We start from the raw sequence: 142260 nt of genomic DNA, 5'->3' as shown, positions 1-142260 counted from the left end.
AAGCATCTCTTGATTCTTTGGACAAGAGATGCAAGGTATAAAGTTTTAAATCTCAGGAAGGGAAATAAATAGATTAGAAGTATTTTGGTTCAGCTTCAGAATTAAATTCTTATCTGTTTCAAGACTGCACGAGAAGAAGAGGTGGACCACAAAACTATTAGTAGCACAGGGTCATATATATGAGACAGAAGATTCAAAAGCTGAATCTAAGACACATCATTAGCTTTACTGCTGCCATAAAGGAATAAAAACATAAACCGGCAAGTAGCTGTCTAAGGTAGTTTGAAGAAGCCATCAGTGAAACTCCGAAAGAGAAGAGGCAATGTCTATATCCAGCCGTTATTCAAAACTCAAAAAAGAGGGACAAACTGAATTTCTCATGCCATAGGTGTGAATTTGCTTTACAGGTTTTTTTTTTGTCTGTGATGACAGAAAACTATAGGGCAGTAGATGCTTCCAAAGATTATTAAAAATTAGTTTTGCAACTGTGTAAAAGAAACAAAAAACTGCATTCTTGATCTCTGAGGAGAATCACATGTGACATTCTTCAAAAGGTAGATTTCAGCTGTGATTTGTGACTTCCTTGCTTGAAAACCTAGGGAGCTATCTTCCTAAATTTGACAATTAACAAGGTATGCTGCTATAATCATAGAATCATACAATCATCTAGGTTGGAAAAGACCTTTAAGATCATCAAGTCCAACCTAGCACCGCCAAGTCCACCACTAAACCATGTCCCTAAGCGCCACATCTACACATCTTTTAAATACCTCCAGGGATGGTGATTCAACCACTTTCCTGGGCAGCCTGTTGCCAGTGCTTGACAACTCTTTTGGTGAAGAAATATCTCCTAATATTCAATCTAAACCTCCCCTGGTGCAACTTGAGGCTGTTTCCTCTTGTTCTATCGCTTGTTACTTGGGAAAAGAGACCAACACCCACCTCGCTACAACCTCCTTTCAGGCGGCTGTAGAAAGCGATAAGGTCTCCCTTCAGCCTCCTTTTCTGCAGACTAAACAACCCCAGTTCCCTCAGCCGCTCCTCATAAGGCTTGTGCTCTAGACCCTTCACCAGCTTCGTTGCTCTTCTTTGGATGCATGATATGCAGAATGTTCATCTGAAACAAATAGAAAATGTGCTTTTTGACTTGGAATAAAATGTTGGACACAAAAATGGCCTAGAAACTCTATTTAATTTAAATGTCCTGACTCCTGCTGGCCCAGGGGGTGCCAAATTCTTTAGACAGCTCTGCCTGCATTGCTAGTTCTCACAGTTGATCATGAGGTAAAGAGGTGAACGTGAAGACAGGAGGTCTTTGGGAGCAGAAACTTAGTGAATGAAGGGTCTTTGTCAACACTGATGAAAAGTCCTGGGAAGAAAGTGTCCAGGAATATTGATGGAAATGATGAACTGAGCTAAAGGACTTCACACCCTTCTGCTGACATCAACACGAATGGTAAAAAAGGTAGTGAAAGCTTAGGAGAAAAGGGAGAAGCTGTTTGTTTACTGGACTTTGCAAAGAATGCACAGAAACAGGAGACAGACCTCGCTCCTGTGAGCTTGCAAAATACCACGCAAGAAACCAGACTCATCTTACTGCAGCTACCAGTATCTTCTTACCTCCATTTTTACATTAGCACTTCTCTCCATTTCACCCTACTGGTCTCTCTTCAGAGAATATTTTGAGGCCTCTTAATATTCCAGCATCAAATGCTGTATGAGCATTACACAAGGAGCAGGTGTAGTTCTGTGGTCTCTTGAGATGTATAATCATCCATCCCCTCTCCTGATGTTGCTGCTGTCACTCTATAGGGAAATGGAGCAGTATCCGCTGTGTATCCTGTGTAAATGTGATACCATAAATGCATTGCAGAAATGTGTCTGCAACAAACACTTTATTCATGTCCATAATATTTTCTAGTTTCTAGAGATTTGCTATTGATCATAGCAACTGGTATTAATCTATGAGTCTGCCAATATCAGTCATTGTCTTTTAACTCCACATATTCATGCTCAATGGCAGCAAAAGCAATAAATGTTTCCTTTGGGCTGTTGGCAATCCAGCTCATTTGTCATTTTTAAATGGACACCTGGGGCAGATTCTGTCCAAGCAAAACAAATCAATACAGTTAGTTACACTAAATGCATTCAAACAAGAATACTTGAAGGGGGAGAAGAAAAAGGTGCTGCAGCAAAGGAAATGATGGAGAGGTACACATGCTACAGGCTTGGCGAAGGCTAGGGAAAATGGCAGCAAGTTTAATCTATGCCTTCGCAGTGAGGAAGGGATTGAGGATCAGGTGAAGGAAACTATAAAAGGGAGGATAGGACTGAGGAGGAAACTGAAGAAAGGCCAAAGAGGTAGGCTTAGGAAAAAAAGAAGATAAAGTAGTGGATTTAAGATGGGCCCCCAGGGCTGAAGCAGAGGAACCGATGAAACCAGTTACCGTGCCACAGACACTGGGCAGGCCTGGAGAGGAATCTTGTTTCTAGTTCATTTGATTCAGGACCAGTGTTCTGGACTTTGAAGCACCTGGGGGATTTTATAGCCCATATCACTTATGCTGCTATCATGGCTTTAGTGTGGCAATAAAAGTCACAAGAAAAGCAGCTTGTGCAACAGCCCAGTGCTTGGAAATGGTGCAGAAAGAATCTCTTATGTCTGGTTTTATAGAAGTAGATAATATAGAAGGTAGGGTTTGTTTTCTTCGCAAGCATTAAATTTTAGTCACTGGTGGGGGTTAGTTGTAGGACTGGCTGAAGTGGGTGTTGATGATTGGTTTTTTTTTTATTTCAAACTGTTCATGTTGGATGGTAGCAAAAAGAATATGCTTTTCTGTGGGGTAAGCAATTGAGCTAGCTTGTCATTTTAAATGGACACCTGAGACAGATTCTGCTGCAGCAGAGAAGACCAATACAGTCAGTCGGACTACAAGCATTAAAACAAATACATTTTGATGGGAGAAGAAAAAGATGCCACAGGAACAAAAATGACACAGGAAAAAAGAAAGGAGTTACATGCAACAGCCATGGAATCAGGAGGGATGGGAGGCTTTGTGTTCACGTGCTAGAAATTTCTGAACTGATCCACCAAGATCATGATTAAACCAGCTTTAATAATGTGTTGTCATCAAAAAGAGGAAATTACCTCCACTCCCAAAATGAGTAGACTATGGAAGGCTGCTTATAGATGTCTCACAAGGCTGCAGCTGGTTCCTTGTTCTCCTTTCTTTATTCAAAGGCCAAAGATACTGTAATCCATCAAGATCATTATGAGAAAAGAAATCAAAGAGGTGCATTTAGTTTTTTAGATTATGTGAGTCTGAACCCTAGAACAATAAGCAAATGGTGGCAAAGTGGTTGAAGTGTCTCACTGTGATTCCAGAGCTCATGCCTCTGGCAAACCCATCCTGCATGCTGCAGGATGATCCTTGGCTGTAGCTGATCACACAGGTCGGACAGGTGATGGGAGCAGGAGGATCTCAGTGACGTTGCTTTTACGTATATGTTTCCGGGTGTGTGCTAGCTCCACTGAGCAGCCTAGGTTTGGCAAGAACTCCAGCAAGACTGCAAAACAGGTGGTGCCAGTACGCTTGAACTTGAATGGAAAGGTAGCCCTGAGACCGGGGGGCTTCTCATTTCGGAGGGCTGAGAAAAGGCCTCCTGAGAAAGCACCTGATCCTTTTCCAAGAGGCGGGGATATGCCATTCTTCCACCCAGAGTGTCACCTCTAGGCAAACCCCTCTTTCCGTCTTTGCTCTGGAAGGGAACTGAGGAGTACGATGTAGGGACAGCCAACATCATCCTGCTGTATCAGCTGCAGGCAAAGCCCGATCTGCGCTTCCGGAGAGCGGAGAGCCGCTGGCGAGGGGGAAAGGAGGCAGACGCGCCCGCGGTGCGGCACTTTCTGCCGGCGGATGGTCGGTCCCAGCGCGACCCCCCCCCCATCCCCCGCCTCCGCCGCCGGAGCCTGTCCCACGGCGGCCGTGCATGAGCCGGGCTGACGGGCAGGGACTGCACCCCGGTGTCCCCCCGTCCCCCCCGGGCCGTCCTCGCCGGCGGCGCACAGCCCCCCGCGCCAGGCACAGCCTCGCCCCGCGCCCCCCGGCTCCCCGCCTCATCTCGGGGGGCGGTAAGGCTTCGGGCGCGGCGGCCTTCTTCCGCCACCTGAATCAATTCATCCGGATTTTCTACCTGCAACTTGTTCGGTTGGGGCTGTTTGCGGGTTTTTGTCGGGTTTGCATTTTTGTTGTGGGTTTTTGGTTTTTTTTTAAAATCTATTTGGAAGTACGGGAGCGGAGGGCGAGCAAGCCCCGAGTGACTCGCCACAACCCCCCTGCGGGGCGAGGGACGCTGCCAGCCGCCACCTCCCCGCTCCCAGGGTGTCGTCCCGTCCCCCACCCCCCGCCCCGCTTTTCTCCCCAGCCCGGGACGCAGCGGGGAAGCCGCGGCTTACGGAGGTAGGTTGGGAGGCGGCGGGGGGCTGGCCGGCTGCGGGAGAAAGGCCGGCGGAGGGCCGGGGGAGGCCCAACGGCCGCCGCCCCGCTGAGGCGAGGGGCTCCCTGCCGCTCGTTTGTTTGGTTTTTTTTGGTTTGTTGTTTTTTTTTTGGGGGGGGGGGGGGGGTGGTGGAAACTCGGTGCTTTCTCGCAAATCGCGGTCGTTGTGTGAAGCTTTCTCAGCCGGCACGACGGTCCGCTGAGGGAAAGCTCCGCGGTTCAGCCGCTGGTTTTGGGGGGCCGTGCGCTTGTTTTTACTTCATTTCTCCTCCGAAGGAAGGCCCGTGGAAACCTCCCCGCAGGTTTTCATTGCGGGTTTTAAAATGCTGCGGGTGTTGGGGTTTGGGTGTTTTGTTTTTGGTTTTGGGTTTTTTTTCCCCAGCACTTGAAATCAACACTGGCGCACAGACCACTTCTAAAATAAATGCTAATGCGTTTGTATCTCTCCAGTTATAGTGTGAAGAAAGATATTTATGGTGCTTGCCTACCCACCCTATGAACAAACAGGTCAGTACCTAAAGTAAGTGGGTTTGATGCTTCAAGTAACTTGGGAAAATGAATTTCAACATGCAAGATGCACTGTCATTCATACATATATGTATTTAACCTAGTTAAACTCAAAACGTTGGTGGCATGCAGAAGTTTAGTCCATTTTCCTTTGCAGGCAGGAACTCCTTTTGCTTGACGTAAGGTTTAGAAAGTGATCCTTCTAATATGCTCCTGTGTGGCCCAGTGTACTTAATTGGGTGTGGAAAATACATATTTATGCTGTTTCTTGCTTCAGGATGATGTTGTTTTAATAATGGAATGCAGCTACTTTTTGATACATCATTAAAATCTTTTATTTGGCTTTTTGCCAACAAGTGGGCAATGTTAGCAAGAGTTACTTATGTTACAACTCTCTTTAAACTGTGGAGCATCAATGCCTCTGGTAATTTTCTCTTAAAACTGGCTGATGATTAAGATAATAAAGCTATTACCAAGCCAAGACAAGAAAGTATTGGAAGAGTAGATTGGTAGCAAACAAGGAGCCCATATAGATTTAGAAAAGGGGTTTAATGAGTGTAAAAAATGACATTCTGGAAGTGAGATGTGTCAGGCTGAAATGAAGAGTTTCCAAAAGCCAGTCTGAGTTAGATTTCACAACAGAAATCAGAAGACAAGGAAAGCGGCAGCAGTGGGCAAAGCTTAAGAGTGTAGCTAGTTCCAGAACAAAACAAGTAACTTGCTTCTTTTTGGAATGTTAACATCGATATTGGACCATGGGTACACAGGCTGAAGAACCCATGGGGTTTAGAATATGGAAACTTTGTGAAGAAGCATTTGTTCTGCCTTCTCCCTCACCCCTCCAGCTCTGGTTGGAGCTAAGGAGCAGACCGTGTGTTGCAGGTACAACAGGGCTGACCCAGTGTGCTGTGGCTGTGGACTGCAGAACAACTTTTAGCTCCTGCCCTCAGCACAGATTGGCATTGGCAGTTGCTGAAACAGCAGGGCAGCCCTGAACAGCCACTGGTATATTCCATGGTCAGTATGGAAGAATTAGGAGATGGGAGTTAGGATAGATCATGCCAGGCTAACTTGATATTTCTGTGCAAAAACAACTGGTTTCTGAAAATGAGAATGACAGGAAAGTTCTCATTTTTGTGTTCCTCTGACACTTCTAAGCTTGCTGTCTCCCACCAGCCACCTTTTTTCTCCTCGACCCGTGTGGAGCATAAGAATTTTTGATACGGGGATTGTCAGTACTCAGAGGTACTGAAAGGCCCTTTGGGGTGAAAAGCTGCCTGGCCAGAGGCATGCAAAAATAAAGGATGAACAGAAATTACAGGAGATGTAAACCATATTTGAATTCTAGGAAACCTTTCTAGAGGATATGAACGTATAAACAGCCTTATCGTCAGTATGCACGTTTCATGTCACCTTTGGGTTTGCCTAACATAACTACATGTTAGATTTGCTTAGATTTAGTAACTATTCATCACAAGATCTGTGAGTTAACTGTATATTTTATATTTTATGTGTTGAGTGATAATAATAGGCTCCGCATTAATATGCACACACACGCACACAAACATACTTCCTGAATACATCAGCAGTTAGAAGAAAAATGCCTACTTTAATGTTCTTAAAACCTCCTTTATTTCTTGCTGAAGCAGCCTATGTCTATTATAGACACTGACCTTGCATCTCTGGCAGAAACATCCACCTGTACTCAGCAGCCGCCAGCATTGTGTCTATGGCTGTGATTGTGTCTATGTTGTAGGTGTGCATGAGATCCTTGAGTGTGCACTAGCCCCAGCCTGCCCATTGCTCTCATTTCCTGAGGGAATGGGAGATGGTGAGCATGCATCTACATGTAGGCACTGTGGGAAATGAGCAGACTGGCACCTGAGGGTGGAATCTGGCATCACTAGCATGACAATGTAGACACCCCCCTTCTAATAAAAAGTTAGTGGTGGCAAAACACCAGGCAGTTCTTGAGGAAAACACAGAATTTTCATGTAGTGTAATCTAGTTGACGAAATGAGATTTTTTGAGGAGTCTCAACTGATTCAGGGCTTCAGGCTTTAAGACAGAATCACTGAATCCTTTCACATTCCTTAAGCATTTCCCATTTTGTTGTTTCAGAATGCTCACCAGAACCCCAAGCGTTGTTGCCCAAGTCTTCCTTCTTCTAAGCATAGTTCTTGTCATTGTTATTGCAGTGATTCAGTTAAATCAGCAACAGATCCTCTCCCCAGGGCTTAAGGTAAGTTTTAGAATACCCAAGGAAGGAGAACAATGTTTTGAACTGATATTTAATGATGTTCCTTTCTAAACTAATTGTTGTGGGGTAATTCAAATAAGCTGTTGTTTAATCACATCTTTATCATGGGAAAACTGAAGCTGAGAGAAAAAGAGAATTGGTCAAGATCACAGAGTCAGAGGAAAAGCATTCCTTGATTCCCTTTCTGTAATGCCCACCACACAATGTCTTCTCCAGGACTGAAAGGCCAAGCAAGGAGAAAATGCCACTGCTTTTTTATTTTTTGCCGGAGATTGGAAGTAATTTTAAAATAATTTTGAAGTGGGAAATACCTGGAGTTTAAATTCTGCCCCCAAGCACAGCTAGGAATTTCATGCTGAAATCTTTGCAAACTGCTCCTGTGGATCAAAAGCATTTGGGCTGTAAGTGTGCACTTTATGATTTACCACATGTTGGGACTTGCTGGATATTAACAGAAGCAACGTAGATTCATGAGGAGGGGCAGAACAAACTGGAAAAGACAAACTGAAATACTCTGGAATTTGGGCTTTACCTTGAGCTGCTGGAGTATGTGTGCACTTATTCTTCAGTGAGATGTACACAATTGAGGACAAAGCTGTAGAAATTAGCCTTCTAGAGAGGCTGTGCAGTCTGGCATTTTGAGTTCTTTGGTTTTTCTCACGATAGCTACAAGCATATAAACCTTGTCAGATCCATTTTTGAAGTCCTTTCTACCTTTCCCTCTGCGTATGTATTTAACTGGATAGTTCACATACTGATGGTGATAGGCTAATGTCTCATTACACTTCATGGGATTACAAACACCTTTGGCTTTGTCTGAATCATTTGGTGGTGTATGAGTCAGACAATGGGATAAAACTGTATTCTGATACCAGTTTTATGTGTTTGTGTGGTGTGGCAGGGTGTGTGTGCTGGGATCTTGCATGGGGACACAATGCCTCAAGCTTACTCCCTGTTATGCCCCAAACTGCTTGCAGCTTGCAGCAGCCTTACATCCTGCCAATTTTCATGCAAGGCAAGGCTGGACTGACACGTAGGCTGAAGCCACTATCTAAAAGACAGCCTACACATCACTTGTGTTTGTCATTAGTTCAGTTACACATTCAGAATAAAATTGTCTACCTTACTCTTTGAGCAAACCATCTGGAGCTGGTTGAGGTCAGGAGGTCTGCTTCCTGAATCACAACAGCTTCATGGCTGGTCCTGGAGGAAGACTGGTGGTTTCTCTGCTAGGTGCCTTGGCTTTAAATTCCTTTTTGGGCTGTAAGCCTGCCAATGCAGAAAATCCCAGCTGATATGGAGGACCCTGTGTTTGGTTCCTGAGACTCTGCGTAGTCCTCAGTGAGTGATTAACACTTGCAGGAAGTAATTCTTCAGGAGCAGAGGGAGGACTTTCGTATGCCAGTGTGAAATCCTCCAGTACTTAGTTGATATGATGGAGCCTGGAAAAGGCAGTGTCCTGAAGTTAGTGATTGATTAAAATTAAATATGGCAGTAACATGATTAAAACAGACTTACTCTTTGTAAATGGCCTTGTTCTTCTTCTGGCTCTTCTCCATGAAACCAAAGCAGCAACTGAAGGATAACTGGAGTTTGTGTTATCTGCTTCATAATAGCTCTTTCCCAGAATGCGCATTTAGAGCATCCAGGTTCGTTCCTTTGTGGCACAAGAGATAAATTATCTGCTACGCCACTGATGTTTTAAAGTGTTGTTGCAGAATTAAATATTTTCGTTCCTTGGTGGTTGGGTATCTGAAGATTCAGCCAGTGATTTGTGAAGGAAGGACCTGTCCATGTGCATGAGGCTGAGGCACTGAAAGAACTTATGACTCATTGGCACACAATGTGAAGTCAGAAGACTGATGAAGAGAGCACAAACATCCTTAGTGACATAGTTTGTGAAGTCCAGAATTGTAAATGATGCTAGCTCTGAATGTAATGAGCTTTTGTTATAGTGGTTTGATAGTAGTATCCATGGAGCCTTTCACCTTTTAGTTGATCAGGGGAAGTATCACCTGGATAAATATAAATTTTCATTATCTAACAGTCCTCTAGGAAACAGACTAGACTGGTATTGCTGGTAGTTCTCTGGAGGCCAGGAGTTTGTAGGATTACAGTGGAAGCTGGGAACTAATGAGGTGTGGAAGCTGAATGGTTTGCCACCTGAAGCAGTGATCTTTCTCAGTCAGACCTGAGGCTCCCCAGGGAGGCAGTGGGATGAAATTTATTGGCCTGCTGCAGGGGCTTTTACTGCTTTGCAGCTAGATGGAGGCTTTCATTTTTCAGTATTGTCAGGCTCCTGGGCATCTGTCTTTTTTTAAAGAAAAAAGTTGACAGAAAAATGAACCCTACACTGTGATTCCTACCAATTAGATGACTTTGGAAGAGGGGGCCAGCTAAACGTCCTTTCAGTGGTCATAAAGAGGTGTTGTGGTTTAACCCCAGCCAGCAACTAAGCACCATGCAGCTGCTCACTCACTTCCCCCCCACCCAGTGGAATGGGGGGGGAAATCGGGAAAAGAAGTAAAACTCATCGGTTGAGATAAGAACAGGTTCATAGAACAGAAAGGAAGAAACTAATAATGATAATAATAACAATAATAAAATGACAATAATAATAATAATAATAATAAAAATAAAAGAATTGGAATATTCAAAACAAGTGATGCACAACGCAATTGCTTACCACTCGCCGACCAATGCCCAGTTACTCCCCAAGCAGCGTTCCCTACCCAGGCTAACTACCCCCAGTTTATATACTGGGCATGACATCCCATGGTATGGAATACCTCTTTGGCCACTTTGGGTCAGCTGCCCTGGCTGTGTCCCCTCACGACTTCTTGTGCCCCTCCGGCCTTCTTGCTGGCTGGGCATGAGAACCTGAAAAATCCTTGACTTAGTCTAAACACTACTTAGCAACAGCTAAAAACATCAGTGTGTTCTCAATATTATTCTTGTACTAGATCCAAAACATAACACTATACCAGCTACTAGAAAGAAAATTAACTCTATCCCAGCCAAAACCAGGACAAGAGGATAAGCAAAACTGTGGTTTTCTTCCCTTCGTGCAGTTTGCCTTCCTAGTTGCTACAGTTTTCTGCTGCCATAAAAGATGGGAAAGGGGAAAAACTGGTCTGGTGAGCAGTAGAATGGGATGGAGAAACCTGTCCTTCAATCCCACAGAGAGTCCAGGTGACCTGGGACAAGTCACTTAAATATTTCTCATTTATTTCATAAATAAACATGGGGTAATGTTGATTGTCTTTCCCTCTTTGTTGTCTCACACTCTGGCACAACCTGTTGTCAGTGGCAAACTCTCAGGTGGACTGCCCAAACCACTCAAAGGGAGAGGTTTATGGGGCAATTAGAAAAGAACCAGAATGTTACATCATTCTCACTGTGGACTATTATGTACTTTACCTCTTTGCTTGTAGCTTCATGGATCCCTTGTGCATCCTTGAATCTAAAGCCTGTGCTTAAGTATCAAACCCTTCAGTGTGTAGCCAGCGTAGCTGGGATAATGGGAAATGAACTTGCTGCAAAATCAGGTCATAACACAGTGTTATCTATGTGTCGGTGTGGATTCTGAACCTGATGCTGAAAGGAAATGAGCATTCTCCATCCCCACTGAATTCATTATTGAAGATATGTAGTATGTTCTTTGTTTTGCAGCCAGATTCATTCTGTGCTTGGCTGTTGGATTCATGCCTAAGCGCCTAACGCTAGAATTAATCTCTCTTGTAAATATACTGTGCATACATTTTCTAAAGTGTTTGATGGTGCAAAGAAGTACAGCTGCATATGGGCCTTTAAGCTGTCACTGTTTGTTTCTTGATCTAATGGCGTTGGTTTTTTTTCTCCCCAGTACGGAATAGTCGTTGATGCTGGATCCTCTCGGACTACAGTCTATGTCTATGAATGGCCAGCAGAAAAAGAAAATGACACAGGAGTAGTAAGCCAAACCTTCAAGTGCAATGTGAAAGGTGAGCTCAAATGGAAGTTCCTTATTTCTTTCTAGCCTCCAAGAAGAGGTTAACTGGAAGCTTATATAGTTTTTTTCTGCTGTGTTCCCTTTTCAGTGCTGGGAAGCAAGAACTGTTGAGACTGTGTCTATATCTGTCAGCATCAGTCCTTCTCCTACTGATACAGCAGGGTGCTCTAATCTGCAATGGAGAGAGGAAATTTCAGCTAAACTGGATTTACTCCATTGCAGTGCATGATTGGCGCAGACAGAATTCTATCTACAGGGAATCAGGCCCTGTAAATGTTTAGTCCTTGTGCCCTGAAATAATTTATTTTAAAAGGAAAGTATAAAATATATTTAAAAATAGCTTGGAATAAAAAATCTTTGAGAAGAATGGGGATCTAGCCCTTGTTAGATGTTAGCCATTAATTTTGATGGAGGCAAAAATGGGTGTCACCTATGCTATAGGTGTTTGACAAATTAGTTTTTATTTTCCGGAAGCCTTAGTGATGTTTAAAAAAAAATAACCTTTGCTGTTTGAGTAAGGTTTCCTAGAGAAACAAGGCTTATGCAGTTCATCTGTAATTGTTCTGTAATTAGTTGGAAAGAGGCAACCAAGGGGAAATTATGAAAGGCGTGCGGAAGGTGAACAGGAAGAGCTTCTCCTTACTACAGAACTAGGGAGCATCTAATAAAATTATCAAGTAAAATAGCTAAATTGCAGAACTGTTTCTGACAGGATGTCATAGTTGTATCAAATATGCAGGTCTGGCCTTTGGCTCAGGAAGATCTATAGTTGTGCACTGCTAGAAGGTGTCCATGACAAGTACCACTGGCTACCTGCCTTGTCTTTTATATGAGGTTTTGCACTGATTCCTCTCAGAGGGAGGATGCTGGACTAGACTGACTTTTGCTCACACTCTGATATGATTAAGTATATGTTCTAATAGCTTGTTCTGGATTCCTTCATAATAGCTTTTGAATCTCTTAGTCAACTTCAGTGACATTTGACTAAGCTTTCAAAGATACCAAAGGTCCATACATTTTGTAGAGACAGGTGGCCAGGCAGGGGAAATAAATCCACATTATTAAACAGTAGCTAGACCACAAGGGATTTCTACAGGAAGCCAGACTTCATAAATTCTGCTTGTCTGAGTAATTAACTTTAGCTTGTCCTCTAAAATACTGACTTCAGCAGTACTGCTTTGTTTAGTGTACTGGTTTGGGTTTGCAAGTTAGGTAAGAGGAGAAGGTAGGGCAACTCAGGAAGTCTCAGTGCAGATTTTGTTATCTCTGATAATAACTTGATAATAACTGTGGCATTCAAAGATAATTTTTCCCTTTCCTTCTCTCTTAGTCATGATCATGCAAAATCCTGCATCCCTCTTTGTGTCTGGAAGTAGATGCTGGAGATGTAGCCATAGAAGTCCATGAGTAACTAGGAAATGAGTAGAAGGCAATGGTTTCTTAACAGCACCAACATTTCTGTTTTCAGCGTTAAATACATGTGTGGACATTCTTAGCAATTTTAGAACAAGGAAGGGAAAGCAAGTATAACATGCACAGAAATAATGCACTGTCATGTGCCTGGTGGTGGGTCCTTACAGACTGCAGGAATGGTGGCCAGCCTGCTGAAGTGGGGGCTGCACTCTGCTAGCTCATGTCTTGACTCATTAGGAATGTTGCCTTTAGGAATTCTGGCGTGAGAAAAATGCACAGAGAAACTGCATTGTTCTTCCCCGCAAAAAATGACAGAGGAGTACTTTGTGAATTTGTTTTAATTGGTTTAGATTTTGTTTTGCCTCTGGGGAATACAGAAAATTGTGAAATGAAGGAGTCCAAATTGCTGTGAACTGTTCAGGTCCAAAGGGGCCTTAACTGTAGTCAACCAAAGTACTCCTCATCCTCCAGTGTACAAAATCACCAGGGTTCACTGCTCCAGTCTTGGATGACTCTGCACTGGAGGAGACAGAGGGCTTATGGCTGGAGGCACTGGTGAATACATCTGTCAGTGTTTCTTTAGTGACCCTCTAACTATAGCCTTAAGCACTTACATTGGAGGATGGTTCTGGGCATACTGAGAGGCAGAGATTCACAGACCTGCTGAACTTGAAAGTCAAATGATCAACTACTCTTTAAGTTCCATGGTGGTTTTATGATTTCATTTCTGCCTTTATTAGGTACCTCTGCCCCTGTGTGTAGGAGCCAGCCCCAGATCAAAACCCTTTCTATATAGTGCAGTTAATCTGCCCTGGTCAGGCTCTAAGCATCAGCAAAGCAGGCAGTTGTCCTGAACAAAATGGTCACTGCCTTGTGACCTGCTCTGTTTGAACACTGGGAGATGGAGGTTGCTGCCACCAAGGGAGTGTGAGGCAACAGCAACTGCCGAGGATGTAAAACAGCAGTTGCTGCTCTGTTTTCCTCTGATAACAGCTTTCCTTCCAGCTTTAGGCCTGCCTGTGCTAGGCTTAAGACTTTTAGAAAGTCTTACTCCAAACCAGGGCTGTTAACTTCTAATGATGACATGGTAATGTTCATGGTAATGGAGTGTGGAGTCTGTAAAGTCTTACCTATTTTTTCTTCTGTTTTTATCAATGCAGTGTGGCCAAACTTAAATGGTTTCTCATTTTAATTCCGTAAGAGCCAGCTTTTCTTAGCTTGGTATCAGGTTGTGAGAGAGATGCCTGTTACAGGAGAACTAGATGGAATTCTGGCACAGTTGTTCTCTGTGGGGCAATGGCTTCATGGGAATGCCTGGATTTCTCCCTCTGCTACTTCCTCAGCTAGGAAATTTTAGTAAGGAATGTTTTTATTCACACCCAAGTTGAGCCTTAACAAGTTGAGGTCCTGCTGGTCCTTGGAGTGTTGAGCAAGGGAGGAAAGATTTTGATGTTAATTGTTCAAATAGTTATGCCTTGTGCAGCATGGTGAACTCTCATTCCTGCTACTTGAAGGCTTTGGAAACTTCAAAGCTGTGATATACTTAGTAGTTCATGCACCAGCCTAGAGTTGGACCTCTATGGCTTCAAGAGCCATTTGTGTGCATCTTGAAATTTCACCAGCAATTCCTTGCAGAAGCTTCTTTATTTTAGTTTCAGTTGAGAGCAGTGAGCTGTAGAGGTGCCATGGTGTCCACGACAGTTGCAGCAAACCCCATTAGAAAATCTTTGTCTTAGGTTATGGAAGGAGGGATTTTCTATACTTTAGCTGATCAGAGAAATTTTGCATCCATTAGACATGCTGTTTTCTACAGCATCTGCCATGAGTAAACCTATTTTCCTCATGAATATAGCACTGCTGTCATTGTGTTGTTACATGGTTGTACTGTATATCTTACTCTAGGTATGGTACTATAGGTGTATATGTATACACACAGAAATACAGGCAAGCAGTTTGCCAGTATCTTCTCTGTCTCACACAGCTGAGGCAGTCACTACATTGTTTATTCCTTAAGCACTCGTAGTTTTCCACCATCCTATCCTTGTTTGCAATTACAGGAGGGAGGGGGGAAATCTCTTTCTCTTAACACGTTTGCTAATTGGGCTAATTTGTAATTGGCAAAGCAGAATGAAATCAATCTACTTGTTCTCTTTTAGGCCCTGGTATATCCAGCTATGAGAGTAACCCTGGAGCTCTTGCCAAACCCTTTGATGACTGTCTGAATAAAGTCAAGGAGAGAATACCTGTTCATCTGCATAAAAGCACTTCTGTTTATCTGGGGGCTACAGCTGGCATGAGATTACTGAGGTATGGCAGAAATTTGCACTCCTCTGTATGCATACTAGCATAGCAGTCTGTGAAAACAGAATGTGAAAAATGTACTGGATGCATTTTTATCCATTGGAAATTGGCCATCTCAAAAGGAAATGGAGCCCAGCCAATTTAATTTAATTAACTTTTTTGATAGGGAAAGCGGGGCTGTATAAAAATCCTCTGTTATGCCATATTGAAAAGGAATGCTTGCTTTATTCTGGAGAAGGCAAGAGTTGAATTTTCTCTTCCATATCAGACTTAAAATTCAGTGTTATGTAAACAGATAATGTTTGTGCATATCCGTAAGCATCAAAGGTAGATTAAAGCTAGACACTGCAGAGTTTTCTGAGTGTGAATGTGGAGTAATGTGGCTTTTGGGGTCTGTCTGTGGCTTTAGGCCTGGCACAAACTGGCTTTTAATGTTTGTTCTGTGGCTAAACAGAGTGGGAAGAAAGACTCCAGGACTGTTTTAACCAGTAGCTGTCATATAAGCGCTTGGTTCACTAAAAAGAAAAGTACATATAAGAAACAAAACACCCATGAACTTGTATGATAAAGGGTGACGGTTGTACATAGTGGGGGAGTTACTTGCTGAAATGATGCTGGATACTTGGCTGTTCCCTATCATAAGCTTCACTTTTAGGGAAACAATGTCTGTTTTTTATTAGGTGATTGTAGGAGTTTTCTTGAGTTGCTAGTCAGTGAACAGTAAACATGAAATTGCCTTTCCAGATGCTCAGTGTCTCATGTTTTGTGAATTGCTTAGGTTGCAAAATGAAACGGCAGCCAATGAAGTCCTTGCAAGCATTCAAAACTACTTCAGAGCACAACCTTTTGAATTTAGGGGTGCAGAAATCATAACTGGGCCAGAGGAAGGGGTGTATGGATGGATAACAGCCAACTATTTAATGGGCAATTTCTTAGAGGTGTGTGGAAAAAACTGCATGCTTTTCTTTTCACTGTTTCTCTCTTACAAATGAGAAGTTTGAGAGGACATGCCTGTTAAAACATCATAGCATCATAGCCATAACTTCCATTTTGCACTGAAATACATAACAGGGTCTTTTTGTGGCAGCAATAGAACAAAGCAAACATAAATCAAAGAATGTGATGTTACAGGAATTTGGTATGGCAAAGGTAAAATTGTTGATCCACAAAACAGGACTCTTCCCTAAATGCCATCGGATGCCTTACCTAGAAACAGAAGCTGCATTGCTCTTAGATGCATTGGTATGTTAAGTGTGACAGGTGTTGATTGTCTTGACAGTGGTGCCAACTAAACATGTTTTCTTCTGCTTTTCTGTGACTTCCTCAGGTAGTTGCTGTCCCTGCAGCTCTACTGGTAAAGGACCTGCACAGCTTAGGGGTCTCCAAATTGTTTGGCAGTGTTGGCTCGCTTGTCTTAAGCAGAAAAGACTGAAGCAGTGAAGGTGGTTAAGTTGGTGTGGCCAAATGTGCCTCAGCTGAGCCAGAAATCACTCATACACAGTTCATTCCAATACTGCTGGCAAGCTGCAGGCTATGAGCAGTGGGCTGTGATACCAATATAAAGATACTTATGCCATCCTTGAACTCAGAATAGGGTTAGGCAGGAGACTCATAGCAGAGAGGGAGTCAAATGTGTTGGAAGATCCCTTTTTATATATAGATTTTCAGTATAATTTCATTCTCAGTAGAAGCTGTACCAAGATGATCAACAACTGCTCATCTGCATTCATGGCAGCAGTGTGCTGCCCTTAGCATTAACTGCACTTCTTCCAGATAGTCTTGCTAGGTTGAAAGAAATTTCAACCAAACCCCTGAGTATTGTTAGTTGTCCTGGTTGAATGGATCCTGTTAGATCATGGCAATTAATAAGCAGGAATTAGTTGTTGGTGATCTGAGTGATAGCTCATGGTGAATGTGTTGTTGACTCTTGCAAAGTTAAGAAAAATGGTATTGGAATCACACATTCTGGAACAGTTTTTTCTCATTGTGTGCGTTTCATGCAACAAAAATGATGTCATGAGGCTTCAGGGTGGTGTCAGTCTTCTACCACATGAATTTTAATAATCCAAATATCAAATTCCATATGGCAGATTCATAAGGACTACTGAAGGGACTGGAAGACACTGTGAAGCCAGTTTAGTATAGGGAATTGCATGAAGATCTATGTGTGGAATATCACTAGTAGGAGAGAGAAATTTTTACCATTCTTGTGACAGTAGGCTAAGAGTCAAATCCTGCTAGGGGCTGTTAATGGCAATCTTTTACTGTAGAATTTTCTTGTGAGTGTATTTGCTAGCCCATAAAGTTTCTTTTCCCTTCTTGTGCATACATTCATATCATTATGCTCAGTAAATAATATTACAGTAAATACTGAGATAGATAATCATAAAAAAATCTGTATTCTGCACTGTGACTGTGTAGATCAAGTACAGAATTTGGGGTATGTTTTGAGTAATAGGAAAAATGCCAGCTGAATGGATCAGATTTATTGCTACGACAGTTTCAGTGAAGGAAATGTGCAGATTATGGGTCCTTGTTCTTTCAACTTTGGAGCTTTCATTTGGCTTTTCTGTGGTTTTTTCACCCTATTTTCACTCTCTTTTTCTGTGTGATATCTTAATATTCTTTTCCTTTTATAATTCTTCCTGCCTTGAAATAAGTAAATCTTCATACTAATTCCATCCAGATTTGTGGGTATCTGGACTTCAATTCCCTGCATTCTAGTAGAGATATTGATCTGGCTAGTCCTGTGCTTTAATCATTGTGCTGTCCCCTGAGTTGAAAGCTACACTGCATTCCTTTTTCCGTCTTTCAAGATCATTTCACTCTGTGAAAGTACCTCCCTCTTATGTAAAAAAAATCTGCATTTTTCCTCATAGCTAAGATTTTTTTGAAAGGGTGCAGGACAAAGAGGGGGGGAAATCTCAAAAAGTTAAGAGTAGAAAAGCCTGAAGGGCGAACAAGCAGGTGATATTTCTAATTCGCCTTGGTTTTATTTTTACATGTAGAGAAACCTTTGGAGGACATGGGTCCGCCCTTACAGAAAAGAGACTATGGGGGCACTGGATCTTGGAGGAGCTTCCACTCAAATTTCATTTATCCCAGAGGACTCTCAGGAGAACTTCAATAGCACCTTGCCAGTGAAGTTGTATGGTTACAACTACAATGTCTACACTCACAGCTTCCAGTGCTATGGGAGAGATGAAGCTGAGAAAAGGCTTTTAGCATTGCTGCTCCAGGTCTGTTTAAGACCCTTTGCTATGTTGGTCTTGCAGGTGTTCAGTAATTGTCTGAGCAGGTTCTTAGCCTTGTGTTCGCTTCCCTTTGGTGGAGTTTGGAGACCCCAATAAGAGCTCTTATGTGCTTAGTTGTGAACAAATGCACTTAGGTTTCATACAAAGACCTTCATATTTGTTAAAAATTGGTGAGAGTTTTGCACCATTTGGCAAAAAGGCCCAACTAGTCCTGTAAGTGTTCTGCTGATCTTGCCAACGATTTTTTGAGAAAGGAGTATCTATGACTTAAAATGGTCAGCAATGTTGTACTGATTGGCCATGACAGAGAAGAAAACAAAAATACGTGCATATGTGGTTTAAAAAGATTCCCATAGTTATTGTCAAATTAGGTCTTTCTTGCTTTTGAGTAGCCTTTATTGTTTGGGGTTTTTTGTTTTTGTTTTTTTTCCAGAAATCAAACACCGGTTCCAATGTGGATAATCCATGTTACCCTCAGAATTATAATACTGTATTAATGATCAAGTACTTCTCTGGCAGCCTTTGTACACAGTCTCTGAGACCAGCAAATTACTACCCAAACCAGCTTGTGAACTTCCATGGAACAGGAGACCCAGGTCTGTGCCAGGAGATGGTTTCTCTATTGTTTAACTTCACTGCTTGCAGAGACAGAGAAGACTGTCCATTTAATGGAATACATCAGCCAAAAGCTAAAGGGAATTTTGTGGTAGGTTTGCAAACACAGCATTTCTTTTTGAGTTTGCTTGCTTTTGATTTCCGTAGTTCTGAAAGTAACAGACCTGTCATCTACTCCTTTTCTATAGGCTTTCTCAGGATTCTACTATACAATTAATGCTTTGAATTTATCTGGGCACTTTTCCCTAGCTGAATTCAATTCAAGTATGTGGTTTTTCTGTTCACAGAGCTGGGCACAGGTAAGTAGGTTGGTTTTTTTGTTTGTTTGTTTGTGGGGTTTTTGTTTTGTTTTGTTTTTTTCTTTTGTATCTGTAAAAGGGAAATATAAAAAGAATATGGACTGGACAAGTATTCAGAACTTTTCAGAAGGTCTCTATCAACCTCAGTGTTTGTTTTCCCACTACGCTTCAAACCATGTAGTATTTTTAGCATGGTTAAAACTTGGACTGGGTTTCAAAATTTCATTTCACAGTTTTAACCATGCTGTAAAGATGACATGGAAAATTTAGGAAACATAACATCCTTAATATTTTATGTGTGGTTTTATGTTTATTTTCATTTTTTACTGCATAAGCTGGATTACTGTCAGAGTCTTTCTAAATCTCCCTGTCTAGTTGTCCACAACTTTACTTGGTGTTTCTGAAAAATGCTAATCAATTCTAATTAGAATCCAAAGTATTCTCTAGGTATAAAAACCAAAAGCATTTGTCTTTCATAATTTACATGTTTTTAAAAAACCTTTTGCTTTCAGCTCCAGTTTATGCTGCCTAAATTTGAAGAAATATATGCTAGATCCTACTGTTTTTCAGCCAATTTCATTTATTACTTGCTTGTATATGGTTACAACTTCAATGCAGAAACTTGGCCACAGATACATTTTCAAAAGGAGGTGAGTAATAATCATTTCCTCTTACTGCTACTTTAATCCAAGGAAGTTTAGAAGGAGACAGAAAACACAGCAGCCTACAAAGATATAATGGTTGTAAACAGCTTTTGTAAATGATTGTCAAATGTCTGGCATATGCCAAAGCCACTTTTCAAGCCTCAGTAGCAATTTCAGCCTGGTTCCAGGGGTTGCAGCTTTACTTGAAGATGCTGCCTAGATTCTTTTAAAGAGCTTTAAGAAAGTATCAAATCATTGTGTTTTAGACTTTGCCCCAGTTTGTTGAAGTAGTGGCTTGCTCTAGGCAGTGATCTGCCTGAAACACCTCGTTGGTCAAGGTCAGTTTGAGCTAACCTTGCTGAGCTGGACAGGAGAACTCCCACTTTTCTGTCTGCTAGCAGAGCCTTGGGGGAACCAGCAGAGCCGGTTTGTAGTCAGTGAGTGGTGATGAAGCAACTAGGGCAGTTTTCATCCTCAGCTGACACATCCATCTGTGCCGTAATCTGGTTTTCTGGAATAAGAATGTATATCGATGGAGTATTGGCTTTTACTTGGTAGAGGCAGAAAGCTTACAACATTTCTGTAATAGCTGCATTTCTCTCTTCCCTGACGTCAGTTTTTCTCCTAAAAACCAGAGTACTTGGAACGAACTTGTATACGTCCATTCTAAAGCTACTGCTAAGAAATCTTTGCTTCCAAATCAGAAGGCATGGCCACTATCTAAGCTTGGCTGTTACATCAAGAAATGTGGACCCCACAGTGCTCTGTGACTCCATCCTTTCCTGTCTGCTACTGTACAGAGCCTTATTCTAAAACCTTGTCCCGGACTATCTCTTAATCTCCATACAGTTTGGAAATGCTTCAGCACTTGCATGCAAAACCAACAGAAGAATAGGTTGTAGATTTTCATGGAGTATTCTTAAATGCAGGGTATGCTGGCAGGCTGTGAATGAGACATCATAAGCAATGTTTTCTGAACAGTCATATCTATTACTGGTGCATTAAGGAATCAAGTAGGATTTTCTTGCCTTATTTTGTCTTCTGGTGGACAACCATTAGCAACTCTGGAGGAGTGTCCTAAGTTTAGGCCTTCTACCAGGAATCAGCATAAAGCTTACTTTGGGATCTTAATCTGGACTTCATGGGGGGTGGATTTGTCTCAATATTTAAATATATCCTGTATTGTCCCCAGCAGGTAGGAGCAGCCAAACAGAGCAACATTTTTCTGTATTTAGCCAAGACTATAAAAATACTGAGCAAAATAAAACCCCAAAAGGCTTACTTGAAATTAACACCTCTGTTACCTAGATGTTGCACTAGGGTAATCATGAAACTCCAAAAGGAAAACCTAGATTCTCTTAATTAGATCTGCCCCTACTAAAATAATAAGATCTAATGTTAACTGATCAGCTAAGCTACCCCAGAGATAGCAGCACAGTTTCTCCAAGAGTGGAGGGTGGGTTTTTTTGCCTATGCGAGGAGTATATTTCCTTTTAATTAGTGAACACAACCAGTGAAAAGAACCTGTTGCTGTAGCTTTCTTTTTATCAGTTAAACAAAAGGTATTAGGATATACACAACTACAAAAAGGACCAAATACTTTAGGCCCTTATGATCTCCTACAACCAGTAGCTGACTGCTTAAAACTGTTCATTAAAGACATTAAATCATTTATTAAAGTTCATCCCTCAACTTCATCATGATGCTTTTTTATACAAGAACAACAAAAGAGGTTTGGTTTCTCAAATTTGCTTTCCCAAATTTAAGTAAACTACTTATGGGCAGCCATTCAGGCAAACTCATCTCTGTAGGTGCAAAGTGGGATGACTTGTAATAAAGATGGAAAGTCAAATGAGTTTGGGAGAGCTGGTTGGTTGTAGAAGAACACAACTTCAGCTTTGTCCATCAGTAGTATACCCTAGAACTACCTGGAGTGATGGTGGTGCAGGCCCACTGAAGAAGAAAGTAACCTGTGGTAGAGCGTAAACCAAATACATTATCTTGTAGCTGGCCCTCTGTGCTAGTCCTTGTTTAATGAGTTCAACTGATTTCCTTTGAAATGCCCCCCATCCCCTTATTTTTTCACTCTGTTTAACAATACTTTGTTTGTTTTGTTTTGTTTTGTTTTTCCAAGTTGTGGTTTGATTTGCAGGAGGCAGTCATGTGTCCTTATATTTTATATAAATAGGCAAACCATTATTGGAGCCTGGGCATGTGGGAGGAGGACAAGGGACACTCTATCTTCACCCTTTGATCCTGTGCTTTTCAAGTGGCAGGATGATGATTTAATGAAAAAGGCAGTGGAAAATTCATAAACTCTGATGCTCAAATTGGAAGTGGGGAAACACAGAAAAGCAGGAGGACCATGGAGCAAATACAAACATACCCCCTTTGCTTTTGTTTCACCTGTTCCTACATAATTTTCCACTTACGTTTATTTTTTAAATGGAAGAGCCTAGTGCTGGCTTGTTTGCAAGCACAAAACCAACTGTGGAACAAAAGATGATATGTAGAGTTCCTGCTTTGGGGACTTTACTCTGGCGTCCTCTTTGTCCATGTTGGTGGGACTCTTTGTGGGGTTTTTTGTTTGCTTAAACTAAATAACTTCCTAGGATTTGGCTAAGATGAGGGGCTAATTCTAGGAATTAGCACAGTAGTGCTGATGGTTTTTTTGTTTGTTTTTGTAAAGTGTGTTTCTTGCACAGAGGATCCCATAACTGGCTGCCTGCATATATACCACACATCCTTGTACCCATCCATCTAATACATGTGTCCCACTTCTTTAGCCCAGTGACCAATTTTATTAGCTTCCTCTGGAACTACAAAAAAAAAGGTACTTTGAGATGGTTCTGTATCTTCTCTGTATACTCCACTAAAGTTTTCTCCTTGCTAACTTAAAGGGCAGTTGCCAGCATCAGCAGTTGAACTTCTGGAACCTCTTTTCTCTGACTGAAATGTGTATGGGAATACAGGACTTTTCTGTCTTTATTTCAGGTTGGTAACAGCAGTATAGCATGGTCACTTGGTTACATGTTAAGCCTCACAAACATGATTCCAGCAGAAGGCAAGCTGATCCAATTACCTCTGAAACCTTCTTTATTTGCTGGGCTCCTCGTCTTCCTCACAGCTATGGCATTGTTGTGTCTTCTCTTCCTTGTTTACTTGTGCATTGTATCACATAATCGGAAGAACATCAGTCATGTTGAACATGTATTTATTCCAGAATGAATGAACTTCATGAAAGACAAAAATTTTATAGTGCTATTAGTTGGACTTTATTTTTGAAAAAATGGAGGGCAAAATAAAGACAGGCAAAAAGACCTTGCGACCAGAAGCATAAATAGAGAAGAGACACAAAGGAATCTGTGATATGGTGAACTGGAGGGCTTTTGAAATATTTTGGCAATTGTTTCTATAAAACCAGATTGTTTGGTGTGCAGCAGAGAAAACATGGGTAGATAGGTCACCTTGCTTGACAAGGGATTAATAGCCTTTTCCTGCCAGGTATGTATTTTTTTGTTCATTAGCTCTGCGCTAACTGGTAAACTCAAGTGATGATGGATTTGATCATGGCGGTGGTTGTTTAAGATAAAATCAAACAAGTCGGTAGGAATTGTGGGAGGCGGGAACATGGCAGCTGTTCTTGTGTGCAGTGTTGACACTAAAAGCCCCCAGATAATCTAAATTCTGAAACTGGAACAAGCACATGGTAATGACAGGAACTGAAAGGAACAGCTGGGATAGAATTGTTTTTATTGCTGTTCCAAACAGATTGATCCCCACCACATAAAGGTGTAGTAAACTGCCAGTGCTTCTCAGGACTTTCAAGCCTGTCTTAAAACTGAGCTATATCTTTCAGTACCATGGAGATCTCAGAATGCCTCTGCTATGGTACATAAGATTTGCTTTGAAGGTGGAACAAAATGCTTTCATGCTTTAGTAACTGTACCTAAATTTAAATGTCTTGTAGTTACCTCCAGAAGCCACTAGGGTTTTCAGTGTCATTTTCTCAGAAATAATTTCACAGAAATACTTTTTGTAGGTTCTCCTACTGAAACACTGACCTGTATTCCTCACATATTGTTGATCTCAGACAGTCGCAGTCAGTACTGACTTGTCATGTACATATTATTTCAACTGCCTGGATAGAGTCTCAGACCTGGGACCTTCTGAAGCATTAACATGTTCAAAGCCAAGAGGAAATAGAAGCCAGTCTGCAAGCCAGCAGAACACCCTTTCTCTAGTGGGTTCGGGAACACATTGTTAGAACTGCAGTCATGACTGTAGTGCCTTGATCAGCCTTTCCACTGTCCTGGCCTCAGTGTTCCTTCAGCAGTGCTGGGATCTACCTAGCAGATGCTTCTGTCAAACACATTAACTCCAGAGCTTTCCTGGAAGTACTGCTGCCTTCATGCTCCAAAGAGCTGACTTCCTTGAAAGCCCAGGTACTCTTCACCAAACCTCTCATTCCCTTAAATCATAAGACTACAATTTTACCCACTGCTCGAGGAGTTCTTCACAGTCAGTGCCCCTTTTACCTGCCTGTCTTATATATAGCTTTGGTCTTCTTCAGCTGGCTTCTGAAATAACCCTTGAAAAACCCTCCTGCCCCATAATCTGCCATCTCTTCCCTTTTAATTCCTCTTAATATTGCTCTAACATGATCTGTGAAGCTGCAAGGGGAATACATCTGAAGGGCCTTAGAGTTAGCAGAAAGAAGGGATTGTTGTACTCTTCAGAACCTGCAAGAAGAGAAAAGAGCATCTCTGCTTCTCTTCCCTCCTCCCCTTCTATCATGTCCTTTCACCCAGATTCAGTACCTACATGGAGCTCTGTATTTCCCCAAATGTCTACAGATAGCTGCTGCCACTCACTTTAATACATTCCTCCTTTTCCGTCTTCTTGGGATCGCTTCCCTCTGTGTGTAGTTTCCCTTGCTTGCATCTTACCTCTCTGAAGGGGTGGTTATTCATTTTATGCATAGAGCTTTTCAGTGTGAGAAAGTAAAAACTAAAAGGGAAGTTACCACATTCAACATCTATTGCTAACAAGCTAAAGCCTGTGGGACTGCCTGAGTAGTGTTTCCACACAGGTGTGTTGCATGTAAGAGATCTACCTGTTGATGCATACACTCAAAAGTCAAGTTAACATTGGATTATGAATCCCAATGGCACATAATGTGATTGCTATCCCAACTTCATCTATTGCCTGTATTGATTAGTTTGTGAGATAGGAGAACAATGGCTAGTATTTTTACTCTTGAATAATATTTTCAATTTCTGTCTTTTTTTCTATATCACCTTCTTACTTTCAGGTTTGGTTTTGGGGATGGGGTTTTGTTTTCTTTTGTTTTTCACAGGCTAATAAGTGATTTGAAAGGAACTAAATATCTTTTCAAATGGGAAAAAAAAAAAAGGAAGAAAAAAGTTCGTGATTTTTCAAGAGGATCAGCAGTGAGGGCTTTGTCCCTTCTCTGTTGGTATACTACTCCATCCTGTCAGTCTTACTGGAGTAGCAGTACTTAAAATAAGGCAGAAGATATTACAAGATGATGAAATGTTCTGTGGCACCCAAGTTACATGTGATAGAACATAAAATTTAACTTCAGAATGCATGGACATTACAGAGGATGGCATGAGATAAAAGCCTTATCTTATTTTGTGTGATTGATCTGGAACTGCAGATAAGGGTAAAAAAAGACAGTCGGATGACACCATTAAAATGTTTTCTTCAGCTGCTAAATTTCTGCTGAAAACTATATTCTAGGATATTTACTTGCCCTACAAAACCTTTGCTTGTGAAGGGCAGGGCTATTCAGACATGGTTTTGCACAAACGGAACATGCTTGGAAGTTATTCTCCTTAGAGTTGGCAGCTAAAGAACAAGTAAATTTGTTCAAAAATCATTTGGACTTCCAGATGTATTTGGATAGAGCCAGTATCTGTTCAAAGAATGCCTTCCCTCCATGAATCGCCTTCTGTTCTCCTTTTCCAGTAGTTCCCTCTTCTCCCTATGTATATAATCTCTCTCCTGTATCACCAGGATACCCACCTGCTCAGTGTTATCTCTCCTGTTAGTTTCAGCTGGGAAAGCTGTAACTACTGCGAACTTCCAGCCAGGCAGTTGCACCACCATAGCTTATAGCTTCTTCCAAGCCAGCACCATGGCTGCAGTTCAGCATTACAGTAAAACAACACGGCTCGGACACACAGCCAGCTTTGTTACCCTTGGCTGTAGTGGGTTGCTTCTGGAGGGGAAGTGAGGCAAGGGGGATGGTAATGGCTTCAGTAACTATGGCTAAATCCTCCCCCAACTGTGAATCAGAACCAGATCAACGGGTGTAACATTGTCCTGTCATCTAGAGCTGAACAGATCCCTGGGAGAGCCAGTGTAGTGAACAGCATTTGGGAATGTGTACAAACTATAGGTCATTTATCTTTTTATACTCTTTACTGCCTGCTTAATAAAATTAAGTTGTGAAAAGCTAAGCCAAGTGTACTTTTTTATTTGCCCAATACCAATATTTTCATCCCGGTAGACAAGTAATAAGTAATTCTTATTAGAGGGACAGGAAATCTCTGAAATGCTTTTCTCAGGGATGGAAATTTGCAAGCTGCAAAACTGATCCTGCAAGATTCTGGAGTGGACAGTGCTCCTTATCTCCAGAATCCATATTCTCAGCAAGGAAACCCTGGTGGTTAAAACCAAGCCACTTTTCTGTTTTTTTTTTTGTTGTTGTTTTGTTTTGGTTTTTTATATATATATTTACACAACACTTATAAACACATATAAACAACTTCTACTTTTAAACACTGTTAATGTTTCACTCAGGGACACTGACACTTTATAGGGCTTCTTTCAGGTTCACTGCCATAATGTCAACCTGAAAGCTTATGTGCCAAAGAGAAGCAGCAATTCCCAGTTATCACAGGCAGTTGATTGAGATACAGATTCGTTAGAAAAAGAACTGTTGGGCATTAGGAATAGGGACAGGATTATGTAATATGAAAATCCTCATCTATGGAGAAGCAGCAAGAAATTAATCCACCAGAAGAAAGAGATGAGAAATGGAATGCATATGGACGTTTCTCAAGGGGGGGGTGGAGTGACAAACTTCTCCTAAAGCAATATGCAAACTTGGCAGAAGAAAACAGTAACTTGTACTGCATGGCATGATTCAGCATTGATAAGATCAGTTTAGAGGACAGAAAAGTTAACAACGCTGAGTATGGTAGTCTACCATACCCAAATTTGGGGAGTTTTTATTCAATTTTTAAATTCAATTATTTCAGGAACAATGTGTGTTCACTTGGATGGCAGTGAAGTCTGTGTATCACAAAAAGTGCTCACCTGTACATAATTTGAGTGTTTTTCTGTGTAGTAAGAGGAAGACAGTATCTAGTTATTTGCTCAGCAACTGTCGTGGTTTAACCCCAGCCAGCAAAGCACCACACAGCCGCTCACTCCCCACCCAGTGGGATTTGGGAGAAAATTAGGAAAAGAAGTAAAACCCATGGGTTGAGATAAGAACGGTTTAATAGAACAGAAAAGAAGAAACTAATAATGATAATGATAACACTAATAAAATGACAACAGCAATAGTAATAGGATTGGAACATACAAATGATGCGCAGGGCAATTGCTCACCACCCACCGACCGACACCCAGCTATTCCCCGAGGGGCGATTCCCCACTCCCCCTTCCTAGTTCCTAAACTAGATGGGACATCCCATGGTATGGAATACACCATTGGCCAGTTTGGGTCAGGTGCCCTGGCTGTGTCCTGTGCCAACTTCTTGTGCCCCTCCAGCTTTCTCACTGGCTGGGGATGAGAAGCTGAAAAATCCTTGACTATAGTCTAAACACTACTGAGCAACAACTGAAAACATCAGTGTGTTATCAACATTCTTCCCATACTGAACTCAAAACATAGCTCTGTACCAGCTACTAGGAAGACAGTTAACTCTATCCCAGCTGAAACCAGGACAGCAACATTTGTGCAGGCCTAGTGTATGTTTTAATTTAAAAGTGTATTCATGGGAAAAAATGTTTTTAAGTCCTGAATTGTTTTCAGTGTTTGATGCTAAGGCACAGCGCAAGTTTCATGTTTTTTATGATGCCTCATCCAGTTGTTTATGATCTTAACAGATGCAGAAATGCATGCATGCAAGTTATGTAGAACAGATGCAACCCTCACATACTCAGTAAGTCATCAGTGCAGTCACTAGTGACATTTGAGTATCTCTGCCATAAAACATGCAAAGGTCATTAAAAAGACCAAGATTTTAGGTAACCTCCCTTCCTTCCTCTTAAGTAGTACTGGAGAGTAATGTTAGATCAAATGAAGAAAATGAAAAATACTGCTTTTCCAAATCACTGCAAAATGAAAGAATCCAAAAGCCATCACCTTTTACTGACTCAACCTAGAACATGTTTAAATATGACTGGTTTAATACATGTATTAATATATTACTGTTGTAAAGCACAGTAAAATAATATTGCTATAATGGTATTCTGGATGGTACTTTCAAAAATACCTGATGGAGTTAAGTGCTCATTAACATTTTAATGATCCATTCCCTGGGCACTTGCATAAAGTATCTACACCATTTAAAACTGCTTAAGTGCATTTTTTTACTTGCTCTCTTTTATTGTAAAACTGTACAAACTATGCTTTAGACTGCTAAATTGGGATGTTTCATTCCATTTTTGACAGAAGAGCCGGAAGAATGAAGGTCAGATCTATTTTCCAGCAGTGCTCTGCAGTACGTTTTGCTACTCTTAAAGCTTTTCTTCTCATAGCAAATGTTTTGGCTGACGTTTAGGTGAGCGAAAATCCTGCAAAACGTGATCCACGTGCATGTCATTATCTTGTTGTGTGTCCATCAAAGCCAGCCCAGTGAACTGACGCTCACCCACGGAGCTTTTCTGCCATGCCCTGATGGTCTGAAGGGCACCCAACACCCTGCCTTCCCTTGGCAGCAGTGCCGCTTGGCAGAGTGGCATGTTCTTGCGTGAGGGCTACGGGGAGCTCAGGGTAAAACACCAGGCTGGGCTCCTGCAGCGTTGCGAGGGTGCTCTTTGGCTGGGCGTGCGGTGGAACGTCTCTCCGCCCGGCACACTGTCTCTGCAGCTCTGCTTGAGGTTGGAAAGGTCTGTCCCGTATGCACTGCGAAGTGCTCGCACTGTGTCTTTGCTCTCTAGGAAATGTCATTCACGTGGCAATAGGTACCAGGGAATTAAAAATAAGAGCAGTCCCCATGCTTGTCTCTGGAGCTCGGAGATAACACGGTCCAAGAACGAACAAACACGTTCTTCTGGCAGCGCACGTGTGCATCTGTGACACCAGCGCTAGTGTGACGCCTTCTGCCAGCGCTGTAGGAGGTCACTCGCCCACCATTAAGAGCACAGGCCAGACGCTCGACTTCTGCATACAGAGTGCTACCTGTCCCTCCGTACTGCGGTGCATATAATGCTGAGCCAATTAAATGTTCCTTTTGTTTGCTTTCGAACTACAAACTTTTCACCATCAGGTGGCATCACCTACTAAGCTGAATTATAATGCTGGTTTTACCCTCCCTAGGAGTTTTGTTCTGAAAGTGTACTCCTCCCTCCTCCTTCCCAAGCCCTTTTTGCCTTCGTTGTGTCGTATCCAGAGCACTGCCTTGCGTACTGCCAAGCTGCTCTTTCGAATCAGGGGCCAGTTCTGCACTGCGATACGAAAACCCGCGCGCAGTCTCGGTGTGTTTTTTACTCCTCCCCTCATTACAACGTTCTGCCTTTCGAAGAGGAGGGTGATTTTGAGAAGCTGCCTCGGAGCGCGTTGGCTGTGCCCTGCCCACTTTCTCCCGAGCTCCAAGGCAAGCCCGCCAGCTTTGCCACAGCGCGGACACGGCCCCTGGAGGTGCTGTCCTCTCCAGCAGCCTTCTCCCACCGGGCCGCTCTCTCTCCGGGGCTGGAACCAAAGCCGCGCTCCGCAGCACGGGGCCAGCGGCCGGCTCGGAGCACCGAGGCCGTCCTCACCCCCCGCCCCGAGCTCGGGAGGAACCGCAGCTCGCCGATATGAGACAGCGGGACCGGCTTCGGGCAGCGCCCGCACCCACGGGCGGGCTCCCACGCCCCGCCCCGCGCACGCGCGGTGGAGAGGGCGCCCGCCCCGCCCCGCCCTCCCGGCACGCACGCGCGCAGAGAGGCACACCCGCCGGCTCCACGCGGCTCCCTCTGGCGCGCATGCGTACTGGCAGGCCGCCGGCCCCGAGGCGCCCGGCGCACGCGCACTCCGCCCAGGCGCCCCGCCGGCCCCGCCTCCGCGCATGCGCAGTCGCCGGCTCAGGGGCGGTTTCCGGCCGCCCCCGGGACGGGCCCTCCCTTTCTGCTCGGCGGCGGCCATCATGGTACGTGCGGGCGGGCGGCCGGCGCCTCCGCGGCCCGGCGCTACGGGGGTCTCCCCGCGTCCTGCCTCCCTGCTTGTGTCGCGCCGCCTGTGTCTCCCTGTGCCTAGCCGGGCGCCGGGGTGGGGAAAGCCGCGGCCGCCTCACCTGTGCTGGGTCGGCCCGCGTCCGCGTCCCGGCCCCGGCCCCGCGTGCGGCCGTCGGGCGGGCGCGGCCGGGCGTCGGGCAGGGCCCTGTTCGGAGGCCAGCGCCTGGCTCTTTGCGGCCCGCGGGGCTCTCTGCTTCTGCCCGGCGCTGCTTCCTCCGCCTGCCCGCGGCCTCCGCGCGGGGCCGGGGCCCGCAAGAAGCAGTTGAGGGTGTTAGCGTGGGCCCTTCCCTCAGGCGAAGGGATTTTGTGCAGTTCGAAAGCATGGGGGCTTGCTTCAAAGGCTGTGAGAGCCTTGAATCTAGCAGTGGCCTTAGGTGTGGTTTCGTCTAATTCCTGTCAATTCTTACTGCTCCCAGGTGTTCAAACGCTTCGTCGAGATCGGCAGAGTTGCCTTCATTTCCTTTGGGCCGCATGCCGGCAAGCTGGTGGCCATTGTGGATGTTATTGACCAAAATAGGGTAAGCTAAGGGCACTGTACCTTTGTTTTCTTTCCATCTTAGCAGAAGCTTGTGCAGTAAGACTGAGTGTATCGATTTTAAAGGAAATTTTCTGTGAATAGATTTTTCGAGGACATAAGCAATTGGTAAAAAGTTGGGATTTTTAGCAGCTGTTGTTGTATTTGAAGCTTTCAGTAGCAAGGTTTCTTTGCTGGTAAGTGATATATTCTCCTCTCTGCTGTGTTTCCTTGGAGTAGAAGTGGACGAGTGATGTCAGCTGGAGTCTAAAACTTAGGAATGGAATGACACTAATGTATGTTTAAAGAAAATGTTTGGGCTAGGGGACTCTTTTCACTTAATGTTCCTGAAAAAGCTCAAAAAAAAAAAAAAAAAGAAAGGTCATAGAATCACAGAATGGTTTGGGTTGGAAGGGACCTTAAAGATCATCTAGTTCCGACCCCCCTGCCATGGACAGGAACACCTTCTGCAAGAAAAAAATGAAGTATGTCATCTTAGTTCTCTGTGCTTTTTTTTAAAGTTAGGTTTGTTTTTTTCCAAAGGCAGGCCTTCAAAACTCTTTCTGTCAAGTTTGGGTTGTGTACACAAGACTTAACAATCTCGGGTTTTGTCTGCATAACATTCATTTCAATCTTGGAGCATTGTTGTCAAGATACTGTTCATACATTATTAAGAAGCTGCTGTCTAAATCAAGTATGATGGGAAAACTGCTAACCCCCCCCCCCCATTTGTTTTCCTTTTTCAGGCACTAGTTGATGGCCCCTGCAGTGGTGTCAGAAGGCAGGCTATGCCCTTCAAGTGCATGCAGCTGACTGATTTTGTACTCAAGTTCCCACACAGGTGAGTTGTTGGCATTTTTTTGACCTGTGTAAAAAATGTGCTGTCACTTGATGACTGAATTATGTGATCTGATGCTTCCTAAATCTAGAAAGTTCATACAACATTAAGTCAATGGATTAACATGTGTGCACAGTAAAAAATTTGGCCGATGGTGTTACTGTCATTGAATACGTTTATGTTTTCGTTACCGATATTGGCTGATAACTGCTGTTTAGGAGCAAAAGAAATAGCACACTGGCCTAGGCAACTTGCAGATAGTTGTGGGGTGAATGGTGTGGGGGGAAGCAGTTGGAGTAAATACTGTGCAGCTTTGCTTTTGCGGCTGCTTAGATCACCTTCAGACATTAAATATGTTCCCTGCCTACAGAATTACACTGAAATTGCAGGAGGCTGAACTCACTCTGTTCTCTTTAGCTTAGTTACTATATGATATTCTGTAATTTAGGAATAAAATTTGCTGTCTTTCTGATTCTGAAGCAGTTCTAGCAATAGTGCATGAGTATGCCTCTTGGAGTCGCTCATCTGTCATCCTAGCAAAGCATTTACACAACAAAGTGTTAATTAGGCCACAGAGATGTATGTGGCATCGACTTAAAGTAAGTGAAGTAATGTAGAAGGGTGATCTTCCCTTGTGGGCCAGCATCAGAGAGAACCTTTTACTATAAAGATTGTGAATATAATTTCATGACTATTCTAATGCAGTGCTCGTCAGAAGTGTGTGCGACTTGCCTGGGAAAAGGAAAATATAAATGAAAAATGGGCAGCGACAAGATGGGCAAAGAAGATTGAAGCCCGAGAAAAGGTACAGTTTTTCACTAGATGAGTAATAAACATTGTACTGCTTCTGCTTATTAAAACTAGGTGTAGGCTGACCATGTGTTTTCAATTGCAGGCTAAGATTAAAGATAGACAAGGCATAGATTTTTAAAAGTTGCTACCTATCAGCTTCAACTTCTTGTATTTTGACAGTAAATGGGGTTTTGTTCAGTCATTTCTATAACCACCTTTTTTCCTGCACCATCACTTCCCAGCAAAGGCCTTAAATAGGGAACTGGTTCTAGATGTGCAGCTAAACCTAATTTGGAGATGATCAGTTACTAGTGGAATGCTTTGTAACACTGAGTTTTACTACTTGGATATGTATCAGAGCCTCATAACTGCTTCTTTTCAAACAGAAAGCCAAAATGACTGACTTTGATCGCTACAAGGTTATGAAAGCAAAGAAAATGGTGAGTGTTTGATTGTCACTTCTTTACAGGATTGATGCTTGTAGCTTTCACTTTAGAGTCACATACAGATGTTAGTAGCTTTTTATAGATGGCTTGGGTTATGGAGCAACACAAAGTATGTGAATGCCTTGAATTTTTCGTGCTGCTTTGGCCACGGCTTCAGTATTTGATCAAACTTGAACCCACATGATCTGTGTGTCAGTCCTCAAAGTTACAGCTGAGGAAGGAATTACCTGCTGATGAAATCAGATACTCTTGATGGGCTGCTGTTAGTATTTCATTCTATAATGAAAGTCATTACGCATGAAGTATTGGGGTGCCCAAGTTACCTGCCAGAAAGATGTTGTCCACTTGGTAGATCAGAACAGTTTTAGATGGAATTTGGCATTTTAAATGTAATATGTGGTAAATCTTTTGACTATATGATATAAATATAATTGGTTAGCAAAGGGTGGTTATCAAAAAGGGCAGAATCTGAAAGCTTAGAATTTAAATTAAGGCACAGTATTTGAGCTGTTGCTATTTTCATTCTGAGGAATAGTAAATATTTTCCTCTTTTACAGAGAAACAGGATTATCAAGCACGAAATGAAGAAGCTCCAGAAGATGTCTTCTAAAAAGGGCAAGAAACCAGAGAAGTCAGAGAAGGTGCCGAAGTCAGAAAAGGCACCAAAGTCCGAGAAGGCGCCGAAGGCACAGAAGGCGCAGAAATAAAATGAACTTCTAGTTATGTATGACTTTGTGTCCTTGTTCTGATTCTTGAAAATTAACAAATGGTTAAACATTTGATTTGAATTGTAATCTTAAGTTCACTTTTGCTTCTGACCAAGAATTGTTGTCCGTCCCATTTATTAATGTCCAAGTATTGGGTTTTAGTGTTTCCCAGGAACACACAGAAACGTTTTTATCACATTCTGTGAAGTTGACCATACAGACTATGCTCAGTACTCTATACACAATACCAATCTAAAAAAACTTCCACCATTCTTTAAGTAGTGACCTGGAATACTTACATATTTCAGATGTCTAACACCACCGTTGTCCTGTAAAGCGCAGTTACAATGATTTGTGATGTGTTAACAAGATGGAAATTGGTGACTTGTGTTTAAGTTGCTTGCTTTTCAGAATGTTTAAAGTTAAGAGTTCATGTCATAGACCTGAGCCTAATTACAGTTCCTTAAACGGTGCAGTGTATAATTCCTGCTGTTTAATCAAAACTATTAAGTAAAAGGGGGCATGACCTAAAAATTAGTCAATCCATCTGAAACACTGAAGTGCTTAATTTAGTCTTTGCACTATACAATAATGTTTTCATATCTCAGTGTCAGCATCCATCTTCTCCTGTGTTTTCCCCTGTGTAGTTTGTTAGCAGGGGATACATTTTCTTCATATTGAATGAAGAAATTGTGAAAGTCTGACATCTCTGGTAATTGAAAAGCAAATTATTTTTACAGTCAAATATACAATGAGGGAGAATATATATTTTAAAAAATGAAGGTTGTAAGACCTTTAAATATATTGTCAAATATATATTGTCAAATATACTGATAAGCATGTGCTTTTACAAATGTGTGTTTTTAAGTAGTTAGGTGGGTAGTGTTGCTTATTTCAGCCAGAATCGGGCATCTGTACGTTCAAACACTTAAAACTACACGATGTTGTCTTGAGCTATTTATATGCCCTTGGAAATTGAGTTCAAGCACATGGTTGATAGAAATGGATGTAACAGCTAAGTTAAAAACCCAGAAATTATGCAAATGGGGATTAAAACCCCTGTTCAAACATCTGGAGATCTTGATTTTAAATTGGATTTTGAAGTGATTAAATCCACCTACTCTGAGACTAACTTGAATGTAACTCGAAAGGTATATCAACCTGGAGGTCCTTTAAGGTGAAAGAGTTGTTCTTTAGGGTTGTTTGGGTTTTTTTAGGTGCTACTATTAAGCTCAGTTATATAAGACACGGGAAAAATTGGTAAAAGTGCCTGTAGAGAAGATAGATGTGCCTTCAATCATAATGAGCTCACAAATGCTTTTTCTACATTATTTGCTCGTTTTCAAAGGTACTTGCTTCCAGAGAATAACTTTGGCTATGACTCCAGCAATTTATCCAGTGGTTTTGTTGCTGCCAGTAGCACTCAACAGCTACTGAGTGTGCTGTAACCTGCCAAGCTGCCTAGCAGCTGTCATCTTCCTGAACAGGAACCATGTAACGGTGCAAAACATGCCTAGAGGGAGGGATGCTTCTCTGGGCTGCTTGTGTCTGCCCTAGCACTGCACCATGGAAAGGGATGTGCAGGGGAAGGAGGGCATCAAAGATTAAGGCGCTATTTGGGAGAGAGAGCATTACGTGCCTTAAGAAGAAAACTTGGTTCTGTAATGCCATGTCTGCCATCAAGTGCTTCTGTGAACGTACCATTTTTTTACAGTTTGGAGGAAAGGGGAGAAGAAAGTACCCGTCTTTGGTAGCTGCACTGTGTCTTTCTGACAGCATGTTCCATGTGAGCAGCATCTGGTGCTCTTGTTACAAATCACAAAACTTCTCGGAAACCTTCTGCACCTCTGTATCGTTGGTAGTCCACCTTTCAATCCATGAGTGTTGTGCCATCTGTGCTGGTGTGTCCTTTTTTTAAAGCTATGGGGACACAGAAAACTACAGAAGTACAGTTTTGTTTCTGAAGGTTACCACACGATGGCAACGTTAGCTCTTTGCAAGGTTGTTCCTACGGCTTACCCAAACCCGGCAACTGTGCTGCCTTTCCATGCAAGGAACAGTGCCAAAGGGGTTGGCACAAACATTTGAGAGCAATGGACATGCTTATCCAATTCTTTATTTTGCCTTTATAGTTGACTAAGATGTACTTTCCTGGACTAAAGATATACTTCTTTAATATACTTTGTGGAGCTGAGTGTAAAAAAATAGGATCTGTTGTTTAGAAAAAGCTTAAAGTGAAGTCCCAGTGTTTATTTTCTCATCTTATTTCATGCAGAGCATGCGGGGGCTTGCTGGGGGCAGAGGGGGGAATGTATCCTATCCCAGTTTACTCCTGAGAACAGCAGATAATTGCTGTACTTCCTAAATTGATACCAGTAGTTGGCAAACCCAGTCCTAATCTCTGTGCTGCAAAGTCTGGGAGACGTGAGCAATTCTAGGAGTAAGATCGGACCCTTTAGCATAATCTGTAGTTAAAAGGTGTAAAATCTGCTGTTAGTGTGAACCAGCTGCAGTTCTGGGCTGAGTGATTTGCTGGCGATGTGTATTTCTTCTTCAAAAAAAGCTGTATTTAAGTGCTTTTGGTTCTTGACTAAACATGTGTGTTGCTGTGTTTGGCATCTGAATGTGTTTCAATTTTTTTTTTTTTTTTTGAGATGTAATAGACCTGAAAGAGGAATCTCTAGATTTACTGACCTTCCTGGTTTTCACATACTAGTATTCAGACTGTCCTTCAGTCGAGCTTTGCTTGGTGACCATGACATTTTCAACTCATTTGGTCTTGTAGTTACCTACATGTTAATAGTAGATAATACTGTCTGTTCTGAACTACTTCTGTGCCACTGATGCTGACCATGGACTTGTGGCAAATCTGGTCTGGTTTACAGCTGGATTCCCTCTATTTATTTTGTCTTACTTCACTTGTAGTGCCCCTTAAAAGTTTCCAGCCCGTATGTTTCTCTTTTCCCCCTGCCCATGTTGATAAGGTGTCTCTGAAAACTCCATGTGCCTGCCTTTCATCGAGATGAAAAGGTGCTGATTTCTATTCACAGCATTATTGGTATATGAGTAAGTACAGCTTACAAGCAAGAAGTGGTAAGTGCAGCAAATTACAGGGATGACTGTGTGGTTTGGGCTCTACTAATTTCAGGTCTTCAGGTTTTGATTCTTCCTTTGTGTAATTTCTGGGTTTTTTTTTGTTTTGTTTTTGGTTTGTTGTTTGGGTTTTTTTTAATTTGGAAATAGTTTTTAATGTTGTTTTGAGCTTGAAGTTGCATATACTATTGTCGCACTCGGGTACTTTTGAGTTTATACTGGGATTTGCTTCTCTGAAGCAGAAAGATCTGCTTTTACCTGTTTAGGCACTATATCCCTAGTTGTACTGAAGTACTGCAGTACTTGTCCCTGTCTTGACACAGGCAGTGGCCCTGTGGATGCTGGTGATGTACCTACACCCTCTCTTTTTCCCTGAACTCGTAACAGGCTTCATTCTTGGATGCAGTGCAACCTCCAGTTCATGGTGTCCTTAAGTGGGAATTTGGCCAGCCTTCACTTTGTGCAGCTGACCCCTGTGTCATACTCTTGTTTTAAATAAATGAAGAGTTGGTCATTTTTTCCTCACCTCACTTTCAGCGATCCTAAGCCAGTCTGAGCGGTCTCCAGGTCAGTCTTTGTAGCAAACTCTCCCTCCTCCCCACAAAGCTTTCAGACCACTACGTGCATCTAAATTGGAGAAGCCTTCCACCTGCCGTCAGCTCTTTGTGCTGGTCACCCACCTAAAAATTATGCCATTGCCATCAGCACAGAGCCACTTCCTCCTTCGTAAGATGCATTGACCTAGTTCTTATTACAGAGTAAGTACTTTTAACGTTTCCCCAGTGGTCTCCTGGTATGAGGGTATTTTGGGGGATATTTTGTTCTGTAACTGTTTGGGAGCATCGCTCCTTGCATATTGTGAGGAGAGGCCCTGACCTGCTCATCATGGCCCTCAGCAGAGCTGAGCTCTTCCCTCGCGTCCGCTTTGGGCTGCTTGTGGAGCGTGGGCAGTGTTTTGGGGCACTGTGCTGCTGCTGAAGGTTTATATGGCAGGATCTCATCAGGAAGCTCTGCTTTGATGAGAATGATAGATGCTTTGAAAAAGTAATAGTGTTCATATTTAAATAGCATGAAAGAATATTATCTTTGAGATCAGCTGGAGCTTTACCTAAGGAGACACAGTGGGAGGGCACAACATCTGAATATTTTTCATGATAACTCAGCAGCCAAGACTTTTTAGAGCCACTGTTTGAACTTCACATTTACAAAAGCCATCAAACAAAAGAAGGGCCCATTGCTAGCTGTGTTATTGCAGTCAGGTGCTATATAGAGGTGATCTAAAGAAAGAATGGGAAATAGGCTCATGGGCTTTTGCCTTCTTCCTTCTCTTCTTCCCTGGAGCCCCTGAATAACTTTAAAGGGTTTGGTTGGTTTTTTTCTGGTTGTTTATCGTTTATTTTTACTGCTTGTCTTATTCATATTGCACATGTGAGTCTTAGCTCATCCTGGAAGTCTCTGTGGATAATGGAAAAAAATCAGTGCGTTTATAGCATAATGAAGTAAATTGAGTCTGACTAGCTGTAAGAGGCATTGTTTTTGCTCTGGTTGCTTGAAGCATTTTTCAAGGTCCAGGGGGAGGCTGGCAAGCTGCTCCTGTTGGCGACACATGCAGGTCCTCATCCCAGATGTGAGCAGGCTTCCTCAACTCCCAGCCACCTGAACGTGACCTTGGAAGGAAAGGCGTTCATGCAGTGGGTATATGCCTGGCCTTTGCTAGCAGTGCCACAGTTCTGCTTGAGTGGGAGGCAGCTGTCAGGGCACAAGGGATAGAAACCGGGAGATGTGAGGGTTGATGCGCTTCTCCAACCTGTAGCTTCACAAGAAGTGGGGCACGGTCCCTGCCATGGCACAGCGGTGTGGTCCTCACGCTCCCTTCACTCTCCCGGTCCTCCCTGCTCACTGGGCAGTTTTGGGTTGCTCTTCAGAAGGCAAAGGCATGCATGAATTGGTTGATAGGTAGGAATGACCACTTGGTTGTGGCTGCACTAACCTTTCTCACTGGCACTGAACTGCACTAGGCTTTGCCGGCAGCCCCATTGGGAGCATAAGCCGTGCTCTGCTGGGTCAGACCAGTGGTCCGTCTAACCCCAGCCTGGGTCTCTGACACTGCTGATGGGAGATGCTGTGTAGGGACAGGATGTGAGTTTAGTCCCTCCTCTTGCCTTTCCCCAGCATCTATAACAGCAGGATTAGGGGTGCTAGAGGATACACCCCTGCCTATTCCTCTTGGTATCTCTTTTAGATCTACTGTCCGTGAACTTGTTTAATCTTTTGAGTCTGCTTACACTACCTCCCTTCACTGCTGCTGTGTAGAAAACTGCTCTATTTAATGTTTTAAACCAGTCTCCTACTATGAGGACTACCCAGTGCTTAAGACAGGAGCTACTATTCAGCCCCATGACACTGTGTGACATCCTTATCAGCTGCAAGCTTGGAGGTGAAGGGAGAAACTTATTTCACAGAGGAGTCCATGGAAAGGAGGTGAGTTACGATGAGTCCTCATTCAGAGTGCCATGACTTGGTATTTGAAGGACCACCAGAGTCGCAATTAAATGTCAGCGTAGGCAATTGTGTCATACGACAATTATTCCAGTAGGAGACTTAAAAGCATCTACATGCTGCATGGTGCAAAACGCTTTCTAGGATCCTATAGCAAATTTGAGATTGTGGGCAGAAGGAATTCCCAATGCCATGCCACAGGATGAGAGTGCCCAGGGTCACAGGCACTGCCAACAGCCCTGGGTCGCTGCTCAGGCAGGAAATCTGGTGTCCTTATGGTCCTTGGAAGGGTACCTGCAGCTTGGAGCAAGGTAGCCCCTGACAATCTGACCTTTCTTTCTGACCATTCTACTCAAAGCCTGTGAAGAGCTTGGCTCCAGGGCTATTGCTTTGTATCATGAGGAGATGATACAAAGCAATCCCTAGGGGCATGGACAGGACAAATGCTCCAAGCCTTCAAGATTCTCCCTCCTCTTCTCCACTGTTCCACAGGGCTGTGACAGAGGTTCCCAGAACTTAATTCCTCTGATTATTAGAAACTTTCTAATTGTCAATCTAAATTTATTCATGACCAATTTATAACCAGGAGGCTCCACTTCTTGCTTCTGTCACTGCAGGGCTGTCAGGAAAGATTCATGAGTCCCCATGTTGGTCAGGCCCTATTTTCAGCAGCCACAATTCAAAGCTTTCAGATTAAATACTGCCCGATTAATATATGTGTTAATACATACGTTTTCTCCCATCCTACTGTCATGGTGACAGAGGACTTTCCCCAATGCAAAGGTATATAAACAGTCAATACAGTGTCTTTGTGGACCCAACTCAAGCATATGCCAATAACTCCTTTCAGGAAACGAAACAGATTGCTTCTGTCTTGTTTTCTCTCTTTTTTGGGGGGAAAATGTTCTGTGCATCAGCTTGTGTTCATTTTTTCCTTGTTTCTGTCTAGTCCCACAGATTAAAGCTGAAGGTTTGCTGAGATGCTCAGAGGGAAATGAAGTCGTATTCAAGCTCGATGCCCCCGAGGCTCGGGACACCAGTGGATCCACAGTGAATCTGGGAGAGCAGGCTCTGTCTGCAGCGACCGGCCTGTTCCCATGCAGAGGTAGAAAGCGAGTTTTCTGTCTCTGGAAAGGTCTTGGAGAGAGCCGCGGTAACGCTCTGCGGGGATCCAGGGCACACAGCACCCATGCAAACCACACCAGCCGCGTGCTATGTGAGTCACGGGCAGCACCACTCTGCGCTCCCGCCTGGCACCATCCGCGCTCCCTTTCAGCCTCCCGAAAAGTCGCCTGAGCGCAGTTGTTTTAAGCCACACACAGAGCTGTGGATGGTGCAGGAAAACCCGTGTTCACCCTGGCCCTGCCTGCGAGGTGCGAGAGCAGGCAGGGAGGAGCTGGGCTGTCTAAGCTGGCTGCAGAGCCCCACTGCGGCCCCTCGCCTCTCCCAAAGCACCTCCCGAGTAAGATGAGCTCGGACAACTCCCGCTCAAGAGGCCAAGGGAGGGAGCCAGCTAGCTCCCTGAACCACCAACGCTAGTTCTTAGCCCCTCTAAGCCCAAATAATTTGAGCAATAATTTTGCAGCTGTTCAGGATTTTTTTTTCTGTGATGCTATGCACAGTTCCCAGTGGAGTTTTCCCAGGCTTGCCTGTGGCTTTTCCTAGCCACCTTCTATGAATGTGGTAGCATGGCTGGATGGTTAAACAAAGTCTTTGTCAAGAAGGAGCAAGGAGCAAAGAGTGTAACGATCACCAGCTAATATGGTTTCATGGTCAGACAAACCCGTTACCTTCCTGAGACCACGGCATCTGTGCTGGCAGGGCACATCTGGGTGTCTCCAAGGTAACGGGGGCAGCACCATATGCCATTTTGATTTTGAAAAGTGTATCATTTAGAGGGACTGCTTTACACATTAGATGAGAAACTGTCTCAACAACAGATCTCAAAATGAGACATCAGTGCTAAAGCTTTTTTATGCTGGGGGGTGGGATTGTTCTTCATCCAACATCCAGTATTTTTAACCAATGATCAAGTTAAGGATACACAGACACACACACGCATTTATTTGCTTGTAAAGTTTGCAGATGGTGCAGGATTAGGGGGATAGTAATTAATAAAGAGAGATCTGAATCCCTTGATTTACACAGTCATGGTCCAAGAAAAGGGTGTTTCTGATTCATCCGAGTGCTGGGGTTTGTATCTAGAAGGGAGAAAGAGTGGAAGAAAAAATTGGACTTTTATTGAGAGAGTGGGGTCTCTGCCTCAGGAAGGATGGACTCTGAAAAGGACAGAGGTGTTTAGGATGAGATACAGGTAGAAACTCAGTGTTGAAGTTCAAGCTGCTATAGCAGCTGCTGGGAGTGAGGGAACCCAGGGGGATGGGTGTCCTATGGGGCACCCAGGCTGTGCCGCCCCAGGGGGGTTCACCCTCTCCTGTGGGCTTGGGTTGTCACGACATGGGTGGGCTCTCAGCGACTGTCCGCTCTCACACAAGACTGAAGTTCAGTTATTTCCAAAAGCTGGTGGAGGAGGGAGGCCAACAGACCCTCTGCGGTGTGGAGCGATCATAAAAGCTGCCTTTTCTTGGGGGAGCAGGCTAGGGAATGGTTGCTTGTCTAATAACCCAGTAAATCTCTTGGATACAGGACATGGGTGGTAAGAACTATTTCTGGCTGAAGATGGGAGAGCTTTAAAAATAGCCCTGAGAAATTAAAAAATTAAAAGAAAACCCTAACTCATTTGAATCATCACAGTTCATGTCCTGCAAAAACAATGCTCCAGTCTGACAAGCAATCCAGAGTTTCCAGCGCTTATCTAAAATGTAAACCGGAGGAATGAGTAATCACCTCTGAAGGACTTAATAACTCTTTGTCCCTTCCTCCATATACTCGCATTTGAGTCATCATAGCAAGGAGGATACAGTAGGTATTTGTGGGAGGCATAAAGCCCGCACGCTCAGGGAATGTATGGTTCCTCTGTAGATGTTACTGTTTTCTCTGGCATCTTAAACACTGCTTATAAAGAATTTCTCTCCCTTTGGGCTGTGACCCCCAGCTTTTTGTCTTGAGTCAGACAAATGGAGACAAAAGCATCCTGGCAGCATTAATTTACTCTAATTATTGGATTGGGGGTGTGCAACTTCTTCAGCATATTTATGAAAATTCAGTGTGTTCCGTAAGTGACCTGGGTGGGCTTATTTCCATGTGAACAATGAAGAAAACCTGGGAGAGAAAAGTCTGTTCCCACACACAACGCATTGAACGAAATCACCCACATCCAGCATTTTGTCTACCTTAGGGACTTGGGGCTTGTCCCTCTTTAGGGACAGTGGCTGGGGAAGCAGGGCATGGGAATTCATCATGCTCTGAAACCAGATGCAAAACTCAATTTTGCAGCTCATCTGCTTCTTAATATCTTCTGGGTCCCAGCACCAGACTCAGAGCCACAGTGCTGAGTGGGAGCCCAGCTCTCTCCCCGTTCGGCTTGATCCTTATAGCCTTAATTTCCCATCTTTTTCAAAGCTGCTGCAAAGGAAGGCTGAAGTATCAGGGTCTCCTCTATAGCCTATTCCTTAGTAAAGCATTGAGGCCCATTACCAACAGATACAAGAGATAGTGGGGAAAAGAAGAGAAATTTGAAGGCTTTCTGAGCGGTTTGTTTGTAATCAGTGGTGGATAGGCAGTGATTTCTCTGGGTAGGGTTTGGTCTCAGAAATCCATTCAAGCTTATAATTATCTTGGTATATGTGGAAAGTCATATTTGTAGTCCCTGAAACCCATTAAAGCCTCACACTTTTCTAAAAGGGAGAAAAAACCCCTTCAACTTTACTTTCTCAGAGGTGGAATAGCTTTCTGTTCCTTGTCAGCTCTTGAAATCTGTCTCCTCTCCGCTGCCTGTCTTTAGCTGCCAAGGGAGAAAGAATGCAGGTCCACTGGGACAGAAAGGGAAAGAAAAAAATATTTCTGGGGAAAAAAAATAATGAGTCAACCTATTTCCATCCTTTTGCAACAGATATTTCTCTGTGAGGACATGCAAGGGGAAAGGTGAGTCAATCTGTGAAACGGAGGCAGGATTATAGCAGAAGCTTTTGCTAATGTCTATAGTGGTGACATTTTGGGAAGCACAGAGGTCCCTGTGCTGCTGCAGGTATATCAGAGCCCGTGGCCTTCTTTGGTCTCCATTGGTTTCCTTGGGCTCTGCCCCGCTACTAGTTTTCCCTCAGGGAAAGGTCTCTGCTCTTCTACTTCAAAGCACTTGCTCATGGCTAAGCTGGATCTGCCCGGTGATACCAGCAAATTGAGAAAATGTCTGTACGGTCCAGCGTGAGCCTCAGGGGAGCCCCTCTTGCTGCTGCTCTGTGCCTTGCAACCGGGACTAAACAGCTTTTCCTCTTGCCTAAGCGCAAGGCAAGAGGGAGCAGGCTCAGGAGGTCTTTGATATTAGAAATCGTGGGTCATATGGCCTGAGACCCTAATATGAGACCTGACTCTTTTGGAGGCCTGTATTTTGCCTGTAAGCTGGGGGCAGTCCCACCTCCCTGCTCTCCTCTGTATCCTTTTGCTGCCTACACCATATGGGATTTTCTTGGAGCAGGGACCATCCGTCGTCCTGTAGAGGTGGCATCAGTCTGAGCGAAGGACTGGCCTCAGCTAAAATCAGGGAAACCTCAGGGAAATCTGCGTGTGAATGAGCGACGGAGCTCTGTTTTGAGCTGTCAGCATGGCTGTGGGAACGTAGGCAAGGGTGGTTAGGGGCTAGAAAAGAAAAAAAGAGAGAGAAGAAAAGCAGTTTCCACTATTCAGGTAATTACTGATTTTCCAGAATGAAGTAGAAGGGATGCTACCGATGGGGGCCGGGGCTGTGCTGACGGGCTCAGGACTACCCAGCTGAGGTACAACATAGGAATGGCCCTGTGGATTTGGGGGGGACATCCTGGGCCTCCTCAGCAAATGGGTCCATAGCACACTTGGTTCTCAGGTCTCGCTGCATTTTTAATCTGATTTTTGCACTGTGAACATCATTAAAAAACTTCTGGAGGGGAAGGAGGGGAGCAGAAATCAAATCAAAATTTCAAAATGATGAGATTGGAGCATATGTTTTGAGGCTCAGTGGATTTAACATACTGGTTTGGCCACTGATCCCTTAAGTCTGCCTCCCACAGCAGCCATCCATGCCTGTTTCTGATGGCAAATTCTTCAAATGTCAGGCATGCATTTTAAATAGTTACTTGTACGGAGAGGCAATCCAGAGAGACCAGCCGGAGCACTTGGCCTGTCAGTCAAGGCTCGCAATGCCACTGCACCGACAAGAATCATTTTGACAGAAAATTGCATATAAATTGAATAATTTCAAAATTACGAAAGGGAGATGAAAGCAAATGCTTCCGAAATGAAGTGCCACCGGTGAGTCGTGATGTGCAGGGTTCAGCCTCAGGAGCCCTGCAGATCCCTCCTCCGGCACTCGGCTGCTGCCTGCCTGACAGCCACAGGCTCAGTCCATCTTTGTGCTGAGGCTGATACTAGGTTATTGCTAATTACCTAATAATGCTAATTATATTAGAAATATTAGGTTATTAGCTGCCCCGGGGGACTGACCTAAAGAAAAATGTTCTAATGTGTCCAACGCTGCAGTGCCCAGGACAGCCGGGGGGTCAGTGAGCTCAGCGGCAGCAGTGGGGGGGCCCAGGACTTAGTTTCCATACCACTTTCTCCCACCCAAGGGTGCCATAAAGGGGGGTGTGCTGAAGCCAAAATCAGACTCACTGCTTTTGTGTGTAACCTTCAATCCACTTCTTTTCCTAGCTATAGATTTGAGTAGCAATGAAAGGTGCTGGGAGACGTACCATATTAAAAATAAAATGCTCTCGATGAACCAAGGGGGTGTGAAGGAGCTGGGGTGCTGGGACTAGCAGAAACCTGTGCTGGGCAGAGCGTTGTGTTGCAGTCGTTGCTTGCGCTGATCCCATGAAACGTCACTGTAGGACCGTGCGTGGTCGGTGAGCTAGAGCTGGGCTCGGGGACACAGGAGCCTCCTCCCGGGCTCTGCCGCTGCCCTCCCGTGCTACCTTGGTCAAGTCACTTGGCCAACTTTCCCTAAGCTGCCTCCTCTTGTCTTTTTAGACTATCGTGTCTTCAGCGTCCTTCACAATAGTTTGTACTGCACCTTTGTGGGACTTTAAAAAATGCAAATATCATTAAAGAATAATGCTGATCAGCCCTGTTTGATTTACAGTTTCCTGGCTGAGGTAGTTGCCCAGGTTGGAGAGCTGGAAACCCCCCACGCCTGAGACGCAGTGCTTCCTCCTGTCCCCAAGCCGGGTTGTCAGGGGCTGGAGCTGGGACAAGGCTGGGGCAAGTGACGGCATCTCCTGGCTCAGTGGGGGACTGATGGATTTTGCTTGGCCATAGCCCAGGGCTGCAAGGGGGAAGTTATATGAAGGCAAAAAACAGCTTTGCAGACTGACAGCTGCCTGTATGCCCTGCTTGGCCATGGAGGGCTGGCGAAATGTGCTGCTTTCCAAAGCGATGCCTCCACCTCCTCTTCTCCCAGAGGCCTGAGGAAATGGCGTTTAGGATGCACCCTACACCCGCCTGCTGAAGGGGAGCTGCGTTGGCTGGGCACTGCGGGGCTCACTGTGCTGCAGACCTGCCACGCGGTGCTGGTGGGTGCGAGGGTCTCCTTCCCCAGGTCACCCCTCTCCTGGCTGCCTGTGGGTACTGTGTGCCCTGGAAAAGCAGGCGCCTGAACACCTTAAAAATGGTTTTAATGCGTTAATGCCTTTTAAGTGGGTAAGAAAACTTCTCCCAGGGCCGCATCTGCTCCAGGCACTGAAGTGGTACAGCTCTTTGCTGGGCTGTTACTGAAGGGCGAAGCAAAGTTAATAAAAACCTGCACAGGGCATTTTCTCGGGCGCCTGTGAGCAGATCTGTAGTTCGCCTTCCTGGCTCTGGGGCCAACATGGTCCCTGGGGCTCTGCCTGTCCCTCTGCTTGTCTGGCACTGTGGTCACTGGGCGCTTGGGAGGAGCACATGTCCTCAGCCTCCTTTACCTGTGCCTCTTGGCTCAAATCGGTCCTCGGTATTAAAAAAAAAAAAAAAAAAGAAAGAAAAAAGCAGCAAGAAGGGCTTTTATTGTGAAAAAGAGACTCTTCAAATGCCTGTTCCCCCCTTCCCAGCCTCTCCACTCCCCTCCCCACAGGGAGGTGGGTCTGGGATGAGGCAGAGTTTGAAAACTCGCAGCTGAAGTTTGAAGGGTGTCCTCCTGCCGGGGGCGGGGGGAACCGGAGGCACCCACCGGTGTGTTGTGGCAGGGACCCAGCAGCCCCCGGCAATGCGGAGTCGGGCAGCAGGGGTTGCGGAGAGTCTGGAGGGGCACCCCTGGGTGACAGCCTACGACTGTGGTGGAGAGGAGGCAGGCTGATTAGTTGCTGGAGGATTATTTTTTTTTTAATCATTGCTTTTTTTTTGTTTGTTTGTTTTATTTTGTGTGGGTTCCTGGTGTTGCATGGAAGCGGTGTAGGCGGCCGGTGCCCAGCTCAGGAGGTGACCGTGTGCCACGGGCGGTGAAGCACACGAGGAGGAGCACATCAGCCGGTGCTGCGAGACATGGTAGGATTTAGGGGTTTCCTTGCTGAGCTGGTGGCGGGAAGCGATGCTGGGTCTGCTCGGGGACACCAACCCCATGGGACGAGGTACAAGGCCGTGTCCCAGCTGTCTCCGTCCTGGGTGCAAGTCCAGCGGGACCCCTCAGAGGGTAAGGGCATGGTGAGGCAAGCAAGGCACGGACCTGCTCCAACATGTGTCTGTCCTTAATGGTGGACAAAGCGGATTGTAAGGATGCCTGTATAGGCAGTGCCTGTGGCTGCTGTAGCTAAATGCACTGCTGTTGGCAAAATCCATCTTTTTTAAGAGCCTGGGTCACAACGCTTCAGGCAGGTGACGAGCAAATAGGCAAAGGCAGTGAGGTGCAGATAGGCTCGGAGAGCACGAAAAGCCCCTCCATGCTTTCCGTTTGGCCCTCAGAAAGCACAGTGCTTTCATCAACAAGTCACAAAACCAGCCAGTTTGGCAAGTGAAAATGCACCCCCCTCCCCCCCCCCCGAAACAGCATGTTTCCCCGGCATTAGCAGATTCCCCTGCATCTGCGGCACGTTCCAAACCTCAGGGCGGTTTTTCATGTCATCTAGTTTTAGCACTCAAGTCTGAGACATCCCTTGGCAACTGGTTTCCAGACCCATCCGAGCAAGCACGAGTCAGCTGAGCTGGGACGGGGCCCCCACCACTCGCCGTCACCACCGTCCCACCGGGGGACAGCCGGGGCGTCACGCAGGGGGGATTGCACCGGGGCAGGGGGCTCCATCTCTGCTCCGCCACCTCAGCCCTTGCAAAGCTCGCGTTAGGCAGGGTTTGCAAATGTGTGTGGTGGATGAGCCAAGGAGGCGCCTGGTGCTGCTGCCAGAAACTAGTGCTTTGGTGTCACTTGTGTCGCTGAAATGTTTTTCTGTCCTCGAGAGTATGGTGATGACTCAGAGCATCTCTGGGAGCAATGAGGCTGTGCCAGCCTTCACCAGAGAGTGTGTGTGTGTGTGTGTGTGTGTGTGTATGGGGGACACTGATGGTGTGCTTTATACTTTCCATCCTACGGTTTGCATAGTCTGTTTTGAGTTTCTTAATTAATGAACTTCAGCAGCAGGAAAAGTAGACAAGACTGAGGCTTGTGTCACCCATTTTGGGGTTGGAGATTATTCCTCCCTGCCAAAGAAAAAAGCAAGACAGCTCTCCCCGCACCAGCCTTTCATCTACAGTAACGCTTTCCTGTACGAGTCTTCACTGTGAAGCCTTTCAAGAGTATATAGCTTGTGCTAGGTACCTGGTGTGGTCTCCCCTGTGAGTGCGGGGTATTCAGTTTTTGCCAGGATTTTCATTTTGCCTTGGCAAGGGAAGGTCTGCTTCTGCAGTCCTTTCCCTTTGGTGAGCTCCCATATTGATTGCTTTGATTTCACCCATAATCTGGGTTTGCTTTAGGCACCTGTAGGCAGGGCAGTGACGGTCATAAGGAATAAATTCACTGGCCACATACAGAAAGGCAGAGAGATCCCATCTGCGAGCTTCACTATTAGTACAGAGTGCGTGCTTGCAGCTGGCTGCTTGTCGGATGCGACCGCTGTGTGTGCCCGACCTGCCGGAGCAGTGAGTGCTGGGGGATGACTGCATTACAGAAACATCTTCTTTATTCTGGTTTCAAAATCTGCCAGTGAGTACGTTCCAACTGCTCTGTCGTTTGCCTAGTATGAGGCAGTCTAAGTAAGAGGGACTGATTAAACTTTATTAATCCTCTGGCATAGATGCCAAATGCCATAATTACCCCATCTGTTTCAAATGCTCAATAACTCCAGCCTGCCTGCAGCTATTCACCTTGCCCTGAAGGAAGAGCCCTCTTTTGGGAGCTGGGCCGCAGTGGTGGTTGTACCATGTTTGCTCTGCTTGCTCACCCTGTGGGGTTCATTGGGAGAAGGAGAAGCGGGCTGGAGGGTGGCTGCCGGCAGGCTTTGCCCAGGACAGGGTCTGCGGGACAGAGGTGGCACTCAGAGCCAAGCAGCAAGCAGCTTTCTTCCCCTTTTTTTCTCTTTAAGAAGTAATGGCTTAAACGGAGGAAAATGGGGTTACCTTTCTGCAACTGAGGCCAGGGCTTTTATGAACAATTCTGTTTTGAAGAAAGCCCGCAGGGCTGAAAGGCCCTGCTGTCCTCCTCCTCCCTCCCCTTTGGAATCCCACGAATGCGCTTTCCTGCTCTCCAGGAACGGAAAAAACCTGACAGCCAGCTCGGGGAAACTCAACCGGCTGACTTGGGCAACGTCCGCTGAAAAGCTGACGAGGGAATCCGGCACTGCCCCTCGCCAGCACCCTGAAGTGGGTTTTGCAAGCCCCTGCCAGGCACTGAGCAAGCACTCCTGTTCCTTGGTGCTGGTCCACCAGTTAGAAACAAAACCTGAAAATAAGTAGATCAAAATCCCCCCCTCCCCAAAATATAGAAAAAAACGTGACCCCAGTAAAATAAATAAAACGGGACTGAGTGCCAAAATCTGTAAGAGAGTTTTAGTAGCTTTTCAGGCACTCATCAGCAGGATTGGTAAATACATCAAGAGTGAGAAGGAAATAAAATTTGATTTTATTTTAGTGTATTCCTCCCCATATTAAATGCAGCCCAGAACATGTTGCAAAAAAGATGTGGCTTTCGAGCACTTCTGCTCTTTGCTGCTGTTACGCATAGAGGAGCCAAAGCAGTGCAGCCCCGCTGGGGATGCCAAGGCAAAGCTGGAGAGTGGCCCAGAGGTACAGCGAGAGAAGCTACTGGCTTGAGGGGGGTTGTGAGGAAGGGGATCTGTGGTGGCTCCCAGGTTCCGGCTCTTACTTCCCCGGGTTTGGGAATCCCACAGGCATCGTCAATGTGAGCCGCTGGCTGCAGCTGGAACTGAAGCGCTGAGGAGAAGGACTGTCAATTCCCGAATGCCATGGGGAAAAAAGCATATTGCTTTTCACCAGAAGAAACCCAGGCGTTTTGAGGCAGTTTGCGTGTGGAACTCGAAGGGAAGGAGTCCAGCCCGAGGGCCACAGGCTGCTGCCCTCCTCCAAAGCATCCCCAGCACAACCGCTCACAAACAAAGGCAAGCCTGTTCAAAATGAACGGGGGCACAAGGCACAGATGTTGCACAAAGGCGAGCCACATCTGTTTCTCCAGGGAAGGGGGCCCCTTCTTGCTGTTTCAGCAGGCAGATGGGAAAGCCGCTCTGAAAACCTCTGGAGCTGAGTGCAGCAGGCTGGCCGGGAAACTGGGACGAGGGGAGGGGGAAGAGGGAAACCTGGCAAGATCCTCCTGCAGAGCAGTGGGGGGAGCGAGGGACCAGCGGCCGCCCAAAACCACTGCTCTCCCTCCTTGACGTCCCTGCCAGGATTTCTAGGTTGTGCTGCTCTCATGTAGGTGTGAGGGTTAGAGGAACAAGCAGACAGAGAGGAGGGAAGATGAGGAGGACCTCCCTTGTCCCGTGATGCTAGCAGGACAGTTGTGCATTCAGGGCTGCTCAGATCCTCGCTGTCTCCTGTGAATTTGAGGTGCTGTTCCAGGTCTGCAGTGACCTGGATGGTTTGGGTGCAGGTTGGTATCACTTAACTTAAGGCTTTCAGTGGTGAAAAGTAATGGAGATATTTGCACATGTAAAATACAGCAGACCTGTGTGTCTCGGTGACATGTCCTGAAAGGCAACCAGCAATCTCTTAGGAGATGTGTCTCCAAGAAATAGAAGATCCAGCTAAGTGCAAGAGTCTGCAGTAAAAGCCCTGACTCTGAACTTAAGCAGGGGAAGGATGAGGCATCTGAAAGGTTTTAGTTTGCTTACTTTAAGCAAAAGAAGTATGGCATCCTGGAGACTGTTTATTTTTGTGGTGCTTTGTGTTGACTTCTGGGATTAAACTGGAGGGGTCTTGAGCTGTGCTGTACATAGCGTCGGGATGAAAAGCGCCCTGTCCATCCCTCACAGAGCTGAATATTAACTTCCTGCAAACCAAAAGATTTACACAGCGGGAGTGAGGAGAGCTATGAATCTTTCCTTTTTCTCAGTGGAAACCACACAATTTAGGGGTAAAGACAGTGTCGTCACAGGACGAGCAAGTCCCCGCTGGTACCCTGCAGGGCTTTAGTCCATCCCAGGCGCAGGACGCGGCGTGTGTCCTCTCCGGGTCCCCCCAGGTGGCAGCCCTGCCCTTGACTGCATCAGCTGCACCCTGTAGTGCGGTGTCCTCCACCCAGGTGATGGCCATCCATCTTCTCCATGGTGTCCTCCATCTCCTGCCCCAGGATGTCCGTAAAGATGCTGAACTGCACTTGCAGGCTGCTCCCGGGGGTTTTACGAGCCTGTGTTTCATCTGTACTTGTTTGGTGTGTAACTCAACTGGGACCAGCCAGTGCAATGGGAATGGCACTGTTACATACTGGTTAAGTGCTGGGATTTTTCTCGTTACACAGAGCAGTTTCCAGCACTGACTGAAGATTTTGTTCAAACGGTCTTTTGGATGACAGGGTGTGTGAGAAGAGCCAGGGCAGAGAAGCACTTCCAGCATGAGAGGCCTCCCAAAACCAGAAACAGTGGGTCTGGGTGGGGGGGATTGAGCAAGAAATGGGATGTCTTGTTCCTGAGAAGCAAAAACTCCAGGGGCTGATGCAGGGCCTGGAGTCAAAGACACACCAGGTTATTACTAGAGAGAGGATGTGGAGCTTGAGGGTTTCAAGCTTTTTATAGTTTGCTGTCCCAAGGCTGTAGCAATAACTGGGAAGAACTATGAAGGCAAAATTATTTTAGAAGTTAAAGGAAGCATGTTGGCACCATCCCTTTAAAGTCAGTGCTCAGAGTGGACAGTATCAACACCTTTCATCCCTTTATGCTGCTGCTGGAGAATTGTCCTATGCTAGTGGAAAGCACGCTTGTCTCGCAGTTGGACTATAAATTATCCCCTTGAGGCAGAAGCTTTGCAGACTGTCCAAGATTTAGCAAAATACACCATGTTTAAAGTTTTGTCCTGGGCAATTTAACTTGGTCATTTTCTGGTTTGGTTTTGGACACGCTGGTGAGAAGGTTTGTGTGCCAGCTATGAGGGCTTCGCTGACTCTGCAGGGAAGGCCCCAGCACCATGCGGCGATGTATCTCGTTTCCATCTCCCGGGCTTCAGCCGACCCAGCATTTGCTGTGACTCCCTTGCATACGGTTTGTGGGAGCACAGTCCCCCTTCCCACCTCCGCAGCGCCTGGCTCGAGCTTCCCAAGCCACTTGTGAGGAGCAATGCACGGAAGCAGGTCTGCAGGGGCACCTTGAGCAGGCAGGCAATGCCTGCCTGCCGCATCCCTGCCCTGGCACGGAGCAGGGTGGCCTTCAGGGTGTCCACAGGGTGCCAAAATGCAGTGGGGTTGTGGTCCTCCCACCTTCAAAGGCATTTTGGCAGAAAAAACCTGCAACCCTGGCAGAAACAACCCCAAACACAAAGACGGTGCAGGTCTGCTAGGAATTGCGGCCACTTTGATGGATCATGGGGCTGCATGAAGGAACGTCCTTTCTTCGTGCCCCGTGGCAGCACAGGTACAGGTGGGTGGTGGTGGGACCTGGTGCCGTAGCCGTGTGTGGGGGGAGCACAGTGGACCTGCCTCCCCGGGCAGCTGCTCTGAGCCAGGGCTGCCTTCAAGGCTGGCAGTCCACACTTAATAGCTGTCTTTAGTAAATTCCCACTCTGCGAGCCGTCTATCTTCCCTGAGCAGGATGATATAGGAAAGTATTTAAGCACCTGAATGATGGGTGACAGACGCTGCCCAGGATTTCCTTTTGCTCAGGCTTGCCCAGAGTTACTCTCAGGGTGGAGGGGTTTCGTCTCCTTCCACATCCTCGGCATGGTTATGGGTCCCCAGCAGCAAGCTTAGCCCACGTGCCATGCCCTTAAGAAGCCAAAAAACTCGTGGACAATGCCAAAAGGAAGAGGCTGTTGCCCTCCCAGATCTGGTTGATGTACCTGCTCTCAGCATCTCTCCCCGATGCACTGGGAGCTACCCCAAGCACCATGTGTTGGGCGCAAGGCTCTGCAGACGTTCCTGGGGGTGGGGGCCAGCCAGAGGAGGTTTCTCAGTCGCTTTTTAAGCAGTCTTTGTTAAAAGTGGTCACAGCAGGCTGCATCTCCTACTGCCCAGGCAGTTTTGTGGTTCATCAGGCGGGCAGCAAGCACAGTGCTGGGAGGGTAAGTACTGCCCTGTGTGTCGCACCCACCCACTGCAAAATATAGCCCACATGGTGTGCATCCAGATAAATGCACATACCTGCTTTTAACCTGCTCACCTCCAGCCTTTGGCAAAGTCCTCTGAGCTCAGGAGGCTAGAGCAGGCAGGTGGCCAAGAGGGACATGGCCATGGCCGAGCCGTCCTGGGTCCCTTGGGCACCTCTTTGGGATCGTGGGATTTACTGCTGGAGGGGTCTGGCAGTGCCGCTGCAGGGGCGGGAGCACTCTCGGGGATGCCAGAGGAAAGCAGGGATCAATCCCGCTTTTAAAGGCCACGTATTTCCATGGCATCTTTCTAGTTTTAAGGCTGTTTCTTACATTCTTGGGTAATGAAGTTTGGGGTTTGTTTTTCTTTTCTTTCAAGCTTGACAAAGCCAATTTGATGCGCTTTGAAAAGAAATTGAAAACAGGCTTCTCTGCTTCAAATTCTGCCAAGGTTCAAGTGTCCTGGGAATACAATGTCAAAGATAAAACCCTCCCAACCACACTTAGAAAATTTTATCCCCAAGTGGCCAGGCTGCACAGGCTCTCCACCATGCCTTTGGGAGCCCAGGCTGTGCTGTATGTCCCTCTGATGATTGAGGTTATATATTATTTACCTATTGGCATCCTGGAACAAGCAGTACCTCTCTTAAGCCTTTTTATGGGTTTTGCCTGTAGCTTGCCCGCTGGGAAATGGACCTAATTTCTAGCGAAGACGTGCTGTACTGTCAGTATGTTAGACTGGCAAAGCAGAGGTCTATGTATGGTTTGCATTTCAGGCTGAATCAAAGCCATAGCTTAAACTACAGCATTTTTTTACAGCATGGGCTCAGAGAAAGTCTTTTTGGAAAAGTATTTACCCTGGGCTTGTAAATACAGTATTATTTCTGCAGTGTTCTATCATCTCGATTATTATTAAATTTGCAATATCAACTGCCAGAAATAACACAGAGACTGTACTTGCACTTTTTTTTTTCATTGTTGATGTGGCGGGGAAACCCTGAATGGTACTGGGGAAGGGAGCCTGCAGTGGCCCTCACCCAGCTTCACAGCACAGGATTTCAAGCTCGGGGTGGGAAAGAAACGAAACTCTAACTTGCGGTGCCCAAACCCGAGCTCGCTGACAGAGAAGACAAAGTGGGTTTGGACAATAATGATTCCTTAGCCACTTGGACTGTAAACTGACTTGACATTAAAAACCCAGCAATCATTGCCATCCATTTGGCATCCCCAGCTCCCCAGCTGTGGATTAAAAAGGATTTTTCCTGCAGTATTTCTGAGGTTCTCCAAATGGCTCCCGCATACACACCTCCCCGCCCCCCGGATATTTGGATTTTTGGCAGCCAGGCTCTTTGCATGCCCAGGGATGGTGTAAGAGACCAATGGGTTATTCTCAGCAGAAGAGGGTTATGGGGGGTTTTGGCAAGAGTGGGGTGGGCCATGTGTCTCTCCAGAAGGGTGGGGGAGGCACTGGGAAAAGTTGCCCAAGGAAGCACAGATTGGGAAGGGAACTCAGCTGGGGGCAGATGGGAGTACTGAGATTTACAGTTAATCCTGTCCATCAGGATTAACTACATAGATGTCATTGCAGTTAATTCAGTGTACTTTAAGGTTGGACAGACAGATTGTGAAGCACTTACAGTGATGACTTGAAAGGAGTATGGATATCAGGATATCAGGATCTGGCCTTTTTATGCCACAGCGTTATTTTGCTATGGTTAAACTATGATTTAGACATTGCACCTCCCCTAAATTCTTGCTCGGGATGCCAGACCTGGGGTTTGGTGCTTGGGAATAAGGGTGTGCCTGCACTCTGCAGGTGTTGCTCGAAAACCAGGGCCTGAAGGTTTTGGGTAGCTAAGCTCGGGTGCCACCTGTTAGTTGGCGTTGGCTATGGTTCCACAGCAAATCATTATCCCATCCAAGTGGGAGAGAGCTGGGGAGGCATTGCAACCAGCCACTTGACAGAAGTCCTGCTTCCCATTGGGGCTACCCAGAGGTATTCATGCTCATTGCCTGCCCAGAAAGGGGGCTAAGACAATAATTTAGCCATGTAGTATGATGCCTGGGACAGTTACTACCAAGCCTTGAGTAACCCGGCCCATGATCTAGGACAGGACATCACTCTCTGAACAGTCTCACCCCAGACTAGCTCCTTTTCACTCTGGGGCTTTAAGGCAGAGCTAAAACAGTGGGTCCCCTGGCAGGTCCCAAAGCCGCACACCAGACAGCCCCAGCTCCTGGCAGAGACCAGTGTAAGCTGTGTGTGAGCAAAGAATTTGGTCCAGAGGATATATTTTGCTGCACTACATTGCATTGCTGGGAGCAAAATAATTAAATGAAAGCTATAAAGCTGAATCACTCCAAATGCATCATCACTAGCTCTTATAAGCTGCATTAAATCTACTCAGTCCTTGAGAGGGAGACCTCGAAGGAAAACCCCCATGGTTGCTGCCAGCGAGTTGGTGGCTTTGTGGCTCCTCTTATCCACCTCGGCTGATGTAGTGTGTCTTTGGGACGGGTATAGCTCCTCACCCTGGGGCCATCTGAAGCAGCCTCCCTGCGGTAAGGGTATGAGACCTGATGGATTTTAGGATAGTGCTGGATCAGCTTATGAAAGGGCTCATGGGCTGGGGTCGCCCGGGGCAGCTCCTCTTGGGGCTGGAGTTGTGCTAGTGGTGGGTCCCTGCAGCCAGTGGGAGCCTGGGGTCCTAAAAGCTCCGTGGCTGGAAACACTTCTGCTCATCCAGCTGCCTTCTGGAAGTCATTCTGGCTGCTGGCTCTCACCCCGCCAGCTTTTTAGCTCTTTTTTTTCCAGCTTTTCCTCTTATAAACAATCTCTTATCCCTTCTTTGGCAATATATTGTCCCGCTGTGTCTGCCATGGATATACTTGTGCTTCCAAAATAAATAATTGCAAAAAAATGTATCCACTTGAACGTTGCCTTGACTTCCAACGTGGGTTCAAGCCACGTGGAAATGCCTGTTGTAAAGCAGAGAAACGGTGCCAAGGTGCCTTTTGCTGCTCCAGCCCCCCCCTGAAGCGTGTTAGACCGCCTGAGCCTGGGTGAACGTGGCACGGGTGCAGCGTGGCCTGGGGATGGGGCGGGCTGGGGAGGATCTCCCAGCACTGCCCCATCGCTTCCCTCCGCCTCACCCCGAACAGGAGGCTGCTGTGCTCGGGGCAGAGCTGCATGCCTGGGATTGCTTTAGGCCAAAGGGGAGATACGAGCTTAGCAATGCGGGGAGGTTTGCACAGTATTTGCTCGTGACTGCCTTTCCAGCCTATATAATTTTTATAAGGCTCTTCAGACTAGAAAGTGCGACTAGAAGGGGGGAAAAAACCAGCTGTGTGTATGAAGATATATACACCAAAACTCGGTAGTACCCATCTAAAGACAGTTCCTTGGTGCTGGGAATCAGAACGTTTTAGGTTTCACGTACAGCAGTTTGCATCCTTTTTAAATACAGGCTGCCACAGCTCCCGACTGGCACTTGGAGCGGCCTTGCTTTTGCTGGATGCAGCGGTGGGCAGAGCTCCAGAGGCCGTGCCTCGGCACGCGTTGAGATGTCCTGCGAACGAGGGCGTGGGGATCCGGGTTAGGGATTCAGGGGGAACCAGGATAGGAACCACTGAAGGCGCCCAGAGTAAGGTCTGAAGATCAAAACCTCTTAGGAACTGGAAAGCATTCGCAGCCAGCCAGGAATTTGTTCTGGTTTGGCTTCTTTTTTTTTTTTTTTTTAATTCTTGAATCTTTAAAGCAAAATATTTGACCATGAATAATTCCTTGCCCATAAGGTGATCCTGTAAATCAGCGCTGCAGACATGGCAACGTCTGTGGCGGGTCACGCCTTGCTCTGACTGCCTTCTGAAGGTCATTGTGCCTAATTTCTGGCACAAAACATGCCACCAGCTACAGTGCCGCAGAGGCAGCGAGCGCTCGGGGAACAGCTTTCCCAGGGAGCACACAAGCAGAGGGTCTGCTCCTCCAAAGCAAACCCCGTTAAGCGGGGGGGGGGTGCACAGGGTTCTGGGGGATCCTTGGCCATAGCACCGCACGGGGACCCCCGGTAACGCTCTCCCTTTCTCTCCCCGCAGGCCCAGCGACTGTGGCGAAGGACGGGGCTGAAGCCCCCTGCCCCGGCGGCCCTCGGGGTGCTGCTGGCCCTGGCCCTGCTGGCCCTCACCCGCCTGACCCCGCCGCCGGACCGCCCCCCCCACCCGCTGCCAGCATCCTCCCCACCAGGCCCCCGGCGGGAGGCGGCCGCCCCCCTGTCCGGGGGACGAGCCCGCAGCCAAAGGCTCCCCGTACCCCCCACTCTCCTGCAGCGGGACCACCCCCCTGGCCGGGGCAGGAGGCGGCGGCGGGGGGTGCTGGGGGATGCTCCCCCGTGGCTCTCCGACGACGACCTCCAGAAGATGCGGCTGCTGGCCGGCGGGCAGGTGGTCTCCAAGACCCGTGTCCCGGCCCACGGGCAAGTCCTGCGAGTGGGGCTGCGGGCCGTGGGGGATGCCGAGGGGGACGCCTCGCCAGCCAGCCCGGAGGGGGACTGCTGGGACGGGCGCTGCGGGCTCATCAAGCGTCCCGGGGACCTCTACGAGGTGCTGGCCTTCCACCTGGACAGGGTGCTGGGGCTGAACCGCAGCCTGCCCGCCGTGGCCCGGCGCTTCACCAGCCACCTCCTGCCCTACAGCTACACCGACGGCTCCCTGCGACCCATCATCTGGTGGGCGCCCGACCTCCGGCACCTGGAGGACGCCAACAACGACCAGAACTCCTGCGCCCTGGGGTGGCTGCAGTACCAGGAGATGCTGCGGCCCCACGGACCGACGCCGGCAGGCAGGGACGGCCCCTGCTCCAGCATCGCGCGCGGCGAGTGGAGCCGCCTGGCCCTCTTCGACTTTCTGCTCCAGGTAGGGCTGGGGCGATGGAGAGCACCGGTCCCGCCGGCTGTGCCGCCCAGGTCCCCCTGCACCCGCGCCTGCCTTGTCGGACTGTGGTCTCCTTCTCCTCTGTGGGGTCGCATAGGCTGCGGTTTCTTGGGATGTATTTTTACTCGTTAGCTAGCGGGGAGCAGCAGAGCTTTGTGCAGAAGCGGTTTGGCCCGAGCACGGACCGTGCTTGGGACTTGCAGAGGAAACAGAGGCAGGTTTTGGACGCGGCAAACCCACTCTCATGTGCCCAGGCTTTCTCCTGGCACGGGTCCGTTGGCTCCGCTTCGCACGGATGCCAGCAGTGGCTCGGAATGGGGCATCCCTAGGGACAAGCAGCATGTTCTGCATCAGCCCCATCAGATCCAGCTCTGGAGATGCGCTGCTGGTGCTGGAGATCAGGAGCTCTGCCCCTTCGTATGGCACTGCTTTCCTCCTCCTCCTCCTCCTCCTCCTCCTCCTCCTCCTCCTTCTCCTCCTTCTTCTCCTCAGGATTAGTAGTGCTTAATTTTCTGTCTGGAAAATCATACCCTGCTGCTATGAGGGATTACGACAGCGTCCCAGAGAGTTATCATTTCTTAGAGGGCAGCTGTGAGGAGGCAAAAGTGATTTCTATGGAAAAAAGCCTGTTTAGGTATCTTGGGGCTGGAGCTTTAGTTATCAAGCTGCAGCAAGGAGCTTGATACATACAAGGGGAAACCACCTGAAAGGGCAAATATTAAAGTAAAGAAAGAAGAGAAGAAAGAAAGAAAGAAAGAAAGAAAGAAGGAAAGAAAGAAGGAAAGAAAGAAAGAAAAGACTGTTAAAATATGTGTTCTCATGATTCTCTCTTCTTTTTTGGCAAAGCCTGAACATTAATCTTTATAACCTCAGACTATGGCTGGCAGAGGTGGAGCAGTCCTGGCTGGGCTTGGAAATATTTTAGCTGAAACAGCCAGAGAAATGAGAAGATTAACCAATTCCCTTCCCCAGGCCAAAATGCCGTCAAGTGCAATGGAAAGGCTGAGTCTCCAGGAGAAAGCATCAGTTTTAAGGAGATTTTCTCTTGGAGGGCCAAAGCAGCGCAATAATAAATCCAAGGGCAATCCACAGGTTTTCCTCAATAACTCCAACGGGATCCTCCCATGCAGAAAAGTCACTTAAAGAGGCACCAAGTCATCAGGATGTTATAGAAGTGAAATAACATCCTTCAGAAATGGCTTTAGCCTCTAACAGCCCTTGCTGAGAAAGGAGAAACGGCGAGCTTTGAGCCCTACTGTACATTGGCACTGAAATCTTGGTTGTTTTCTTCCGTTAGCCTTAAAATTTAGCCTCTTCTATATTGATTTCTCTTGGTCTTTGCCATAAGGGAACACCCCTCTCACTGCAAAGCTTTACCTGGGACAAAATGCCGAGCACGGTGGAAAAAGGGCAGCTGCTGATGGCTTTGTCCTGTGCTTTAAAAAGGGCCAAAAATACATCAACTCCGAAGCCCTGCAGCCACATCCCTGCCCTGCAGCACCCCCTTCCTAGCTGGCGGCAGGGGGGAGAGCAAGGAAGTTTTCCCTGGGGGAATCTATCCCAGGCTGTCATGGCTGGAAAACCCTGTTGGACCCAAGGGGGTGCTCTGGGGTGGCTGAGCTTCACGTGGGACCAAAGAGGGGCTGAAGTGAAGCTTTTCACAGGGTTTGAGCTTGGATGAGAGAAGGTGTGGCTCACGTATTTGTCTTCCAGCAGTAAGACCTAATGTCCTGTTCATTAGAGCCGTTTAGGCTTTGGCAAGGAGAAATTAGTATAAATGACCAAGGGAGGGCCAGGGGGAGGGAGGGCTTGTCAACATGTCAGCGGCACTCTCGGCGTCTTCACAACCGGGTGGTCTATCTTCTGGGGCTCCACTTGGACACCAGGTCCAGCCCCCACCTCACACCTCCATGGGTCCAGCACCAACCCACTTTGGTTTCACAGGCACTTGCGGGCAGGTGAGTGGATGTCTGAGCCCATTTAATGTCTCTGTAAGTAATCTCAGGTTGTCTTCGCCTTCTGTGCAGCCTGGAAAACAATGTAGCAGGTGAGAGAAACTGGTGTGCTGAGCTTTCCGGTAGGTAGACCAAGGAGATGTGTGGAGGAAGCGTGATGTTTTCTTTCATTTCAATGTATTGTGTGTCAAAAGACGCTCTAGCACTTTTAACCGGTGGGTCTCCTGATGGAGACATGCTGACCTGAGTGCTTCATTAAACCTCAGGAAACAGAAGGATTTGTTAAGGGGCTCCAGTGTGGGACTAATCTTGCTTCTCAAAGGGTTAAGAATATAATGGCCACGGAAATCAAACTTCGTGTTTCCTGCAGCATCTTCTCCAGTACTTGATTAGTGTTTGGGTTCAAACTGAACTCTCTCTCAAAGCACAGCCTGTAATTGATAAGTTTTGCTAATTATCAGGGTGAGGGGAATAGGCAGCCACAGTGGGTCACTTGGCTTCTGTCTAGTCATCATCTGTAGATCGCCCGGGCTCACCTGAGACCTGCTTCAGCCCTGCCGGCAGCTCCAGGAGCCTCTCTGCACCCTGAGCCCTGGCTCCTGGGTTGGCTCCAGCAACTCCCAGCAAGCGAGCGAGTCAGATGCCTTTGTGCTGCAGCTGGAAAATATATCTATTTTATATATATTTATATATGTTTAAAAGAGATTTTTATGTATATATATATATACATATGTACACGGGGGGTGGGGTTGCTGTAATGTTGCAAACAGGCCTCCAGAGGTGGAGGTGGTGAGCCAGCTCCCCTACATGGTCATGACAACACGTAGCCATGGGGAGGGCTGTCAACAGCCAGCGAGGTCCTGTCTGCCCCACAGGCCACTGCAGAGGGTACGCTGGCTGCTTCTGACAAAGCTGAGGAAGCTTTGTGAATACCAAGGCAGGGTTACTGAAGCTGGGTCTGACAGAGATTTATGTCTTTTTAAAAGTCCCTCATCCCTCTGAGGGTGTGGTTGAAACACTGGAAGCTGCCAAGCAGCATTGGGATTCCTACAGGGGTTTGGGGTGGGAAGGGGGGGGCTTGACAGCCTTGACAACACAGAGCCTTAGTAGTGCCTGCAAATAATTAAACACAAATGTAGTTAAAACAAGTCACCATGGCCCAACTTAAATGTCAGACATGTTCTGTGTAACGCACAGATCACTTTTTCCCTTGCCGACCCTTTTCCATTCATCTTTCCATTGAGAACCGCTCAGGTTACCGTAGGGATGGATGAAAAGGCATATATGTAAAAGGAGCCAGATGAAACCATCATCCAGTGCACCAAGACTTAGCCTGAGAAAAAAAAATCTCTTCTTGAGATTTCAAAACCTAGGTTTCCTTGGGTGCTTTTGTTTCATTTTGTTTTGTGTTTTTTTTTTTTACATTCATCACAGTGTACATCTTCCCTTGCTTTCAGCTGGAAGCATGGCCCGTTTGCTCTGTGCAATATGGAGTGTGGAAGTACCAGGCACAGAAGGTGTCTGAACTCCATCAGGAAAGCCTGTCACCATCACCTTTGTCTGTCTCTTCTCCAAGCCAAGGGGGTTTTGCAAGTCAGCTCAGCTTCTGAATGCTTCCCTGCCTCTCTCTCTCACCCCTGTACACAGCTTTTCCATTTCATGTCTGCGGAGGATCCTTAGAAACTTTTTATTTTTCTCTGAGCAAGAAAAGTTCACAACTGGACCCCCCCTGTCCCAGGTGCCTGTCCCTGCTAAGGTCCCCAAATATCTCCCACAGGTTCATGACCGCCTGGATCGCTACTGCTGTGGGTTTCAGCCTGATCCCTCTGAGCCCTGCATGGAGGAGATGCTCCACGAGAAGTGCCGAAACCCGGCGGAGCTGGTCCTGGTCCACATCCTGGTACGTCCGCCCGCTCCCCAGGGGCCGCTCTGGGGCGAAGACGGAGATGCCTGGGAGGCGCTTGCAGGGCTGAGGTGGCAGCAAAGGGGATGTAGGTGCCATGGTGATGCTGGGTCCATGGTGGGGGGTGTGCCTTGGCACGGAGGGACCTGGGCTTAGGCAGCTGCTAGCCCCCAAATACTCTCAGGATTTCTCAGTGCATTAAAAAACCAGCCTAAACCCCCGAACTGGTGACTGCCCACAGCAAGTGAACTTTTCCTACTCATCCCGCTGGCAGGTCCGGAGGAGCGCACCGTCCCGCCTGGTGTTCATTGACAATGCGGGCAGGCCACAGCACCCTGAGGAGAAGCTCAACTTCAGGCTCCTGCAAGGCATAGACAGGTAGGAAGGGCAATGCGCACCCTCCTGGGAGCACTTCCTAGGCGAAGGCTGAGCTTGCACACGTGGGGTGGACACCAGCCTTGTGTGCACACCTTTGTGCTGCTCCTGGCCTCCCTGGTCGGGCACCCCTGTGACGTGGGGCCATTTCCCACCCAGGACGGGGCAGGTGGGTGGGCTCTCAAACCCATCACACATGCCTCTGCCCTGAAACTAGCTCTTCATCCTGCTCTGGGTGGCTGATGGCAGTCTCCAAAGCCTATTTCCCCCTCTCTAATTGGCAGCCGCACAAAAGTAATGAATAATCAGGTATTTCAGCATTTCTTGTGTCGTTGCCCATCAGGCAATTTGGCACACTATAGGCCCCTTGACTTGGATCCGTTTCTGGTGGAGCTGTCCTGCACGCTCGCCATGGGCAGAGTTCTAAGGAGGAGGCTCCTCATCCCGTGTTGCTCTGGGTGGACTTGCATTAGTTCTTGAAGCACTAGGGTGGCCTTTCCTTGGGTATCCCGTTGCTCCCCTCCTCCCTGCTTGGCCTTCCCTGAGTAACCCCTTCCCTCCCTCTCTCTTCTGCTCCTCCGCTGCAGCTTCCCGGCTGTGGCGGTGGCCACGCTGCGGTCGGGCAGGTTGCAGAGCCTGCTGCTGGAGTCACTGCGTGTGGATCGGGAGCTCTGGGAGAGCCACGGCGGTGCCAAGGGCCTGAGACCCCTGCTTCGGACCATCGACAGGCGGGCACGCATCCTGCTGCAGTACATCCAGCAGTGCAACCTGACGGTGTTCGAGGACTCGCCGCGCTGAGCTCCTCTGGCCGGCGCGGTGCGCCTGCCTTGCAAATCCCAGCAGCAATGGATGTACCTCACACCCTCAGCGTGGGAGATGTAAGACTGTGTGCTTGGCTCTCCAAAAGGTGTTTCCCCCACCTTGTAGAACACCCTGGAGAAGGAGACAGGATCAGAAGGAGTAGGAAAGAGGAGGAGATGTCTCCTGAAACAACCCACAACTGCTTGAGAAAGACAAGTTATCAAGTAAAGGTCTCAGCATGGATTTTCAAAGGAGGGGCACAGCCATGAGACTTTTTGGGTGCCTTCACCCCCTTCACCCCAGCAACTTTGAAAACTGGAGGCTTGGACAGTTGAACAGCCTACAGGGACCCTGGGAAGGGTTAAAGAAGCAGTGAGAGGCACTGCTAAGGGCTAGGGAAAGTCACTGGCCGCCTTTCCATGGCTTGCACTGGGCTTTTTGATGATGCCTTCGCTTTTCCCAAAACATCAGAGGCAGAGAGGCTGGAGTGGCATGGGGGAAGTGGAGGGGAGATTTCTCAGTGGATTAAGCAGGGGCAAGTTGCCCAAGCTGAGCTCTGTCTTTCCCCCCGCGGAGGTGATGCATGCCTGGGAGCGAGTGCAAGCCGCTGCCCGAAGCCGGGGCCAGGCAGGACCCCGACCGCAGGCGGCACATGGCAGCAACTGCCCTCGCAGAGCCCATGGTGCCGTCCCCAGCGAATACTGTCTGTGTGCCTTGCGCCATGCCTCAGCAGGCTTGGGCTGCTGCCAAGGTGCATTTTTGAATGTGGGATTTGGAGATTTAAATCTCTTACTCGCTCTTTCCCTTCGCTGTCAGGGGATTAAAAGGCAAACCTACCCCAAGCTCTGCCACTTGTGAAAAGCACTCCTGCCTGCTCTCTTAGGCATGGCTGCGTGAAACTCTTTCCAAGGCTTGCAGAAATATCTTCCTGAAATACCAGGCTATTTCAGCAGAAGGCAATCAAGTGCAAAATGCTTTCTGAGCACCCTGGCACCTCCGGCAGAGCCCATCCCGCTCCTGTCACCCCTTAGGCTCTTGCCCAGCAGCCCACTGTGATGGGGCACAGCAGTGTCCCAGCCAGGCAGGTCTTCAAGTGTCAGGGCTGAGAGATAATTCAAAAGCAAAATGAACATGAGGAAAAAAGATACAGGGACGGGCTCTGTCAGAGCCTCTCACTCTCTGCAGTGTGTTTACCAGATGAGGCATGCAGTCAGTGTTTGCTTGCCAAGAGCAGCCAGATCCTGGCCTGTGGGCTGATGGTTTGCCACCAGGAGAAGACTTCTTAAAGGGTCCTCAGGGAGCAGCCCTCCATTTCTCGAGTGGTACATCCTTCATGCTTGAGGCACCCCAAGTTACCTGTGCCTTTGGAAAGTCTTGGTGAGACCGGCATGGGCACCCGCGCTGTGCTGCTGTCCCATTGCCCTAGCTTTGGAGAACACGGGCATCCACGCAGTGGGAGAGGCAGAAAAAGTGGGCACTAATGCCTTCCCTGCTCCATCCCTCTCAGCACCATGTCAGTTTTAGAACCTGCAAGGGATACTTTAACACCCATGCTGATAAGCACAAGCAATTACCCTTTTTTCCCTTTTTCCTCTTGCTGAGGAGAAGATGAAGCAAGGCGTGGGTGACATGAATCAACAAGTGTGAGTGCTCTCAGCAAGTGTCGGCACTCAGCATCGCGGGCATGTCAGCATCCAGATCGCCGGCAACATCTTACTGGAGTCCTGCCCTCCAGTAAGGCAGGGAAAGCCTTTCTCCCATCACCCCCTCCACCCCATGAGTTATCACCCAGTTTGCTGCGCCGTGGGAAGGATGACTGTCGGGGAAGCCCCGCTAAAGCCCAAATCATGGGCATTCATTATCAGGAGGTAAGCTTAGCCTATAAGCATGGAGGAGAACAAAATAAGTCCTCCTGGGTCCTGTGAAAAGCCATGCCCTGGCACGACCTTATACGAATAAAAGAGACTAAATGTAACATAATTAAATCCAGAAAATATGCTGTGAAAAGCTATGTGGTAACAAGGGCATTAGTTAGGATGTGTAACATCAGTCATAGTCTTGTTTTTCTCATTAAAATGAGAAATTTAATTAAAAGAGAGGTTTTCATCCCATGTAAGCCAAGTTCTCAGTGAGAAGCAAGAGGAAGGTGGGGCACTGTGCAGTGGCCAAAGCTGTAGACTTTGCTGTGCTGGAACAGCAGCAGCTTTTGCCTTGCCTTTGGTTGCATCTGCTTGACCTTAACATTGCACAAGGTAGTGGGGATTTTTCTAGGGTTTTTTGCCTGTCCTTAGTTGTAATATGTGAGTTTGCTGGCTAAACACATATGGGAACATCTGTAGGCAGTTACACGTGTGAATAAAAATTGCTCTTGATTTAACAAAGAGCCATGTAATGTGTCATATTTCCTATGATAAACTTATTTTTATGGTTTTATAACGTAGTTTTAAAAATTCACTTGGGGCCATGCTTGACAAACAAGATGTCAGCTCAGCAGTGATCCTGTTCTAACCAAATTTCACCCGGAATCATCACGGATCATGTTGGGATGGGGTAACAAAAAAAGGACACGGTCCAAGCTGGCTGTGGTGCTGGGGCAGGACTCCTTTGGCTTTAAGAAGGCAGCAGCAGCTAAGGAAGGGAAAAAACAGTGGAGAAACAAGTTAAGGCACCTTCCCTGGGCTTACAAGTGCTGAAGTGCAAGTAAGTCCCAGTGGGGGCAATTAAAAGCAACCCCCACCCTACCAAGGATGCTCTTGCTAGCATCACTGGTGACAGGATGGAGGAGAGCAGCAGCAAGGAGCCAAGGCCATTGGGAAAGTGAAGCCATCTGCATGCGAGTGCCCCTGGGGGTCCAGAAGCACGGGCACAAGCTGCCGCTCACCCCCCATATCACCCAAAAAGACCCAGGGTGAAAGCCAGATGCAGCCATCCTCCGCCTTGTTCTTCCCCTGGTCACTTCAAGAGCTGCCAGAAAAGCCCGTAAGGTTTTCCTCGAGGTGCCAGGCAGCGTTCCAGCCAGGGCTCCTTGCAGAGGGGCATCCCTGCAGCACCCTCGTGCCCACCCTGGGCACTGCGGGAATGTGGGGCTCGATGCCGGCACTCAGGGAATAGTGTTTGAGAGCGTGGGCGTGCACCCTCACGGGGCTTCATGAGGAGGGAACTGCTTCTTTCCACAGTGATCCAGGTGGCATGATCTATGTTTAACACAGCCCATCAGCTGGCAGAAAACAGGGCTGGAGGAAGGCAGGCAGGGACCAGATCAGCTCCAACCAACTGAACACACGCACATGCATGCATGTAAACACATGCACCCCCACGCCTGTGCATGCATGCACCCGTATATGCACACAGATACACATGTGTGCATGCATGCATGCACATTCCCCCCATGCATGCACACACTTGCATGCACATCCCCCATGCACGCGTGCACACGCATGCATGTGCATCCCCCCCATGCACACCGACATCCACCCAACCCCCCCCACCAGGCGCACTACTCCTGTTCAGCCTGTTCTTAACCCCCCCAAAGCTGGTGACCCCCAAACACCCCCCCAGAAGCCTGCTCCAGTGCTTTGCTGGCCTCACCCTCCATAAAATGCTTTTTTACTGCATTTAAGGACCACTTATTGAGCTGCCCATTGCAGCCACAGGACACCAAATAGCCCTTGCAGCAGTCCTGTCCAGACCTCGCAGAGCAGCCCAAGCACCCGCTGAACCCACACACTGGCCAGAGATGACACCAGTGGGGTGGCACTCGGGGGTGACACTCAGAGACCCCACAAGATGCTCAGCAAAACTCACCCAAGCATCCCTGTGCCGCATGGGGGAAGCATGGGCCAGCAGCCGCCTGAAAGGCAAGAGCTAGCAAGTAAATCCAAATTTATTGTTAAATTGCTGGATATAAAAATAATCTGACTTTTAGAAAGCAATTTATTTATGCTTTCAGTACTTGCTTAAATATTTATGCGGAAAAGGAAAAAAAAGTCCACTCCGACATAGGACTATCGTTGTAGCAACGGCCTTTAAGATTAATGGAAGTAAATTAGCCTGATGTTTTATTTACATGCAGCAAAGCAATAGATAAACTCTCCTTGTGATGGATTTTCTTCATTAGTTGGGCGAACGCCTAAGGTACAGCTTTTGACATTGTTTCTTCCAAGCGGTTAGACAAACAGTTTATCAAAAGAGTATAAAATTGTCAGGAAATGAAGCAGATTAATGACCAGTAAAGGGAAGATCATTGAATTTATGATATAAGTAGCAGTACCACTGGAACTTAAGAAATGGCTTATTAGATAACCGACATGTACACGCATGCAGAAGCACTGAGCCCCCCCTGGATCCTCTGCCCTGGCAGCGGCTGCTCCCCAATTCATCCCTTCATGGAGGTCTCTCCACTGAGGCTTCACCTCCCTCCTCCTTCCCTCCCCTTAGGTCTGGGTTTATTCTGTAACTCTCTCATTAGAGCTTGTGAACATATTATTTTCTCCCAATTAAAAACCTCTTAGACTGGAACAGCTTCAGGGACAATAACCTTGTCTTAGTGCCTGCGCAGCAACAATGGTTTCCGCAACCTAATTTGGTGATTTTGGCTGCTATTACAGCAGTGATAATCATACCAATAGCAACAACAATAATATGTAGGACTTCTCTGGTCTTTTGATTCTTTGGAAAAAAATCCCCCAGCATTAGCGGTTTATGGATCCCATATGGCTCCTCCAGCAATTACCTCTGGAATGATAATTAGCTGTGAGATAAGGCAAATAAGGGAAAGGAGACCGGAAACCTGGGGGAAAGGAAACATTCCTTGCAATGGCAGAGGGGCTGTGCTTGTGGGCATCCAAGTTCTCTGCCCCCCCCCCCCCCCCCCGCCCCAGGCATGGGCTCAGGTTTTCAAGCTTCAAAAGAGGGATTTGGGGTGCAAGGACAACTAAGAAACACCAATTTAACCGCTGCCATGGATCTCAGTCTCCCAGTGCTGTCTCCAGCAGGTGGCATTGACTCGACAGGCTGTCTTTTCCCTGTGCTTGCCAAGAGCGTCTTAAAAGTTTCATCTCTGGACCGGCAAATTTCAAGCTGCTAGAGCATCATGAGTTCTCTAATTCCCTTGCAGCCTAATCTGCCCAGCTGTACTTTATATCCCTCCACCACCTCCTTTTCCCTTCTGTTACTGTCTCTTTCCAATGAAAATCCAGATTTGCGGAAGCAGCAGGTTGCTCCAGGCCAGGAACATGGGGAAGCAGGATGGAGCAGGACAGCTGCTTGGAGGATGAGAGGCCGCAGCAGCTAGGGTTCTGCCCACCCAAGTGTGGACCTATGTGCTCGGCAGCCGTGGGAGAAAGCAACCTTCCCTCCCTGCATGGTGTCTAAAATGCAGTGCATGATGTTTAAAATGCAGCTGTGCAGAGGTGCAGGAACGGCTCTTATTATTTAAAAACCTATTGCAGGGACAACTGCAGGGACCAGTCCAAAAGTCCTGAAGTTTAGGAGTTCTCAGGAGCACTGATGATCCTACCAGAATAGTAGGCCTCCAAATACTACCCAAAATAGCTCTGGAGGATGAAGTCTCTTAAACTTGACCTTCCCATTGTGCCTACTGGTACGTGCTGTGCCTCTTCTTCACACAGCACAGAGCACCATGGGCATGGAGGAGTTTAGTGTCTCCAAGCTTGCAAATGAAGTGTAAGGACAATCCCTCAAAAGGAGGCACCATTAATGAAGTGATGGAGGTAAAACTCTTGCTGTAAGTCTTTGACAAGGTGGACTGGATCTGAGTGTGGACAAGCCTTTCTCTCCGGTGTCACCCAGGCATTTGTTCTTCTCTGGTTAATCAGACGTTGTGGGGTTATGCTGGCCTGCACCTCAGCTCTCTGCAAAGGGCATCTTCATGGCTCTTTCTGGATTGAAGACCTCAAATGGTGGTCAAGTTTCCAAGAACTCGTCCTCTAGAGCTGTTCTGGATGCCTGCTGTTTTGGTAGGATTGTCTCCGAGACGGCAGGCTGTCCCCCCCAGCCCGTGGAGGGGAGCGGGGGAGCAGATGCCCACCTGCAGCCCGGGGAGGACCCCACGCCGGAGCAGGGGGTGCCCGCCAAGATGGCTGTGACTCCATGGGAAAGCCTGCACTGGAGCAGTTTGTGAAGGACTGCAGCCCGCGGGAAGGACCCACACTGGAGCAGTTCGTGAAGAACTGCAGCCCGTGGGAAGGACCCATGCCAGAGAAGTTCATGAAGGACTGTGTCCCATGGGAGGGACCCCACACTGGAGCAGGGGAAGAGTGAGGAGTCCTCCCCCTGAGGAAGAAGGAGTGTCAGAGACAACGTGTGATGAACTGACCCCAACCCCCATTCCCCGTCCCCCTGTGCCGCTGGGGGGGGTAGGTAGAGAAAATCAGGAGTGGAGCTGAGCCGGGAAGGAGGGAGGGGTGGAGGGAAGATGTTTTAAGGTTTGCTTTTACTTCTCATTATCCTGTTTTGATTTGATTGGTAACAAATTAAATTGATTTTGTGTTTTTTTCCCCAAGTCAAGGCTGTTTTTTGCCCATGACCATAATTGGTGAGTGATCCTCCCTGTCCATGTCTCGACCCACCAGCTTTTCATTGTATTTTCTCCTCATCCCGCCAGGAGGGAGGATTGAGCGAGTGGCTGCATGGTGCTTTGCTGCTGGCAGGTCTTAAACCACAACAAGGAGAAGCGAGAAGGAGGAAGGGCAGAGATGTCAGGTCTTTTCTTGAAACTTGTGAGCTTTCTTGACCAATACCAGGAAATAATATTTCAGTCTGCAGGGGTGTTAACTCAGCATATGGGCTGCCTGACCTTTCCCCAGCTGTCTGGAGGTGGCAGCGTGTGGTGATACCTTCAGAAAGCACCAGAAAGTGGTGAAGATTTTTCCTACTATACTCAGCCCTGGGAAAGCGGAGAGAAACTCTCCAGAGACGGTTCAGTCCCGTCACCCCAGTGTAGCCAGATGAATATGGGATTTTTCAAACCAGGTATAGAGAAGAGGCCAAGGAAAATGTGAGTCTTGCTCTGCATACAAACAGATGGGACATGCCCACACAGGGGGTATTTCCCCAGGGGGGTAAGCATGGCTCAAGCGTGCTGCTGGCCAAGCTCTCTGCTCGAGCAGGCATGGGACCGCCTCCTCCAGTCCCACGTTTGGGTGAGTTTTGCTCCATTGGATTTCATTTGTGGCCATATCCAAGCAGTGATGGAGTTTTTATTGCAGGATGAGGCTCCTGGCGCAGGCTACGCTGCAAGTGTTGCCATATTTTTGCAGGTGTTCGATTTTAATTGCCCATTCTGGCTGCATCAGAAAAGGCTTGGAGTAAGAACTGCAATGTTACGTCCCAGGGCTGTTTATATACATAAACAATCTGGGGTTTATTGCCTTGACCTTTTCTGAAACAAGTTCTTGGCTCCTCTGAGTTAAGTCTTGAAAAAAGGGGTATCTATTAAGCTGAGCAGCAGATTTGGGCTTCTAGGAAGCACATCTAGGTGCCAACAGGATACCAGGAGGCTGAGATTTGCCACAGTTGGGACAAATCTTCTTTAATGGTTTTTGTTCAGTTCACCAGGGTCTGCCAGTTCTGCTCCTTGCCCACAGCAAATAGTCTGGGAGCAGGGAATTGGTGATCATATTCAATTCAGGGTGATTCAGCATGGTTTTCTTTGATTTGGAGTAAGGGGGAGAGGTGGCTCAAAACATAGGCACAGAATGGTCAGGTTAGGTCAGACACTTGTTGCTTTAGCCTTTGAGCAGAAACCTGGCATCACATGCAAAGACCCATAATTAGGTATACAGAAAGAGTTCATCCTGGCCATTCAAGTCAAAGTTGAAAGCTAAGGGTGCAGAGATCAGAGGTCTCTTTCCCCTCTCTGCTTCCACTGAAGACCAGAGCAATCTGCTGAGGAGCTGCTCAGAAGCTGGTTGTCACACCTGGCTGGTGACCTCTGCCTGGTGCTGCCAGGCCTCTGCCCAGCTCACAGCAGGTTTGCACACCTCAAGTGCTATTCCCTTCTCCATACCTTCCCCCAGCTCCATCCCCATCTGGGTGTCCTTGCCATCCTCAGCTGTAGGGTAAGGGGGGAGCAGGACGTTGACCTTGGGTCCTCCAAATGGTTGGGGTCCAGCTGGAAGGTTAAGATGGGGTAGCTTGTACTGCTTCCTCACCTCAGATAAAAGACATGAAGGTCTCCAGGACCTTTAGCAACCCTAACTGGTCTCAGAAAAGTTAAGCATGTGGACATATGCCCATAGCACGTGGAGAGAGGAGCCGTAGAAGCCTGCTCTCCACTACTGGCAAAGCTGCCCGTGTTGGCACAGGTGAGCTATTCACTGCCACGGACAGCTGGGAGGCTTTGCAGGGTGCTGCAGCTGGTTGCAAAGGGTGAGCAGCCCTCTCCATCCCCACCCCACCAGGGAGGCCTGTTAAAGAATTTTAGTCATGGGTTTCTCTTGGTTTGCTTTATTAACAATTCAGAGTTGGGCCACCACCGCAGTGAATGGCAACCTTCCAAAAATTTCTCAGTCTTATATACCTTTTACCACCTATTATCCCAGTCCAAAGTCTTTGTAATTTTCCAGTTGGTCTCGGTTCCCATGTCGTTATCATTCATCATCATCATCTTATCTCATCAATTCTTTTGTCCCGATTCTTCTGGAGTTAGTGGTTGTAGGCGGAAAGTCTCTGGTCACTTATCTTCTTACACATCAAAGATCACCTCTGAATTTCTGAAAATCACTCAGGTTGTTTTATTAATTCATCTTACTCTGAAGTTAATCACTTACTCTTATCTATTCTTATGTCTTAGGTCTAAGATGTTTGTTATGATCTTTCTTCTGTTGATTCAGCTTGACTGGGTTGTAAGCCAGCCATGGTGAAGGCAATACAAGGGACGAACAAGCAGCTTATGCATATTGTTTTATAAGCACCTGCATTCTATTAATCACATCTAAACTAATCTCCAATCATTAGTTATATGTTTGATATGAACAGTCTTAGAAACAATGAGGCTTAAGGCCTAGTTCCCTTTACAGGCCTGAGAATGGACCTTCCCTGCAGACCTAAGTTTGCAAACTCAGCTTTTTCCCCTATGTGGAGGAACTATATGGAGGGTCACCCCACGCCGGGGACTCCTGGTGTGCCTTCAGCCCCTCCTAGCTAGCCCCGACACTAAGAAAAGCGGTTTCTGTGGCGGGGTTGAGCAAAAGCACACCCACCAAATGAAATCCAGCTAGTTCTTTATTTGCAGAGCAAACAGCAGAAGGGAAGCCAGTGCTTGCTGTCCCCATCCAGCCGCTGGGCACTGCAAGCCCTGGGCTGAAGAGCATCCAGGACTGATTTCAACACCAGCCTCCTGCCTGCGCTTCCCACCAAACGGCTGGTTTCAGAGCAGAGCTGGTGGCTGAAGTGAGGGTGAAGTGGAAGGGCTGATGCCGGTCAACTAGGGAGCCTTTGCCTACGGAGAAGTGCTGGCAAGTGGTCTCAGTGCTCCTGGCTGAGGGATGAGCCTGGGGGAGCTGGCCAGGGGTAGGCACCTCGCCTCTCCCATGCCAGAAACAGCCAGAAAACCACTGCTCATGCAGCACACCTGAGCTCCAGCGCGGAGGGGACTTTGGGGCAGGTTGGGGCAGGATGCCTGGGTGGAACATGACCAGTTTACCTGCCCAGCTGCTTTGCTGCAGTCCCGAGGCTTAGGAGGCAGCTTTAGGAAACCCTTTGGCTGCCATTCCACAGCTCTGTTGTTATCCATGGCCAAATCTAATCAAACATCCCTGATGTTCCTGAGCAAACAGTGTTTAAAACTTCAGAGACTCGGGCTCAGGGTGGCTAAGGGAGACTAGTGGGCAAGAAATGCAGCCTCCCTCATCGACCATCGGCCAGAAATTTAGGCTGAGGCAGGCAACAACCATGGAGGGGTGATATCAGCCAGTGTGGTCTTGCCCAGGGTTTTACAGGGAGAGGACACAACTCATGGGGGAGAAGAGGTCCACCCTGCCTGCTGAGCTACCCCCCTGGGCGATGCTGGGGCCAGCCTTGTTTCAGAGGGGCAGTGTGGGTGCCACCAGCCCCCGTGTCACCAAAGTCCCCCGTAGGCTCTGTGGAGATGCCAGCACCACCTGGCACCCATGTACTTTGACTGCACTCAAATAAGCCTTTTGAGAGCAGCAGTGAGGTGATATTTGTCCTGCTTTCTGCCTTTGCAAAGGCGGGATTAGGACATCAGAAAGTCCTGCTGCTTAATTTTCCTTTGAAGGGACTTGGAGAAAGAAAGGAAAGAAAGAAGAGGGAAGAACAGAACGCTGAGAGTGGGCAGCCTGTGTGAGCAGATGTGTAAGAAGAAAGTATTAGGGTAACACGTCTGAGCTTATAATTTGTGATCTTGAGGTGTCCTCGGACACTCAACCTTCCCTGACAAAAGCTGGTATTTTTAGCACAAGATGAGAAACCTGAGTCAACAGCATCCGCTGTGGTCCCTGCAGCGATGAGACACGCCCCCTCCTCCCCCCCATTGCCAGGCAAACCCCAGGCTCCTGCCCCACCTGCAGCCAAAATGACATCGCCCTGACCGTAGGCTGCGACCCCTCGCCTCGGCAGGACCAGGAGGTATGGCACCCACCTGCCTTGCTGCCGGGGCATCAGAAACCAGCCTCCCTGACACGGCAGCACGCCGATGTACCCAACCCCAACCCGGGCAGTCCTGGCTCTGAAGGGTAGTCGCGACCGCTCAGCCTCGCACGGGGCTTCACCGCAGCCCTGCGCTCTGGGTCATCGCCAGTTATCATCTCAGGCGCTGGCACGTCCCCGTGCGAGGCCTCTTTTTTTACACCCCACTGCTGCGGTGCACAGCAAGTGTTTTGCATGTGCCAGGGATGTTCAGAGGCAGCTGGGAGGAGCTGGATGATATTCAGGTAGAGCTGTGCTGGTGGAAGAGGCCAGCACTTGGTGCTCGTGCGGGGCCACCATATTGACTGCAGTTTCTTCCCTGCCTTTATTTCTCCTCCTCTTCCAGAAATGGGAAACAAGCAACATGTGTGGGAGCCGTCTCTGCTTCAGCTGGGCATGGACTTTTCAACTTGATCACAGTTCAAGAGGTAGAAAAAAAAGCCGCCAAAGCATGTGTGCTTCTGTGCCAGCAGCACCCGGTTGGGCAGCTTGGCTTTGCTCTCCGGGGCTCCGCTCCAGCCTGGTCCGGGGCTGCGCAGTGGAAGAGGCTGCTCAGTCCTTCCCTGCCTCTCCCACCTAGTGATGCTTTTGCACATGTGCTGCTAAAAAATCTCATCTTCACGAGGTGTTTTGATTGCTGTCGGTAGAGACTGCCTTTTTTTATGCCTGCAGTGTTATCACTTCCCTGCCCCTGCGTGCTGGAGCTGCCTCTTGCACGGTCCACAAAGCAGCCAGGCAGTGTCTATTTTAATTGCTTTCTCCCACCTCTTTGCCTGCCCTCACATTAGCTTTAAGGAATATGGGGCAGTGGAAGGGCTGGGAAATAGGGAACATTTGGGTGCTGAGAAACAGTGGAAGGCAGGGGAAAGCAGGTACTTGCTGGGCTGCTGGATTTGAGCCCTGGCATAGTGGGAGTGGAGGTGTTGATGCAGGCACCTGCACGGACATGGGCAATAAAGTCATTTATCTGTCTTTGCAGCACTACAGCCTTAACGTTTGTCTCTTTTATTCCGTAGGGACCACTGACTGCAAAAACCAGATGCCATCTGTCCACCGTGCCTTGTAAATCAGATTTTAATCATCTCAGGGAGAGGGCTGTCTCCTGCCGTGTGCTGCAAGCCAGGTCTGCAGGAGTTACTCTGCAAAATTTACATTTCTGAGATGGGTTAGTGATTAGGGCTCCAGCTTCATACTGAGGAGGCTGAAATTCAATTTCTTCCCCTATCACAGATTTCCTGGCTGATGGTGGGAAGTGGCTTAGGCCATGCCTACGTTAATCAGATAAGTGCAGATCTGGTTTTCACCTCCCGGCTGATCTCCCTCCCCAGCACCCTCACACTGCAGCATGTCGGCATCCAGCATGGGAAGGGGGGCTCCTGTGATGGAGGACACCTTCTAGTCGGGACAAAGAGAGACACCTCCAAGATCCAGTTTTGCTCCATGAAAACCAAAGCAACAGATTGCAGAGATGCTGGTGTTGCTGTTGCCATCTCCTCCGGCACTGTCAGGGCCTGATTCACACCAGCTACGGGCTTCCTCAGCTGATAATGCATTTGTTTCAAGGGCTACTGGGTGCTGCAGTAGGTTACAGTGGGCAGTGGAGGAGAGAGCCAGGGAGAGAAATGGCACAAGGTCAGACTTGGTCTGATCTCGTACAGCCCTTATACAATTCTCTAAGGCAAACAGTGTATTCCTATAATAATAAAATGGGCTGCCAAGGATGCTCTAAAGTACAGTGAACTGTCCTTATCCCTTTTTTAAATCATTATATATTGAAAAATCATTGCTGGTATTACAGGGAGGCTGCAAAGCTACCTCTTTGTGACTAAAGAATCAATAATTCGTTTTCTTTTTCCCTGTATGAAAACAATACCATTAAATAATTTTATTAAAATTATTTATTAAAAAGGCAGCACCCCCCCCCAAGCACAAATGACAAGGCTGATCACATCCTGCCCATGGGTAGGTACATCTCTCTTATCCACAGCCTCTATGGACTTATTTTTCAAAAAAGAGCTTATCGAGGCCTCTAACAACGTGGTTATTTATTAGTTAGCATGGCCAAGTTTTGACCTCCACAGAGGTACTTGCAGGGGCAGAGCAGATACAGACCAGCGTTACCTGCTGGAAGCTTTGAGACAAAACTCTGCTCCTTCTCCTCCATCCTCACCACGGGGATTTTCTGGGCAGGATGGCTCCCCACAGCTGGCCTGCAGCTCACTCACCTCTGCCACCTTATGCGAATGAAATGCATCCTTCCAGACTGTGTATTGTTAAATCGCATGAGAGTGGTTAGCTCGGTCGTATCCCGGGATGAGTCAAGTCCTGCCAGCTCATAAAAAACCCCAAACCCTAGCAAGGAAGAAAATGATGCATGAGACAGGAGGAAAAAAGACTGAGAACAATCTAATGGTTACAATGATTAAATTTTTTTTAATCTGATGCCATTAGAGTTTAAGCTTTTGAAAGGGTACAGGAGAAGAAAGATGCATCACATTCGCATCTTCTGACATGCTGCAGAAGCAAACCTACATCCTTGGTTCACATGGGCTGGGGCAGCCGTCATTCATTTTGCATGAAATCTTTTTCCCCCACCTCTGCAGCACAGCAGTGGTTGCAGCTGGGCCAAACATTAACTAGATGGGGTGGAGGGTGCAAAGGCAATATGGCTTGTATGGAAGCCATTTCATGGGGAATCACTTAAAGAAATGCCTCACACACACACTTGATCCACACACCCCCTGCCCCCAAGAGCTGGTCTCCAGGACATCTCCGTGGAGGTGCTTGTGATGGAGCTCTCTGAAGGTTTGGGCAGGGCTCAGGAGACTGGTGCCAGGTGTCTGATGAGCAACTTCTGAAACTAAGGCCATCACAGCAAGTTTGTAAAAAATGTGCTAATGAGGGATAGTGTGGAATGGGCACAGCCCAGCCTCTGCTGGTTTGTGGACTGCCCTGACTGGGCAAGCCCTCTGCAGCACTGGGATGCATTTTAATCAGCACACAGATAACTGACAGGAAAAGAAAATAATCCCTTTCTTTTTCCATAAAGATTTGATCATTTATTCCACCAACACCCTGGCAAGGCACCTTTACCAACAGATGTGTCATGAATAAATATTTTCAAAATAATTAATTTGACTTAAATGTTAAAAAACCCCACTTCTGTTATACAGCTAGTGGTTGTGCAGCTGGTGCGGGGGGAAGGCAGGCACCCCCTTTTTAGAGAACCAAAGGAGACCGCGGATTAGACCAATTATTGAGCTGGTTTCTAATGAGCATGCCACAGCTTCACTGGGCAGATCAAAGAAATTAAAATCCTGGGACAAAATAAACATTTCCATTGAACCCCTATTAGTCTTCCTTAGCCCCTTCTCTTCCCCAAAACTCCTTATCCCTGACTCTCAGTCCAGCCTCAGTTACAAGGGTGCTGGGACTGAGGTGTCGCACCTATTTCTGGGTGAGACTATGCGGTGTCTGGAGGACGTCGGGGCCATCAGCCAGCCGCCTCTGGGTGTTTCCCAGGAGCGTTGGTGTTAGCGCCGGTCTAACGCTGCCGCTCGCCTTGGGTGCAGCTAACCAGGTGCCGGGGGATGCTGTGCTCACCCAGCAGCACTGTGCAACCGGTGCTGCTTGCGAGGTCCCGTGCGGTGCAAGGTCCCGGAGCTCAACCTTCCTTCAGAGGTGCGGGGGTCCCACCACCACACCATGGGGTACCTGGCAGGGCAGCCTCACGCTTCTCTTGGCATGGGGACGGCAGTCCCTGTCCAGCCCTGTGGCTGTCACTGAGCTCTCCTGGCCCCCAGACCCCGACCAGGGTCCCCACGGGCTGGCAGAAGACCCCGGAGCTGGAGGCGATGCGTTGGAGGGAGACAACCAGCACCAACCAGCCTCCACTTGGGCTCTCCTTCTCGGCTGGCGTGGGCGAAGGGGCTGCTGGGTCCTGGGCAGAGGAGGGGGCAAAGCTGGTGGCCTGGTGTCTGAAGCCAGAAGGACTTCACAGCGTTTGCTGGGAAGCCAAACACAGGGAGAGTTTTGTTTCCAAGATCTGATGTCCAGCTGTATTTGAAAGCACAGAGCAATCCCACAGCAAAGGAACTGGCCAGGACGATCCCAGCACAACCTTACTGGAGCCTGGGGAGCCATCGCCAAGGCTGGCTTGGTCCTACACCTCTCCATGAGATTGTTCACTCGTGGCCCTTCTCACAAGCACCGTCATTTATCCCTTCTTTCTCCCTCTGCAAAGGAAGAGAATTTAAAGATTAAACCCTGCTGAGAAATAAAAAATATCATAGGTCACACAAAGTACAGCTACAACCAACCACATGAGTGGGGGAACAGCTTTTGTATGTGTTGGGGGTGGTTTGGCAGGTAGAAAAATATTTCTCAGCTGAACACTCTCCCTCAGGTTTGGATTAATAGCTTGGCTTCAGCTTCACCCCACCCATAACAAATAAATTTTAAAACATAACTAGCCCAAGAGAAGAAATATCTGCTGGATGTCTTTTTAATGCTGAATTTTTTTCCCCTCTGTAAAGCATTCCTCTTTTAAAAGCGCTCTGGCTCTTCAGAGCTCATTTTCCTTGGGTGTTATAGAGATGCCTATACTGAGCACATGTGGGCAACTAAGTTTTTGTGTTGCTTTTAATGTGGTGATATACACAAGACACATGTAATAAAAAGAATAAAGCAGGCTGTTCCAGGCAAACAATTTATTTCTGCTTGTGAATTATTACATGAGGAGACCTAGATATGTGGTGTTTTTTTTTTTTACGTAGTCAGCTATTACGTGACCGTATTTCACCCTGCAGCTTGCATCTGCAGCCCCTCTGCCACCACCCCTGCCAGCAGATTTTCTCCTGCCCATCACCTTTGCCCAGAGAGACGGAGGTTTGCATGGATTTTGTCTGGACACATTCCCGTGGCTTTGTGATCCTCTCCCATTCTGGAGAGGGCCCTGCGCTGGGATTAAGCTGCCTCTGTGTTGGAGCACTGCAGGGACTTATTGAACAAGAACTCAATATATTCTTTGTACTTCTCTTAAACTAATGAACAATAGATGTTCTCTTCAAAGGTAAAGGAAGAGCTAATAAAACAGTCACAAGCTCTGCCTTTCAACCCCAATAAAACCCCAGCAAGACAATGCCAAAATGATCCTTAAATCCAAGCATTGAACTAGATGTTGAATTGCCAGCCCCAGACGTGAGAAAAATACATCTGTTTTCTCAATTTGCTCAGGAAGAGGCAGGGTTTGGAGGGCTTGCTCTTTCCCTTTTGCCATTGGGTGGATCAAAATGTTTCACCTAAAACCTGGTAGTTAAAAATCAGGTCTTTGATCAACTGCAGAGAAGTCATTGAGCAGTTCTCAGCTCCAGGTGTGGCACGGGTTTGGACAACCTTTATCTACATTTTAGAAATATAGAGGCAAAACAGTGTCTGCTCCACAATTTTTTTTACAGTCCCCACAAATGACACCCTTTGGCGGGTGCCCTTTGCTATTCATCGCACGGTCTCTTAAGATGGGAGGAAAGAAAGTAAAGATGGAGAATAGAGGGGGACATGTGGCTCCTCTGAGATAACCCTCGTGTGTCAGAGGTCCTCTCTCTGGACAGAGAGCCTGATACTCACACCTTGAGGAGGAAATGACTCTGATAAATGTTGGGGAGTGAGGCTGGCACACCCACAGGACACGCTGCTTATTGCTTGTGCTGCTCCACAGCCCTTCGACTTGGCCAGCAAACAGTGGGAGAGCGCAGGGAAGCTGCCACCAAATGCAGAGAGGCTTGTGACACCGAGAGCAAAATTTAATCCCACTTTAGAGATGGGAGGTGGTGCACCAGTCCCAGTTCGGACCTGGCAAAGCATGGCCTTGCATCATCATGGGCTCCTGGCATGCAGCCAGGCTGCACAAAGGGGTTAGCCCAGGACTCACAGTCCCAGGAGGTCCCAAAGCAGGCTCAGAGGGGTGGTGGAAGGAAGGTACATGCTGTGCTTAGCCGGGGTGCATGTGCCATTTTGCACAGCGGAAAGCAGAGCGTGCGTGATGTCTGACCATGCATCACTGCAAATTCATGGTTTCTCGATTCTCCTTTGCTCAGGCTGACAGCCAGCTCGCTTGGTTTGGTCAAAGGAGGAGGAAGGAAAGGAGCAGACCACGGAGAAGCTGCTTGGCAGAAGCCCAGTCCCAAAGCATCACATTTTCCAGCGCCAGGGGTGGTGCGTGCCGCTCTCCCTGGCTGCTCGGGCGTCTGTAACGTGGAGCCTGGGGACCGGCTTCCTAGAGACCTCCAAGGGCATCTCTCCCAGAGTCTCTTCCCCCACGGTGACCCTCCATTTTTGCCTCTATCTCCTGGCAGTCCCCTTGGTCCTTCCCCCTGCTTGCTGCTGCTCTGCTGGCACCAGGGGGGCAGCTGAAGAGAGCTGGCAGGAGCCTGAGCACGAGTCTGAAAGCCGGAGAGAAATGGGAAAGATGCGGCATTAATTATGATGGCTTGGGACCAGCTGGAACCGTCGGGCTGAGTTAACTGAGGAGAAAACAGCTCACGGCTCAGGGACGAGGCAGCCCGGGGAGCTCGGCAGGGGACAGCAGATGAAAACCACCACCACGTGCCAGCCCCCTGCCCTTTTCTGGCCTCGGCCCTGGTGCATCGCCCCAGTGTCACCACGGACACAGCTCGGATAATGGGAAAACAGAGGGAGCCCACTGGCAGCAGTGTTTTCCTTTGAAGCCCTGCCATTACATGTGGGCTCCCAGGCTGGCAGGGTTTGAGCTGCCTTCTTGGCTAAATTGGGAAATTAATTACCCTGAGCTGCACCTCCAAGTGAATGATGGGCAGCATGCTTTCGGCGATGCCTGGTCTCGAGCAACTAAAGCAAGCTCAGCAAAGCAGCCTGGAGCCTTGTTTCTTGGCGAGCTGCAGGGCTGTGGCTTTCAGTAGGGAAACACTGTACATCAAGGTCCGAAATACCTGGAGCTCTTGGTAGCTGGGGAGCTGGGCTGGGGTAGTGGCAGATGCTCATCAGGTGGGCACTTCTGCTAGAGGTACCAGTTTGGTTATTTCGACTCTTTAAATGGAAATGGACAAAATCTATTAAAATAAACGGTACTGGTTTTATGCTTCTTGTTGCCTTTGCTTCAAGCTGTTGATTTACACTTAGTTTGCATTTATAGATTGCATTTTTGGAGTGTTTCCTTTTGGAGTTGTAAAAGGTCAGCCTAAAAAAATGCATTTTGAGTCTGGTTCAATTCCGTGACAAGGGATGGGTCCCCCTGTGAGTCAGGGAGCTTCAGAGTTAAGCAATAAACGGGTTGCTTTTATAGCCACTTTCAGATTTCCCCTTCTGCTGGAAATCTGTGTAAAGGTAAGGATGGTCCCAAGGCAGCACAGGCAGCAGGAGCCCCCCTATTTCACAGCCCCAGCAAACCTGGCTGTGCCTGCAATGCCATACACATATTTCATGGCTTTCTGCTTTGGTCTTTTTCCCAGTAAGCAATTGCATTAAAGGGCCTGATTTTTGTTTATTCCTCTGCAACCCGTGTGGTTGTTTACATGAAGGCAAAGGATATGAAAAAAGCTATCAAACCAGAACAGGGAAAAAAAGGGGAAAACTCCCTGGAGCTGCAGTTGGATGCACTGACTGCACCTGGTTGGGTTCAGGCATGTTTGCTTGCTCCTGAAGCTGTTGATCACCTGATGGTGGTAACATTTTCCTACAAATTATATGGGATTGGCTTTAAAGGGTTCTTTTTACTTCCACCAAGCAGAGAGTGTTTCCACGTAAATGGCTTATCTGGCCTGGAGCAGCACAAACCAAGGGGCACTACTGCTCCGCATGGGTAATTTTGCGGTGTATTTTTCCCCTGAAATGTTACTGCTTTAACAGGCAGCTGAGAGCACAGAGCCAAAATCCTTGCCTAGAATTGGGTGGCTTGTTTGTGTGCTTACCTAGGCAGCCCTCATCTGAGCTACTGGTGAGAATGCATCAAACTGGCGATGCATATACTCTGTTCTTGCTTTTTATGAGATAAGGATAAACTGAGCAGGAGCAGGGTAAGACTAGTGATGCTTGCCTTGGGAAAAACCACATAGGCATCAATAGGCTGGTATTATATACCTGCCACCCTTGTCTACACTACTACTATAGTAAGTGTAATCCACTGGCTAGAAATCTCCCTAGCCTGGGCCATAAGAAATGCTGTCTTTTTGGATGGGAACACGCTTAAATTAGGTCCTTGCTCAGGAAGGTGATGGCACCTAGAAGGGGAACATGCAATATAGAGAATGAAGCCAACTGCTCTTTGCTAGTTTTCTTTCTGTCTACCCAGGTGCACCCAAGCTTTGCAGCACACTTTAGGGGGGAAAAGGCTGCCCTGAGATTTCCACCAAAAATTCTGCACTGCAGGGAGTCTCAGGCAGCCCCACTGGTTTCTCAGCCCTTCATCTAACCTGGGAAAATGGTCTACATAAAACACTATTTAATCAGAAACCACCCTCTAACCCCTAAGAAATTGTTGAAAATTGTTTCAAAACTAGTTTTGAAAGGGAACCTAGCACTGGAATTTAGATTTTTCAATTAAAAAGCAATTGTCTCCCTAATAGAGCTTTTTGTTTGCTGAGGGAGGGAGGAAAAATTGTCAAAGAAAGAAAGAGTTTTTCACAGAAGCAGCTGGGATGTGAAACAGTGGTGTCTGGCTCCTTGGAGCTGTAGAAGTGATGTCTCCTTGTCCCCCTTCTCCGAGGAGACAGCATCTTGTAGGCATCAGCATTAACCAGAGGATGTCCTGCAGAGTCACCTCCTGACCAAAATTTAGCAACTGGGAGGCAGGAAAAGAACAAGAACCCAAAGCACCTGAAACCCTCACTCCCAGACAACATTCCCAAACTGAATCCTTCTTGCCCTCAAGCAAAATACATTTCAAATTACTCCTCTGAAGCACCATCATATTCCTGGGGAAGGAATTTGGAGGAATAAGAAGGAAGGAAAGAGATTTTTCACGACTGTCTGGCTCTGAAACTGAAAGGTATTCATGCATGGAGGAAAGCACTTTTCTCTGTCAGAAGGAAATGGGAAAAAAAGATGTTTATGAAATATGGAGGGCTGCACTCATCTTCATTGGGCTGCAAAAGCAATGCCATCAGGGGGTTCCTGGCCACGTCTGGAGACACACTGGTGTTTTCCCATGGAGCTCTCACCCCTGCCCCCGCCCCCCCTCGCCCAAAGTCCAGCTCAAATTTTCCATTTTCTGATGGCAAAATGGAAGATGGACTCTAGAGAAGAGGGAATAGAAAGAACAAAGTAATGGAGAATTATATAAATCCTTGAAACAGAGGAGCAGGATGGGGAAGAGGGCTTGTACAAACAGCAAATCTTGCAGTCCCTAGCTAAAATCGATGGCTTGAACCTACAGTCCTCCACTGGTCTCTCACCTAAAAGATACAAGACTTTCCAATAAGTCACCCCAGATGGCAGTGCCCTATGCACCACCTCCCTGTCCTCCATGCTTCTTGCAGTAAGAATCCCATAAAAAACCAGGCGTACTTCATGAAAGTGTTGGCCAGATGGCCACCAGTCCCCCTACCCTGCTAGTCAGCTCAAGCAGCAGCCCGAGCCTTTGCTATCTAACCCAGGCCTGTCACAACTTGCCACCAACAAGACACGCAAGAACACCAGGATGTTGCGTGGTCCTTGCTGAGTCGCTACAGAAGTCTTTTTCCTTGAGCCATAAATTGGTGTTGGGGGGAGACATGTGGCTGGGTAAATAAAACAAGTATTAAAGCTTTCTCAAACGAGGAGAAATGGGCCACCACCCACCAAAAGGTGGGGGTGAAGGAGGTGAAGAGGCTGCCCAAGCCAACCTGCACAGCTCCACGCCATGCCCGTATGGTGGTAGCTATGTCAGGAAAAGCAAAATAGAGGGAGAGATGCCTCCAGCCAGCCCAGACCCGGTTGCGCCTGGGTGGGATGGAGACGCAGGGTGCTGTGGGGCAGGCAGCCACTGGCCCCCGCTCCTCTCTGCCTCCAGGCAGGTCCCCCTGCGGTGGGGGCAAGGGAGCTGCCAGGCAGCAGGCACAGCTCTGCGCTCCCCCAAGCCTGCGACGTGTATCTGCTGGGAAGGCGCTGTCACCCTCCAAGGAGCCCATGGGGACACTCCTGGCATAAACGGTCCTTGAATACAAGCAGACCTGGCCCCTGGGGCTCAAGGGCAGGGAAAGGCCTGTATTCAGCTCTGTTTTTTTCAGCATCGGTGAAATCACCCCAAAGCAAGAGAACCTTCGGAGTCCGCCAGCAGTTGCCGTCTCAGTACCTGTTCACGCATGGCAACAGGGACCCAGCAGGTTTTTGCCGGGTGGATTGAAGAAGCAGGAGGAACTGACTCATCATGGAAATGTCACACCAATAAATATGTCCCCAGGAAAATGCCGTGGGAAATCCACACGCAGTGAGAAAAACGACATTGCTGCTGGTGACAGTATGCCTGTGGACTGTCCCACCTCCATCCACCTTATCCCCACGCTGGCCAAGCTGGAGGAGGCGACCGCTATTGCTGGTGACCAGAATAACATCAAAGTAAGGAAGGACAAAGGAACAGGGAGTCTCTAGGACAGAGAAGAGAGATGCTAAACTGAGTGGGTTTGTCTGTGGATGCTACATTATGCATACAGGGACAGAGCTAACCCAGAAGGTAAATCAGGCAATTTGAGCGAGCCATTTGAATAAACACCAAACAAAGGGAAACTCAATTAAATTTTAAAGGCAACACATTTTCAAATGGCAGGACTAAGCAGCATTTCAAGGTGATGATATCTGCCAAGTTATTTCAAGCAAACAGGAGGCTATTCGGTTTATCTGCTTGAACGTGCCAACAATTAATTTCGTAATCAGCATGTTCTGAAAGGACTATTTGAGAGGGTGACAAGGAGGGCCAGGCCCTCAGTCAGTGTAAATTCGCACTGGCTTGCTGTGTCACAGCCAGCCCCGTGCTAGCGGAGGGTTTGGCTCAAGCCCCCTTAGGGGGGACATACTGGGGGAGGTGACTTCTCTTACATAAGGGCGGTGATGTGCCTCACACACATGCAGATGGTGATGCTTCTCGTACCACCCACAGCACAGATGGACTGTCAGTCATCACATTGAAAGTCATTCCAAGAGTGTGCCTACCCCAAGTCCAGTAGGGAAAAATTAAGTGCTCTTTTATCCACTAAACCTACCCTGCCTTACATTGCACAGACACCAGAAGCAAAAATACTCATAGAAATAAGTTTGGTATTTATATAGCTCAGCAGATGAGATACAGCAATAAAGATGCTGAAGTCACCCTTTTGTTTAATATAAATTAAATGACATTGTGCTTATAGAGTCCCTTTCACCCAGGGATCCTGGAAAGCAACAACCTCCTTGCTGCGCAGGTGGACCAACTTCTGCCCTAAAGAGGTTAAAGGCTCGGGTCAGAGCCCTTGCCAGCCCACCTGCAGTAAATGTGGCTCTGCCTCAGAGCCATCTACACCAACGGCCTATGGGGTCTTAAAATAAATCATTTCGTGTCTTAATTTAATCTGGGTCCTGTGAGGTACTCGTGTCTCAGGACAAGCCATCCAGAGATCCTGGAGTGGTGGACACGCAGAGCCTTAGAGACAGGGGCAAAAAGGTGGCCTGAAATGAAAAAAAAGAAAAAAAGAAAAAAAAAAAAAATCAATAGACAGCTTTGAAAAATATTCCAGTCATATGTTTACCTTGAGTAACGTATTTAGTTGTTAGGGACTGAGGTGATGAAGCCAAAAAAAGGCACTTTGCATTATTTCTCACCAAAATCTTCTAAGAAATGGTCTTGTTTCTCCTGCAAACGTATTTCCTAAGCTGCCTTTTAAAGGGTTTGTTTTTCCTTTACATTTTCCTTCCCTCCAGAGTAGCTCTTAAAAGTCCCAAGTTATTGCTGTTAAGAATTATTATTTCCTTAAGAAAAGGATCTATCCAAAAGAATCAGGGAAGGGGAGATGAAGGAGTCAGAAAAAAATCTCAATTTGAACTCTGCAAAACCAAATCTTTTTATTAAATATCTCCAGTCACTTTCTGAAGGTGTAAAATCCACACCAAGTGACCAGTCTGGATTGCAGCTGGTCCATCACTGCCTGCCCCTACCACCCACAGGCAGTGTGTGAGAACAAAGAAGCCAAAAGCTAGAGAAATCCTTAGGGCCAGTAAAAAAAAAGTGCAATAATTTTGCTAAGCAAAAGCTAGCCAGTAACAATTTACAGCAGGCATAGGTTTTTCTGGATGAGGTTTAGGATTCTGCATGCTTGTCAAGGGCTAAGTGCACTATGTAAGCGCTGGAGCATCTCTGGCTGGTGAGAAGATGATCGGCTGGCGGCCACCAAGGCACCCCACTGGTTGTGCAGAGGGAGATCAGGAGGAGCCGGGTTGCACCCATACGAGAACATCACTCACAGGGGACCAGCATCCTCACCGCTCCATGCCTGGCCAATAGCTCAGCGATGTCTTCATGCTGCACCCAGCCGAGGGAGCAAGCTCAGGACACCCACCTCTAAGCCACTCCCCATCACGTAGAGGACAATTCCTGCTTGGAACAAGGGTTTAAAAGCCATGCAGAGGATGCTGGTAGTCACTTGGCAGCACACAGGCTATCTCAAAAGGACTATTAAAATATACGTATAAAACAACAGAAAAAATAGGATTTCATTATTATTTCCCAGTGGTTTATGTTCCTGAGAAGCTGACAAACAAGCACTCTAGAAATTTTCTGATGTGAGCTCCCACAGGTCATCATGACAAATGCCACCTGCCAGGCTGCTTGGAACAAGACCCTCCAACCTCTCGATAGTCCTGGAGATGGTCTCACTTGGTGGCTTTTCAGCCCTCAGTTTGTGCTACTCTAACCTGCTCCCTGCTCTTCCAGCCTATACCTCCAGAGCAACTGGTCTTCCACTGTGTTGAGCAAGGGATGGTCTGTCTAAGACAAGTGCCATCAGTAAGTCTCAACTCTCCACAGCCCCGGTGGCAGCATGTCCTTCTTGAGAAACACACCCAAGCCAGATTGGAGTTGAGCCTCTTCAGAAATGTTTCTATTCTTGGATATGGTTTTTGAGGGTGAGTTTGGGCTACAAGCAATGGAAAATACCAGTAGCGTGAACTGCTCTGGCTCTATTAAAGTTACTATCACACTTAAGAAGTCCCGTCCCGTAGGGAACCGTATTATCATACAACCTGCAGCTCCTGCTCCGCCACCTCACCCGTGCAAGCTGGTAAATGCTCCATTCGGTCCTTCTTTGTCCTCGTACATGTCGGCAAGCAGCCCTCCCACAGCAGCTGGCTGCTCCTGGCGCTTTGGCTAATTAAAAGGAGATATGAAACTGCAGCCAGAGGAAATCCTCCTAGATGATCCATCTCTGTAAGCACGGCCAAGCCCGGCAGCAGTGAGTTCAAGACAAGCTTGCTATTAGCATCCTGCACTGCCCCCAGAGGGTTTTGGATTGAATCCTAGCTATTTCCCTTCTTCCAGGACAGTGGGGCCAGACAGCACCACAGAGCTCAATGTGTTTGGTCTGGGAGCAAAAACAAATGATGCAATGGTGGAAGATGCAAGTCTCTTGCACAACACAACTTGTCAAAAGGAGCCCCATAAGCTTGCCTGAGGAATAAGCTAATTTGGAAATACAGTAACCCAGCTCCAGCCCTGCCTTCCTACGCATGTGAGAGATGCAGCCTCAGCCCCTGTGCATGGAGAGCCTCCATTCGTTACAGGATGAAACTTTAAGCAATGTCAGGCAAGCGTTCCTTCTGATCAATTAAGAAGTGGCACTGACAGAGAGAAGTCCCACCGGGTTTTCTTGAAACGTGAAGGCTGGAGGCTGTGTGAGAGGATATTCGTGTGAAGCAAGGGAAACAAACAGCCCATGGGACAGGTGAGGATCGGGGGCGAAAAACAGAACAGGCCTGCAGAGTACTGATGCCAGCCATTAAAAGGAAAGAAAATTCACTATGGGAAGATGCTAGCACTCCAGAGTGGTTCTTGAGGTAGTATAAATCAGCATAACATTACTGTCCGCACTTTATGACAGCTACAGGCTGGGCCACATACTCTCAGTGCTGCGTGCTCCGGCAGAGGAGGAATTCAAGTATAGCAGTGAGGCGCCGGTATAGATATTGGTACCGGGCAGGTGCCAGAGGCAAATGGCAATATCACCGCCACAACTTCAGTGTTCAGCTATCTCAGAATTTGAAAAGGAAAAATCCTTTAATTCTGTTTCCACCTTGTAAAGTACTCATAGCACTGATGAGAAAGACAGAACCTGAACGCACATTTTTAGAAAGCACATTTGACTACCTTCTGGAAAAAGCGAGTCTCTGAATGCAAGAGGCTGCTTCATGCTACAGTTAAGAACAGAGAAACCCACATATATGATACTTCATTGCTCTGTAGCCAATTTTGTTGATTAGAATCATTAAGATACGAGAAGAAAATAGTTAATGTGGTGTAACCAATCTGCAAATGTTAGAAAATCTACAATCACATGAAACTAATTTTAAGTTAAATGGGATGGTCTACAAATTACGGGCAAAGGATTGCTACAAAAGGCACTGAGAAAGGCAGGCAGGAAAGCAACACACAGACCAATACCCCACCCATGATGAACAGTGGTTAGGAGAACACAAGCAGCTAACACAGTCGAAGAAAATTATTTCTGAGAACTGATGCAAAACGAATCCCGATTAAATTTCAGCCTTCTGAAGGGTCACTCGATGCCAGCTTCATAGGGTGCTTACGTCACCACCCTTGCAACAGCCAGCAGGATGATGGCCACTGGCCTCAGGGCTACCTTCAGCCCGAATGGATGTGGGAGTGCGAGACTGCTGCAAAACCCTTCTGTGAGTTGGAGCTATCCAGCCAGTGAGGTCCTGGGGAGCTACAGGTCCTGGTGGCTTCCCTGAACAGACTGCTCTCACGTCTGTCACCTGTTTATGAAGTTTTTCTCACCTCAGCTCTGACGTACATGGCATGCGATGTGCAGCCACGTGCAGACTTTGGGGCACAGCTCACTCGCTTCAGCAAGAAGCCCATTTTGCCCTAAGAAAACAACAGTGGGAGTATTCACGTGCCCCTTTAAAATATCAAGGCAAAAATTATTACTTGGCAAGGTTACAATGGCAAAGCAAACAGACTTTAGGATTGTCGTTCTGGGTTACCCCCCCCCTTTAAATCATAAACATGTTTGAAAACAAAGTGAGACATAATGAAAATGAATATATAGAAGTAGCACTTGCCTGAAGGTCCAATGTTGTACTGCGGTGTTTCACTCATTTTTCAACCCTCCTGTTTCTTGTCTGATTTGTACAGCAATGTTTTTCTCCCCCTCTCTCTAGAACTCATGTTATAATCCTGCCTTGAGATGCTCATCTATCAGCCCATCACTCAGAAAGCAAGCTATTTATCCTACTGTTCAAACATCCATCCAGACCTCAGGAGGATGGTGGGGATCGGGGAGGGAGAGAATACACTTTTCCTGTTGCATTAATGCTGGTTATAAACTACGGAGGATGCTAACATCTATCAGGGAAACATCTCACGCTCCTGCCCCTTTTTTCCTTTCTTCCCCAAGAGCTGTACTTTTGACACAGAGCTGTTTTTTAGAGATGACACCATTTAGGGTCTCCACCTAAAGGAGAACTGTGCAGGATCAGGTCCTAAGTAGTCAGTGTGTTACCCCAGCAATGAAGCCAGATTCTGATCTCGGGGAAAATGAGTGTAAGTCTAGAATAAACTACTCCCCTCACTGGAGCAACAGAGGTGTGAGTGCCATCAGCCCGACCCCTGCCAGGCACTCTGTCCAGCCCAATGCCATGGCACCCGCCTGCCTGTCCCCTGCCTGACTCTGCCTCCTCCCACCAACATCCAGGAAGACCTGTACCCAGAAAGCTTCCCTTTGCAACCACCTGCCTATCACTTAGCAAAGCACATACCTGTTAGCAGCTATTACCAACAGATTATTCTGATGCAACACCAAAAAAAGGATTTTCTTGAGTCGATTGCTGTAAGTGCAATCTCTCCCCCAGCACCTCTTCCAAACCACCCCCCTTCCTTTCCCACAGACCTGTACGTAACTCACAAAATGAAAACATCTTAAAACACAGTACATTATTTTATCCACTCCATCCTTTCTATCTCCTACCTGCTACTCCAGCCTTTTGCTATTGAGGTGCAGTAAAATCTGATTTTAAACATGAAGCTGACACTGTATGCTTATTCTCTTCAGCCAAAATATGAAAAATAAAAAGCTAGCCATATACACATTTTATCACAGCAATAGATAAATCTGTCACAATAACGATTTTGACATATAATAATAAGCAAAAAAAGATCGAGGACGTTTACAGCAGTTTAATGAAGGCTCTCGTACCAAATCTTGAACTCAAAGTTACAGTCAGAGTTATTGAAAAAAATAACTTACAATGAAAAGCTGATGAGAATTGCCCACCTAGCCATGGAATTAACTGCAGTTTAACGCTGTGCTTAAATACTCACCACACAATAGAAACAAATTTTAATCACGATCAAGGTACACACAATTCACTTCCATTCTGTTTTCAATTACATGTATTCAGAATGTAATTTAACCTCTGGAAGTTACTCTGAAGAACACAGAGGTTTGGGTTTTTTTTAAACACTCACTGGAAATAAATACCATTTAAAGAATACACATGGAGTGCAGTAAAATGGACACTTAGGCACTGGTACAGTCTAGTCCTCTTCAGCCCTCTACAAACTACAAGACAAGAAGTTTTAACCACAGATGGAGTGGAGAGCAGGGCAGAGCTGTACAGATAGCGCAACAGGTTATGTACTACACAAGAGCACGTCTGCAAAAGGTCCCAGGAGATTTTTGTTGAAGATGCAGCGTATCCACACCAGGTATATTGTGAAGGGCTTAATGTTTTCTGAGAAGGTGTGATTCTGATGGGACAATATATAAGGCATGTAAGTGTTTTCTCCTTGCTCTTGTATCCACACTTCATACTTCACTTCTCTGACCTTGAGATACTTCAGGTTCCAGGGGATCTGCCAGGACACAGCAAGTTTAGCTTCGCTCGTGCCCTGGACAGAGGCTTGACACTTGGCATCCCTCACTTTGCCAGGGTAGAGGCTGCCAGACCACTTCTGCTTCTTGGGTCCAGGCTTAGACTTCACAGTCTGCCTGATCACATGGATGAGAGAAGGGATGTTCACCTTCGTGTCCTGGTAGGCACGGAACAGCCACTCAGGGTTGCGGCAGCAGAGGTGCCGCGGCACCTCTGTGCTCTTAATGATGCGCTCTTGCTCAGTTTTGTCCAGATGAGCAATCCCACCCTGATCCCAAGGTCTGTCTGGGTAGGTAATGGTGTCTTCCCTGTCAGTGTTCTGCCAGGCAATGTACTGCAGGTCCATGCCAGGAAGGGTTGCCAGGGTTTTGTAAGGGGTATAGTGTTCAGGGTTGATAGCATAAGGAAAGAGCTCCACCACTGTGGCACCTCTTGGCAGGAAGAGAGACATGACTAATTGGGCCCCATGCATGCTGACCAGCATGGACGCATTGCTGATCAACCGGACGATGTCAGAAAATGAATGCTCCTCCAGAGAGACGGTAATGGTTTTCATCTGAAACTCCTGAGCGAGAGCCAGGATTAGTTCTGCCTCATTTAGGATAAGTCTGTTGATTGTTCGACTGAACACTACGATGTACTCCTCACTGGAGCTTTCCTCCAAGCTGACGTTCAGCTTCTGCATCATGAATTTGGTGAACTGTCTGATCTCATTACCAGAAACCAAGATGTTAGCCTTTGGTCCTTGTGGCTGGACAAATCCATACTGGTACCAGGTGGTGATTTTGGACAGTCCCACATACGATTTGGTAAAGCAGAGGAGCCTGCCCAGGGTTTTAAGCTGCTCCCTGAGGAGTGGCTGCTTGTTACTCAGTAACTTGTAGAGGTCAAAGTGAACACCTTCACTCCACCCTTCCATGAAGAAGAGCCGTGCCTCCAGATCTAAATCAGAGAACTGCTGCATGGTGTAATAAATAGGGAGGAGGTCGTCATGAAAGACGTGCATCAGGTTGTCTGGGTTGAACCTGTTAGCGATCAGCGCCACATCAGGCACGAAGACCGGCTTTGGCATAAATTTCAGTGCAGCAGCTGGCAGCTCCACAAAGTTGAAGTACTGGGTGTTGTGATCTTCCACCGAGGAGAGGTCGAGCAGAGCTGGCTGGAACCTCCGGGAGCCCAGGTTGGGCAGCATGACCGAGGAGTTGCTGTGAAAGTAGACAAACTCCTCAGCCTCAGTAGAGTAGCAGAGGGACTCAAAGCGGCAGATGCGGTCGGTGTGCATCCTGCCAGTGCACACCATCCTGGTACCGTCCTCCACCAGTGCCTGGAGAGCTGCATGGTAGTCAATCTGAACCTGAGAGAGTTCCTGAGACTGACGTGTGAGGACCAACTCCTCTTCAACCATGAAGACATGCTCTCGCAGTTTGATGTATTTCCACAGCACAGCAGCGAGGACAGACACGAGCAGGGCATTAAACACAGCTGCTATGTTCATTCTGTAGTTAGATCCTAGCAAGATGACAGGTGGGGAATCCAATGGAGAAGGAACACATCATTAACACTCCTTGACATGGTGAGGGCAAAGACCTGTGGAAAATAAAACAAGAAAGGAACCATTTAAACATCAGGTTTACAGCTCCACCATAAATCACATTTTATGGACTATTCAAGAGAGTTTAGGCTTTTTTCAGTAATTTTTCTCCCCTTTCAGGGAATGAGGGAAAAGAAGAAAAGAGTGCCAAAGCACTACCCAAAACTGTAAAAAAAATAAAGCAAACAGAACTGGGAGCTGATCTACAGAAAGGCTTCCTCTCTCATTTTCGTTTCTGCCCTTTTGGAGAAGTAAGAGATTGAGGATGAGCTCTATGAAGCTTTGTCAGAAAAATGGTATGTTCACTGGGACTTTGGCTCACTTTGCTTTTTGCAGACCACTCCAACAGTGAGAGGAAAGAGAGCACTGAAATCACTGGGCCACTTGCACAGCGCTTGGGACACCTTGCTCCTTCTCTTGATCTGCCGTAGGCCTTTTGCATGGCTGCGAGTACCCAACTCTGCCTCTCGCCTTTACTGTGCGGGTAACAATACTACAAGGAGTATTGCCAAGTATAGATTTTGCTACACTCCGTTCCAATGTGAAATGTGAACTGGTGAACATAACATTCAATTCAATTTTATTCAGGGGGTTGGGAGAGGACTTGCAGGTCCAGGGACTGCCCTGTAGTCTCTCAGTTGTTTCTTTGGCTGCAATCCAGGATCAAAGGCTAGGAGCTGCCATTGTCTTCCAAAAGAAACATTGGCATGGGAGAGAGGAGAGCTCCGCTCTTTATGCGAGGAACTGATGTTTCATTAAAGCAATCAAACCTTCATTAGTGAGAGTCTGACTTGCACCAGCACAGCCAACCCTTATACAAATGAGAAGGTAATACATTTGAAGTGTTTCCAGTGTTGGTGTTTTCCCAGCCCAACCTGAGAATCTTTTCTGTGCTGCTCCAAGGCCTCCCTGTTTCTTTTTCTGTTATGGGAGAAATACTGCCACTGTTTTCTTTCTATGTAGAAACACTACTGGCTTATATCAGAGTATCGATTCTATTTTCAACTGTGAACTTCAACTGAGATATTGATTCACCTACAGTATTTATGGGCTCCAATTTTCATTAGGCATCAAGGTTCACTGCTAGTCAGTCAGTAAATAATCGCAGCCCTGACTCATGGGGAACTTTAGGAAGGGAAGTTTCTGATTAGTATATACCTGATTAGACTGTTTCTAGGTGCAGTTTTTAAAGGTAGCAATTTAAACTCCCTTTGACGTGTTTGCAGGGAGGGAAAAAAAAGCAATGTCTCAAGCACATGCTCCAACATCCCAAGCAATAGTCCCTTAGCATTTTAACCCAGAGATGCTTGTTCTTATATGGCAGACTGGAAGAAGACAGCAAGGCATATTTAGGACCAATGCAAGCACCTCCTCTACCGCCAAGGGAATTCTTTTGAAAAAGAGATATTGCAGCCTGAAAGCTTGACCCTGCAATCTGGTTCATGCAGCTTAGAATTGAATGGAGAATCATTCATGGAATTCAATTAAATTAGAAGGGATCCGTACAGTTTGTGAGGTCCCAACAGCCTGTGGGATCCCTGTCTTAGGAAGAACTGAAGGTACGTGGGAGACTGAATAATGCCAAAGAAATGAGTGCTAGCTGTAAGCCACACAGATTCAAGAGGTGGTCTCTGGGGATCTGAGCAACAAATTCATATAAATTTTGGAGCAGCTCTAGCTACTCAAATGAAACAGAAATGAAGTCCACCTCCTTTGGCAAGTGGTCTGAAAAACTGCCTCATTTAGCAACTCCCTAAAAGCAAGCAGCAAATTAAAAAGGTGTTGGCTTTGATTTCAACCATGGAAAAGGAAATGGGAAGGGACCCAGAATGGTCGTCTAATTACTAGGGATCAGCTCTCCCTAAACTACTCCCAAAAGATGCTTATCTATCTCATTCTTAATACTCATTCATCTCTTCAGCCAGTCTCTTGCAATAAAGGCACGAAGGACTGTGATAAAACTCTTTCCTAACACTCAGCCTTTGTTTCCACCACAGCAATTTAAACCTGGTCTTGTTGCAGGTGCCACAAATATCCTGCACAGACAAATGATGGCTGTCACATCGCCTCTCAATCTTTCCTTGATGACTGCTGCTCCTGATGGCTTTGCAACTCTCAACCATGGCTGTTCCATGGACAGCCTTGAATGGAAACCTACTGGGTACAGTGGTATATCACTCAGGCTCTGCTAATGCAACCAAACCAGTTTTCAGGAAAATAAATTTTTGATGGGGATGGATCTTAAGTCATTTTGTTGGTGCCAGACTTCCAAACCTCCATTTTACTTCTTCACTATCTTTGAAAGATGTCTAAGGATATCATCCAACTCTCCATGTAACTTCTCCACTACAGACCTCTCAGCTTGCGAGCACAGCTTTAAATGACTTCAGCAGCATCACCAAGGAGAGGACTGAGCCCGAGCAGCTATGTGCAAAGCCTGCTAGTCAGTATGTGAAGGAGACCTTTAACAATCAAGTCCTCTGCTACAAGCACACACTTCAAATGAAGGCCAGTCTGTGGGCACTGTGAAAGTTTACTGCTGGTCAGAAGAACAAAGCACCTACAAGTTCAGCGGAGTCAATGAACATTGCAAGAACTTGGCAGAGGGGAAAAACCACATGGCCTCTTTATTATTCCAGTATGGCGGGGAGAGGGCCTACGTGTGGGTGTTTCAAAGGCATTAGAAGCCAGCAGTCCCTAAAAACACCACCGATACCACCTGCATTTCACAGGCATCTCAGTGGTGGAGAGCTCTGCCAACCATTACAAACCCCTTGAGCCGAACAGGCCTCCTTAGAAACAGCCTGTTCTAATGTTTCACCCCTGACTGATTTGTTCTCTCCCTTCCAGCCCCAAGGGAAGGGCATAAGAGGTACTTCAGAGATGCAGCCTGATGGATGCAGCCAATGTTCAGAGGTTAGCAATTTTCATTTCAGACTCTGCTACAGCAATACCCACTAAATGGCTACAAATGAACAACTCAGCTTTCTAATAAAAATCACCTGCAAGGCCCTCCTCCATCTCTTCCCTCACTGCAGCTCTTTCACTTCCCTGCACTTAGCTGAAGTGAGTGCATGTGCTTTAGCCAACCAGGTGTCAGGAATGAATGTTAAAAGCTAGCAATGCTGAAGGAATCCATTCCTGTTCCTTACTGCCAGTTCATAAATCCTGGTTCATGCTGCTTGGCTGAAAGCTGCTTTTGATGGAAGTGAACAAGGGGATGTGGACAGGAAGAGGTGTCGCAGGCAGAACTGAAAGGAAAATTTCACAGGTACTCAGAGAACTATCTTAATTCTTTGCCTGTTTTCCCACATTTTATCATCCACCTTTTTTTTAATCTGACACTTTCAGTGAACACAGACCTTAGAGAACAAAAATCTTCGGTCCTTCAGAGAGTGACAGAACATAAATAGTAACAAAACATCCTGCTGTTTGCTTTTACATACCCAGGAGGGGCTGCACCAAGGGGGTAAAGGCAAGCAATCACTCTCCACGTCTCCTGGTTCCTCAGTCCCCCAAGCTGAGATCAGTCATTAAGTCTTGTCAGCAGCAGTAGTCCTGGGATGGGAAACTTTCCCAGGAGGCAACAGGTAACTCTGAAACAGGTGAAAGCATTTAATCTTCCACCTGAAAAAATCTGCTTCACAGTAAATTAAACTTTCATTACTAAATGTCCCTCACAAAATGGGTCTAGAGCTGCCACTCCCCTCCCACAGTGTCACAGGAGAACATCTTAAGAACTGAAAAGCACTTGCAGAAGTAGCAGGCCAGACACACTGCTACCTTCCTTAAGAGCAGAGTCCTCTGTGCTCTTCCTTTCCACATATAGGTCAGCATCCGGCTGTTCACACCCCCAGTTGCCCACAGACTTATCTCCTCGCCATCCCTACCACACTCATCCACCCTCTCACTTCCCAGTGACACTAGGATAATGACTGCTTTGCTCCACATGAGCAATGCGTCCCAGTTACCAAGGAAATTGCATGGACTGACTTTTTTTACTCTCTGCTTTGAAATGCTAAAGCACCATCCTTCAGCAACAGAAGATGCAACAGCTGATAGACTAGAGCCTGGCCAGAAGAGACATGCAAGTAAAAGCAGCACTGAGCTTCTCACTGCCAAGCTGGCAGAGGTCAATGATGCCCCATAGGAGGGGACGGGATGCGTCCTTGAGGATTCCTGACAGGAGTGGGCTGCAGGGGAGGAGCTGGAGTGAGAGAGGGAGACAGAAGCAGCAGATTTCCTTAGCAGGGATGCTGACAGAGCGCTGGGGCAGCTGACTTACAGTGCCACAGAGTCAAAGATAGGAAGCTCAACAAACACACTGGCATAGGGGCAGCTCAAGACTTTGCAATAGAAATAAAAGCATATCCTGAGGTTTGCAGCTCAGCCTCAATGGATGCCTCTCCAGAGGCTAAGAGCCTGTGGGAGGGACTCTATTTTTGGTCAGGTCATCTTTGCTCTTTTTCCAAGAGATCACAGGCATGAAGAGCTTACCCCATTCTCTTCCTCCAGTCCCCCTTCACTTAGCAAAAGGGTCACAGCTTCATCCTCTCAGCCCAGCTACTACTGGTTCTCTAACTAGCACTGAGCAGGTAAAGCCTTCAGGAGCATGCATCTGGCACCTCTGGCAGAGACCTCGAGCACCTTGCAGGTCCATAGTACTCCCATGGAAGTCTGGACACAGTAGCACCTTCTGCCTGTTAGCTGCCACTCATCTGATGTTTTAAACATCCTCAGGAAGTGGGAAAGCAACAGGAAGCATAGATGGAGACACTGTTCTTCACTTTTTAACATGTCAAGGAGATCAGAGTGGATGGGATGGGAGAGATGAATTTCTACTAATAGGCAGTTAGCATAAAGGACTGTTTGGATTCATTTAAGAGACGAGTTCTGTTGTTTTTTTTAATTGTGAAGCTAGGGTAGGATGAATCACTACTTTAAAGCTATTAATATGATGGACAGTGTTTTAAATCTCTTATCCATTTTAAAAGTTACAATCTAGGTAGGAAATTGGGAGAAAAGCTACAAAGCCTACACGATAAAAAGCAAACAAAAACAAAAAGACATAAACATACACTATGAAGACCCCCAAAGGAAAAAACCAAGAGCTTCATTAGGGAGAACAAGGGTCACCAGGATGAACAGCATGTCTAAAGGGGGACCACCTAGTCCTGCAGCTATTAACAAAATGACAAGTGCTGTTTTTGTCTACTTAGGCCTTGCCAAGCTTTTGTTACCAACTGCCCAAGCACTTCCCAAGCCAATGCTCAGTTTTCCAGAGCTACAACAGGCTAAAAAACCTCACAAAATGGAAAAAAAGCATGAAGGACACACATTTCCAGACAGCATCACCATTCTGTGCACAGAGAGAAATGCCTCTACATGGAGGCCAACTTGGGTTTGGCCCAGCTGACCAGCTCCCATGCAGGGCCTGCCAGTCATGGCAGCAGTGTCCAAGCAGAACCGTCTCCACAGTTCCCAGAAATGTGGTGCAACTGGAAGTGGTCTGGGGCTGCTCCTGCCACAGGAAAGGGAAAGAGTTGGGGTAGAGCACCATGGGCCGGAAATGGTCAGGGGACCCTGACCCTTCTTGTTACAGCAACACAGTGGGAGCAGATATTCCCTCCTCAGGGACATTTTCCCCATTATCACTCCCCACCCCTGGCTCCATCTCTTGCTAGACAGGCTTTCCAGGACCAGTACAGGAAAAGAAAACAGTACAAACATGGCGTTTCACATTCCCCCTGCAAAATGTCTTCTGTTCTTTCTCCCATCTCTGATGCAAGAGGCTTAGCTAGGGATGCAGTATATGTAATACATGCAGTTTTAAATACCTACTTCATTCATGCTCAAAGCAGAAGTTGCTAGAAGGCAACTTTCCCGATTGGAAGGATGGGGAGTTAGGATTTGGCAGCCAAGAATTCGCTTTTATTCCCATCTCTGTCACAGATTCCCACAGAACTACAAGCAAGTCAATCCCAACAACCCAAAAGGCTGTTATCTTATTCACTGTATTTATTTAATGAGATACATATATCTTTCACAGTACATATGACATTAAAGAAAGGATGGTAGACTGAATGATTGATATGCTGGAACATTTTCTCTGTAAAAAGCAGCCAAGTGTAGAAGTGCTGACTTTTTAAACAGGGAAAGAGCAGATTCTCGAAGGGAGCAAACCCAGCAGTTAAAGATATAAATATCATTAGTGAAGCCTGATACAAAGAAGGGATACAAAAAATAAGAACACCCTAACTCTGTAGTTTCAAGTAAAATTTTAAAAATAGAACTTTATTCAGAAAAAATAAAATAAAAATATAACTATATTTAAAAAAAAAAGTCTCACAGAAACCTTAGGTATCTATACAGAGTTGTGATCAAAATTAGGTTTATCTTCAGTTTTTATGGTTTAGCATAAGTGAGGAATAGAAAGCAAAACTGTAAATCTTTCTATACAAGACTGCAACCAAGGAGACTGAGGCTCTGTGCAACGGTCCCTACTGCAAACATACCATCAGTATGAACAGGAGAATATTGGTGGCTACTGGACACCTTCCAGTTGTGCTTATGAATAGAAAATCTAAGTTTTCTTCCATTTAATTTCAGAGTCTGTGAGAGGTGGGACGGGAAGAGATCCAACCTGACTTTCACGTTGACTAGCAGCCACTGATTTAGTATTTGTTGATACTGCTGACTTGATCTACAAAAGAACAGGTTAAAAAAAAAATTCCAACACTAAGCAGTCAATGCATATAAGCAAGCCACGAAACTGAGCTAAAAGTATGAAACTAAAAACAATACTTCTTGGGCTTTTAAGGTCCACATTTCCAAGATCTCTTCTCTATCCAGAATGATATGGAGTATGAAATCCTTTACTCAAACAAAAACTAATCCTGATCTCCAGAAAATTCCCCTAAATAAGATGCACTTCTGATAAACAAGCTTGAGGTGGGAGATGTAAGAAAAATGAGTTGAAAAAGGAAAAAAAAAAAAAAAAAAAAAAGAGTATTTCACTCAACCCTCAAGTCTTCACCTTCTGACAGTCACAAGCCTAGACATGAAAACCCAGGGTACTCAAAATATTCATGGCTAGACAGAGGGGGAAGCTTAACAGACAGAGTTCATTCCAGCCGTTCTTTGTTCACCTGAGTATCCCATCGAAACTTATAATGTTATATTGGCATTAACAGCACTGTCATACGAGTAAAAAACCTCCTTTTGCCTGGTCTCTTCCTTTTAGTGTGTAAGCAAGGTACCTTTGTCAGAAACAAAAATGTGTCAGAGAGCAGCAGGTTTATCTTACTTCAGTGATCTACCTAAAGCAAAGACCGAATGGGGGTGGCTGAAGGGAAAATTTACTAATGCTGCAAAAGTGAATTTAAAAGAATATAATGCGAAATCCCAAAGTACTGAACAAGATGAGCTTCAGCCACTCCAACTGTGCCTTTGGGCTTTAGCTGCCATTTGTTATTCTCTGTATTTTATCTATCCTTTATTTCTCTGTTCTCCAACGGGAAGAGTACCTGTGTTATTTGGATACTGGGACTGGTGCTTAGCAGCATTTACAGCCCAAGCTCTCCTTGCTTCCCATCAGCATGGTGCCTAAGACTGCTCCTGTGTGCTGCAAATTCTAAGCAGGAGCCGAAATTGTTCGGAGCACAGTGCAGCCAATAAGAACAGTGAAAATCCTTGGTTACCACTAGCTCTACATTAGCATGTTTTTAGGGGAGGGTGAAAAAAAAAAAAGTAATCCCAAATCAGCACCTGTCCAGTAAGAAATACATTTCTGAAAACCTACAGAATTTAGTCCAGATCAAAGATGTTTTCCCCATGAGACTTTTGTTTAAAAATGATAAAGCAAACCACCAGTCAAAGAAAGAGGGACTACAAAGACCTGGGATTACAAATGAACTACTGACCTCCTTCCCACACATGTACAGCCATAGAGGAGAGATTCATTGTGAAGTTGCGGGGTGGGGTGGGGGGAGCAAGAAGATAATATCAAAAAACATGCTAATCCCCCCTCCCCTGAAAGTACACCGCAGCCAGGAGTGCCAACAAAACTGAATTCAGAGCCTTATGTCTATGTGATCAGCACAGCAAACAGAGCACAGTTACAATAACACCCAGCAAAGAAACATAGTAATTCAGAGCATCTGCAACCTCTTTAATCTTGGAAGTACTATCACTGGTAGATTAGTGTTTCAGCACATGCACGCATACCTGGTGTTGTTAAATAACAGGAAATGCTATCCGGTGCCTCTCTTTCACAGAAGAAAGGAAAAAAAAAAAAAAGACACCTTAAAGCTATGGTTTGCAGGGGAACAAACACTCTCCAGTCCTCTTCTTTCCCCACCACCACAAAGAAAAAGAAAAAATCGTATCTAACAGCTCTCAGCACAGTAACCCATGCACCATCTGCAGACTAAACTACCTTTCTCCCCCAGGTCTGAGCATGCTCTGTCTGTCGGCAGTGTCCTATCGCTCCAGCTGGCTCACCTCAATTTGTTAGCCTCCCAGAGGTCAGCCTTGCATGCAGGATGATTTGCTGCAGTATTCCTGCAAATCCCCAACGGGCGGCCACACTGAAACAAACACCATCGTGCTGTTTCACAAAGCTAAGCATGTCTTGGGAGACAGGCGGTAAACTGGTTTGGGGGGGCGACACATTTTAGAAATCCTGCTTTTGAGTATCATTGCTACTGCCACTACTACTCTGAACATTTCACACAAAAGAACAAAACAATAGGAGAGAAAGGAAAAAAATGCCCCTTGCTGGAGGACATGAAAGCCATTCGGCATGCCTCCTAGCAATTCCCTTGGCACCTGGGAAGCAATTTCCCAGCTGTGATGGTCAGCAAATGGCTTAGTATTGAACAAGGCTGTGAGTGCCCTCCTTCAGTGATCTGGGGAACAGTATTTTCAAAATGAAGTTATCTTTTACTGTGAAAATAAGTAATTCCTAAATACAAAGGCACAAAAATGAGCCAGGACCTTATAAGAGAGTCTCTTCCTGCATACAAGCTGCAGGTTGTGGAGGCGAAAGTGTCTTATACCAACCTTCTCAGCAGAGCTTGAACCTGTGGGGACTGAGCAGCTTCTTGAAGATGGCAAACCAGGCGGTACTGGCTGGGAACTTTGCAAGTCCTAATCCTGCAACTGGATCTACATGTGGGATCAGAAGAGCAGCCCAGTTCTGCTGACGGCACTCACCAAAAGGCTCATGGCAGGGCAGGAAGTCACACCACTGAACACAGTTATTAGGAGTGAGATCCCAGCCCTATAGGAACATATTTGTAGATAGATCACAAGCAAACATATAATGCTCGCTGCAAATGTGTTGTCTGTATATTTGCAGGATTCATATTATTGATTATCTGGGAGGCTTTTTCCCTTTAAGTCAGACTTAACAGGTGAAATAAGAATGATGAAGAGGAGGAAATGTCCTCTAACACCCACATGTACGCACATGGCTATACACTTAGAATAGACTATTTCAGTTGGAAGGGACCTACAATGACCATCTAGTCCAACTGTCACACAGATATTCTCACATAAAGAGCAACCATTTTATATAAGAACACAGAGAAAAGAATCCCTAGGTTTTTGCTCATGGCAGGAATTATCCTTACTGCCAAAATGAAAAAGTTCAAACGGCTCTGCATTAAAAAATGCAATTCGGTAAGATACAGGGTATTCAAAACTCTCTTCTAGGAAAGTCTGGCAGCTACAAGGGTTAGCATGTTACCTAAACTCTCTCTCTAAATATGCATCGCAAACTGGTGTCTCCAGCTTCTTACCTTCCCCAAATCATGCTGGAAGTCATATGAGGGAGGGGATAAATGGATTTACAGCATCTGTGGTGGTTCACTGCACTATGGAGTCATGCTGCCTGGGCTGGTTACTGTTGATCAAGTCTGCAGTCACTCTGTCCATGAACAACCCCTGTTTACTGTATGACCCCAGCCCTGAGAAACCTTCTGTTTCCATGCAAGAAGGCAAAGCAGCCCTGCCAAATCAATCTGTGGCAAGTGACAGGCTGAAACATTTGCAGGGCAGTGAGGGGTGATACGTTTTGAATCACAGTAGCAATAGAGCACAATACCAAGTACTGCAATACCCTACAACTTTTGGGGCAAGGGTCCACCAGTGTTTCAAGTTATTACAGGTGACAGGTCCCTCATTCACCAAGTACCCTGACCTTACTGAAGTCAGGACTCCACCCTAGGGGAGGCCACTTCATGCAGACAACCTGCAATCAAGGACTTGGGTATCTTCTCCTCTTCCATCCCAGCCCATAGATTGACTGCCTCAGAACAAGCATGTCCCTCATCCAGCTTCTCCTACCTGATGCAGCAGAGGCAGCGCTTTCTCCAATATAAGACGAAAACAGGGTAGTCCTGAGGTAGAGATCTGGTGAAACTGGGAGGCACAAAGCAGCCCCAGGAATATCACAACTTGTTCTGTGCAGGACACAAGACCCCCAGCCTGAATACAGCCACCATCAGAGCTGAGAAATGTGGGTGTCATTCAGCATCACACATGCTTAGAAACACAGTAATACCATGGAATTTATAGCCTTGGGTTTCTGACTGCCAGTTAAAAGCCAAATACAGAAGAAAAATAAGCTGAAAGAAACAAAGAATAAACCCAAATAACATTCTGCAAAATTGACAAAAGGTTCTTGACAACACTAGACCTTCAAAAATAAGCCTGCCAACATGATGAATAAATACAACTGTTGTATCTACTAAACTAGGGCATCACAGAAATAAAACAGATATTTTCTCTCTCCTGCTCTGGAGTGCTGCTTTTACACCTCTGCCTTCTTGGTACAGAACAAGCAAAATAGTTCTGGCCCACTTGGAAACATTAAAAAGCACTAGGATTGACAGGACAAGGTGACATCCACCTCAGTACCCTCCTTTCCAGGCCTGTGCCACCTCTTCCCACCAATTCAAGGTGGACTTTGAACTACAGCATGAGCCTATGCCCATCCTGAGAGGATCGCAAAGGGACACTGGTTGATCACAGATGCTTGGGGGAAATGAGAAAAAAAAAAGAGCAAATAAAAGAGATCCCCTCCTTGACAGGCCCACCCAGTGTCCCCAGCCTGTCCTGTCAGAACTAAGGATATCCAGAGTCACCCTTCTCTTTTTAGCTCATCTCACTGCCCTCTGGACCCTCTGAACGCAAAGGTGCTGTCTCGTGTGGAACAAGTCAGATGTTTTTCCTCTGAATTTTGAAAGATAAGGCGTGGAGTTAGACTTGTAGCTGACTTCACTTAAGAAAACACATCTTGACTTTGTGTTTTCTGCGCTTCGGAAAGCTCCACTGCATGACCTAGCTTCCACTGATGCTAACGGACAGCCTTTCCACTGACTCCACAGAACTTCAGTTCTGGTTAGGGACTTTATCAGTGGGATCTCTGATAACCCAGAGACACCACGCTGGGTTCCTTATCTTAGTGAAGCTTTGACTTTAATGGCAAAGAAAGTACAATGTTTACAGACTGGTCTTGTATTTATGAGTAAGCTTCTTATCTACTCCTGGAATGAGGTATATGCATAGATTTCACAGGTAAAATTTATCACATCACATGAAGTTGAGTAGTTTAATCCCACTCCTGAAGAGGGTCCTATTGCCAATCTGCCATACCACAAAGTAACTGAACAAAACTACATCATTAAGGGGAGAAAAACACATAATCAAATAAATCCAGCAACTCTGAAATAATCACTCTCTATTACTACTGAACCATAAAGAACTGAGAGTGGCAGTCCCAAGCTCTTCTCAAACAGTAAGCACCACCAGCCTACTGCAAGTTGGTGAGGTTTGAACAGGTTGTCTTCACTCAGAACTAAGAGTCTGATAAATATTTAATCTCTCTCATAAAGTTGCAGCCTCCAAAAACAGCACCACCAAAGAAAAACAATAAACATTTTTAGAACTCCTAAAAAGCAGTACAGCACAAACAAAACTCATCAAGCTAGCAAAGAAGTCTGAATAGATCCCTCTTGGTTTAAGACTGACAAAGAGCAGGTAAATCATTATTTACTGAATCTTTGCCTTGCATGTATATGTTGCAGCGGTGCCTGTGTCATTCCAAGTTACAGCATTTATTATTTATAGTCCCAGAAGTACGGTCTACAACAAATTGTTCTTCCTGCAGTGCTTTTGAACCAAAAGTGCATCTCAGCTTGAGAGCACAAAAAAATTTCATGCCTGAACTGACAAAAAAGAGTCCTTGTATTGATAAATACACAAGGAGACAAAGCAAGCATTAGGTTTCTGGACATCAAGATTGGGACTCCACACAAAGATGATGCCATTTTGATTCTGCAGAAGCTAACACTAAAACTGGTGTCAAAAGGACCAGGACTTCAGTCAAATATTGAAAATTCCTAAGCAAGAATATACTTTGACAGGGAAAAAGGTATTTTTTGAAGAGTATCTCAATGGCCAAATCCCACTTTGCTCAACTGCTTCAAGCATGACATACTCCCAGGCTTAAGAGATGCAGGATGCAAGTTTTACATAAATATTAGGTTTACAAAGGTGTAAGTATGATAAAACACATTTTACACACACACACACACACACTCTTAGGTTACATGACTCTACATCAACCTGACAAATTCATAGCTATTTATTCTCCTCCACAGATACGTGCATATTTTATACATATAAAATATATACATGTTATGGAAAAGCACACTATTTCTCAAATGCTAAAATATTCACGCTAACAATCCCCCCATCCCCATTAGGATGGATCCTACCCTAGGATCACTGCAGGGACATAATGGCCTGCTCCTGCAGCTGTATGCAATGTGTGTTCAGATGAATGGCACTGGAGAGTCACTTGCTAGTTCCCAAGGCAGGAGATGGCTTTGGTAGCTGTTCTGACTCAAGTTAGGTATCACTTGTGCTTTTTCAGGTTCCCATTTTGTCGTAAGCAATGACAGGTCAGCAGGGTGACACAGATAAACCAACTCCCTCTCCTACAGCTATGCCAACTGCATACCTGCAAATGTAATTAGTTCCAATGTGCCTGTAAAGGAAGCAGAGATAATTCATGCTCATAAGAGCAGCTTGGTAAGTAAATGATGTTCACCTAGACTGACATGAGAAACCAAGGGTAAAACATTGCCTGCAAGACCCCTGGGTATTGCTCATGGCCTCACCATGGTGCTTCCCACAGCCCACTACTTGTTAACTATTTTTGCCTAGGTGGCAGTAAGATTGTCTGCCTTCTCTCAAACGACACTTTAATATTAGGCCTTTATCACCTGAAGAAACACATCTCCCATTTTACAGATGAAAAGATTGAAGCTGTCAAAGGGATCTGGGTAGGACACACCACACCAGCAGCCACAACAATGGCAGCAGCTTTCTGTGAATAACCCACCAACAATCAAACCCTCTTGTGTACCCCAAGGTTGTATTCACAACCGCATGGGCTCCAGGGCTGAAGGCAGGAGTCAGAGCCTCCAAGATCACAGGAGACAGTTTAAACATGATAAAGGATAGGAAGGGTTATCAGCTCTGTCACTGTTGCTCTGAAAGAACTGCTGGTAGAGCAGCCATAAGCCTGGCATGCTCTGCTCCCAGCACACCTTCCTCCCATCTTCTACCCCCATCCACACTTGCCATGCAGAGGGCCATGTGGCCTCCTGCATGCCTGAGAGACCCCCAGAGCCACAACTTAGCCTGAAGTTGGAGGCCCTGTCAGCATGGACTCGTCCCAAGAAGGGTGGAGGAAAAAGAAGAGAGCCTCTTTTTCCTGTCTGTTCAGACAAACAGGGTAGTCACAACCAGTAAGTCTCACAGACATCTTAGGAAATTAAGATGCTAATACCACAGCAAGACATAGCTGTTGAAAGGAAAAACATCCTTGAATGTGAAAATCACAGAGGCACCAAGGTATGTAAAAGAAGAGAAATAACAGAAATACAAACTTGCATTTTAGACTAAACAACACAACTGTCAGGCACTTCGACAGATCTGTAGGGGTGAACAGCTAACAAGTGTGTGGAAGTATCCAAAGGACAGGGCTTAAGATGTCCAAGCATTTCACTCCTTTATTGGATTATGCACCCATTTGCAAGTGGGCTGCAGTTCCAGAACTGATGAGAACATCTCAGTTCACAAGCAGAATTACAGCAGGACTGTTCCCTGCAGCTGCCTTTGCCCTCAGCTTCCACTTTCTGGTATGTTCAGAGACTTTGTGCTTTCCTAAAAACCCTGAAGCACTGTCCTGGTTTCAGCTGGGATAGAGTTACTTTTCTTCCTAGTAGCTGGTACAGTGTTGTATTTTGGATTTAGTATGAGAATAATGTGATAGCACACTGATGTTTTTAGTTGTTGCCAAGTAGCGTTTATACTATGTCAAGAATTTTTCAGCTTCTCATGCCCAGCCAGCAAGAAGGCTGGAGTGGCACAAGAAGTTGGGAGGGGATGCAGCCAGGACAGCTGACCCAAAGTGGCCAAAGGAGTATTCCATATCATATGACATCATGTTCAGTAGATAAACTGGGGGGAGTTGGCCAGGAGGGGCAGATCACTGCTCGGGGACTGACTGAGCATCAGTCAGCAGGTGGTGAACAATTGCATTGTACATCACTTGTCTTTCTTGGGTTATATTTCACTCTCTTTTTATTAACTTCCTTTTCATTACAATTATTACTATTATTATACTTTATTTTTTATTTCAATTATTAAGCTGTCCTTATCTCAGTCCACGATTTTTACTTCTTTCCAACTCTCCTCCCCATCCCACTGAGGGCAGGGGGGGAGGAGTGAGTGGCTGCGTGGTGCTTAGTTGCTGGCTGGGTTTAAACCATGACAAGAACCAAAACCTACAAACCAAAGTCCTAGTACTTCATGGAAAGAACTCCACAAGGAAGCAACAGCAGCATCTACAATCTTGATCAAAATGGCAGTTTCGATCCAAGGTGGAGCGTGTGCTTCAATTAGCCAGTCTCTGACAAATGCCTGGAGGTACCTAGCACAGCAGCATGACAGGAATGTAGTTCAAAGCCAAGGTGAAGGAGAATCTAAATCAAATCAGGGGAAATAAAAAGGTTTACTGCCATTTTGAGTCCCAAAATTGCAAACAGATTGTTTTACCTCCAATGCCCCTTCAGCCACAGCTGTACACCACAGCCTCGCATTTTAAAGGGTATAGCCAGCATATAACCCAACCCTATTCATATGATAGTAGTGTAATATTAACAACTGATAGGAGCACAGTTACTGGATACTCCCCCTCTAGTGCAACCACTTAGACTGATGCTAAGGGAGCACAAAACATCCATGTTCTGGGTTGGCAGCATATTCCAGGGGTGCTAATATTCACATGAAAATTCAGAACAGAGCGTAAAGTCTCACAAATCATCTAAAATAACTTATACTGGAGAAAAAAAAAAAAAAAGAAAAAAAAAAGGGTGTTTCCTGACAGCATAGGCCATAGGACTGAAAAATGTCTGCTGGCCAATTTAAACACTTCTTTAAAATTGTTTTTCGATTAGTACTTAAATACCCTAGTCTGATTTTCCCTGCGGAAAAGAACAATTCTTACCTTGTCTCTCATCTGATTACAGTATCATCAGAGGGCCCAGCAGAGCAGTAGTAACACATGGCTGTGGGCCAGGCATTTACTGTTTCGAATGTTGCTCTGAGGGCTACCGCTGCTACTGACAGTGGGAAGAGAAGAAAGCAATATGAATCATCTTTCTCGGCTTCAACGTGAACCACTGCACGCAATAGGGAAAGTGTGATGAATACACTGAGTTACTTGTACAAAACCATTCCAACTCCTCCAGGTGTCATATGCAACAATTTACAGTTCAATAGCTAGGAAGAACTTCTTCATGCCCTTGGCAGCTTGAAAATTCATGGAAGGACTACTGAATCTAGGCATATTTATCAAGGGCACAACAGCAAGAAGAAGAGGTTCAAGCCTGATTTGAGGGTGGGTTTTTTTGTGTAAGACTTGCTGTTATATTTATTTGAACAGTAATAAAAAATAAGGTGTTAATTTTTGCCCCATAAATCCCACCAATAAATCAATGCATCATTTCTCTACAGCCCTCTCATCCCACCTCTGTGGAGGTTACAACACTCCCATAAATAGCTGATAGGACATTTAATACACACAAGAAGGTGAAAGTTTCAGACAAAAAGCAGAAAGCATCTGTTGGGAGAGAAACATCTGCAAACCTACCGACATAGTTGCTATTCACTGGTGGCCCTTAGATGATGGAAGATTCTTTACCCAACCCTGGCACAGCAGCTCATTTCTGTTTCCTTCCTTCCCACTGGCAAGATCTGCTGCCTCTGTGGAGTCAAATGCTGAGTCAAGTATTTGGCAATGAGAATCTCTTCAAATAACTGAAGTGTAACCTGACTGTCACTGAGAGAAGAGCAACATCAGACTGATAAACCAACTGCTGTATAAAACAACTCCACTTAAAAACATCTGCCCCCATTCATTATATACAGCTCTGGATTCATGTGCAGATAATTGCAAGGACAGGAAAAGAGTGGTCTTTCAGCTACTTTATGCAGTATTTCAAGACATCAAAGGCACTGCAGGCAGCATCCTACATAAAGATGTGCTTCTCTACCTCTAGACTTCTGCTAGCATTGCTGCTGATGCAGCCATTCCCCACTGAGGCCATCTAGCCATTATGAAAACCCTGCAACATTACCCAAGTACAGGGAGGGTTGGAGCAGGTCTGAACCCTCTCACTTGCAAAGAATTCCCAAGATGAGATGTAGTAAAAACATATGTGCTGACACACCCATCATCATCAAAGAGAAAGGTTCTTGTGACCTTGGAGAAAAGACTAAAATATACATCTATATCGGCCACAGGCAGCGAGACCCATTCCAGGTCTGAAGGGGTCAGAGATGAAGGACATACGTCATCCCAGGCAGAACCTTCCTGCCTTGGCTTGTTCAACTCTACCTGCTCCATGGCAGAATGATGTCCTTATCTGTCCTGGAGGCCAATAGAAACAGCCTGCTGAGGTAGCCAACACTTCTTCCAAGGCAAAGGGAGCCACAAAAAGCTCCTCTTGCAACTATGAAGACTCAGATCTGCACCTGTATTAATGCAGCATGTATCTGAAAGGAGAAAGCACCCAAGTTGGAGGCTGAGGACTGACTAGAAAACAGCCATCTTGCTAAGTGACTTAAGGTTACACAAAATAACCACCATTTCTTTACCATCAAGGTGATGAAGTATACTAAAATAAAAACTAAAATATACTAAAATAAAACTCCTCTTCTTTAATTTGCTTGAATATATTCAACGCTTAAAGACAAGCGTGTACCTAAGAGCCCTGTGTTCCAATGGGACAAAGACATGCACATAAATTCAGCAAGGACTAGAGAACTTTTTGTATAATGACTTGACTTTGTGACCTCTGTGCTAAATATATATATGTAGGTATATAATACATATGTATGACTACTACAAAATTCATACAAAAGATTACAATTAGTATATAGACTATCTATTGCTCTTAAGTTTACACCTGCATTAAAAGATGATTAATCAGTGGCTTTATAAATTTAAATTAATTTCAATAAGCTGCTAGCTTCCCAGCTTTAGTTTTATACCTTTGACACAACTGTAACACAGTCAGAAGCCAAGAAGCTGCAAAGCCATATATAAACGTGCGTGAAGCTGTCCCAGATAACTTTATAGGACAAGGGAAGGGAAGAGCAACTCCAATCTTCATTTTCTATTAACTCTCAGGTCTCTGCATGAACATGAGTAATAACCTAAGTAGTAAAGAACAAACAGCCAGAAGCAAGGAGCAGGGGTAAGAACAAATCATTAAAAAGTGATAAGCCCCAAGGGCCCTAACTTAGCTAAAGGCAGTAAAAATGCACACGCACAGGAAACCACCTCATGTCTCCTCAAAATGAATCTGGTCATATAGTTTTAGTGCTGAGTAAGTGACTACCTCAGCACGACACCAGAGCGTCTATTAGAAAGGACAATATTTCATCTATGTGCTTAGAGGTCTGATAACCTATTTTCCCAGCTGTGTATCTCCCTCCTTCTGAAAGAGGAAATTACACAGCAAATTAATCCTTGTGCACCTTTTTATTTTCCACCTCTTCCCTCCCTCCCTCCCTCCACTCCTCCCATCTATTGTGAAAGATAAATGGGAAAATATTGAAATAAAAATTGAAATAAATTCACAACAGCAGGAACAGCCTGAGTCTGGTTTGGGTCATGCAACTGAGCTTGTGATAAGGTAAGTCAGTACAAAAAAAGAGGTCACGAAATTGGTGTCACACACCTTTCTGAAGTGGGCTTTTTGTCCACACGTGTATGGGTGAAAGGCTTATCTGCCCAGGGACCAAACACTGTAAACTAGTCTTCCCAGTGCAAAGGGATTTCAATTCACAAACCAAAAACATCCCACCCAATTTACATTACAAGTGGCCAGCTGGGAGAGGGGAAACCAACAGCAAACTAAGACACAAAGCAATTCACAGCTAACTCATTTCCAGTGCATCAGAGGCTCATCAGTGACTGCCCCATGCAATGGACTGTGGTCATCTGGTAACTACATTTGACTGTGTGCTTGCCAGAAGCAAATGCAAAACCCCATCGCATCCAGGGAATCATTGATGATACAAAGCATTACTCTTCAGAAGAGGGAGCGCAGCCCCTACACCTAAACTAAATAGAGCTTTTTTTTCTGGTACAAAGGAAGAGACAGACCCACATGGTTCCAAATTCCTTCAAGGCATTTGCAATTGCCAAAGTATTTTACACAGACTGTGCTTAGATGTTTCATTGGTCACCAGTGATCCAAAATTCACATACAGCTTAAAACTGTACATGGGTTTCTGATCTTAAAGAAATCAGGGTCTAAACTCTCAGTTGTGTACCACTCTTCGAACAAAACACATTCACACTAGAACACAACTGAAGGGAACCAAACTGTCAAGAATAAGTGTTACTCAGAGAATAGTATGCAAAAGTGGGACCTAAAACATAATAGGCGAAAGCAATGGAAAACCCACAGCATGGCTTTGAGAAGAATGTAGCAGAAACAACCCAAACAGGCTGGTTTTGAAGACTGGAAGCTCTGAGAAGGGGGACCAAAGCTTATTTTTCAGTGCTAGCCAAAAGACTTCATAAAGGAATCTTTTAAAAACTATATGGTCTACCGATTACTGTATCAGAGAGCATAAATAGGTGAGTAATAAAGATCTGTTTGCAAGCCCACTTCATACAAGAGGTACATAGAACACGACTAGGAAACTCATTTCCTTGGCTTCATGCAAGCATGGTCCTAGTATCTACACAGCTCTAAGCTGAAGAAAGAGATGGTTCTCTGAAACAGAAGTAGCCTATGCCAAGTTTACACAACAAGGACTTCCAAGCAAGGACCCAAATCCCAGAATTCAGCTCCTCTTTGCTCCTTGAGCAATAAAGCAGCAGGCAGATCAGACTTGAGACATCTTTTTCTGCTAATTACATAAGAACAGTGCAAAACAGAGTTTAATCACACCCACTGTCTCTCAAGACAAAAAATATACATGTAATCAAATTGTTAAGGTAAACCAGTAAAAAGATGGAAAGGAAATTAACACTATATACAAAGAAATCTTTGCAATCAAAAAATGAAACCGTTTTTATTGAGAATTACATTTTCTCCATTGAACTTCGGCAAGTAAGCTGGATGGTACAAACCCCAATTTTTCACAAATACAAAAAACCTTTCTGTTATCAAATAAACTCTTATTCCTCTCATTTTTAATCCCCATCTCCATATATGCCATCTCCACACAAGAACCAGGCAATCCTTGTTTAACATCAAAATGCCCCCTGGCCCCTTTTTACACATGTGTGGTCTTGAGAACATCTAGCAGCTGAAGAAGGGGCATCTGGATGCAACTGTGCAGAGTCCAGCTGTCAATAATTATCTAGATCTCTGTTTCAGTTTTATAAGGCAGAGTCAAAGGCCAGGAGAGAGGAAGACACTTGAATGTGTGTTTTGAAAGAAAAAGGTGAAATATTTTACAATGGAAAAGGGAAATGTCAGTTGGTTCAGTTGTAAGAATTGTGCAGCACAGCCTCTCATAGGTATGGCAAAGCAAGCTTTGGTGCACAAGACAGTCAAGTGGCAATGGAAGCTGCAGGCAAGGTGGGAAAAGTTAGTGAAACTTTTCAGCCGTCAGTGAAAAATCTTTAAGGGGAAAATTATTGAGGCCTTCACTTACAAAGCATTTCTAAGGAAAGCTTCTAAGCTAAGTCCAAATAGCCAACTATACTTAAACTCAGGTGTGTCTCTTCTCAAACATAAACAAAGCAAACTAAAAGAATATAGAAGACATAGAACTGAAATAAAGAGAAGGAAGAAAAGAAACAAGTAGGAAGGGAATAGAGAACAAAAAGAAGACACGCTTGGACAAAGGATGTACAGCAGAAGAATGTGTAACCTTCAAAGACTGCTCCAGAGAAAAAAAGACCAGACTTGGAGATTATCTTTTTGATCTGTGTTTATCAGTAAAGCACCAAGGAATTTTCAATCATGAGCCTGAGACCTCATTGCACTGTATGAAGTAAATAAAATCACTTAAAACACAGGAGATGGATGTGAGAACTGCAGTGCCAGCTGCAATGCTCTGGGACCACTTGGAGGTAATTCAGTGAAAATGAACAATGCTATAAAATTAGCACATCAGGAAAACTCAGCCCCTATCTCCCTTTTAGGGCCTCAAGGATGCAAGAGGGATGACATCTAATTCAGCACCAAAAACCCCAAGAAAAACATTTCCATCTGTACACAAATATTATGTCTCCCCTCCCAGTTAGAATGCAAGCTCAAATCCAGCAGGAAGCGGGTAGACAACTTCACACCACCAGAAGCACACAGACAGCACCCAGAGCATACACTGCTTCCTCAGAAAGCACACATGCCATTAAATTCAAAGGAGCAAGAAACATGGCATGAAAATGAGCTAAAGTGGAGGAAAGAAAACAGAGCCAAAAAGAGTGCTTCAACTAACGGACAACCATAATAAGAACCAGATGAAGAACAGATCTAGACCACTCTGCCTACTGCACACTGCCATCAGCAGCCAGAAAAAAACCCAATCCTCCTTTAGACACTTTTCCAAGAGGTTTCTTTCTCAGGCTGGTGGAGAGCAAGCCAGTGTACAGAGCTTTGGTTCAAAGGCTTTTACACTGGGCAGGAGGGAAAAGGGTTGAACTGTAAATTATTGAAAATTTCTACATATTTCCCTGTTAGCAAGAGAGGAAAAGTTATGCACTCCCTTGTAACATCCTCAGTCTCTTTGAATGCTTCAGCCCTGCTAGGCAGAAGCACCACACTACCGTACCACCTACTACAGACAAGGTGTTCTGCTAGTGGTTAGCAGACATGGACAGAGTGTGAAAAGTGAGGAGGGGAAATGGATAGATGCACTGTAAGGTAGCAAATGCCAAACTGTTAGGGTTTCCACCTACATCAGTTCACACCGTAGAGTCAAGGACAGTAATGCAGAAGAGCAATACCTCCACTACTCACAGGTTGCTCTTCCAGGTCACTGGAAAAGGCTCATTTCCTTTTCCTACTTCCAGCCACTAAAACAAATCAATCCTCCTTTCATAACAAGAGCTTTGCTTACCCCACATAGCATGGTGCCAGGTAGATACACCCAATGGAAGCAATGCTTGTGCTTAGATTCAAGCATGTGCTTAAGTCTTGGCTGGATCAGCACTTCCAACCACACATCCTTATAGGCCAAGGATTTGCATTCTTGCATGTCTTTAAACTTTCCAGGACATGTAATTTATCATTCTGCCTGTGATAAAGGATGGCAACACCCTGTTCATTTCTCTTGGTCTCAGTACACTGCAGAAAACAAAAATACAGACTTTTCAACAGCAAGGTGGAGGACACCAATATCTCTTTCCCCCTCTGATAATTTAGCTATAGCATATCATCACCAGGCTTGAATCAGAAAAAGGTGAAAAAGACTCAAAGGGAGATGGAAAAAAAAGTGGGGGAAGGGATACTTAGTGGAATAGAAAAACAAAAAAATCCATTTGCAGATCACATATGAAAAGAACTTCTATATTAAATGTGATCTCAGAAGAACTGACTAGGATAAATCCATGTGCGGTTCCAGGTATTTCAGCCTAAATAGGGAAAATACACATTACTCTGAGTTTATGAAGGGCTTAGTTTTATCAGTACTATTTATACATACTTTCTTGGTTCATTTTAGATGTAACACTTATACTGTACACACACTATAAACACAAAATGCACAGCAGTGCATTTATGTATCACAGAAACTAGATTTTAAACCAACAGACTTGAGTGCTCACTGATTTTAAAAGACAATAGCTCCCTATTTTTTAACATGTTTCTAAATTATATATGGGCTGTGTATCCTTCCAGAGAAATGAACACTGATAAATTATGTTCTGTCTCTAGCCAGGCACTTCAAATAATCTCCTCCCTCCCACCTCCTCGTCACATGAAATAAAGATGAAGCACTGCACAACGTCAGTCACATTGCAGATCCATTCAGTAGCCACCTCTACCTGAAACAACAGAATAGATGTGTCAAGATCTTCATCAGTCTCCACTATCAGAAGCTGAAATTTTTGCTGCAACGGACTCAGGCAACCCCTGAGAGGGTGCTGGCTAGTACACGCCCTACACAGCCAGCATTACACTAGACTGCATCCAGCTCCTCTCACAAGTTTCTCCCAATGCAATTGCTCTCCTTCCTAACTGACTTTATCTTTTATGCCTGGACAAGTGATTTCAGCTGCATCTATGGACTGTGATATGTTTAACAAACAGCACAGTGTGCTCCATGGCCTGGCTGCTCCCCAGCCATGTGCCTGGGGGAATGCTGCTTGTAGTATTAAGCCCACTGCATGTGCTTGAGCACACACATCCCATTTCTGACCTGCTTCATTACCCTTTTCCCAGCAAGCTCGCCCAGAGTTAATTTAATGCATTTAAGGACTGAAGACCAGCCTCACCTCCGTGCAGTGCTATCAAACATGTTACAGGCAGAGAATTTGGCCATATTCCATCTATGAGGGTTCCTCCAAAGTCTACTTCTTCTGACAATAGCTGAGCTGATGCTTGATCAGTATGAGAACAGTGCTCCATCCAACACAACCCACCATCACCATGGAGAGCTGCTGTACCCGCACACTGATCTTTGCATACCCCAGTCCCTTCCCTACAACAGCACAGGAGCTGGATCATTTCCAAGTCTCCTTATTTGATAGTCACAAAATATGGAACTGCAGAAGATCAGAGTATGAAACAGTGGTTACTTTTTCCCTGTATTCAGGCTCTACTGGCCCGGTCAGCTTAACACATTGTCTCTCTACAGCTACAGAAGGGCACTCGCATTCCCCAGGCCAGGAAGTAGCACTGAGGAGACACAGGAATAAGTGGAGGCAAGTAAATGCTTTCCAGCTTCTTCCTTAGCAAACTGCAAGAGTCCCATAAGCTTGGGGACTGTCATCTTCAGCTTCAAACCTCCATGGAAGAAAGTTTTTTGCCTTCCCAAGGGTGACTTCCAACTTCATCAACATTTAGGCAGGATCTAATGTGCAGGCAGCCCAGTATAACCACCATGGCTTTGAGAGGGAGAAGAAGGGAGAGTCTGCATTCAGAACCACACCTGGATGTGCCTTTGCAGTGCAATCCCATCTCTGTTTACAAACAGGCTTCCTTCCAACCCATTCATAAGTACCTGTACTACGCTTTCTACCAGTACTATATAAACTAAGAACCTTTAAAGTTCAAACACAAATCACTTCTTTACTGGTCTGGCCAATTAAAAAAATGAAGAATGATAAGTTGTGAAATTTATCTTGTCACCAGCCTAATTGCTACTTGGGGTTTCAAATTATGGCAGAAAAAAACAACGAACAAAACTGAACTGTTCATAGCTTGTTTGGATTCTGGTTTATGAAGTACAGCATTATCTTTGTCAGTGTGTGAAGAAATGCAATTGCACTGTGGACCTTTACATCAGAAAACCCTGCTTTAGTTAATTATTTGAGTATTAAGCCAGCAAGAAAAGAATTACTACAGTTATTTCAGAGTTGCTTATTGCTTTCATATATGTGATATGTCTGCAAAGGTTAATACTAATTTGCCAAAAATCTTAGTTCATTACAGAATTATTAGGGTATTAGGATTCAGGATTAGGATACTGGGATACTACAATTAATAGGATACCTGGTGGTACCCTAATAAAAACAGAAAAGTTTTGAGATCTCCTTTCTAAGGAGGGACTGGGGAAGGATTGAGGAGTAAAGGAGGAAGGAAAGGCCACAACTTAAATAAGTGTGAGAGTGTCTACAGACAGAGAGTTAAGGACAGAGAAAGATTAAGTGAAGAACTCAGTGTCAAAGAGAAAAAAAAAAAAATTGACAAGACTAGCAGTGGACTACAAACCTTCCAAGTTTAATTACAGTACCTTAGATCCACTTGGTTTAAAGTTCACTCATTTACCTTTCTCTACTAAAAAAGTCAACCATAGGTACTGGATATTAAATCCCACCAATCAAGAGCAGTCAAGGTTACATTTTTAAAGCTAACTCTGTCCCTCTCTTCTTTCCCCCAAGCTTCCAACTTCCCATCTCAGGGCTGTCAGTAGTTGTCAGCACATCATATGAGAAACTCATCTGAACATACAATATAACTTGACAGGCAATACATCAGAAAACCTAGATGTGACAACAGCAAATTCCACCAGATGGTCCTGGATCATATCCATCCATAAAAAAAAAAAAATTTTTGAAAGAAAAAAAACAACAAAACAACAATGCAGAAAAGCAGAACTTCTGAAGAAGGAAAAAAAAAAAAAAATCTGCTATATGCACTGGTTTACCCTTTGTCCTGTCCATGCTGGAAAAGGAGACACACAATAGCTCCACCTCTTGTCCTCACCAGCTCGTCCTGTCATTAATATCAATATATGTGTTTCACCCTCCTACTCTAAGAAAAGCCTTCTAATAAAGATGCCACTCCATTAAAAGGCAGTATGTGCTAGTAATAATGGTGCTTTCTAATTGAGAAAACTCTCTCAATGATTCTGAAGCCTGGTCCTGCTCCAGCATCAACACGGTCTCCAGGTACACCAATCCCAAGCAGTTAGCCCTGGGAGTAGCTGCAAACTTGGAGCACTTTCAAGACTCTCTGTTTGCCACCCTTCCTACCTCCCTGTTGCTCTTGTAGGCAGCACAGATTCTGTTTGGGTTCAGCCTGCCTACACACCTCATCAGCCTTTGCAATGGCCCTTTTGTGAGAAACCCTGGATTGCCTTGTATGCTGTCAGCCACACAATCCTGTGAAGGCAGCTGAGACCTGCAGGTCAAACACTGACCCTCCAGGCCTAACCTCAATGCAGGTAAAACTGTCTTTGATACACGTGAAGCTCAAACCACCTTCCAGCAGGTAGAGAGCACAACCCACTCCTGATTCTGGCCTCAAGCCTGCACAAAACACAGTGCTGAGGCAGGGTGAGGGTCAGGACTCTGTGCTATGCTCTGGGAGGTCAACACAGACCCATGGCACAAAGCACCAGGTTCAGAGGCAGCTCTGAGGTTAATTCACTGCCAGAAAAACACTGAAGCTGTCACTGTTCTTCAGGTGAGCGTCACCAGCCTGGCCACAGTAGCTGCTCTGCTGGGACAAAAGTGACAGGCCTATGAAATATAAATCAAACCTGTGCAGGCTGTCACTGCTCAAGCAAGACCTTCAGGGACACCATTCTTTGCTCCCGTTCTGCCCCTACCATCAATAGCTGTGTGCAGAAGTGCATGTTTTACTCTGTGAAAAGTAACTGTGTGTAACTGGAAAAAAATACCATGTATCCTTGTCCTCCCAATTACACATGCTCTGAAGTAAAAGGCATTTAGTCAAATATATTTTAAATTGATAAAGCAAGTAGATATGAATCTGCATGCTCAAAGGGAATGAAGACAATAAATAATGTGGTGTTATTTTACCAAACCTTTAACAGGACAGGATAGTGCTTCGAAGTTCTTTGGAAATATGAGAGCTTCTTTGAATACAAAGCTGTGACCGTGGTAGAAAGCAGATCTACTCCCTGCCAGTGCACAAGCTGCACTCAACAGCTTAGGACTGAAGAAATCTCTCTTCAGGCCACTGTGGCAAAATCAGTTTCCACCAAGAAACTAGACAGAGCCTTTAACAAAGCAGTATTTCTGTATATTATAAATACCTATTTTCCTTCCCCTAAGGAAAGTTCCTTCCACTATGAACTCTCCTTTGCTGTTAAACAAAGTCCACGTATTTCCTGAGTGAGAAACACCTGTGAGGGGGAATACTCCAGTGCACCGGTGGGGAACTGGGCTGCAGTTGTGCTTCACAAACAGCGAGTGGACTGGGTTCCAGAGATTACTAATGAAAAGGGCTTTTTTAGCAATGGCTGATGGCTACTTGCTGACTTCTGAAGAAGCAGTTTATTGTCTCCATCCAATCCATTTTACAATTATCACCTTCAGCGCAGAGAGGAAGCTACTTTTACATCATGGACCTGAGAACATAAGGGTTACAAAAAAGTAAATTCTCCCTTCCTCCTCAAACTTCAACAAGGAATATCCGATTTTTTACTCTGCCTTTGTCATTTTAAGATAAAAGAAAAAGTCAGTGACATTTTCTAGTTTTGCTGTTGTGCACCCGTGGGGTTTCAAATACTGCAGAGGAACATAATTACATTTACAGACACTTGACTGGCACTTCCATGTTGCGGCAGCACATAATACTCTCTTACAGATAGGAAAAAAAACATTTATCTCAAAATGTATGTTCTGATTAAACTTAAAATGGACACCACCTTTTTAGTAGAGTGCCTTTTGGCATCTAAAAGTTTTTCTATAAATACTAGACTATGATTTTTCAAAACATCAACTCTCTACAGAGAGAAAAATAAACAACTTACTATTTAATTGTTCTCAGCAGATATACTGTAAAACAGAAGGCATAAGAATAATGTATTTAATAAAATTGGTAAAATGTCACCTCCTCCCATTTTGATATTTAATTATAGCTCATTAGAAAAGCAAAAATATGGCAAATCAAAGTCCAAGAATCAGCTGTTTATTTATTTATAGGCATTTATATAGCGCCTCTCACCATAGCAACCAGGAACCTTTTTTTCTTCTTGTTCAAAGGAAAAGTTGTAATTTTGAAATGTGATCCTTTGACGTTACAGTGCAAATAGGTACTTATGTCCTATGCTGCAAATACTTCGGCAGGTGCTTAAAGTACATGAATAGACCTAAGTCAAAGGCATGGTGAAAGAGACAGAAACAGAGAAAGGAAAAAGGAAAGGAAAGGAACCAAGAAGCAAGTGAGAATGAGGGAAAGAGTAAAGGGCTTTCCTATGAAAATTCATGGTGCACTGGGTCCTACAATAAGCCATGATCTCCCTGGTGCTTTTTCCTGTAATAGTGAATAGTGGTTCATGGAGCACAGTTCAATTAATCAAGAGCAATCAACAAGTTCCCAATTTATGCCAAGGACACTGGTGAATATTCTTGAGCAAGGATTTCTAAGAGGACAGTAGCTTACAAATGAGGCAGCAGAGGGCTGCCTCTCTTTTGAGAGCAGAGAAGTCAGGAACCTCACGTTGACTGCTACTCTCTTCTGATCCCCCAGCAATTAGCCATTATCAAATTCCCATAGAATTAATAGACCTTTTTAAAAATGCCATCTGCTCACAAAACATCAAAGAAATGAGTAAATTAGAACATTGCTCCTGCATACACCGTTATAGAATGAATTACTAGGTCTGTCATGCAATTGCAGTTTCCCCACGATCCTCCTGGTGTGCACAAGCACACAACTACTTTTCAGACCCTCAGATTGTTTTTATACTATTTCATCTGGTTGCTTCCCACCACCATATAGATTATACACATACATGCACAATGTAGTACTTCAGATCCTTTTAAAAGCTAATGAACTTCTAACTGGGACTGAAAGAAAAAAAGCAGAGATCTTTTGCCTATTGTCACTTTGTTATATAAGAGAACTTATAATCAAGATTTCCTCACAACACAGGTATATAAAGTTATTACCTTCAACTCTGCATTTAGTTTGATCCTATCTTCTTCATAAACCAATACTGTCCAAAGCAATTAAATAAGGAGGGTTCAGTTGTTCCTAAATGAAACACATAAATCTTTACACAAGACTAGTGGTTATTTTGTAGTCTTTTTTTTAAGCTGTATTCTAAATAGGGCAGAAGCTGCTTGTATGACAGCAGGAAAAGTGACAAGTTCCTTATCTGGAGAAGCACCAGCTGGCACTGTTATCAGAGCAGACCAGCTCTTTTAAAGTGGACTGATGAAGCCATTTTTAAAAACACCTAATAACATCACAGAGGAGAATCTGATCTCTGCAAAGGTGAGCTGCACAGTTCAATACTCCTGGGAGGCAGCTAATGAAACTGAAGCTTGTCAAGACACAGACTGCGTCCAGTAATTGGGTTTGAAAACTCGCAGTTTAAATTCCACCACGCTGAGTTCAATGCCCCGCTTGCAGCTTGCTCCAAATGCAGGCAGAGCCGAGGGCTGTCTAGCGTGACCAAATGTGAGTGGCCGCCTTTCCACTGTCTGTGTCGCCAGGCCCAGTCTGCGTACTTGGAGGTCAAAGAAAGAAACCTACTTTCTTCCAGCACCTCACACCTACCAGTTCACTTCCAGGACAGGGAGAGACAGTTGCAGGGGGAAGAAGGCAGAACGGTGTCAGATGCAGGTAGCGTGCTGATGGAGGAGGCGGGAACACATCCTACCACAGAAGGTGAAAGAAAGGGGTCAAGACCTAAAAGGAGAAGGAAAAGGGTCCCATGTTATGCATTTATCCAGCACAGCAGAACCACCAACCAGTGCTAAACCCCAGTCACCGCTCTGTGCCGACTGTGCAAAGTCCCTTAGGAACAGCCACTGGCTTCCCCAGGAAGGTTGCCAGCAAAACAGGGGAAGTGTGACCCATCTTCCCTGAAACTCCACTTACCCTTCCCAGACCACTCCTCCCTGAGCTTTATGGGCCCATAGACCCATTTGACTCCTCGATCTGAACCACAAAACTGAATTCTGCCACCATCTTGGATAACAACCAAAGAAATTACTGTCCCACAGTCTGAGGAGGCAAAATTTTGTCTGTACAGCTAAGAACCTCTGATCTGGTTCTAGCTCTTTGGTTTAACGCTCTCCTTTGCACCACCTTCTTTTTCATGATTCTTCCTGCCTCCCACTACTTCCTAGAAAAATCTGCTCCTTCACAGCCTAAATATGCTCCAGTTGGAAAAGCCATTTTAAATGGAAACCAGGTTCTTCTGCTGACAGAAATCATCTATGGCTTTATCTATTTGAATAAAACAATAGTTTTACTAGTGGAGGATCTCTAAGCCTCTATGTTTTAAAACACCTCCTAAAGACCTTGCTGTGTCAGAGCACAGGCCAGATATAAATCTGTTAAAAACTCTGGGGAATGGTAACTGAATGTGGGCTGCTGTCACAAGGAACTGTTTAAACCAGCAGCACTTACTGAAGACTTTAAAGCAACAATTTTTAAGAGAAGGGGGCGAGAATAAGGGGAATGAGAATACCCAATTTTCAGATGATTGAAGCAAACCTCAGCAAGTCCACAGTGAGATGTGACTCAGGAGATTGGAAATTTAACTGGAAAAAGATTTCCATATATTCGATCCATTTTGTACATTGCTTAATAGAGAATGGGCTCTAGGTAATTAGTCCCAAAACATTAACCAGGTACCTAGAGTGCATGTTCAAGGCACGCTTCACAAGTGTTGGAAGCTGAACTCCAGTTTTGATGACAGCTAATTAAAACACAAAAGTGAGACTCCAAGTAAAACTGCCACCTTGCAAGCATAAGCTGTTCAAAATGCACTCTTGCAGAAAAGCAGACTGCAAAGCAGGTTTCCTGTATCTAGTTCACACATTTGGTATCTACCACATTTTTGAAAATGACATTGCAAAAAAAAAAAAACCAAAACGCCCTGTCTTACCATTGATGTGTTTAGCATACGTCAGATTTGTTTGGGGGAGAAGGTCCTCCCAGAGAATAAGAGCTCTTCTGGTTCTCAGCTAAGTCAAGGCTTGAGCTAACAAGCCAATCTATCGGTTAAACTGTTTTGAGATCGCTACTAAAAGAAGCCATTACCGTTTTATTACCAAAGTCAACAGATTCTCCTGAATCAGCAGTCACCGTTTAAAAGTCAGCATTTGTCAATAGTTATCCAACTATGGTATTGGTGTGAGAACACCAATATGTTCCCTCGCCTTTACCAGTTGTTCAGATACAGTCATTATTTTCATCACCAGAGAAGAGTGTGCCTCTTCACTTATTTTTTTTTTTTTTCCCCAAAGCAGCAGCCATTATTTTAATAACCCATTTAAACATTGGGTTAATTGAGAGGGGGTCGAAGAAAGCAAGGGGACACAAGCAGACCAGTAAGCCTTACCTCTGAGTAGGCATGTGCAGCGCACCCACCCAGAGCTGACATACACAAGAGAAACTTTTCCACCATGCTTAGTCAGCACACAATAAAATAAGGGGACAGGATGGGATAAACTCAGCATCCGTATCCACCGGGGCCAAACTCACAAGGACTGCTAAGCTTTCAAAGCTGAAGACAGGTCTCATGGGGGGTTCCCAAGGCACTCTGCCGTCAAGAAAAATCGTCAGGAGAACATAATTACATCTTTGCTTGCCCTGGCAGGCTTTAAACCTGCAGCGTCTTTGACCTCTAGGGAGGTTATTAGAGTTTTAATTGAACCGCGTTTCTGTGGTGCAGGCAGCTGCCTACAAGAGCTAACCCTCACAGCGTCGCCTGCCCCTGCTACCGGGCCGGACCGCCTTCGCTCCCCGGCTTCGGAGAAGAACGGTTTCCACATCCCAGGCGTCAGCTCCGCTCGGTGCGATCCTGGCGGGTTTCCGTGGGTTATCCCACCCCCCTGCCCCGTGCCTCCCCGCTGTGGAGTCGCCGCCGACCACGACAGACATCGCCCCGGTGCCCCCGCCTCCCCTTCACCCGCTTTCCCCTCAGAAAAGAGGCGGCAGCCGCCGGCCCCCGCGAACCGCCCCCGCCCCGCGGCCGCCCCGCGCCGCCTCACCTGCCGCCCGCGGCGCCACCGGCAGTAACCGCCCCTTCGGCCCGGCCCGGCCCGGCCCCGCCGCCCCTACCGCCTCCTCACGGCCTCCCCGCCCGCGGCGGGCGGCGCCGCCACCTCCTCGCAGGCGGGCGCTGTCCGCCGAGGGGCCGTGGCGGCGTTGGCGGGGCGGGGCGGGGCGGCACCGCCTCCCCCGCGCTCCCGGCGGCGGCGGCGGAGAGCGGTGGTGTTGGGGAGGGGGGCGGGCGGCCCCTCGCCCGCCGTGCTCGGGAGAGCGGCGGCCGCGGCGCATGCTCAGTGCCGGGGGCCGCGAAAGGCATTCTGGGGGGTGTAGTGTGCGGGCGCCCGGGTGCCGCATCTCCTGAGGGCGGGCTGCCCGTCGGGGTTCGTCGTACGGGTCCTCCAGCCGGTCCCAGCCAGCCCTGCTCCCACCTCAGCCCGGTGGTTTCCCCTCACGGCTCTCTCCCCAGGCTGCCCAGCCCTTGCCTCCCAGTCCAGTCCATTTTCTTAACCCCTCTACTTCTCCCAGTCGTCTGCGTTGCTCACCCCCGCTCCTCATCTCTTCCCCCAGTCTCCTTTAGCCTGCACTTCACTCTTCTGCTGTCCTCCCACACCGACCTTCCCCCGTCCCTCAGGGTCCCTCCCTCACCCTTGGCTTTCCTCTGCCCAAGAGCCCCCTTGCTTGCTGCCCACACTCCCTGGCCTCTTGATTTCTTCCACTCAGAATACACGTGCTAAAGCGGAGGGCAACCACCCTGATTATGAGTACGTGGCTTCTAATCTACCAGAAAAAACAGGCAGACAGCGTGCACCTGTGCCTTTTCCAGAGGAAGGTCCCTTCCCACCAGGGAAAACATGACAGCAGTGGCAGGTCACGTTCACGTGGCGGGGTTTGGTAAGGTCAGACTTCGTTGTCGGAAAAGTGGATTCGTTACCCGGTGTGCAATGAGCCAATAATCATATACTCAGGAGAGACACTATTTATTTCATGTTTGCGCAAAGATGAGTGCCAGGTGGTAATTCCACAAAGCTAGCACACCCTGCAGTTAAACACGCAAGCAATTTATGCAGTTCCAGATTCACCCACTCGTTTCCAAAGTCTTTCCTCAAAATCATTATTGGTAGTCACTTATCTGCCACCATTTCTATTGGGCTAAGGTTTTCTCTGCTTTGAATTAAAAGTACAGTGTTTTTTTATTCCACAGCGCATGCTCAAACAGTGTGTGTGTGGGGTGAGCCTTTTAGGTGTTGAATTGAGTGGGTGGTCATGATCTCCCCCTGCCGCCTTCACCTTTTGCCTTCAGTGCCTTCTGGAGCAGGATGTTTCCTTTTTATCAGTCTTTAGTTCCTTCTTCAAGGGTATAGTCCCTGGCAAAGCCTGCATCGTTTCTAGAAAGTAACCAGGCCTACATAGTGAAACTATTGAGTAATGGTCCTCCTTAAAGGACAATGCATCATGTTTAACCCTTAAATTGAGCAGTATCACCACAGCTAGGCTGTAACGCAAACGTATGAGTACCACTTAACCAGAGCAATCCTGAGATTATTACAGCTTGAATAAATCAGCAAGAACATGCTGAGTCTGATACAAGAGGTCGAATCGAATAAGCACATGGACACGCGTGTGTACAGCACCTCTGCTTGACCCAGCCTCTCCCAAAGTCAACAGGGCTTTTGTCATTCACTTCACTGAGGCTTTTGATTTCTCATGGGAGCTTTCCATTTCCACACCCACGCAGTGCTCTCAGTCAATGAGAAGGACAATTAGTGGTTTGGTAGCATTAGCTACCATTTTGTAGCACATTAGCTGGTGTTTGTATGCATAATTAAATGCTCCCAGAGTGACAGGATTGCTAAACATGCATGCAGGAAATGAATGTAAAACTTTAACCGTTGAAATGTTTGCCCCTGAAAAGCTGATAGACATTTGGGGGAAATCAAATTTAATGGCTTAGTACTCCTTCCTCCAGCCTCTTTTTCTGTCTTGCAGATTTTGTAGCTAATGATCTGAAGAACTAACTTGTGTTATAAGAGATACACAAGAGAACTGAGGGTTTTCAGAAATGCTCGTTGCTACTCTAAGCTTAATTTCATTACTGTCTCTATGAATTTTAGTGCTGAGCTCCCATGGACTGATAAGGCAAATGTCAGGCTTCTGAAATTCGTTTTCCAGAGTTTGTTCAAGAACTATTACACTAATGAAATCCATTGCAATAGATCCCATCTACTCTGTTTCTCATTAGGTTTGTGACTTATGCTCCAGTCTTAGAGAGACTTCAGAATGCTGGACCCACATCCTTATAACTAGAGCAACGATGCAAAATAAACATCATAGTCACCATTTTCATTAACATTTGTTGGAATAAAAAGTCACTATTTATTTCAACAATGCTTAGAGATCTCTATTAATTTTCCTAAAGCATTTGTGAGTAGCAATCTTGACTAAGATTTCATGAATACCTGTTTGTGTATTCACATAAATGTCATCTGCTGTGCTACTTTTCCTCCTTGTAATGAAATATTTAATGAACCAGTCAAAAAGCCAGAGATTACAGTAATTTGAATTAAGTGGCCAGTCACGTATCACAGACAATGAATGGCCAAAGACACAGACATAATCGTTCAACAAAAAAGAGAACACCCATAAGCTGAAATGTCTTTCTATGAAATATTCATAGCATTGTGGTGATTTATTGTCATGTCTGCTTCAGAATGACCTGCAGTGGGAAAAGAGCATAATCTGATAAACTTTTCATGCAAAATAGTTCATTTGTTACTCCTGGAGTAACAAGTTTGTAGGCCCACATCTGTTTAAGTCTACTGCCTGTAAAGGGTAGGGAAGTGTTTTCCTTAATACAAGGTTTTACAGGGGATACCTAGTGAAAGCAGTGTGAATATGCTAATGGCAGAGACGGTCACTTCAGGTGCCCAGACATAGGTGCCTAGTGCCATTTTAGACAGTTTAGGTTGTCCAAGATGTCTGCACAAGGCTGGTAGATACAACATCGGACCTATAAGACACTCTCAACCTGTGTAATGGCAGCTAAAGGCCTGGCCTGAACTTGAGTTTCAACATGGTACCACACACTTAAGTTTCCCGAATCACTTCCAGAGTGACTGTTCAGGGAAAAAATCACAGAGAGATTTTAGAGACAAGGGCAGACGATGGCCTCACAGTTAGGAGCTAGAACAGTTGAGCCACCTTTTACAATAGACAGAGCTGTATGTCCAACCGCAAGCAAACGTTGAAATGTTTCTACCTCATATGTCCTCACCTCACCTTCTGCACTTGGGTTTGTATGTGTAACCTCTTTGAATGAGAAATATCAGAGGGCTTGATCCTGGAAGCTGCGCCTGTCCATCAGAGCCGCTGGTGTGCCTGCTCATGAGCAACAACGCGCTGGACTGCAGGACTTCAAGCCTTGCTCAGCTGAAGTCAGCTAGATCCACCAGCTTCTTTGCTGTGTTTTTCTGTGCGATGTTGCCTCAGCTCTTTTGTCTGTTTACCTGATGCCTCTGCTCTCTCTCGGTTTTCACTACGTCTGTGTGTGCTGCACAAATGAATATTTAGTGGGCGCTGGTGCTGTTAACCTTTCTACACCAGGACAGACAGAAGTATCTACACAAGTTGTTGGCAGGATCTTGCTGGGATTGAGCCGCACAGATTTTTTTTAAATGGTAGCTTTGTAAATTTTATTAGGTAGGGATAGGGGTACACACAAGCCCAAGAGATGTGGCAGTCTGCCTGTGGTGTAGTCACAGCTCAGCAGAGCTTGTGGGCTGACAAGGCAGTATGTAAAACTGGATGAGCACCAGTGATTCAAGTCTTGTAAAGGGTAATAAGCAATGTCCATGGAGTGTGCTGCTGTATGATCATCCTGCCAAAGAGCACTGTTTCAGCCAAAAACGTCAATGAAGCCATTTGGGACTAAAGGCAGCAGGTAGCTCTCTGCACATTCGCCCAGCATATACTAAATGTGGGCAGCAGAGAGAGCTGAACGAGTGATTTTGGAAGTGCTACATGCCTCAAACCTCTCTTACAAATTCATGTCGTTCACTAAAGAAATTATACATATTCATAGCATTCTACCTCAGGTGTATGAATTTGTGTGGAGGGGATAGACACTTCTTCCCTCTGAAGAGCAAGATTTCATTAAACTGTCTCTCATTTGGAAAATGCAAGCAGTGACCCCACTCTCTGGAGTACTTGACAGCCAGTAATAGCTGTATCATGATCAGTACCTACCCCCTGGTATCAATTTTTCACATGCTGATGTCAAACACATGCAAGAGTAAAAAAAGAAATACAAAAATATCTGCTGCTGAGCAACGTATCCACTGAAGTGGCTCGTGTCTATGAGGCGGTAAGGGCACTTGGTTTTCTGAAAGTGCAGCTCTGTTCCCAGAGTTTTGCTCCTTGAGCCTCAGGGGCTGGGTAATTGCTGGTGTTGCCAAGGAAGGTTAAGGCTTTGTTTCTCTTGTTGCAGGTAAAATGGGGTGAAATGAGCACATGTGCCGTTGTGCTGTTAAACAGGTAAGCAAACATGACTATTCTATAGAAAGACATATTGAAAAAACTGTTAAGAATGTCAATTAAAGCTATCCAGTAGTTTTAAGGTGGTATTAAGAGAGCAAAAAGAGTTACCAGTCCCACAACCAGGGCACCGACCTCTGCTTTCTGCCGCTAGCAATGGGATCCCACTGACCGCAGAAGTGAGCAGCATGTGGCAATCTCCACTAGCACAACAGCAAAGCAACAGAGAGGATAGCTCTTTTCTAGTTCCTCGTGGAGTGACAACTTCTGCTTGGTATTGGAGTGGACTGCTTAGTTTGGAATGCAGGACAGTTAGATAAGCAAACACCTTATTTATTTAGCCATTTATTTATTTAACAACATGGTGCAGGCAAGCTATTGAGGGACTTGAGAAATAAGGAATTTTCCCTCATAACAGGTTCGTAGAGAGATTTATATATGGACTTTAAGTAGATGTTCCTCTTAAATACAGAAAAAGACTTGCACTAATGTAATACCATGACTAAATACAAACCTCCACAATACAAAGAGGGAATAGGTAGTTACTAGTGACAATGAATAAAAAAGACAGGAAAATGGAGAAATTCAGTGACAGTTGGCATCAATCCACGTGCCAAAAGCTCGTGAAAGCTCCCTTGTATGTTAAAGTGACTGTCTCATGAAATATTAGCAACTATCCAGAACTGGGAAAGTGTGAAAATCTTGTTGCTGTATAAATTATCTGAGACACTCCTGCCAATTATAGACTTGCTGTGAGGAAGAGAGACATTGGTAATCATGACAGCAACTGTGTTCAAGTGTCATGTGAATATTCTCGGGCAATTATTCAAATCAATCATTTCTTGTCTGGGTAGGAAAGATTCATCACTCTTAGTACCTTGTGTCATTCAGCGACTGAATTGATGATGCTTTGCTATTTCTGGAGCTCTGTAATCTGCCCGTTTAAGATGACAATGCCGTCACGCATTTAACTGCTGAGGTGGAGAGCTGTCTGGCAGAAAATGGGAGAACGTGGGCCCAGATCCCATGAGAAGAGTTACACAGGTCCTGAGACCAGTTCCCTTCTGCACTGAGCGAGAGATGCTGGCCATTGCCACTGGCAGCGCGCAAGAGGGGTATCACTAGAATGCAGGGACAATGCAATGCATTTCATCACTCTTCTTCCATATGGGATCGATATGGGACCTGCTAACCACATCTTGTCATGACAAGCCCTCCAACTTCAGTGCCTGGTGTCCCTGTCATTGAGAATGACCCCCATATTCTCTGACGTTCCTGCCTCTCAGCTGTCTGACTCGGTTTCCCCAGCCCTGTGTGCCTTGACCTACCCTGTCACATCTGCTGCTCTCCATAAAGAAGGGCTCCTATCACCACGACTTCTTTCCATCCTTCCATCCTTGCTGGCGGGAATTTCTCTAACATGGGACTGTGACCTGCTTCCGTGAGAATTACTGTTGGTAAGAGACATTACTAAAAATGTGCAACCTATTGTGTATTCATTGGACTGCTGCAACCCGAACTGTGACTACATAAATTTGGACCTTTGATTTGGCCTGATACAGGTGGTCTTACCTTCTTATTTATACATCATGAAGTATAATTTATCAGTTCACATTTTTGTTTTAATAATATGCCCCTTCTATTCCTTCTGCCTCTTCCTGTAAACTATGCATGTGTAAAGGCTGATTCCAGTCTGTAGTGATGAGGGGGTGGATTAAGGCTGCAGATCTGCCTTCACCAAACCTTAAGCACCTGATTTTGTAAATTAAATAAAATACCACTTATATGTTACTGCTAAAAGTACCAGGGTGATGTATCAGCTGGGTCTCAGTACTGCAGGGCTTCCTGCTACTGTTCAAGAAACAAAACTAGCATCAGCAAGTGGTAACTTGAAATGGCATTTGTTCTTTAATAAAATAACAAAACAAAGTCTTCAGAGAAGAGTAGTTTCCCTTTTTCTACATGTAACTGTTTGTAACAAAACAAAAGACTGGTTAACTCTTCAGGCTGGTGATAGCGAATAAAAATGTGGTTCACCTCAGCTTTCACATGCTCTGTCTCTCTTTCCAAAGAGCTTCTTTCCTTTATTCACGAGCTCTTTGGGGACAGGATTTTTAACAGTTCTTTCTGCCAGCTTGTGGTTACTGGAATATTAGCTTTCCAATTTTTTTTAAGCCTGTGTCGAGGTTCCCAAGTATCCATCTGTACCTCTCAGGAAAATATCTGGTAGCGTGTGGCTAGAATGTATTTTAGGATGCCTAATTTGAGCAGGTGACCGTGTCACTGGTTAGCTCAGATGCTGAAGGACATAGACCTGTTGGAGCAACTCCAGAGGAGGGCCACAAAGATGATCAGGTGGCTGGAGAACCTCTCCTGTGAAGACAGGCTGAGAGAGTTGGGGTTATTCAGCCTGGAGAAGAGAAGGCTCTGGGAAGACCTTATAGCAGCCTTACAGTACTTAAAGGGAGCCTACAAGAAAGCTGGTGAGGGACTTTTTACAAGGGCTGGTAGTGATAGGACAAGGGATAATGGCTTTAAACTGGAAGAGTCTAGATTTAGATTAAATGTAAGGAAGAAGTTCTTCACTGTGAGGGTGGTGAGGCACTGGAACAGGTTGCCCAGAGAAGTTGTGGATGCCCCATCCCTGGAAGTGTTCAAGGCCAGGTTGGATGGGGCTTTGTGCAACCTGATCTGGTGGAAGGTGTCCCTGCCCATGGCAGGGGGGTTGGAACTAGGTGATCTTCAAGGTGCCTTCCAACCCAAACCATTCTATGATTCTATGAAGTTTAACCTGCTGACATCTGAAATTCACTGAGAGGAGCAATCCTTTGGAGAGTGTCTCTTCAGCCATCTCTTTCAGATCTGAAATCCCGAGTGATTATTGACATCGGTACTGAGCCATCACACAGGAAAATTTTTTTTTTTTTCCTTTTAGGAGTATTTCTGCTGCAGATCTAATTACCGACGATGCCCTTCATTCATGTACAGTTTTGGTGGTGCACATCCTATTTTTAGGAAGTCAGTTTAGAGGTAAGGAAAACAGTTTTGTCTTACACCTCCATAGCAAAGGTATGAGGTCTGGACATAGGAGATAACCATTCCTGCTTCACTTGACAGTTGAGCTGTGACAGCCAGTTGCTCTTTGTACCTGCTTTTTGTATGATGTGAGCTTTGTCCCAGTGTAGCACAGCCTAACTTCCGTCACCTTCATTTAATGACACATGGCTATGAAATGAGGAGGCATTATAACCCCTTTCAAGACTGCAGCTTCCTACTGACTGCAGCCGAGAGCTGACTCCGTCCTGAAAAACAATAGGAAACATCAAACCTAATGCTAAAAACCCCCTTGCTTTTCACCCCAGTCTTCCTTCAGACAGATTACTTCCATTTTCAGCAATCTGCTAGCTGTTCTCATGCAAGCACAAATATTGTGGTTCCCAAAACTGAGTGGGGGTGAGTAATGGACAATTCCCCTGCTCAGTGAGGCCCGCTGCCCCTTCCTGAGGTAGATCCACCCTTCTCCCACCACTCCTCCAGCAGGTCTGGTCTGCAGAGGAGGCTGGACTGGCTGGCTCCAACCTGAAAGGGTTCAGATCTTTCTTCTCAGGTGCCCAAAGTGACCATGGAGCAAATGCTCTCTTTGTCTCCTCTTCTGAGGGCTGGACCATGACTGAGAAGGGAAACTGGCTGTCCCACTTTTCTAGATGATCCTGATCCAGGCCAGCCAGAAGGCAAGCATGCCCACTGCCAATCCTTGTGTAGCATTGCTTTGAAGTGGGAATATTTGGCCCTTGTGAACTTGCACACAGCTTACTACAACGGTGCTCTCCTTGGTAGCAGCTCTTGGTATTGCAGAAGTTGAAGAGAATAGTGAATTGGGAGGGCTACAGCCAGCTAACACCCATTTTGGTTATTAAAGCTGGCTCCCCTTGTTGGAGGCTGCCCACCCCAGAAAGTATGTTTTTAGGAGCTCAATTTTTAACTAACACAGCAAAATAAATGAAAACAAGACAGGAATAAGGCTCTGTTCTGCTGGGAACACAGGACCTCAAGATTGTAACACTAATTGAGCACCTGTCTGTTTACTGGAGAATTTATACACAGGATGGATGGGGAGTCTCCAGGGCAACAGCAGCTTGTGCACTCTTTTTTTCTTTCTCTCTTTCTTTTTTTCCTTTTTTTCTTTGTTTTTCTTTCATGTTCTTTTCTTTTTTTTCTTGGAGCCAAAAAAGTGTAACATTTGTCCATGTATTTTGGGCAGGGAATTTGGCTCCTTGCATTCATCTCACAGAAGAACAGAGTGTCTCTCAGACAGCATCATTTCCCTCCTCTCTCAAAGCACCGGTCTGTAAGCGTGCCCTGGCTCTCCCCTCCTGTGCTTTTTGCTGACAGAAATATCATCTCCAGCTGAAGCCACTCTATGTCCCTGCAGCTACATCCCCCTGTGAACCGCGGCTGCCTTCCCCCTGCTCCCTCACTTACAGATGACACATCCCATCTCATTTATATTATTAAAATGATTTCTGTGGGGTCATCTTCTGCTTCACACCTGAAATTATATCGAAAATTAAGCTTTCCCTTTTGTGCCATTTGGATTTAAATTGTAGATTTTAAACCTGTCCTCTCTCCTTGATACATTTATTTTCCACAGATAGCACCACTGCAGTGGCAACTCCTAGTGACTGCGTTAGATATTAAAAAAAAAAGAAATCACAGGCACATTGACTCATGTGATGTTATGATGAGTGAGGTGGATAATAACAAACATGCAGTACTTCAGGCACTCACTGGGTTGCTTTCCATTTTCTTCACAGAAAACCTAAACAGCCCGCTATGTGGAGTATAAAAAAGGTTGTATCAAAAGAACATCTTCATATTAGTGCAGTGATTAGCTTACAGAGTAGCACCCAGTGGTGAAAGAGCTTTAATCTTCTTTTCCACACGCAAAAATTATGAGTTGCATGAAGGGATGCTTACAATGAAGTCAGACCTGATGGCTGTTGTGACTTCTCAAACATTTCATCCAAAATAGTTCCTTGCAGGTGAGTTTGGCAAAAGGCATTTGAGTTCTTTAAGGTAAAGTGCTGGACTTCTTTAGGAAGTGTAATTGCAATTATTGTGCTTCACAGGCAAGGATGCTGCCAGGAATGAGTAATTCTTGGTGTGGGATACATACAATACAGTAAATATGCAAACCAATACTTTGGAAATTGCTTCTTTCACTTGAGCTTGATTTAAATGTGTGAATTGTTTGCAGCTTTCTAGTATTCCCCAGTCTTTACCATTGGCTTGCTTTATTATCAGTCTGAAAGACACTACTGCCATATGGAGAGCTAGAATAGCCAACAGTTATGTTCACCAGCAACATACCATTCAAAGTGTTTAGAAGCTGCCAGTCCTCATGGTCCCAGACCAAAGCTAACTTTTGTAGCAGCACTATCAGGTTTTCTTTCCTCTTTTTCCAAGTCAGATGGTGGTGGTGTCTGTCTTGGGGAGAGCATTGGATGAGATGGCCTGAGGGGTTACTCCTGATGGCAGTTCCTGTGCTGCCCTAGATGAGGCTGGCATCCCCAAGTAAGTTCCAGCTTAAGGGACAGAATAATCCTCTGTACTTCTTCACTGTGTGTGGTGCAGATCCAATGGGTCTCACCTGAGTACTGGAGCAGGGATGGAAGAAAGGAAGAGTCTTTGCTCCTTCTTGGAGTGAATGACCAAGTTATTCCATAGAGAAGGCTATACAATAAAAATAATGCCAACTCTTTCATAGAGGCTAATGGCTACACAACTGTTAAAGAAACACTGAGCCATCTGTTCAGCCTTCCTTGCAGCATATCCTTCTACCCAGAGCAGACCCCAGAATATGGCTGGGCAATGAGATGGGACAGAGGCTCTACAAAGATGGAAGCTATTGGATCAGCATTTTTGTCTCAGGGCTGTAACAGAAATCTTTAGTAAGTAAAGACCAGGCATGACAATCACATTTTAGCTTGAAGATGAAGTCCAATTTTGAGTTGAAATTCATCCCCCTTAGCGGTCTCAAGGCCAAAGTATGCAGAGACTACCTAAGTCCTATTTTCACGATGTTAGTGGCACATAGATCCCTCTGCTAGTTCCTCTGTACATGAATGAATTGGATCCAAGGCACAAACACAAGCTCATGTCAGAGCACTGCTGTAGGTCATGTTTGAAGATGACTTTATTAGTTCCAAAGTCAAAGATTAGCAAAAGAAAATCTGACCAGAGGAGAGACTCTGAGTGCTGACACATTGTGAAAATTTGGAGGTGAATGGGATCTGGGCTCCTTTAAAAATTGAAGTGTTATAAAAGTAAAATTGCAAAATACCACTCTTCTACATGAAAACCTCAAGACACGTTCCCATCTTTGAATCTCACTTGCAGTAGACTGTTTCTCTTCTGTTCCATCTTATGAGACATAGTGATATTTACATAGCAAAGAAGGTACCTGCAAAACTCATCTGAGCTATAAACATCTTAATATACTGATGGGAGCATTATAGACAAATTTATTCTACAGATCATTTCTTCAAATAGGTAGTAGATTTAATGCATGAGTATGATAGTTATGGTCCCAGCCTCTCAGCTGTGGCTTTGGTACTAGGATCATTAACTCCTGGTAGGATTACCCACCAAAGTGAGCTTAGTTCTCCAGTCACCACACAATCTGTTCTCGGACAGTCTTCCTTAGAATAGAATAAGGAATTACAGGCAGAACTCTGAGACGAGGCAGCCACAGACAATAATGCCCCCTACTGATATTTGAACAATCCAAAGGGAAAGCGATGTCTCAAATAGCCAGCAAAGGCAATGAGACCTGTACAAGCAGCAAGAACCTTTGCGAGGAGCACAGACAGGCAGCTTGGTGCTCCGTACAGTTAAAAGACTGGGTAGCATGGAGGAGAGTAACTTCTCAGGAAAATTCAGATTTTGAGAAAATGCTGGTTCCAAGATCTTGTGTTTTAGGGTGAAGGAGCCTCAATAGCTGAAAGTTAAACTTTCAGCACCCATTTCAGCTGCCACAGAAGCCCATGGATTATCCCATCCAGGCCAAGGGAATTGTGTGCATGGGCTGTGTGGGAGCTGCAGGGGCACCACGCAGCACAGGTCACACCAAAACGCTCACAGACACACTGTAGATATTATAGACCCTGGTCACCTTACTTCCAGGGAAATTGAGCTGAGATGGCAGTGTGACACGACTAAGGTGTAATCATGAACAGGTAGGCAAATGACTCCATTTCTAATTAGGGTTTATGTAATGCCTGTGTCCTGCTACCAGCCCAGCAGTTATAATCCTTTACAGCCAAATGCTGCCAGTAATTTCATTGCCTACAAACCACTACTGGTAACAGGCTTACTGAGATTCAGTGTCTGAAACTCGGGCTGCTCTGTGCAATGATGCATTATTATCTACAGAGCTGGTGTTTCCAGTGCTTCCAAGAAAAACCATTTTACCTTTTATACTGCGTATCCATAGCTTAGGAATTACAAACCTGTATTTTGAAAATGAAAAGAAAGCTCAGATTTTTGAGCAAAAAGGCTGCCATTTAGTTTCCTCCTCTTCCCAGAAACAAGGCCAGCTGTCCTGTTGCATCTGCTGAGAGCCAGCCTCAACTCAAAAGACCACTCCTGTAAACTGCCAGTGAGACGCAATCAACTCTGGGGCTTAGTGGAAGTTGCCATGCCTCCAACTGCACACATTCAGCAAGCCTTAAATCATAGCCAGGAGCCACATATGTGCAAAAAGTATGAGTATGAGTATGTAATTTGCTTGTCTCACATGTACCCACACTCGAGGAGGGAGGACCAGCGTCCTCACTGCCACAGAAAAGCTGCTTACTCTCCAGTGACTGGGACAAGGAAGGTGGGTCAATACAGTCCTGTGGACTGGGAGCTTCGGGACAAGAGATAGGACCTCGCTCTGGTCCTACCCTTAGGTGAGTTATTTCCTACCATAGACACAGCCTGTGTTTCCAGACAGCTTCTTCCTGCCTCTCGACTTGCTTATACAGTCAAGATACTGCCTGCTTAGTTTGCTGTGGCAGCTCTTCAGCATCAGATGAAGATAGAGTTTGGAAAAATAGCAAGACATCTTAAGAAAAGTGAAAAGTGAGGTTGGATTTTACTACCACTACCCTAAAAACATGTCTGTGTATCAGTGTGCCCTTGGAAATGCATTGAGACAGTGAAATCCGGTTCCTTATCATGTGCAGTAAACGCTGTGATGTTAAAACCCTCGGTGGTTTCTTATGCTTTTATCACTAGGATTTATGTCAGCAAAATAGCATGGAAAGTGTATTCAAGTGGTTATTATGCACCAGTCATTTCTACTCTGATCAGGCCACATGAGGTTGTATCTGCCACCTTGTATGCAAAGGAAATCTGCTTTTGATGGAAACTAATGTATGGTTAATTTGCTACATTAGCATGTGATAATTAGTACATAGGGTTTATGATGTATTACAACTACATCTTAGTATACATGCACACAAATACACACATAATACATCAGTGTGTTAAATGCAGGCATCTCTAGGACAGAAGGTAATATAAACAAATCTAAGCAGAAGTTTTGGACATGGAATGAAGACTGCATAATGAGTGCTTCAATTTACAGTCCAATAACATAATATCTATTCCTCCCCACACCCTGTACAGTGTGCATATATTAAAATCTCTTCTCTAATCTGTCTACTCTTATAGCCTTGAATACATCAGGACTTTCTGGGGTTCTTTCTTTTTAAATTGCATAATCCAGGGTCAATTAAGTACTTGCAGCTCAAAGATGCATGCTGTGGTTGTGGCAGAGCAGGACGTCTCATCGCTCTCAGTTTTGTACATCTGTAACCATGGCGACTTTGTGGCTGCAGCTTTCCCCAGGCTTCTGTAACCTGGGGTGGGTAAAGGCATGCTTCTCCTTCTGGTGCGGATGTCACGTACAGGATCTCTTAGGGTACATTTTTAATTACTATGTTCTCTTAATTACTCCTTTTGATTTCCCCGGTGAATTGCCTTTCTCGAGTTTCAGTGACTCATTGTGAAACCAAGTGATATCTGTAGTGTCTTCAGTCAGTGTTCAGGAAAATTCATCCCAGACCTCTGCACCTTTTCAAGGGCAATACCCTCCTGAAAAGCAACGCATCCCGGTGCTTTGTGCTTGTGGCTCCAGACCAAATGTGATGTTTTACAAGCGCAGATTTCCTTCCCTTGGCTGCTGGCCTTGCCAGGCTGCGCTGGAGAGCGTGGCCATGCTGTCTGAAGTGGTCTCTGAGGGCAGACTTGCCTTGGCTGCAGGCAGGTTGCCTGCAAGGTGGGCTGCCCTGTAGCATCTCATTGTAGGGAGGTGAAAGGACTGCATGTTGGTGACCCCTGGCAGGAGCGCAAAGGCAGCGCGTGTTGAGGTGCAAGGAGAAGGGAGGCTTTCATCGCCATCTTGGCCATTTGATCCCCTCCACGGCTGTCACGCACTTGCAGAGATTAACTCAGACGCTTGCGGGACATGGTGCCAGAGAAAAGTTGTCTCAGATGTGCTCCAGGGACAGCTGTGGGATGCCCGGCACATGCATCCCACTCGCTGGGGGTTGCAGGCAGCAATCTGTAAGTGTGCAGCGTGTAAATCCCGCCAGCCCCCGTGGAGAGGTGACTCAACCAGGCACGGTCCCCTGTAATGGCCCTCTTTTTTTGATTGCTCTACTACAGCACGGTGTGCTGGGACCAAACAACTCTGGATTTAGCCATTTATTTGATAGATACATTGCTAAGAGCTGTAATTTATCCCTTTAAAGGCAATCACTTCTCCTGGTGTGTTAAACCCACACCTGGGCAGAGGTCCAGATGGCCCGAGCCCTGCGCGCCAGGCAGGCGGGACAGACACCACCACCACCCCCAGCACATTTTGCAGCCACACTGCATGGGATGGACCTACACCAGCTGGGGGGGCCTTGCCAGACTGGGGGAGGGGGGTGGGAGGGCCTTTCTCCCAGCATACCTGGGGGGCTTGCCCTCAACTTGGCCTTCATGAAATGGGAAGTTATCCTGCACGCTAGGTTAATCAGCATTTAACAGAGCGCCCACGTATCCTTCCACTTAAACTGCACTAAACACAAGCAGTAACAGCACTATGTCTTTTTTTTTACCTAGTCAGTAATACATCTTCTTTTCATTAAGTCATCGTTAGGTTAGCCATCACTGTAAATAGCTGAGCAGCTGAGGTGCGTTATTAATCACCATCAGATGTTTAGCACATGAAATAGCGCAGCAGAAAGCAATTGGATCGCCTCCTTGCCTTTATGAGCCGGCTCGGATGTGATGAGGGGGATTTATGGTTAAAAGCTGCACCATGGAGAGAACACGCAGTACTCGTTAATTAAGGACAAACAATTTATGACCAGTACTGCTGCATTTCTGACAGAGGGCAGCATTGAGTTTTTTATCCTACGAAAAAAACCCCCAACAAACCCCACTTCTTGTATCTCCCGTGCTTACGCAGTTCAGAAAGAAGATGAAGGGAAAATGGTTTTCGGTCATACCAGAAGCAACAATTATATTGTTGTTTGCTACTGGTGGTGCTCAGAGCGTTCTAGGTGTAGACGACCCCGGAGCCGGGCTACCACCATAGTGAGAGACGGGGAAGTATTTACATACATAAAGCACGAGTTAACCGACATTGCTTAGCTCTGCTTTCTGCAAAAACTTGGCAACCTCTTGCTGTTTGACCATCAGCCTTGCGCAGTTAATCTGAGGACTGGTTTGCAAGAGAGCAAGCATCTCCTGCCCACACTCCTGTGCTCCCCCAGCCCGTTGACACGCTCCTGCAGCCTCCTCCGCCTCTGCTTGGAGCCACGAGAGTAAGCTGCGTTTACACTCGCAGCCGACCTCACACTTAGAGCAGATGTAATGGCAGCAAGCGTTTGGATGAGAGAAGCGGCACGGCTGGCTGGCAGGAGCATCTGTGGGCACTGCCGCCCTGGCAGACCCTCCTCCACCCTTCACTGGCCTCCCTTGCTGGCCCTCCCTCCCTCAGCAGCTCTTTTACCCCCTTTTAACAGCATCCCAACCTCTTGCACCAGCCGCTGGCAAGCCTTTTTCTCACGCTTCATGGCTCCTAATATTTTTCCCCCTCCTGGTAGTCCAGCTCACTGCTGCCTGCTAACCGGCCGTCCATGGCTGTCCAGCCCTCCCTTCCCATCGCATCCTCAAACCCTACATGTGTATGGTACTTGTGTCTCTGCCTGCTGCATAAGTAGCGTTGCCAGAATGGGATGTGCTGTATCACCACTTCTGTCCCTTCTGTCCCACAGTGGCTTTCAGGAGGCAGTTGTGCAGAGCTTTGGGCTGATGAGCCCTTGCAAAGCTACCCGGCCCCTGTGCCTGGCGAACAGGGAGCAGATTGTGAAGAACAGAAACCAGAAGCCAATTCTGTTTATGCTTCCCCATCAGAAAGGTCTGTTTTGACCATCAGAAATTTCCATGGGAAATGTTTTTTCCATCGCAAGAAGTGCTCGTGATGCTCGCAAAATGTTTATTCTGCTGCGAGCCATTTCTTTGCAGTGAAAAGCCTAGCAGTCACATTTTTCAAAAACTGTGTTATCAACCAGCTTTTCGCTAAAATTTACTTTTAAAGCTGGCTATTTTTTGTGAATATTTTGGCAGGGGGAGGACAGGGTTGGGTTTCTTTTCTCACAGCTTCATGGAAAATTCTGCTTTCTGGTCTGCCCCTTGCCAGGGCCGTGCTGCTCCTCCTTTACCAAGGCCATGAAAGCCTCTGGAGCTGGGTACTATTTGGGCAGCCTTGTAAGGGAAATGTGTCCTGTAACTCCCAGCTCTTGGTCCCCTGTTTTGGGGGACTACAGAAAGGAGGGTCTGGGGGTTGCAGAGAAAGTATCTGGGGAGCCACCGGCTCCTGCTGCACACACGAGTCTTGTGCCCCACTAAAAGTCTCAGTACCCTTCTGTTTTTTAATAAAACTGGAGAACTGCGAGGGCATCCCTGCAGCTGCAGCAGGAGGGGATGCTGCTGAAAGGCATCCCAGGTAAATGGCTAGGCTCAGACAGAGTGCAAGCAGAAAGTTTTGAAGGGAGGTGCAGTATTTATGATGGGACAGACACTGTCTCTCCCTCTCTGTCTCTGTCCTCTGTCAGAAACACGTCTCTCTTTCTTTTCCCTGCCAGCAAGGAATCAATTCCTTTAATACCAGAGTAATGCATTTTATAATTAGAAACAAACCTTGATTTGGGAGTTCACAGCAAAGCCTGTGTCCTCCTAGTACTCCCAGCCTGTTGCGTCCCTGGGCTCAGGCTGCACCTCTGTTTTTAACAGAAAGGAGGCAATAGCTATATGAAATTGCTAGAAGAGCGTCTGCACCATGAACTTGAACAGACATTCAGAAACTTGCCCACATAGTACATATTTTTCAGTAAATGTGGATGTTTCCCAAAACCAGGGTGTGATTGTGGACATGTGTGTTATCTGCTGCAATGCCACCTCCCTGTATGCATTTTCATCATAACTTTGGGAAAAAACTGATGCATATTCCATCTTTGCCCTGTCTCATTGATATTCATTCATTCTCTAGTAGGCTTGATGCTGCTGTCTGCACAAGGGAAAAAATTAAAATAACAAGACAAGGAAATAATAGAAGAAGGAGGTGATTCTTTTTAAACCTTTCTCGGGAGTGAAGACAAGGATTCATTTGTCCTGAGTCTTTGTTCAGGGAGCCCTTGGCACAGCAGCCATCAGAGCAGGTAGCAGGAACAAGGTAGCTGGCTGAAAATATTCAAATACCTTGGAATACATCTATTAATCATGTCACCACTTTTCTCTGCAGGGGCTGAAGAGGAGGAGGAAAGAGGGATCAGAACAGTGAACGGATAAAACAAGCAACCTTCAGAGGAGACATCAGCCTCACAGTGATCCTTGGCATGATGTGAGCATCTTTGTCGTTCCCTGTAGGTAGTTTTATTTGTCTAAAATAGGGCTGCCCGTACCCAAATATTTATGTGCCTCTTGAGTGGCTTTAAAAATATTTAAAGGCCTTCACTCATGCGGACTGAAAGTTTTCAAAGGAGCACAAATCCTGTTGACTTGCAAGACGATATGAGCACCTATGTCACTCAGCTGCTTTTGGAAATACTCCCTGCAGCACAGCCAAGGCAGGCTGCTGGATATTGTCCAGCTGTCCTGGCAGGCAGATGATGTGCAACTCCTCCAGGGCAAAGGATATTTGAACAATGAAAGGGAAATGAGGATATTCCTGCCTCACCCAGCCCCTCATTGCCTTAGGAAGGATGCAAGCGTCTGTACAGCTTTACCTGGAGGTCAAATTGGACCTAATTGGGCCAGGGTCCATGGAGAGAAGTTCAGCTAAGCTGTCAGGTCTCATATGCTGAGGATGAGGGTCCTGGGGCTACTCATTGCTCCTCTGCCATAGGCTGGGTCCAGGCAGCGGGGTTGCTCCCCAGCCCTGGTAAACCCCTTGTGCCACGCAAGGGTGACAGACAGCCTGATGTGGACACTGCTGACTGTCTGTGGTGCTGATGGCCACTCGCCACGGGGGGAGAGGTTGCTGTGCCCCCTTTCTGGCTCCTTGTGCCCATCGACTCCCTTCCCTCCGCTGCACGTTGCCAGTTACTGCCTTTCCACTGTCATTTCTGCCAGACCCCACTCCATGTCTGGTCACCCCTGATGGCCCAAGGTGAGTCACTGGGCTGCCATTGCTGTCCCTTTGATCAGTGCCCACCCCAAAGGGACCTTGAGCAATTGTGTGCTCAGAGCAACTTGACATTTTGGCTGTAGCTGCCAACAGTTTGCCTGTTTTGTAAGGGATCTTTGGCTGGGTGAAATCCTTGCAGCTCCACTGCTTTCACCTGTGGACTGCAGTATTTGTACAGAGAGGTGCATGACAGGTTTTATGGGTCTGGAGATGAGCTTTTAACTGCTATGCTTCATTTGTGTCTTCACCTCCCCTGCCTGCCCCTCTATAAATGCTTATCTGACCCATGGAGTCAAAAGCAGTTGAAGATAATGTTAGCCACACCAGCTTCTTATGTGCCTTAACTACTCCAGCTCAATAAGCCAGCTACGCTTTGGCTGACTTAGGATGGCTTAAATTTAACCTGCTCACATTTGCCCCCAGAAGGGGAGCAGATAAGCCACTTCAGGCACCATGCAGGAATGGAGAGATCAAAGTCACCAATAGCTCAACCAAGCATAAAACTGTGTCAATGGCACTACTGTGCTGTTGTCTATCATCAGGTGC

At 46.1% G+C, this 142260-nt stretch overlaps 4 protein-coding genes across 10 annotated transcripts; 3 read left to right on the top strand and 1 right to left on the bottom strand.

Annotated features, from left to right (window-relative positions):
- Positions 1-3990: 3990 nt before the first annotated feature.
- On the top strand, positions 3991-26341 carry ENTPD3 (ectonucleoside triphosphate diphosphohydrolase 3). The gene is made up of 11 exons (XM_075022506.1): positions 3991-4236; positions 4954-5004; positions 7103-7246; positions 11130-11247; positions 14825-14975; positions 15748-15907; positions 17978-18208; positions 18657-18929; positions 19027-19137; positions 19650-19787; positions 22776-26341. Exons 1-11 carry the CDS (start codon positions 3991-3993, stop codon positions 23007-23009), a joined length of 1857 nt encoding a protein of 618 aa, XP_074878607.1. The 3' UTR covers positions 23010-26341.
- Positions 26342-30092: 3751 nt separating this feature from the next.
- On the top strand, positions 30093-33580 carry RPL14 (ribosomal protein L14). Its single transcript, XM_075053473.1, has 6 exons — positions 30093-30175; positions 30677-30778; positions 31521-31615; positions 32318-32417; positions 32791-32844; positions 33408-33580. Exons 1-6 carry the CDS (start codon positions 30095-30097, stop codon positions 33555-33557), a joined length of 582 nt encoding a protein of 193 aa, XP_074909574.1. The 5' UTR covers positions 30093-30094; the 3' UTR covers positions 33558-33580.
- A 12750-nt stretch (positions 33581-46330) lies between these two features.
- On the top strand, positions 46331-65335 carry GASK1A (golgi associated kinase 1A). Its single transcript, XM_075053462.1, has 5 exons — positions 46331-46757; positions 57039-57854; positions 61605-61727; positions 62005-62108; positions 62693-65335. The coding sequence occupies exons 1-5, from the start codon at positions 46755-46757 to the stop codon at positions 62901-62903; spliced, it is 1257 nt and encodes a 418-aa protein (XP_074909563.1). The 5' UTR covers positions 46331-46754; the 3' UTR covers positions 62904-65335.
- A 24617-nt stretch (positions 65336-89952) lies between these two features.
- POMGNT2 (protein O-linked mannose N-acetylglucosaminyltransferase 2 (beta 1,4-)) lies at positions 89953-123721 on the bottom strand. 7 transcript variants are annotated; one of them, XM_075053432.1, is made up of 4 exons: positions 109235-109274; positions 108488-108600; positions 107843-107957; positions 89953-92252 (listed from the first exon to the last, which is right to left on the bottom strand). In XM_075053432.1, the coding sequence occupies exon 4, from the start codon at positions 92158-92160 to the stop codon at positions 90424-90426; it is 1737 nt and encodes a 578-aa protein (XP_074909533.1). In that variant the 5' UTR covers positions 92161-92252; positions 107843-107957; positions 108488-108600; positions 109235-109274; the 3' UTR covers positions 89953-90423. The 7 variants fall into 7 exon arrangements, with proteins under 7 accessions (XP_074909533.1, XP_074909494.1, XP_074909524.1 ...); XM_075053393.1 differs by lacking the exons at positions 107843-107957; positions 108488-108600; positions 109235-109274 and adding exons at positions 121008-121139; positions 123455-123721; XM_075053423.1 differs by lacking the exons at positions 107843-107957; positions 108488-108600; positions 109235-109274 and adding exons at positions 121008-121106; positions 123455-123721.
- Positions 123722-142260: the final 18539 nt, after the last annotated feature.

This window comes from Buteo buteo, chromosome 2, assembly GCF_964188355.1.
Source record: "Buteo buteo chromosome 2, bButBut1.hap1.1, whole genome shotgun sequence".
NCBI classification, from domain to species: domain Eukaryota; kingdom Metazoa; phylum Chordata; class Aves; order Accipitriformes; family Accipitridae; genus Buteo; species Buteo buteo.
Note: the sequence above shows the minus strand (reverse complement) of the source record. Positions and strands in the feature narration are given on the sequence as shown.

Coding starts and splice junctions, on each gene's coding strand:
- ENTPD3 (XM_075022506.1), top strand. CDS start 3,991: ATGAGCCGGGCTGACGGGCAGGGACTGCACCCCGGTGTCCCCCCGTCC. Junction 18,209..18,656: donor TTTTAGCATTGCTGCTCCAG/GTCTGTTTAAGA, acceptor TTTTTTTTCCAG/AAATCAAACACCGGTTCCAA. Junction 18,930..19,026: donor AAGCTAAAGGGAATTTTGTG/GTAGGTTTGCAA, acceptor CCTTTTCTATAG/GCTTTCTCAGGATTCTACTA.
- RPL14 (XM_075053473.1), top strand. CDS start 30,095: ATGCGCAGTCGCCGGCTCAGGGGCGGTTTCCGGCCGCCCCCGGGACGG. Junction 31,616..32,317: donor GTACTCAAGTTCCCACACAG/GTGAGTTGTTGG, acceptor ATTCTAATGCAG/TGCTCGTCAGAAGTGTGTGC. Junction 32,845..33,407: donor TTATGAAAGCAAAGAAAATG/GTGAGTGTTTGA, acceptor CCTCTTTTACAG/AGAAACAGGATTATCAAGCA.
- GASK1A (XM_075053462.1), top strand. Junction 61,728..62,004: donor TGGTCCTGGTCCACATCCTG/GTACGTCCGCCC, acceptor TCCCGCTGGCAG/GTCCGGAGGAGCGCACCGTC. Junction 62,109..62,692: donor CTCCTGCAAGGCATAGACAG/GTAGGAAGGGCA, acceptor CCTCCGCTGCAG/CTTCCCGGCTGTGGCGGTGG.
- POMGNT2 (XM_075053393.1), bottom strand. CDS start 92,160: ATGAACATAGCAGCTGTGTTTAATGCCCTGCTCGTGTCTGTCCTCGCT.